The sequence below is a fragment of the Lacerta agilis genome, chromosome 1, assembly GCF_009819535.1.
Source record: "Lacerta agilis isolate rLacAgi1 chromosome 1, rLacAgi1.pri, whole genome shotgun sequence".
NCBI classification, from domain to species: Eukaryota; Metazoa; Chordata; class Lepidosauria; order Squamata; family Lacertidae; genus Lacerta; species Lacerta agilis.
In genome coordinates this window covers 75462104-75604844 of record NC_046312.1, presented here as the reverse complement: position 1 = coordinate 75604844, position 142741 = coordinate 75462104, and the positions used below count along the sequence as shown (strand labels likewise).

At 44.3% G+C, this 142741-nt stretch overlaps 5 protein-coding genes and 1 non-coding gene across 14 annotated transcripts in view; 3 read left to right on the top strand and 3 right to left on the bottom strand.

Moving 5' to 3' along the window:
* The first annotated feature begins 686 nt into the window (after positions 1-686).
* RASSF7 (Ras association domain family member 7) lies at positions 687-14329 on the top strand. Of its 4 annotated transcripts, none has more exons than XM_033155905.1 (5): positions 687-837; positions 4418-5325; positions 8420-8588; positions 11080-11187; positions 14162-14329. In XM_033155905.1, exons 1-5 carry the CDS (start codon positions 735-737, stop codon positions 14191-14193), a joined length of 1320 nt encoding a protein of 439 aa, XP_033011796.1. In that variant the 5' UTR covers positions 687-734; the 3' UTR covers positions 14194-14329. The 4 variants fall into 4 exon arrangements, with proteins under 4 accessions (XP_033011796.1, XP_033011808.1, XP_033011825.1 ...); XM_033155917.1 differs by having other exon boundaries at positions 8420-8608; XM_033155934.1 differs by lacking the exon at positions 8420-8588.
* Positions 14330-48108: 33779 nt separating this feature from the next.
* On the top strand, positions 48109-72590 carry PHRF1 (PHD and ring finger domains 1). Of its 3 annotated transcripts, none has more exons than XM_033155854.1 (18): positions 48109-48234; positions 50418-50532; positions 51644-51757; positions 52685-52926; positions 53610-53693; positions 54648-54769; positions 55718-55818; positions 56347-56513; positions 56671-56800; positions 57220-57344; positions 57654-57841; positions 58166-58285; positions 64658-64812; positions 65565-68327; positions 69197-69348; positions 70104-70364; positions 71259-71387; positions 71580-72590. In XM_033155854.1, the coding sequence occupies exons 2-18, from the start codon at positions 50442-50444 to the stop codon at positions 71715-71717; spliced, it is 5082 nt and encodes a 1693-aa protein (XP_033011745.1). In that variant the 5' UTR covers positions 48109-48234; positions 50418-50441; the 3' UTR covers positions 71718-72590. The 3 variants fall into 3 exon arrangements, with proteins under 3 accessions (XP_033011745.1, XP_033011736.1, XP_033011755.1); XM_033155845.1 differs by having other exon boundaries at positions 56341-56513; XM_033155864.1 differs by having other exon boundaries at positions 48110-48234; positions 56341-56513; positions 69197-69273.
* A 1222-nt stretch (positions 72591-73812) lies between these two features.
* LOC117050299 (malignant fibrous histiocytoma-amplified sequence 1 homolog) lies at positions 73813-89895 on the top strand. 4 transcript variants are annotated; one of them, XM_033155877.1, is made up of 11 exons: positions 73813-73951; positions 75111-75990; positions 76901-77192; positions 78606-78795; positions 80289-80479; positions 81529-82010; positions 82637-82794; positions 85624-85783; positions 86910-86980; positions 88161-88261; positions 89648-89895. In XM_033155877.1, exons 1-11 carry the CDS (start codon positions 73933-73935, stop codon positions 89663-89665), a joined length of 2562 nt encoding a protein of 853 aa, XP_033011768.1. In that variant the 5' UTR covers positions 73813-73932; the 3' UTR covers positions 89666-89895. The 4 variants fall into 4 exon arrangements, 2 of the variants coding, with proteins under 2 accessions (XP_033011768.1, XP_033011780.1); XR_004427075.1 differs by lacking the exons at positions 88161-88261; positions 89648-89895 and having other exon boundaries at positions 82637-82768; XR_004427077.1 differs by lacking the exons at positions 82637-82794; positions 88161-88261; positions 89648-89895.
* A 2355-nt stretch (positions 89896-92250) lies between these two features.
* Positions 92251-92322, bottom strand: TRNAA-UGC. The gene has a single exon. It is a non-coding gene; the product is annotated as a tRNA-Ala (tRNA).
* A 366-nt stretch (positions 92323-92688) lies between these two features.
* On the bottom strand, positions 92689-111239 carry IRF7 (interferon regulatory factor 7). Its single transcript, XM_033155832.1, has 12 exons — positions 111157-111239; positions 108039-108180; positions 104669-104834; positions 103770-103965; positions 102977-103062; positions 101626-101677; positions 99603-99686; positions 98917-99138; positions 97595-97807; positions 96786-97169; positions 94865-94983; positions 92689-93595 (listed from the first exon to the last, which is right to left on the bottom strand). The coding sequence occupies exons 2-12, from the start codon at positions 108059-108061 to the stop codon at positions 93449-93451; spliced, it is 1692 nt and encodes a 563-aa protein (XP_033011723.1). The 5' UTR covers positions 108062-108180; positions 111157-111239; the 3' UTR covers positions 92689-93448.
* Positions 111240-141090: 29851 nt separating this feature from the next.
* Positions 141091-142741, bottom strand: part of CDHR5 (cadherin related family member 5) — a 23629-nt gene continuing 21978 nt past the window's right edge. The window contains exons 15-16 of the mRNA XM_033139588.1: positions 142330-142512; positions 141091-141757 (exon numbers count right to left, since the gene is read on the bottom strand). Of these exons, the coding sequence (XP_032995479.1) occupies positions 141215-141757; positions 142330-142512 (726 nt within the window). The 3' untranslated portion in view covers positions 141091-141214. The remainder of the gene's footprint in view (positions 141758-142329; positions 142513-142741) is intronic.

The following is a 142741-nucleotide window of genomic DNA, read 5'->3' as shown; positions in this document are numbered from 1 at the left end:
TCCCACACAATCTTAAACTGAGCACAGTCTCTGATCTCATCCAAGTTCTCTCATGCTGGTTGGCTATATCTAGGCAATGTGTTACGATTGTTGTTGCAATGCCAAGCTCAACAACGTTTGTGTCCAGATTTTCACTTTTTGAAATATGGCAACCCTATTATAAAACAGAACTATGCTTTAGACTCCTGTTACTCTTCATTCATGCAAGCTACCCAATACAGTCTGTCTTTGGGAACTCAAGCAGAAACATGAACAGGGTAAACTGTAGTTAGCTACATAAATTTATTGGTTTCTGAAGTTCATGATTAGCAGGGGGCTATTGCTGACCTATCTGGAGTGGTGAAATGTCACATCTGCGTTCTGAATTGTCCTAACTGTTGTATTTCATTTTGGAGAGATGGGATAGATGATCTAGGAAGCTGTGAAACTGACAAAGGGGGGAAATAGTTTGCCATTTCTTTTTAGTCAGAAGCTTTTGCTAAGAATCAACCTAGAACTGTCTGTTGGAGCAGATGGGCTAGAAATTGGAGGGGTGGGAAGGAGAGAGGTACAGGCACCTCAAAACTTCCTTGAATGTCAGCCAATTAACATTTTTGCTCTTGAAGCAATCTGGAGCAAGAAAATTTATGTGAAAGTGAAATCAGATGGCATGCTTAAATCTCTCTTTCTTTAAAACATCTCTGCAGAGAAGACTTGCTGCAATGATCCAGAAAGTTTGATCTACTGTTTTGGTGATGGAGCTAAAGGTCTGGGTGGATGGTGTCCAGCGGGTTGTATGTGGTGTCTCCGAACAGACCACATGCCAGGAGGTTGTCATAGCATTGGCACGTGCCATTGGTAAGTAATCGTTACACTTGCTTGGTCTAAAAGTAAGCTTGCAGTTTAATCCTTTACAAGTTTCATTGGAAGCAAGTTCAAATGAAGTTAATGGAGCTTATGCTAGTAAGGATGGCCATTATTTTGTAGTTACAGATAGGTAGCCGTGTTGGTATGCCATAGTCGAAACAAATAAAAAAATTCCTTCCAGTAGCACCTTAGAGACCAACTAAGTTTGTTACTGGTATGAGCTTTCGTGTGCATGCATGTATCTGAAGAAGTGTGCATGCACACGAAAGCTCATACCAATAACATTATTTTGTAATACATGAAAAGCCCTGGGAGATACATGAATGTTGCCATGTTTGATATGCATAGCTACCTTTTTTGTCACCACGTTCTTTTTTTATAGAAGGGATATTACAAAGCTTTGTGTGAAAATCATTTGTGTGTCTGGGCATACAGATTTATGCCGTTGCTACAACTGAAAAAATAAACCTTCCCTCCATTTTCCCCACTCACATCTTTCCTCTTGTATTTTTGCATTATGATTATTATTATTTACTCCTAAGCACTCTTGGGTTAATCTGGGGAAGCTAGTGGGCTTGGTGGATGAGGGGAGGAAGAAATACAGGTAAGGGGGATAGGATACAAGTTTGCACTGGGGTGAGGGGAAAATAGGGACAGACAGCTGGCTCTGCTACAATCACTAATGAAGCTATTAAAGCGCTTCATATTGTTAGTGCTTATACATTGTTCAGCAAACTCGCACTTCCAAAACCACATTTGCTGAACTAATGCAGGTGTAGAAGAGGCTTTTGGATTGTGCGGAAGTTGATTAAGAGTAGCTTACCCCTTCTGGCCACTTCTCCACTGCCAATTCCTCCTAAGCAGCCTCCACCTGAAATGGACTTATCGGGGTAGGCAACCTAAGGCCCGGGGGCCGGATGCGGCCCAATCGCGGACAGTCCAGGAATCAGCATGTTTTTACATGAGTAGAATGTGTCCTTTTATTTAAAATGCATCTCTGGGTTATTTGTGGGGCCTGCCTGGTGTTTTTACATGAGTAGAATGTGTGCTTTTATTTAAAACTCATATCTGGGTTATTCGTTCATCCCCCCCCCCAAATATAGTCTGGCCCCCCACAAGGTCTGAGGGACAGTGGACTGGCCCATGACTGGAAAAGGTTGCTGACCCCTGGCACAGACTTCTAATTCTGGGGGGGTGGGTGTGGGTTGCACTGCTGGAGCGTAAGACAAATAAAAACTGTCAGAGGATACATGGAAGGGGGAAATGAGTTGGGGGGAGATTTAAAGAGCCCATCTCTCATATGGGTACTCCCTTGCAAATTCCTGCTCGCTCTTCACTTTCCCTATAACTCAGTGCAAAGAAGAGAAATCTCTGCTTTTTCCTGAAATCTTCTGCATGTGCCTGAGAAATTTATGAAGTGTGTGTGTGTGTATGTGTGTACACGTTACCAGTGAGGACAAATGCTATCTGATACCCCTTTCCCTCAAATTGTAGTTGGGCTGCTATTTCTGCATAGTAGGGTGTTCTGCATTTCATTTATCCTCATATGCCTTTTTAAGTCCTTTGTGAGACGACTGGCTTTAAATTCCCATAACACATTTTCCCGAGTAGATAATGAGTGATGCACTAAATTGGGCAGCTCTGGTGTTTGTTCATGAAGCCTTCTGCCATATACAAGAGGCTTGGGTATTGTTTGCCACCTCCCACGTTCAACAGTCATACTGCATTTCACATGGTCAGAGCACAACCTTGATTTACATTTGCAACATACAAGGATGACTCAGAGCCTGTGTGTTTGTTTTCCCCTTTAACTGTTTTATGGGCAGATCAGTACTAAGGCTTACGCTGTGTTTTGTGATGCGGAAATGTGCCACGAACAGCAAGTGAAGCTTGTATTAGCCTCCACTTTTGCCCTTTAACTAGATTTAGGGGTACTTGTGTCCTGACTCTGCAAGATAGGGTTTCAGTTTCAGCTTATGTAAGTACTCCATGAGCTGGTAAGGAATCATCAGGGCTTTTAAGGCAAAAACCTTGTGGGCTAGCAGCTTATTGACTCACTGCTGGAAGCTGTTGGAGCTGCTAGCTCACAAAAACTTGCTAACAATAACTTTGCCTAAAAGGGTTTAGGTTGCTGCATTAAAATGCTCCCAAGAACTGCAGCCAGAAAAATGTTAATGGAATTTGAAATAAATCTTCCAAAGTCATTCCAGATACTAAATGTTTGCATTAAAAAGTCAGATTGTGGGGAGAGGAGAGGGAGGCCTTGGGAGCAATATAGCAGGTGTGGGAGAAGATAAAGGACCCTTTCTGGTTCCCCTAAAAATGTATAACAAATGACAAAGCTAACAGTGAAATAAACAGTTAAAGGTCACACACTGAATTATTTGCAAATACCATGAGCAAGGATGGTCAGGGAGTTCCAACTAGATAGAATCCACAGATATTATGCTCCTCAACATAAAGCAAATCTCCAAAAACCCTTCTGAGAATTTGGTGGTTACATTCCCTCAATGGATTAATAAATGGTATGAGTAGGAACCAAACAGTGTCAAAACACCTCTGGTTGAGACTGACCCTTTGCCTACCTGACAGCATGGGTTAACTTATCAGATAGCGCTAAGCACAAAATTGGACTGCGCCAATTGTCCAAGGAAAAGTCTGAAGAAGTTTTCCAGCCACCTGGTGTCATCAGACTGCCAGCTGCCAGGAGAAAGCTAATTGGTTCCTTGTCTGGGGCCTATTGACAGGATCAAAGAGGAGGACTTGTGGAACTGGTTGTTCCATGATTTTTGAAAGGTGATCAAACACAAGGTATGGGATTCAGTATTGCAGTAAAAGGGCTATGAAATGGGGAATAAGGTCCATTCACATAGCACCTGTTCCCCCTTCTCCCTGTTCTGGGTTTTTCTCCCAACCCTCCAGAGTGAAGAAGTGAGGCTCAGCCACTTAGCCGAATCCTGCCCACACTCCCCAAAAGGTGCATCTTCCCCATCACTCCCAAAGGAGTCTATTTTAGCAAGAGGTTTAAGCATGTTGCTAGCTTGTCATGTGTGGAAATGAAGCTCAAATCCTAGCTCATGATACAAATGGAGGTGGAACTGCTACATTTGGAATGCTTCCTATTTCCTCTCCTAGTGGGTGTAAACATTAAGGTGTAAATAATTAAGTTCATGCCTAACCTTGAGTTATAAGAAGATAAATTGGCCACCTTCTAAACCAGAACTGCTTTCTGATGGAGCAGTAGGGTAAACCTAGTTCTCAATGGTGGAATTTCTATGTCAGGTGTTGAGCTAAAAACATGCGGCCCAACTTGGAATGGGAGCTGCGTGGGCTGAGGGTCACTGGCAAGACTGCTTATTGTTTAATTTGTTGACAGATCTATCAGTTTTCATAAATGATCAGCGTCCACCCACCCCAAAAACATCCAGCCTTCTGGTGTAATGGACTTGTACTTGTGAGAGGGATATTAGGGTGGAATGTGAGTGTGATGCAGCTAGAACGGGGCAGGAAGGGTTATTGGTGTTTCTGTAGTGAAGAAATGCTCCCCACTTACGCATGTCCCTCTTCTCAGGTCAAACAGGTCGCTATGTTCTCATCCAAAGACTACGTGAGAAAGAGAGGCAGCTTCTCCCACATGAATGCCCTGTGGAGTCCATGGCCAAGTGCGGACAGTATGCCAATGATGTGCAATTCATATTGCAGCGCACAGGCCCCAGCCTCACTGAGAGACCTTCTTCAGACAGTGCTCCCCAGGTACCTGAGAGGACGTTTGTCAGGGCTAGCCTGCCCATCAAACCCAGGCCGGTCGGCACAGAAGTGCCCAGGCCCAGGCAGCCCAAAAAATCCTTAACCTTCAATTTGGGCCCTATGGCCTCCAGTGACCTGCTTGCCAAGAACAAGCTGAAGCAACACAAAAAGGACAACGTGGGCTGGAGGGAAGGTGCTAGTGGGGGCCTGCTTTCCAAAGAGGAACTGTTCAAGACTGTACTGCACCAACAGGAGCATCTCTACTCCCTGGAGATGCAGGGGGGTGCCTTGGAAATGGACCTCCGGCACTGGGAATACAACAGAGGCTCCTGCCAGGAGGACGAGATCCTGCACCTGGAGCAGCTGATTCAGCAAAACGAGAGTGAGCTGGGTGAGGAAGGGTTTTGGCAGAGTGAACTGCGCTCAGAGAAGGAGTGCGAAAGGGAGCGTCAGGAGAAAGTCCACACCCTGCGGGCCACCATGGAGGAGTACACGCAAAAAATACATGAGCTTATGGTGAAAACGGAGGCCTTGGAGAGAGAAATCCAGTGGGAGATTTCTGAGAGGGCCAAGAGGGCAAAGGAAGCCCCGAGGCAGAGCCCTGCTGAACTAGAAGAAATGGCAGCTAAAATGAAAAGGGATCTGGAAGCTAAGGCCAAGCAGAGTGCCCATCTGGAGAGCAGCCTGGAAACTGTGGGGAAGGCCTTGGAGGAAGCGGAGCAAAGCCTTCAGGTATGCACTTCACAATAATGTTCTTTTCTGGGGGGATCCCTGGATGGGTGGTTGCATTCTGCAATGCATGATTGCATACGTGTGTTTTTAGACCTCTAAATGTTTTTCAGAATGCAGCTGAGCATTATTTTTACTTATTTTGCAATTTAAATTACTTGGGCACAGAATAAGGATGCAGTTAATAGTGTATCTGTTAGACTAGGACTCTAGGTCTAGTTGCAAAAAAGGACATCCCCACAAGACAAAATTCTACAGAAAAGCTGTGTTGGGGTCTCCTTTGCAGCCTTCGACTTCCTTAGAATTCTACCCTTCCTGGCATTTAGCAGTAGATTAGGTGAGTTCTGGGACCTATTGAGTTATAAACCTGGCAGATGGCAGTAGAATGTGTAGCTGTTACTTCCACCAAATGGAAATGATCTTGCACAATGTCGTATGTTCTGAGACTGGGCACTAAGCTCTTAGTTGTTTCTGTTGAACTTAGTTGAGGACTCTTCCCATGAGGATTATTTTGTGGTTTAGCTGGGATGGAACCAGGGAGATTAGCATCTTGCAAGATCATCAAACCCAAAGGAATTAAAGCTGCTCTGTGCCCAAATTGATAGAATGGGCCTAATAAAGTTATAGTGCAACTCTTGCAGATGTGATTATGACGTGTGTAGACCTTCAGGCATAGTACTGTGATGTGTCGGATTATATTTGTGGGCATGTGCGTGCACACACTTTGAGTGTCCAAAATGGTGATTTGCATATAATCTAACCCTGAAAGAATCCTACAGTAAAGGCAGGACCGGTGCTAGGGCTTCTTGTGCCCTAGGCAGACCACCTTCTGGCGCCCCACGCCAAAGCCTGCTTTAGTGGGAGGTGGTGGTGGAGGAGAGTCAAGCAGCAGTTTCTCTGCTGTAGCAGTGAAGCTGCTGCTAGCCCCCCCCCCCCCCGCCCAAGCCTGGCCAGCACCCTCTCCATTTAATGGACGCGCAGGCCCTGAGTAAAGGGAACATTGCTTTGGAACAAATGTAGAAATAAAACCATTAAATAATGGTAAAGGCTACTTGTTTGCCAACATCAAACCAGCTACCACTGTATTTGTGGAAGAATCCCCAAACTCAGACCCTCCAAGTGTCCCTATTTTCTAGGGATGTCCCTGATTTAGAGAAGCCGTCCCAGTTTTTGATTTGATCCTGGAATGTCCTGCTCTTCCTTAGGACGTCCCTATTTTCATTGGAGAAAGGTTGGAGGGTATGGAGTTATCCGACCTCTTAGACGTTTGACGGCAATCCTGTATTGGGAAGTGTTTTTTTAATGTTTAATGTTTAATTTTGTTTTTATGTATGTTGGAAGCCACCCAGAGCGTCTGGGGGCAACCCAGTGAGATGTGTGGGGTATAAATAGTAAAATTATCATTATGGAGTGGGACGTCCCTATTTTCATCAGAGAAATGGTGGCGGGTATGCAAACTGTGCGTCAAGCACACTACTGTGTGGTAACAAAAAAAATCTTTGAAATAAAAATTAGTCGTCTGTGAGCCCAAACCACCCACCCACAGCAGAACCAGCCTGCTGTATCCCTGCATGAATCACTTCTCTGATTTTTCCTGCTTGCACTGCAGGCATGTCATTCTATGCATCAGGTGTGTTTCACCCAGCTTAGTCACTTCCGTTGCAGCAGCAGCAGCAGCAGCAGCAACACAAGCAGAATTATTTGCCATTGGAGGAGGGAGGCTCAGAGCTGTGATTTTGCTCAGGAACATTGCCAGGGAAAGCGAAGTTCTGTATCCTTGTGTTTGCTTCCAGTTTAATTTAGCTATTTGAAATCTGTGTTTGAAGGTGTTACAGCAGCATGTTAATTCTGTGCATCTTCAAAACACAGGCAGCTGTTGCTTCTTTCCTGTGCTTTGCTTTAAGCAGAAGCAGCAGTAATACCGTGTTTCTCCTAAAATAAGACACCGTCTTATATTTTTTTTCGCTCAACAAAACACAGTATGGCTTATTTTCAGGGGATGTCTTATTTTAACCGCGTCGCATCGGTACGCTGCATAGCCACGCCTCTCCAGGCTGTTTTAATGGGAGGTACCACGTCACTATGGCTTATTTTCGGGGTATGGCTTATTTTTGGGGAACGGCTTATATTTCGCAAATGCATAGAAATCCTGCTATGGCTTATTTTATGGCTATGTCTTATTTTAGGAGAAACAGGGTAGTCCTGAGTCTTCTCCTGGTTCTTGTTTGACTAGACGTTGGTGCCATCTTATGGCCAAGTAGAGGAAATGCTGCGTACTGTACTTTTTTATTTTATTATTTATTTTTTTGCCTCTGTCAGACTCGATTATAAGGACATGATTGTGTATGGGTTTGTGGGGGACCCATTAAAATAATTCCAAACTGTGAGGATAATAATAGTCCCATGCGGATTTGTGGGTTTGTTTCTCCTGGCTGCAGGCAGGGCACAAAGAAGTGGGAGCAATTAAGCAGCACGCTCACTGCCTGACAGCTAAATAAATAGACTATCGTAACATACAAGAGCCATTAGGAGAATCGGATAGAATGTTTGTCTGCAGGTCTGTGCTTTTCACAGTCTATCCTCGGTCTTTATAGCACGGTCAGAATGCATGGGTTATCTTGCTCTCATGTTTCAGTCTCCATCTTCAGCCACATTTAGAAGGAAGAGAAAATATTGTCATTCTGTTAGCAAAGAGGAAAATGGGCCATCTGAGCTATGCAAAAGTGGGGTGGGGGTGTGCTTGAGATTGTATGGGGTTGTTGTCTAGAACTGGTGGATAGACCTTCAGTTGCACCCCCAACACCCACCACACAGACCCACACCAGATTGCCAGCAGATACTGACTTCGTGATAAAGAAGCGGGAGATAACCTGCCCCATAGCTTTTGGAATGTGTGAGCATCCAGGAATGAATATCTGGCCACATACCATATTATTCCTGTCAGCTCATGTAGTTTCTGGTAGATTTCTGCTAATGGTCAAGAAGCAGAGAGAAGCGAGTTGGAGGAGGCTGCGGTGGGATCAGAAGCCTTTCTTCTGCAGCTTCCTATCTCAGATGAAGATAAGTTCACTCTGCCTGTTCCTCCTATATCTTGCAGGCCCAGAACCAAGAGCTGGAGGAGCTAAATAAGGAGCTGAGGCAGTGTAACTTGCAGCAGTTCATCCAGCAGACAGGAGCCATGGTGACTTCCCCACAGCCCAGATCAGAAGCGGAACCCCAGCTGGATGAAACCAGCCCTGAGCTGCTGGCTCACCAGAGAACCAGAGGTTGGAACACAACTCAAAGGGTGGGCAAAGTTGCGGGGAGAGGGGAGGCAGGAGACCTCACTTTAGTTAGTTAAGGCCTCCTATTGTGCTTCCTCTCATGTAAGCTGGTAGGGAATGTCTGTATCCCCAGTTTTCTGGCCTCTAGTTGTGACATCAGCAAACAGTCAGCAGCCCATGGAAATGCATTGGTGTGGCTTTTTTTGAAACCTCCCTTTAAAATTATCTGGCTGGAGAAGCAAATGGACAGCAGATACAAACTTATCCATAAATCTATGCTGCAGTAGCAGGGAATAGCAGTTGGGGGTGTGTGGATTGCTTCCTGGGCATCTGCTTGAACATTGCTGTATGGATCTTGCATCCAAACACTGTGCTGGGTACAGCTTCCTTTGAAAATATACCTAAAAATGAAATGTGAAGAAAAATTGGAAGTTCTAAGTGGAACATTTAGCACAACTATTTAAGAAAGGAAAACGTCAGTTCCTGATTGTTGAACTTGCTCCATGTTAAACTCTGGATTCCCACATATTACCAGAAGTGCCACACAGCTTTAAACAGGGTAGATGTCTAAAAGCATTTATATAGGTTTTGAATTTGCCTTGTGTTGGTAGGGTAGCATCAAGCAGTTAAGCACTACAAAGGTCCACAACTACAGCAGTGATGGTGGCAACTGAAATGTGGTCCCCTTCCCGCTTATTCAAGAATCTTTCCTTTAACATAGTATCTGGGTGGGCAGCCTCCGAGAAATGGTCTGGACTAGAGGTCTGATCTGCTAGTTGCCTATCTCAGCTTCAGGGGGAAAACAACACAGATTCTTGTGGCATCTTAAATACTACAGATTTAATGTGATGTAAGCTTTCATGGGCAGAGAGGGGGTTTCTACTGAAGCCCAGCATCCTATGGTATTTTAGCTAGCAAGCCTAGTCTTTGAAGATATGCTAGCCCTCCCCTAACCTTGCAGCGGCTGCATATAGGCCAGCCTAAATGAGAAACGAACGGGGTGATATTCAACACTTGTCCTCCTCAAGGCAGACTCATTGAATCTAATGGACATTACCCCACCTGTGCTGAAGCTCTTGCTGTGGAATGTGGGCAGCAATTGCAGCAGTGTAGTTCACTGGGTTTCCCCTGGGTCTGTCTTGGCATGACCTGCACAATGCAGCAGCACCTCAGGTATAATTTTTTCTAGTTTCGAAGAAAAACCTTGAAGTTGACAATGTGCATGTATGGAACAGGCTTGGGCATTTTTTTTCCTTTTTGCACCAATACATAATTATTACTGATTTTTCACACTGATGCAGTGTCAGCATAAAGGCCTTCCACAAAATCAGTCAATGGCAAATGCTGGTACCTGCCTGCCTGGTCACAGAAGTTGGGCCCACTAGTACTCCACGATACTGTGATTTATCCAGCTGGAGAAAGCTAAATTGGGATGAAATAGCAGAGATACCAACTGCAAATGTGGGTCAGAAGTGGCAGCACAGGACACATGTTTGGGACCACTGATGAGGGGAAAGGGTGCCTTAAAAAGTCTGAGATCCTTTGCTAGAAGAAAGCGCTTTGCCACATACCAATTAAGCAGCTTTAAAGTTTACCATAATGGTGGTTGTGGGGGGGGGACACACACAACAGTTTGTACTTTAGTTGTGTGGTAAGCAGTGTTTCCATGGCTGCATAGCCAGTCAAATCGGCAGAAGCAGGCCATGGTAATGCTATAGCCTGAGTTTATGCACACATTGGTTGTTGTTTGTTTGTACAGAGTATAAGAGAGAAGGTATCTGCCCTGAGCAGCTTGCAATCTGAAATTCATCACAGAGGAAAGGGAGGGAGGGATAAGCAGGAAGCAATTCTCAGTTGCATATGTTCAGATTCATTACCATACAAAACCTGGTTTAACATCCTATTTGTACTGGACAGGAGAGGGAATTTGAGTCACACGGCCATCTCTTGACCTCTTAACTCTGGTTAAGGAATTGGGAGCATTGTGTGTACTTATAGTGTACAGTGGTACCTCGTGTTATGTACCTAATCCATTCCGGAAGTCCGTTTGTAACCGGAAACCGCTCGTAACATGAGGCGCGCTTTAGCTAATGGCACCTCCCGCTGCTGCTGCTGCCGCCAGAGTGCAACTTCTGCTCACATCCTGGGGCAAAGTTCACAACAAGGGGCATCTACTTCCGGGTTAGCGGAGCGCATTACCCAAAGCATTTGTAAGGGGGACGGTACGTAACACGAGGGACCACTGTACTGATTATGCTATAAATGGGGCGGGGGGAGGGATTGAGAACAAAACCAAAGGTGTAACTTCAGTGCATTGCATAAAGTTCAGTTACATATATATACCCAAAGTTCAGAAACCCGAGGAATGTAAGGAGATATGACTCCAGAAAGGCTGAGCTTAAGGAAATATGTATCAAAGTGCTGCTCCTGAAAATTCAGGCTATTTTGTTGTACTTTTGGTTAACTGAACTGTCACCATGATTATTTCCCCTAGATCTACTTGAGCCCAGCACAGATTCACCTCCCCGAGCCACAGCCAAGCAGTTCCTCGGCAATCCACGAAACCTTCAGAACCCCCTGGTGTCCAGCTTGAACCCTGAGGGTGTGTATGTTTGAACTGTCCTAAGCCTCTTGTGTGCTGAAAACCTGGTCTTGTCAAGCAGTCCTCCAGACTAATCTTGCTATGGTGGGGGGCAGCTTTCATCTGCAAGGAGGTGGCCGTTACTACAAACTCTTCTACTCCTCAGTTTCTCTCTCCTGCCTTCTGTGCTCCTCCTCCTACTCTCTCCCCGCTTCCTGAATCAGCAGCTAGTGGCTTGTTTGTTTTTCAGGGGGTACCCATAAACTGTAGCATGTTGGGGCCAGCAGTAACCAAAGAGAACGGAAGAGAAGCTGAGGGTGGGAGTAAGCAGAGAATAACAGGAAGTTATGCCTGCTTTATGAAATGATAGGCTCGGGCCAAAACTCGGTATGCTCCACTGTGCAGTGGCTGGGAGACCAATAGACACTCACCAGTAACAGTCTGATCACTTGCCGGGTGGCATTTTGTCTTGGAGCAGTTGCTTTAGCTACACAGTGCAGTATTGCTTACTCAGCTGAGGATGTTTGCTAGTTCAAGCCTATTTAAAACTTCACTAGCAAAGACAAAGCCCTGCATATGCAGTTCGCTTGTCCTTCACCCAAGGTCATTCTGCCAAATTCCTTGAACGTCTCATATTTTAGTTAGCGGTTTAGATTCCTAAAGGGTTGATGGCAAGAGGATCTTTTCTCTTTTATAAACTCTTACAGAATGTGTGGCTGGCTATCCCTTATAAATTAATTGCAGCCCTTTCTTCATACACCATTGTTAGTTTCATTTGACAAATGTAAATTTTAATCCCGTATGCTGAGGATATTAAATATCTTGCTTCAAAGCGCACCAGAGCTGGTCTGTACATTTTTAAAATGCTAGTCCATACTTTGCAACTCTTTAAAAAACCCAACCCAAAACGTGTTGACAAGGAATTAAATGGCAAAACATTTCTACTCTGAAGGTGCAGATCCAAGGTCCTGAGAAAAAGCCTGATCAATCAGAAGAGAAACTACTGTACATTTCTTTGTTTTGAAACAGGCGGGAAACCTTTTTGACTTGATGGGCCAGATTGCTATCAATGCCCGTTCCTGTGGGCCAACTTTGACAGGTGGGTAGGACAAACCACCTGTCAAAGGCCCTTGAGCTCAGGTTCCCAAGCACCCAAAAGCCAACTGGTTGTCAGCCGCTTGGGAATGCTTTGCAAGCCCAATATTCAGCAAAGCACCTAGTGTAGAGCTTTGTAGTGTAGAAGCATAGCTGCTTTCTCCAAGGATCAGCTGCATGATGGAGTTTAAAACAGGGAATGCAGACGCACAGCTGAACCAGCAGGGCTGAACTCCCCACCCATTAGCTGTCCAGCAGTGAGTTCTACCTTGCATTCTGCATGGATCAGCTGTGTGGATCCAGTTCCCTGCATATGATGTCAGGGCCAGAAGTTCCCATTCCTTGTTTTAAAAAGACGCTGTTTTAGCTTCCTGGTTTAGCTGGCCAGTTGAAGCCGTTTCCCGGGTTATGGCTGTTGTTGCATGCTGACAGCTTCTAGGAGCCACAGGTGAGCACGTGAATGCAGGTTGGGAACCAAAGGTGAACAAATTACCCTGGAAGGAACACGATGTGTCCCCCACCGGAGCTACCCCTCCCCTAATGCCCCATACACTCCAGCCCAGGATCTTCATGCACACTGCCCAGACCTGTGCCCTAGGGAGGTCACTTTGGTGCTGCTATTGCAGTGGTTTGACATCACCCCCAGAGGTGCACTCCATTGTCTCTCAAGACAGGTGGATGCCAAGAACTATTTTAGCTTGGAAGGAAACAAATGGTAATTTTAAACAGCCTGGCTGAAAACCAGCACAAAGTATAAGTTTTCCACTCACATCCTGCGAAGTGGTGTCATGACAGACAGACAGACAGACAGACAGATCTTCTAAATTTAGTGTTTTGTAATGCAATCAGTGCATTCCACACTGTTGTCTCTATGGACCTTAGTCAAAGCAATTTTGAGACACAGCAATGCAAGTAATGCAGTATGTCCATGTTGTCTTCCCAGACCAGTTTTTAAACCCTTGAATGGTGATGCTGGTGAAGATATCACCATGTTTGTGGGAATTAGGACCAAATCCATGGAATAATAGTTTGGTGATCTAATTGGCCAATGATGATGGGCCCAATATCCAGGTTTGAACGGTTTTATCTATGGAAATAGATTTATCTCCTGTTAACTTGTCCTGGGCAGGTCCCATTTGTTTAAGTGGGTTCTGTTTTTAAAAAGGATTCCTGTGGAATGTTCCACTAGAGTGTGGTGGTAGAGTCCTCATCCCAGCAACCTTCACTTTGTGGGCAACCTTCTTGACTGAGTCTATAGAGAGGGTTAAAATTAAGAGCCAGATCCTCAAGATATTTCAGAAGCCATCTAGGTGCAGTATTTGGGGCTTTAAATTATCTTGACTACAGCTTGCAGTTCCCTCCCACCCCCATAACTATTTTTGATGGATTTGGAATCTTTAGTCTTATCACAACAAAGAGCTAGGAATCCTTTAGTTATAGCATCACAACAGCCTTTCTATCTATTTTCTTGGCTCTGCTACATTAAATCAGAGGTGGTTTTCTCAAGCTGGTTTTCTGTTCTTGGAGAGTTCTGCATATATTAATGGTGAGAATGGCTTCTGAGAATGGTGATACTTTGCTTTGAATATAGGAGCAAAGGATCATGAAATTCTCTGTTGACTTGAACTAATTTTCTATGCTTATGGTACAGATTAGGTGGGCTTTCCCATTTTGTGATACTACAAGTAAGGTACACCTCTGAAATTTTCTCATGTGATCATTTCAATTTGATCACGCTTTCATGAAGAATCTATCACTATTTTTGTTTGAATCTGCAATTGCATGGAATAGCACATCCTCCCTTCCCACCCCTGCCTTCCTCTCTGTCTTCGTCTTCTGCTTTATCAAACGCTAAGCCATCATAATGGGGTCACTTCATTTATTTTTATATGTCTTGCAGTCATGTCAACAAAGCAGAGCATCTGGAGGTAAAAAGGCCAGCCAAGGAGGACTGATTGCCTTGCGAGTATAACTGTATAGAAATAAAACCCTATTTCATGTATGTATTTGACTTTTTATCATGGATGGATATAGAAGGTTGTGCAAAATATTTTTACAGACTTTTTTTTTTAAGAACTTAACGCATTGGAAGAAACAGACAGGTTGTATTTTTTACCACTACCACCCTGTTTGTTATCATTTAAAATGAAGATGCTGTTTGTGGCTTCTCTGAAAATTTATATAACCTTTCTATTTCAAAACTTCATCACACAAGAGGACTAAATGGCAGCTCCCCTGGAAGGGTGTGAAACCTGCTGGAGACAAAACTATCCAGAGTGTATACTCATGAGTCCTCTGTGTCCATTCAGAAGGTTATACTGCAAGCTACTACCATACAGTGAAAGGGTATATTTTATCAGCCAGACATCTTTACTGGACTGAATCAACGCACTATAGTGCTGCCACGTGTGCATGATAGCAATTTTTACCTTGTATGTTTGGTATTTTGTGAAGATGCACATCTTGCTTTCTTTTTTAAGTTGGAATGGGGTAAACGAACTGTTCTACTCTTGGTGAACATATAAAGATGAAGAAATGTTGCCCTGAGACAGAATTTGTGGCCATCAACAGGTCCCTTTCATACTAAGGACCTTTCAGATCTGGTAAAATGGGTTTTAGGTGCTAGCAGTATCTTGCCATTTGTGCCTCGTGCCAAGTATTGAACCATCCACTATTACACAAAGAGAATCAACTCTCTTCATCCTGTCCAGATATATTTCTCTGCATAGTTTGGTGAAGGAATATATAATAGTCCTCTGTTCTAAATTGTTCCAAGGCCCATATGGAAAAAGTAAACTTTTCCAAGTGGGTTTCCCCAAACTTTTTCAATTGTTGATAACTCTGAAATTACTCCAGCAGGGACTGCAAACTAAGAGAGTTCTCCTCTGTTGTTGAGTGGCCAATTCCTGGGTTTGTGTATCTTGATATTTCTCCTTTGCAAAGTAGCTTCTGCAGGGCTGCTTGTTTTGTGTTGCATATGAGATCAGCCCAATGCTGCTCTTCAAATGACTTACCTGTAGCGGCCTCTGCTTTGGCAAAAGCCTCTATGTCGTTCGGAGAGAACACACTTTGTAAACTCAAGATTCGATTAAGAGTGTGGCTTAAGATGCTTAAGGCATCTGCTATAAATTTAAAAAATGAGAACCCTAGGTCTATACCCCTTTTCACATTTATGCCAGTGCCCCACATCTCCTGTACATTGGCCTCTGCTTGTTGTGGGCCTTATCAGATGGGTGTGGAGTCCCTGTTCAAGGATTTTGAGGGCGGGGGCAGGGAGGAGGGAAACACAAAACAGTAGTGGCAGTAATGAGTTTATCTTTCCCTTACAATTCACAACAGGAATTTCCTTTCAAGTTACATTACACAGGACATGCTGTTGAGCTTAATCTGGGGAAAGTAGAAAACTGTGTGAGAGAGAGTGTGAGTGAGAGTGTAGGGGAACGAGTGTGTGTGTGTGTGTGTGTGTGTGTAGATATATGCATGCTTGCATGTGTGTGTCAGATTGCCAATGTAAAAATTGGCATTCTGGTTGCTGAAAGGGGAAAGATTCTTCCCACCCGTGTCTCCCACACTCTTAGTTAGTAGCTTCTTGCATTGTTTGTTAATATGACTTGGTTGGGTGATCAGAATAGACTGTGAAGCTGAATGTGCCGTTCAACATTAACTTCAATATAGGCATGCAGTATGTTGCTGTAATTTAACTGCTGGTTTTTATTAACACTCTCTATATCTAAGCCTTTAAAAAAAAATGGGAGACTTTAAACAAGTTAGAATGCTGCCCCCCCCCCCAATACATCTCTGGAGAAGCTTCATACATGAAGTGGCATTTTCACACCACGCTGATGCTGGTTATTCAGAAGCCTAAGAAAAGAAAGTATAGCCTCAGAACTGCTCTGTTGAACACCTTCCCTTTATGAGGCTGATCATATACTAATGCGAATAATCAGCCAAAGCATGTAAAGTTATGTGGAAGAAACCCACCTTGTTAAATATTCAGCCTACTAGGTGGGACCTCAGAAGTACCAGTTATTTATGTCTGATAGAACAGAATTCCCAATATAATGTACTCTTCTGTTTTACTATCTTCTTAACTACTTGGACATGGGTGGAATGCTATCATTTCTCCATTTGCAACTTAAGCTGCACCCATAAAACTTCTGTCCTGCATAAGTTCAAAATTAAGAACAAAAAATGCTGAGACATTCTTTAGATTCAGTGGTGAAAGGTGCAGCCAATAAAATGAACCCTATCATCTTACAAACTAGTTGGAAAATAATTTCAACTTTTTTTAACCCTTGTTGTTTTGGTGCTTATATTTTAAAGAGAGCGCTCTTGCTCGTTTTTTTTACCAGGTCTGAGTGGAACCAGTAATGAATTTTTACTTACACTTTTATGTTGCAAACCCAACTTGCTTCCAAACACATTCCACATTTTCTAGGACAGTAGCACCGAACATCCTAGACTGTTGCATTGATGAAACCAGATAGAACCCATTTCATTTGTATAAGTTTGAGTCTATTTAACATACATTAATTTGGTCTTCAAATAAAAAAGAATAAACTTTTAACTCCCAATTTGCAAAATGTGTGATGGAAGCTGCTTTTTAACAACTGTGCATTGGCGTATGATGGAGGGAATGAAATAACAATTACTGGTAGCATTACTTTCTGAACTCTTTATTTGGCCAGTTAAGGTGCATCTTTTGTGTATTTATAATGTCCAAAGCTGATGTGCATTCTCACTGTGAAACCAAGAGAGGCAAATTGGCATGGGAGGGTTGAATGGATGTTTGAGTGGGAGGCTGTGAATGGCTCTGGGAGCCCTGATCTTGTTTTAAAATGTCTTTTGTGTATTATATAAGAAATATGACTTGTTTTCTGATTAGAAAAAAATATCCATGTATGAATGTATATCCCATGCACTGGCATTGTCTGGTTTCAAATTGTAATAAAATTCCTGAAAATAATTTGCTCTAAGGTGTGTCTCTACGTACCAAAGAGAGTTCCCCAGCCTTGTTCCTGGGCGATGGCTCCACCTGAACGTCACAACCAGCCCATCCACACATTACATTATAGCTGTGAACTGGAAATGCAATGCAGGAGTAAAATATCAGTGCAGCACTGCCGCTTGCAGAACGGCCTGCATCCAACAATTCCTATTGGCACAAGTGGTGATCAGAAAAGAACTGAAGTTGAACACTTTCATCTTGTTGGGGTGGCTTACCTTCCCCAGTCTAAAAAATAAAAATAAAAAATGATAAAATTGGGGTGCTGGTTAAGATCTTGGAGTGAGAAGCTAGATTTAAGATCTAGATGAATTGCAAAAACAAAACACATTGTGGTTACTTTTACAAACCTCATAGCTTTAGCACTTTTCAGGTCAGTCACTCCCAGAGCCTTACCTCCTTTTAGCACAAGGATGGTGATGTGTCTCTAGCACATAGATTCCTCTACAGTATGCAGAAACAAGGGTGTTGGCCAGAAATGTAGGCATAGCTGTTGGCTTGCTTAGTAGTCCATGTAGGTTGCCCCCTTTACCTCAAAATACCTTACTGTTCAAGTATATGTAGAATAGTTGTAGCTATCTAGAGCCAGGGTCAGCAAACTCTTTCAGCAGGGGCCGGTCCACTGTCCCTCAGACCTTGTGGGGGGCCGGACTATATTTTTAGGGGGGAAATGAACGAATTCCTATGTCCCACAAATAAACCAGAGATTCATTTTAAATAAAAGGACACATTCTACTCATGTAAAAACACACTGATTCCCGGACCATCCGCGGGCCGGATTTAGAAGGGGCCTTAGTTTGCCAACCCATGATCTAGAGCAGTGTTTTTCAACCACTGTTCCGCGGCACACTAGTGTGCCGCGAGATGTTGCCTGGTGTGCCGTGGGAAAATTACTTTATATATAGTCAATATAGGCACAGAGTTAAATTTTTTAACATTTTCTAATGATGGTGTGCCTCGTGATTTTTTTCATGAAACAAGTGTGCCTTTGCCCAAAAAAGGTTGAAAAACACTGATCTAGAGTGATGAAAATGCAGGCTGTAGGTTCTCAAAGGTACTCTTGCTTGCTTTAGATGTTTCCGTCTCAGAGTTCCGCCTCAGGGCTTATACTGCCAAGAACCCTGGTTCAGATTAGGTCCTATCAGCTGTCTTGCAGTGCAGAGAAGGCAATGTGATCTTATCTGATACCATTCTGTGTTCGAAGAGACAGCAGGCCATTTAAATCAACATTGGTTCACCCTGCTCAAATACAGATGCTGTGTTTAACTGCATTCCCACTAAACAACCTCCCTGTTGTCCTGTGGGCTCCTCCTCCTGCAGAGCACATTACGTGCCTCTCCCCACCCCCCCAGCAAAGCTACCGGTAATAATCTCTGCAGGCTCCTTTTTCAAAAGTAATCTAATCAAGTTGGTCTGTTTTTGCAAAAGGACTTTGCCATCGTTAATGGTTAAATTTAAGCATCTTTTTCTTTCCTAATTCTATCCTCTCCCCCACTCTGTCAATCAACACTGGAACTCCATCTGCTACTATGGCTCCAGCAATCCAGGACTGATGGGCAGATGACAATAGAAAGGTGGTCTCTTGGGGGCTCTTTCCAGACAACCAATAAATAAGGTTTGCATTCCAAGCAGTGAAGAAATGGTAGACATCATCTAGTGGCAATGGTGCTAAATCCCATCGAAAGAAATGTATGAAGTAGCCTCACTGTTGGCGTGGTATGTTGGCAAGAAGACAGACAAGTGGGAAGTGCAACAAAATGGTGCATTAGATCCTTGCCCTTCAATAGGACTGCTCCACCCTTTCTTTTTTGAAATAATTTCTTTTTGATTTTACAAATATAAAATTATAATAATACAACCATACACATCCACATTTGGAAATTCCTCCGAATCTCTGAACTTCCCACTTTCCCCTCTATGGGTCCTATTATTAACCTTTTCAGCTGCGTATTTTTCAATAGTCCATATTTTATATAACTCCATTATCTCCATAGTACTTGCTACATTGAAAGTGTTATTGCAATCCTGCTAACGTCTCCATCTTCTTACAGTGGTCTCCAAGATAAATTATAATTTTTTCCCATTCTTTGTTAAAGTTTGGGTCTTCTTGGTTCCTGAGCTTCCTGGTCAGTCTTGCCATTTCGGCATAATCGATCAGTTTAATTTACATTCTTCTCTGGTGGGGAGGATTGCTCCACCCTTTCTTCTGTTAGGGGCACGAGCAAACAAATTAACCCTGTATGTACTTCCTTCAGTAAAATAAAAATATTAAAGGAATTGAAGAATAGCAAAAAGAAAAAGAAAAAAAAGTGCACTAAATAGCAGGTCCAGAAACCTAGTGGGCGGAGAGTCTGGGTGGATTTTATGGTGATGTGTTAAACAGCTGCTCAAATAATTCTTTTATTTTCACAAATATTTGTTTCTACATGCCAGTGCCACTAGTGGAGCCCACTCTTCACATGGCATCAGACGAGCCTCTCTGGGCAGAGCATTCCACAAATGGGGAGCCACCACAGAAAAGGCCCGTTCTTGTGTTGCCACCCTCCAGACCTCTTGTGGAGGAGGCATACAACGAAGGGCCTCAGGTGATGAATTCAGAGTCTGGGACAGTTTATATGGGGAGAGGCAGTCCTTCAGGTATAGCGGTCCTAAGCCATTTAATACTTTATGGGTCAAAACCTATACTTAGAATTGGGCATGGAAACTAATAGGCAGCCAGTGCAGTTGGGCCAGGATCAGTGTAATATGCCCAAACCATCTTGCTGGCCACCTAATTCTGTAGTAACTGAAGTTTCCAAACCATCTTCAGAGGCAGCCCCACAAATAACCCATTGCAGTAATCTAACCCAGAGGCACCACAATGGTCCAGCATATCCACTGCCACACCTGCAGATGTAAAGGATAAGCAGGGCTGTGTGTCGTCACATATTGCTGGCAGCATACTCCAAAACACTGGATAACCCTACTCAGCAGTTCCATGCAGATGGAAGATAAAAATGAACTCTGAGGAACCCCACATTGAAAGTTCAATGGGGCCAAAGAGCATTCACCAAGCACCACCCTCTGGAAACAACCATTCAAGTAGGACTAGAACCACCACAAAGCAGTGCTATCAAACCCTAATTTGGACAGCTCCTCCAGAAGGATACCATGGCTGATGGTATGGAAAGCTGCTGAGAGGTCAAAGAGAATTAACAGGGACACGTTACCCCTCTCTCTCCGAACAGAAGTCACCATACCAGGCAACCAAAGCAGTTTCTGTGTCAAAACTGGGCCTGAACCCCAATTGAAATGGCTCTAGATTGTAATTTTTTGAAGACCAAAATGTAATCTCTCTCTCTCTCTCTCTCTCTCACACACACACACTGCCCATCTGGCTGGGATTCCCCAGCCACTCTAGGTGGGTTCCAACAAAATATTAAAATACAGTAATCCATCAAACATTAAAAGCTTCCCTAAACAGGGTTTAGGGATCCATTTTAATTCTACTAGATCCAACTTTTACCAAGATGCAGTGGAAAAAATCAAAGATCTTGAAATAGAAGGGGCCATGGCTCAGTAGCAGAGAACAAGCTTTGTCCCATACTCAAATCCTAGCATGTCCACTTGAAAACAGTATGGTCTCTAATAAACAGTGCAAGTATCATACCAAATGGGGTCAAAAGAAGTATGTGTCCTGGTAAGCATCCCTGGTTGCAGTGCCAGGAGCAAGAGAAAAACTTCAAAGTCTCCCAGCTGAAACCATAGAACTCAGTACGAACTACAGTGGTACCTCGGGTTGCAAACGCTTCAGATTACAAACGCCTCAGGTTACAGACTCCACTAACTCGGAAGTAGTACCTTGGGTTAAGAACTTTACCTCAGGATGAGAACAGAAATTCACGCGGCTGCGGCATGGCAGCAGTGGGAGGCCCCATTAGCTAAAGTGGTACCTCAGGTTAAGAACAATTTCAGGTTATGAACAGACCTCCAGAACGAATTAAGTTCTTAACCAGAGGTACCACTGTACTGCAAATTAAGCATGCTCCTGTAGCCCCTCCATCCTGGAATGTTTTGAGGCAAATACAAGCCATTCAAATTTCACCATGTCCTGCAATGTGTTGGATCATCCCTTTGTGCTTTACACTGGTTTTCCAGTTTAAAATGGGGCCACAAAATAATCTCCTTTGTAACCACATTGAATGGATGAAATGCTTTAAGAACAGTGCCACTGAGCCACTTCACCAACGATATCAGGTCAGCTTCTGATGGCATTGTTTGGCCTTTTCACGCAAGACAGTTAAGATGCTTGCAATTCCTCGCTATCGATCCAGCCCATCAAACTGTTCTAGAAATAAAACCATCTTGTTTTACACGTACAGTACCCTCCTACAGCTCCATTGCTGTTGTAGTGGGAAACAAAGCTCAATAACTCTTTGTAAAGAATGTCACAAGAAGTATTGATAGTTAACAGCACACATCACGGGCTTCTGCTCATATGTATTTGTAAGCCACCAAGGATAGAGTCCACATTATGTGCCATGTGTTTTGTTCTCCATGGCAGTTATTTTATTTTAACTTTTGAAGCCTTCATCCCCAGTAATATGGAAATTCCCAGAGAACATCAATGTCTAATTTTCCTCCATTGTGTGCATTTTGAGATGGCTGCAGTCAGTGATTTTTTTTTTAAGAAAAAAAACATGTCCCTGTATGCACCATACAGTAAATGCCACACTTTCAACATGGGGGGGGGGGCTAATACTACATATCCTTGAGCACCCCCAGAAAAAAGCATTGACTGCAGTGTTAATGATTTCTGACAAAATGGATTCGGCTAACCTGTTGAAGCAGCAGCACAACAGCCATTACCTGCCTGGGGAGGCGGATGGGATCCTCAAAATTGGATAAAGTAAAATCAACTTCAAATTTGTCCTATGGGGTAGGATCTGTTAATGAACCCTTCGGTATATTATAGCTGCTATTTTGCCTTTCTGAAATTCCCTCAGTCAGTGAAGTCTGAAAGTGGTGTTTACGCTACTGCCACCTACTTAGTATTTTACTCTCGCTGCTGTCTAGGAGATTTTGTGGATTAGCTATAAAACATAGCTGAATAGCTGCAAAACCAGTTGAGTTTAATATGCTAATAAAATCCGTAGAATAATGGCTGCTGATGCCTTATGATGACATTTGGTTCAAAATAAAATAAAATAAAGAGCCAGGGCCAAGCAGAATGCAAGATGTGCCCATTTTGGCTCCATGAAAGAGATTATTTTCTCCCTTTCCCTGTACATTTTGTGAAGTCAGTAGGCTACTAACACAGCATCTGAAGAGTCCAGTTGTAGGGGTCTGCACTGCAAAGGATTCCTGCCCCCCAGTACCATAGTCCTGATCTGATTCAGGTCTCCTGCAAATGGTATTAACCTTTTCCCTGTAAGCCCACATAAGACCCGAAACAAGAAGAGGTCACTGACAGACCTTAGTTCTCTGCTAATGAATTCTGTGCCGCTCAAAAACCTGCATTCCTATACCTAACACAAATTTGTTGAAAGTAATCACCTATTTCCACCCCCTCACATCTAATCAATAGTATGTTGACAGTGAATATTTTATTACTTTTAATTTATGCATGCAAAAGCTTTACTAAGTCTAAAACTGACATTTATTTTTAAACTGTTTTATCTTTTAGAGGCATTGTACAAACAAGAACATTCTGCAACTCGCCCTCAAACCAACATTTTTAATGGTGCCGAAGGCCAGCTAATTGGATTTGGTTTGCAAACAGCTTAACTCTGCTACAAACCATTTTTATTTAATAATAATAATAATTTAATAATAATATTTGCCGTGTTGGGTCAGACGGGACACAGATTTCTTTAGAAATGTGGGCAACCTTCATCCTGTGATGACTTAAAGGCTTGCCACAACTTAAAATGAGTGTTGAATATGCTTGTAGATGATTTATATCTTGTTTTCTGGGTGGCCTTGGAGTTTAGTTTATCAGGGAAACACCTGCACATGATGTTTGGGTGGAGTTAAAGAGATGCATATGTTCGCATAAACAATGGTAAGAAGGATAAAAGACCTTTTAATACCTCTGTTCTGGCATGAGAAACAGCACAGGCACAGGCATCCCTGCCAGTTGTGCTGGGAAATTAATTAATTCTAACCTGGAATGGCAGGAGGGAGATGGAAAGTCTTTGTGCCTCACGAGGAGACCCTCCTCAGAGCCCAAGGAGAACACCCGTGAGCCAATACTCCAAGGGCGCCAAAATGGCACATGGGAGCTCTCGCTGCTGCCGCACTACTCCACTCAACAGCTGTTGGAAGGGAAGCTGTATTGTATACACTACAGTGGGCTTCCCACTTACGCACATTTAAGCACACGGGGGGGGGGAGCCTAACCCCCATCTAAGCGTGAAGTCACCTGTATTTCTTCTTTGTGAGTGAGGAAGAGAAGACAAGGAGATGGGCCTTCTTTGCCCAGGATACCATTACTGCCATCTTACCTTGTGAATGTTAGTGGTAGGCCAGCCTCTCGGTGAGGAACACCAGCGGTCAGCAACCTAAGGCCCATGGGCCAGTTGCAGCCTGCAGAGGTCATTTGACCAGTTCACGAGCCGCCCCTGAACCAAGCTGCCTGCTCGTGTGCTGCGCTAAACCGGCTTGGCTTGGCTCGGGGACTTGCTTCCGATAAACCTTGCCAACCCCTGACGAACACAAAAGACCTCCACAAATACCCTACTCCCAAAGTTCTCTACAGCAGCCCTCTCCTCTCCTTCTTTCAGACTACAGTTTCGTTGGGGAAGACAGTTCTACAGAATGTAGAATACCACTTTGTTTCTGCCCAGCATCACCTTTAAACAAGATACCTTCACTTAGCAGAGAGATAGAGAGAGAGACAGAGACAGAGACAGAGAGAGAGAGAGACAGAGAGAGAAACACTTCAGCCCCAAGCATCTTGAAGCCACTCTGCTCTGCTATTTATGTAAAGAGGAAGCCGTACTTCTTGTGACATGCCACCAGTCAAGTTAAAGAGCTTTCCTTAGCTGGTGGGCCTCGCAAATCTCTTGCTCTCACTTCATCACACCAGTAGCGGGCTAGATGGATGGTTATTATTCCTGAAAGCCAATGAACACTGGGCATATGCTCTCATTTAAAAGCATCTGCGCATCTATGACAAAAAAGGCAGAACATCTCCATGTTCTACATTCCTCCTCCTTTGGGTGTGGTTTAAAAGGGGGGAGGAAGCTTTGCGCAGAGGTGGCGTCAATAATACATTTCTGCCATTTAATATTTTATTGATGATTTGACTTCTGCAGCTTGCTGTTCCCATTTCAAGGCTGCTGATTGTTTCTGATTAAAGTTTTATGCCTGACGGGAGAAGCCTCCTCACTACACTGGAGATGCTTCTAGTTTACTCCATCCCACTCCCCCAAACCACTACAGAGCAGCGGGAAAGAATTTCTGGCCACCGTACAACAAACTATTACTTAAGCATAGTGTGGAAAATGAAGAGGAGATCGCGAGGAGGAAGGGCTTGAGCAACATTCTGAGCCTTGAGTGCCTCAGCTGGCTCCTTCCTGAGGTATTCTGTGGCAGCAAGCCCAACTGCACTTCTCCATGTGAGATTCGGCCACAGCAGCCAAAGTCGAGGTGCTCCAGCGCAACTCTGCTTATCCATCCTAGCAACACTTTACTTGCAGTCCATGATGCGCTCATCCTTAGTTTCCATCCATTGTTGATTCCAGAAACCCTAATGGAACAAGCCATTGACAACATTTGAAAAAGTTCTACAAGTGTTCAGAATTTCCCATAATACAGGCCTCTCCTCTCCACTTTGCCTCTTGGTCAAGATTTGTGCCTTCAGTAAAAGCCGGAGTCTAATTAACGGGTCAGAGGACCAGCAGCTCCAAGCAGTTCTTGTTTAAGCAACTTGCAAATCACAGATTAAAATATCAAAGCCTGGTAAGGCAGAGGATTTAATTGCCTGAGGCTAAGAGCTAGGGTGCTTTGGGTTAGACATGAGCAGAATGCCCTTGGCAGTTGTGTGCTACTGGTCACAAGGAAAAGGAGACAAGACTCTACAAGAGCCCCTACAAGTCATTGTTATTAGCAAATGTTATTGGTGGGAAGGCTGGTAGCTGATAAACTTGCCTCACCCCTGCCATCTTTCTACACTGGGTCAAGTATTGGGATGAATGCTCAGGCAAAAACAACAAAGGCCTAGTGCTGCAGAACTGTTATGCTTCAAGCTTTCTACTTCCGTCACACAGTTCCTAAGAGGGATGGGGCTTGCCACTTGCCTCCTAGCATGTAAATTGTGCAGGCAAATCAACAGTCTGCCTGTTTGAAACTCAGCACAGAAGCAACACAATTTCCCCTAAATCCTGCCCTAGATTTGTGAAGGCACTGTGAAGGCACTACTAAGCAACATCAGATTAATACTTTTCTTCATCATTTACAACCACATTAACTATGACAAAGCCTTGTATCATTCTTTTCCTCTGTTAAGACTCAAATGCTCTGGAAAATCTTTCCCATTTTTTAACACATTATTTTCCTCATAAGTTTTAACACCCACAATTTCCAGTTTGAGATTGTTCTGCTTCCTTCACATTTGAGAATTTAACCTCATAGTTATTTAACAAATAACTATTTATATCTGCAGCCATTGCTGCATATATATCTTGTGCAAATTCCATGTGCAAGTCTTCCGTGAGATATTTTGATCCCACTTGACCAGCCATACCTGGAAATAAACATGCATACAGCTAGCTGGCATCTAAATACATCCTCTGGGGTACATGATGTCTGGACAAAAAGATGACACCCTTGGATGGTGGATGGATATATCTTGACAAAGAACTGAGAGCTCCATTGCCCATTCTGACAAGCTTTAACTTCCCAAACCTTGTGAGCAGGAAGTACAAAGGCTGCTACGGCATTCTAGAAGATGAACCCTTGCATAAAGGAAACTGGGTTGGCAACTGCAAGTGCAGGAAGGACACCTCTCGTGGGTCCTCTCCCCGTCACCATACTTGCTTCACAGTGGTCACTGAACTCCATGCCCACTGCAATGTGGTCCCCTCCAGAGGTTTTTGGACTCCAACCCCCATCAACCCTCAGCACCATAAACATTGGTCAGGATTAATGGGAGCCATACTCCAAAACATCTGGAGGTTACCAAGTTGGGGTAATGGCTAGAGACCATTTTGTTTTTTATTTTATTTTTGCTTTGTTTCTGCCGCCCCCCCCTTCTTTCCCACCTAAATCCCCTTTGGGAATGAACCAAGATTTCTTCACACAAGCATGCAAGGATGCTGTTTGCTGACAGCAGGGTGCAGCCACGAACTTGCCCCTGACGGGTTCCTTCGGAAGGAATCATGGCCAAAGCAGGAGGTGAGTTTACTTCTGCCTTCATAACGGTATTCCCTCCTGCTACAAGAAGCTGTACAGAGTCAGCATCTGATTTTAGCTTCTGTGCTAAAATCAGATACCAGGAAGAACACAGATGGAGCCTGAGGAGATTTTTATGTATGTGAAGGAGGGATTTACGTATTCGAAGAATTTTTTTTTTTTAAATGAACAATCAATGGGCTGCTCTCTTTACACAGAGTAGAATTTAACTTTCATGGTCCAAGCTGGGATTTCAAATCATCTCCTTGTGGGCATCATCAGGCATCTCTCCCCCCCCCCCCTGCCAGCTAGACAAAGAACAGTTGAGCAGCAACATCACATGGGTGGATATGTTGTATTTCCTATAGCTGATGAAGTCATCCGAGAGGGGTAAGGTCACCAGTTTGGTTGTTTTTTTAAGATGGCAAACATCAGTTCCTAGCAGCATTAGTAAGCTTATTTCAGATTCGATCAGACTTCAGAGTCACTTTCTATTGCGTTCGAAGATTTCCTAGTAAACAATGCAGTAAGCTGCGCATTTCATGGAAATAGTGAGCAATGCATTGTGCCAGCATTACTAAACAAAATGTTGAGACATGGCGGGGGGGGGGGGAAGAGGGCCAACAACTCTCCCTACACATGAGGGAAATCTAGCCAATGGGAGAGAAGAACCCTACAGAGAAAAAGCATGCTATAAAGTGTGGTGGTTGCCTGATGTTGCCTGCTCTTTATGTGGAGATGGCCAGTTTGCTCTTCCTGCAGCAGCTAGAAATATTTGATAGTGGAAGTCCTCCTCCCTCGCCAGCTGGGCACCTCCATGTATTACATACCTGCCATTTCTGCAAGGTCCAGAACTCAAAATACTGAGCTAAAATTGAGGCCACAATCAAAGGAGAATCTGTGGCCCTCCAGATGCTGTTGGCCTTCCATCAGCCTCAGCCAGCCTGCAGGGATGATAGGTGTTGTAGTCCCGCAACATCTGGAAGACCAGAGAGTCCCCACCCCAGGTCAAGAATGTGTGTCTTGGCCATCCCTTGTAATGTAAGACAAACCAAAAGGTAGACTATGTAGCAGCAGTGCAAATTTCTATATGTTGGGTTTCTTGCAGCCAGCTTTCCCAAGTCTTCTTTCAGGAATTGCCTGTTACATAAATCCAAGGTCTAAAGTACAGGAAGAGACCTGGCTGACTCCAACACCTTTCCAGGTGATGTGCAAACAGGAGTTTTTTATATACTAGAAGGGGCCACTTTAGCCAAGAGGGTTCATCATCTTCGGGCAGATGGCTTGCAAGCAAGTTAAACACATTTCAATCAGGGAAGTTAGACTCAGTAACACACAATACAAGCCTGTTATCTCTGCCGCTGCCTTGTGTCAACACACCCACACACACCAGGCCATCCAGATAAGCGAAGCTGCTCTCAAATAGTCTCATGCTTAGGGTACTGCAAATGAGTCAAGCAGTATAACTTCAAAACCCAACAAATCCATAAGGGCACCCGCCCTATGCAACAGATGCTTAATAGCAAGGAGACAAGAGTTTAGGATTTGCCTTATTATTTTTTCAGTGGCTCTTGTTCTGTATCAGAAGATTCTGGCTGTTTCTGGATGAGCAAGTTCTCTATCCCAGTGGAATTTCCTGCCAACTGATTTTAAGAAGCATTATATAAGCCTCTGCTTACATTGATGTGAAAGTAACATGTGCTCTTCCGGTGCTTCAGAAACATACTGCTCTCAGCTCCAAATGCTATTTACATTCTCCTAGGATCCCACTGGCATAGTCAAGAGACTCTGGCGCACATTAGGAGCAGGGCAGGGTGTCTCAACCTGCCTTCTCTGCAAGGACAAAATGAAGAATAATAATAAATCAGAGTATCTTAGTCAAAAGCATTCTTAAGACGTTAAACGGCCTTCATTGGCAATTCTTACAGCACTACAGTACCATCGTGCCTATTTCTCCAACTGAATAGTGTTATGCATCAGAACATAACAGCCTGATGGATCAGGCCAATGCATCCAGTATCCTGTTCTCACAGTGGCCAACCAGATACCTGTGGGAAACCAGCAAGCAGGAGCCAGGCACAAGAGCACTCTTTCTTCCTATGGTTTCGGACTCCTGGTATTCAGAACTTTACTGCCTCAGACACTAGAGGCAGAGCACAGCCACCGATAGCCTTATCTCCATGAATTTGTCTAATCTTCTTATTAAGTAGTGGGTGGACATAACAGATGACACAGAGATTTCTCCAAGTTCTTTATAGTAAGCTGGAACTGAACTGAACACAAACAGCTCAGCCGGCCTGCTTTTATAGGCAGCCAGTTGACAACTTTGTAACACCACCAGCTCGCCTAAATTAACTGATGACGTGGACCTGAGTGAAAACTACATACACAACACCCCTGGTGACCAGAGTGAGAACTTCAATACATAACACTTATTTTAAAGCCATCCAAGTAGGGGACCATCAATGCTTGGAGAGGTACTATCATCTGTCCTGAATCTTCCAAAATTCCGATTCATGAGATGTCCCGGAGCTCTAGTGTTGAGGAGGCGGCAGACTTTTCTTCATGCACTTTCTCCAAGTCATGTACAATTCCTTGCATGAATGCATGCATGCAAGTCACCACTTCCTTGCCTTTTCTCTAAAAGGTCCTGAATGCTTTCCTCATAGGGAATTGCTCCGTCCCCTTGAATCACAGGACCTCTCATCTTTTTACACAACTAAGCTTACATCAGGAGTCTTTTTGAAAGTCCAAGTATACTCTGCAAGCTGAAACAAATATCAGTATACTTTAAAACTCCCAAATAACTTATAATAGGTTGTGAGACAGGACTTGCCCTTGCAGAAGCTTATGCTGGCTGTGTAAGCAAGACTTGTTCTCCTATCTGCTTGGTTATTTTATGTTTAGCAAAACTTTACACCACTTGAGCTTCTGATCTTGTATTTTTTATTTTTATTTTTTAATGCAAAGCCTTCATACTTTGCTTAAGTAGCCTGCATTTAAACTCTGGTATCTTTGCTTTCATAGTTGCATGTTTTAATCATGTATGACCATGGATCTCAATTCTCAGTATGTATGAAATGGTAGCAAAGCAAGAATTAAGATAATTTGACTTTTAACCCATAACATTCTTCATAAAAAACGGAAATACCTGAAAGTTACCATTTAAGATTCATGCCCTATGGGGGAGGGGGGATTCACAACAAATAAACTGATTTTTCTCATCAGAAATGTGCACCGTTTGCATTGTTTTACCATTAAAGGTCCTCTTGAGATCTCTAGTCCATAGTCTTGACGAGGATACTAATATTTCTTATTGTTCCTGTACATATCTACAGGTCAGCTAAATGGCAAATGAAGTCACAACGAAAGGGGAGTACAAATGCAGTGACTTGCGATGGTAAAGTGAGGTTATAAAAGAAGATGAAATTAGATCTCCTCCTCATTTTCACTGAGGTTTATCAAATGTGGCTCATAGTAAAGCATATTTCCACCCCAAAAGTAACACACACACACATTTTGGTTGCAAATGTTTATTGATTTAACAATATGACAAAGATGAAGTGAGAAATAATATTTGCCAATGACAACAACCTTCCAGTAGATTTTCTTATGTTATATAATGCTTTACAAACTCTTATTCAGCCTTGCCACAAACCTGCATTAGGTCATAATTATTCCCATTTTACAGATAAGCATACGAGTTCACGAGCCATTGCAATGGGAAATTTACTGGTGGCATACACTGAAAAAAGTAAATCTTCCTTATAGTCAATGTGATGCTATAAAAAATCTTGCTTATCTTGAGCAGTATTGTATAGGTAATTTACACACAGTTAAAGTTGAGAACAAACAACTGTAGGTAAGTTGATTGTTGGTGGCTAATGGATCTGTTTTGTTCGAAGAAGTCATCCACTTTCATTTAGAGGATCACGTTAATACATAATGAATATTTCTCCAGGTTTCATCACTAAAGCTGGTTCTCACATTCACATACATCACTTGATTACTCACAGCTGAATATGTAAACCAGTTCCACTGACTTCTTTTAAAATGAGGTGATAGAATTATTTCATGTCTTCAATAGCTCATTCACACATGCTATTTGAACTTGCAGTATATTAACTGAGGAGAATGCCTGGATGAGTCTGCCTGCCTGCAAGACAGAAGTATATGTGTGTTGTCAAGGGAATTGGTAACAAGCAAAGCTGGCCAGCGTGTGCCTAAAAGAGATTTCATCTATGTTGTTGGTACAGCAGAAGACACATCTGTCTAGGAAATTCCCTCTAGATTACTTAGTTCACAACCTCTCTGATGAAAAAGACACCCAGTGAACTGCAACGAGGTGTACATTGTAAGATGTACTGGAGCACACCCAGAGTCTGGAGGAGCACAGCACACAAACCAAAGACAACCTAAGAACATTCACCAACCAACAGCTGTCAGCATCGCTGTCCTTTCTCTCTGGGCATCTGAGTTAAACTAAGGCAACTATGTTTTTAACCTAACCGAACAGGACAGGTTAATCTGTGTTACAATCAGAAGCTGCAAAGTATATGTAAGGAAATAATATATATTTTGGCAACACACATTCCACAAATCATGCTAGCGAGATGTTGAGCACTACCATAGCTTTTTGGGCTAGTACACAATTAATATTTGAAGCAGTTTTATGGTTCCACATTTGTATAGCTGGGGAGGCATATATAGCATCTCCTTTAACGTTTGCATACTGCTTTGTCAGTAACTACACCTTCATTTTCCTGGAACCTCACTGTGAAAATAAACACATCTGAACAATGAGCCAATGCAACAGAGTGGATTACTTGACTACCTAGGGAAATTTGGGTCCAAATTCCAGTTGTCACCATGGATTCCTTAGGTATCACTGCCAAGAGTATCTCCCTCGCAATTTTAGTTGGGAAGTAGGAGCACAATGACCTGCTTAATAAGATTGTGATTAGGAGGAGTGGAATAATGATTGTACGACACTGCACATAAAACTAGTGTTAAGACAGAACCAACAGAAGTGATACAAAACCACAGTAATCTGGCAGTTTTTACATCATGAACAGAATGACCTACAGGAAAGTTTTAACCATTCCTTCAAGCAAAATTATTTCACAGCCAGACAGAAAAAAGTAATAATTTGGCCATCCCAGATTCCTTTCCAGTGGACACAATTGGTAAAATGATAGTCACCTGTTAATGCCACATTTTCACTATTCGCAGGTTGTGTTTTCACCTCTTTAAATGTTATACCATAACCATCCCAGGTGCTGTGGGAGAAGGCACCCCCCAAGGGCATTTGCCTACTCCACCTTGCTCTGTGTTTAGATTATGATGCAAGCCCACAGGTATCCTCCTAGCTTGCTCAACAATTTTCGTTACTGTCCCTTTTCTCTGCTCTCCAGGTAAACAGGGCCTTGACATTATCCGGGGGGGGGGATCACTGTGTGCACCCCCCCATGCCTTTTTGAAGGGGAAACTACCCTCTTCTCTTGCTTGAAGCAGCAGCAGCAGCAGCAGCAGCAGCAGCAGCAGCAGCAGCAGCAGCTATGGGGTAGCAGGGAAAGGAAGAGTGGGTGAAGCTGTTCCCAATATTGGTGAAACTGAAAAAGCTTTTCCTCCCATCACTTTTCTGCAGGGAAAATGTAAAAAATGTGAAATGGCAGATTGAAAAACAAAAAAAGCACACCTCTTCGCAGGTTACATGAAAAGGAAAGAAGACTGAAATGCAGTTGTAAATATACTTTCCTGCATGGCCAATCAGTTTAAAACCCTGGCTGTGCAGATAAAACTGTATTTCTGCCTTTCATGCAGGAGAGAGGCTTGTACATGTTTGTTTTCCTACATTTATATCCTGCCTTTCGTCCATTATGGAATTCAAGATGGCACACAGATAGCTCTGTGGGAGAGGGTCGCTCATCCATCTGACCTAGATCAGATCAGCTTCAGCTATGCAGTGGTCTCGTGTGCCAAGGACTTTTAAGTGGTCCATGTGTTTAAGATTACAAGTCATTGCTTAACACCTTGTCCTGTCCTGATCTGCACCTACAGGACAAGTAAGCGGAGAAAGGAGCAAGACACCACAAAGACCTGGGGGGGGGGGAGGGAGAGAGAATGGTTGCAATTGATGCTCAGAAGACCAGAGAGCGCTCCTCACATTTGTAATTTCTCAACTGCCTAACTCACTCACTTATTACTATACTGAGACAGGAGGCAGATTCTTTGGTTCAGTACAATCTCCACTAAGCAACTTTTTAGAAGTGTGTAATTTTATTTTATTTTGGCAAGGGTGTTCAATCCCTTAGAATGACTATCACACATTTACTATCTTCCCACACAGCTCTCTGCTTCATTCTGTATCCATTCCACTTCATTGATTTTATGGGAATACCCAAGAGAGTCCAAGCCAAGTAGTCTTTGCCAATTGCACGCCTTCCCGAGGGAAAGCACAACCTATTTAATAGCGGATCCAACACATTTTATTTTGAGTCTTCCATACATCCTCAAAGGAAAGAACATACATGCCCATGAGTGTGCACACGTCAACTCTGCTCTTCTGCAACAGCCATGGACGTGCGAAGCTTGTTAGTGGTGGATGTCCAGCTCTTGAAGGAGTCTTTTCTCCAACTGCACTCAGGCTGGAAGAAGTCACCAGGCTCCAATGCGTTGTTTCTTCTTGGGGAAGGGGCAGGAGGTAGCAGAGGAGACACAGTGATGCCCGAAAAGCAGGTTAGCCGCTGTCACACGCACAGTGGGGGCACTAGCAGCACAATGTGCGTTAGTCAGTGGCTCACCTGCTTCTGGAGAGTTAGACCAACCACAGGCAGGCAGGCAGGCAGGTTCTTCTAAGATGTCAGCAACAGACACCCCACCACCACCACCCCTGCCCCTACCAACATGGATCTGAAATACACAAGAAATAGATCAGCAGCAGTGTCACCACCAGCACTCCCTAAGCCCCAGTATGTCCGGCCACAATACTTTCCCATATTTCGACACATACAAAAATAAGCCCAGAAAGCTTCTGTTTCAACACCCCTGGGCCATTCCAACATGTGCAAGACAGATGCAGACCACACCAGAGGGACTTTCTACAAAACAGGTCAAGGCGTCAGCTGCAGGCATTTTGAAGTCTCTCCCTTTGGCCATTTTCTGCTTAATTCTGTGCTGCATTTCCCCAACACAAAACAACATGTCAACTTGGAAGAAACAGTTATGTCAGTTTATTCAAAAGTGGATTCAGACCCCCAAATAATTCACAGAAAAGAAAGGAAGAGATCTTGCTGTAGAAGTTGGAGCAATAAGGAAGTTCCGTTTCCACCTGGAGGACAAATCCCCGCCGCCACTTTTACCCACTGACTTAACTGGATATGAATTACATCCTCCGCCACCCCTTGGTGTTTATACAAGCACAGGCAACCGAACAGCGCAACCCCTTTTTGCAAGTCTGCTCAGAATCAAGTTATACTGATCGCAAACCAAAACGAAGCAGAAAGCCCCATTCCTTTCCTTGCACACCCTGAAGCGGAGGGAGTGTGGAAACCTGGCCGACCAATTAAGCGACTGGGTAATTTGCGACAAAAGTGAAACTGCTTCTTTCCTCCTCAATGGATCAGCTTCAATTTCATTAGGCAACGAAGCGTTTCGAAATAATATTAATATGGGAAGGAAAAAAGTTAAATAGAAGTTCAGTGCCCTTTCCCAGAGCGGGGGGGGGGGGGGAATCGAGGACTGTCATTGACCTCGCACGAACTTGCTTCCGTTCGTTCCTCGGCGAACACTTCGCTTTGACAACGACTTACAATTCTTCACTGAGCACGGATGCGCCTTTTAATTGACTTGGCCGGGAAAGTGGGGGATGCTCTATGCCGCACGCTGAAAGTGAAACCAAGAAATGCTGCCCCCCCTCCTATTTTTTTAATGCTTTCCCTTAACTGCGCCCAACCTTAAAACACCCAGCCGGAAACCAAGCCCTACCCCGAATCCCCAGTACCCACCTCCCTACCTAGTTACCCCACTTACCTGAACTTCGCAGGCGCCGCCTCTCGCTCGGGAACTTTCCACCCGGCTCCTTTCGGCAGCCTGCGCTGCCCACTTTCCACAGGCAGGAGGGAGAGCGCGAGCAGACCAGAGGCAGCGGCAACTTCTCCTTCCCGGCGCTGCGCTGCGCTACCCAGCCCACGCCGCTGCCGCGCAACCTGCCTTCTCTTTCGCTCCCCTACCCCGCCCTGGCTACATGCAAATCTAGGCTGGTGACGTCGCGCCGCGGATCCTCCAATGGAGGCTGCGCCCGGCTGCCGGCCAGCCACGCCTCCCGCCGCTCTCGCCAATCAGCGGAGACCCCCTCCTCGCGCGGGGCTAGGCAGCTCCCTCCTTCGCCCTTCCCCGGGAGTTACAGCGCGGGGTGCGGCGCGTTCGGTTCTGCACGTCCTTACTTTAGGGAGGAACCAACTGTACTTGCCCGAGTGTCGATGCCGCTCTCCTCCCGCCCGCCTCCCTTCCCCCCCCCCGGCTCCCTTTCCCGCAATGGTTGCCGCCAGCCAGGCTCCTTTCCAGGAACGCGGCTGGCGAAAGGGCCGGGCGGGGTCGAGCCCGCGGGGTCGCGTCCGCCGCCTTTCTCAGTCGGCGTGGTTCGGCTCCCCTCGGCCGCCCCTCCCCTCCTCGGGGGCGCCGAGTGGTACAGCCCAGCCTGGGCTTTGCCATGAGGACAGTGTCAGTGCGCACGTAGCAAGCGCAGAAGCGGCAGAAGGCCGGGTCCCAAGCGGCGCGCGGTGCCGGCAGGGGCGGGCGCGCGCCGCGAGATGTTCCCCCGCGCGGCCGCCGAGGCAGCTGCTGTTTGCAGCTGGCGCGCGCTGTCCTCAAAGGCTCTTTCGAGCGCAGCCCGGCCGCTCCCGCCCTATCCCCCCCTCCACCTCTCCAAAAAGGTAGACGGAGCGAAAGAAACCCCGCCCTGCTCTTTTACCTCATTTGCTTCTTTAAAGGATGCGCGCGCGTGTGCGTGTTTGTGTGCGTGCAAAAAGCCCAGGGGATCTGGTTTATCTTTAGCACGGGAACAGTACATTCAAGACTGTGCGGCAAACGCTACAAATCTTGCACGCTGCGTGGGGTGGTGGTGGTGGTGGTGCAAATCGAAGGCATTTGTGCACCTGAGCCTCGTACTTCAAGTTGGGCTCGTTGGCGTCCATGGATTGCATGGCTCCTTTCGGACACATTCGTAGTTTTCTTCTGTTTAAAAAACTGTAAAGAACCATAGCCGGAGAGGTGCATTTGAATTTTTCTTAAGTGATGCACAGAACACACGAAGGGGCATCTAAATGTATTGCTTTCAAGCCCCGTTATGTCTACCTTGATGCGATTTTGAGGTGCTGTTTCATCATCTTCCACTGCAGGAATTCTAGGTTTGCAGGAATTCTCAGGGTGGACTTTTAGTACAATGTGACCTTTTATGAACTGCATGGCACTTTGTGCAGGAGCTGGGGCAAAAGACTTGCATAACAATGGAGGTCTCTCAGCTGATCACATAACGCCTAAACGTTATTATAGCAAGCTCCCCTCTTGCATTCCAGAAAGGGTACCTAGTGGCACGGCCCTAGAAAGCACACACAACACGTGCACATGTTTGCACATAGATTATGTTTGGCATATTTTTCTTAATTACACAATTGTTTTTGTTACAGGTGGGTAGCCGTGTTGGTCTGCCAAAAACAATTGTTTTTGTTTAATGTAGGCTAGCAGTATCTCGCCCCCGCCCCGCGCCCGTCCCTTCCAACTTTACAATTCTATGACCCGATCAAGTAAGGGGGAATTGCCGTAGATGGGCAAAGGATAAAGTGCAGAAATGGCAATGACAATGCACTACTACAGCAATCCTTCCAAGTAATTTGTAAAACGGCCCTTTCTTACTCCCCAGTCACCCCAATTTTACGATGGGATATACAGAATTGATGTCAACTAAGAACAAAAATCCTTGGGAGGAGGAGCGTGTCGAACGCCTTCAGCACTTGCACTCCCGGCTCAGCCTCAAATAACAGTGTGGCAAAAGTGTTACATAAGAGGAGAGAGACTCAGCCTACAGCGGCGGCGGAGGCTGCAGTCCAGAGGACGGGAATGCAGGGCAGGAAGCTTTCAGGCCAAAAGAGCAACGATGCATAAGGGATTTGTGCACAACTTATGCAGGCATGGAGGGGAATGGCTACGGACTACTGCCCCCTTACCTCACTGCATAGGAATGGGGCACGGGTGGCCATGCTGATTAGGGACACTGGGGTGATGCCAATTAAAAAGGCATTAATCTTACTGCTACCGTTTCCCTGTCAATCGTCTCCCTCCTCCTACCCCCACTCTCTTCTGCCCAGATTTACTCCTTTGCCATTTCTCCACATTCCAACCCCCAACCCGCACATTTCCCCTTTTTCTCCCTTCCCTCTCTCCTCTCACCAGTGCCCCATCTTGCCGCTCCCTCCCTCCATTTAGTTCTTTCCTATGTTGCTCTTCCCACTCCGCATCTAGAGTTCACGTTGGACCTGGAGCATCTTGCCAGAGCTCAGCGTTTGTGCTTGGTGGGAGCCTGCACTCCCCTAATGATGAGCCGCCCCATATAAACCCTCAGCAAACACCCTCAGTCAGTCACCATGGGTCTTTCCATAACTCCTGCTGCCCCCTTTCCCTGGTAGCCAGCAGTGAGTGGTTTTTCCTAGCCACCACTAAGGCAGAAGGAGCCCTAGGGGCACTCAGCTGATGAGCTTTCAGAGGACCCGAGAGAGATCAATTTAGGAATTGTGTAGAAAGGGAAATTCCACCAGTTGCCGCTTCTATCAGTAGGAACTGCGGTGGGAAAATATTTTTAGGCAACTGAAAGGTATAGGAGCATCTGAACTAGGCAACCCCCCCTACTCTCTGACAATCATCTGTGCACAAAACAAAGGGAGGGCTAACCATATTCTGCTTTGCATTCACCCCCCTCTCTCTGGATTACTTAGTTAATTCCACACTTGCTCACTGCTTTTTAAGCTGTATGTTTGCCCCTCTGAGCCAGTTAATCGGCTGCTTCTAACACATATCATTTTCTGCCTTTAGAAACAGCATTGCTTTCATATGTCATATATGCCTTAGTGACTGGCATACATACTAACTGCCCATCTAATGTAGATTCAGTGCCAAAGAAAGTGGAGTTCTGCAACCAGAATGAATTAGCCAAATTAAGTACATTTCAGAGCATTCATTCTGCTCCCAAGAGGAAGTGTTTCAAAGGGTTTGGGATTTTTAGCAAACACTGGTGTTACATGAGCCAAAAAAAGGAAAAGAAAACCGTCAACTTGTGATGCTCCACAACTTCCCTGCATCTTGTGTTCCATGTTGCCTGCCTATTCATACAGTTAAGACATGTTTCCTGGTATTCCATCTAACTTTACTTGGTAATACTTGAATCTGTGTTTCTAGCTGTCCCATAACAGCACTAGAAAACTGCTGCTTTCCATTTCTTTGGGTGGCTTGTTGCTTACTTCATATGCCAATTTCACTGGAGCACACTCGAAAATATAGAAGGGCTTCAATCAAGAACTCCAATTTCATTGGAGCAAGCTATCTCTGGTGTTGGCAACTTGATAGACTGAAAATATTTCTAGTCTATATACACAGCAGACCAGCACGTGTACAAAACAGCATGGACTAACCTCCTTTACTGGAGTGTAGTAAGCTCATTGGTTAATCTAGTGCTGCTGGCATACATGCAGAGCAATACCAATGAAGTCATGGAATTACAGTGGTTTAGAACCACTGTAAATGAGATTAGACTCAGGCTAATTGTCTTTTGCAGGGATTTGCAGTAAATAAGCCCCAAAGACTTAGATCCCTTTGCATGAGTTTTAATACTTGTACACAAGGTCTTCCATTACATGCCAGTAAAGAAAAGGAACTGGTTTTGCCCAAGGGTGATGGCTGATCATTTTTTCAGGTGGTCATTGTGGTAAAGATTAGCACATGTTTGTAGCTGTGTTGTGAAAAGTACTGGTATTTCCTGGTTTTTGCAGACCCAGGCTGCTGCTGAAGGCACAAGAACAGGTTGTCGTGCAGTTTCTTTCATGAGCAGTTAGTCACTTTACCAGTGTCTGCTACCACTGGATTGCAACAATTAGGTGATCTGTGAACTGAAGCTCCCTACTCCCCCATGCTGAACCACATGCTTGAGAGCAATAGGGCAATACATGGAGGCTTAGAGTAAACTCCATAGAAACCAATAATGATTTGCCCCTCCCAAATAGTTAGGTATCAGAAGAGAAGCATCCAAAAAAGCAGGGGTGGGGAACCATTTTCAGACAGGACGAAATGCCAGGGGTGGGTAGGGCCAGAGTCAAAAGTGGGCGGAGCAACAAATGCAAATATTGATCTCATGCTGTAGGCCACACCTCCTATATTTGCAAAGTATGAGGCATTGTAGGAGTTGAAGGACACATTCCAGCTAGGCAAAAATATCTGGGGTGTGAAGCAGGGCCAATTAGAGGAATGGCCTAGGAGAGAGGTCTGAGGGTGAGAAAGGACTATTTGAGGGCTGTTCCCTTGCCCTGCAGGATGGGAGGAATAGCACCTATTACATTCTAGTGGACAAAAGAAAGTTGTGACAGACAACTTAAAGACCAACCATTTTATTATGATGTAAGCTTCCCCATATTACACTCATGTCATCAGATACATGAAGTGTTATCTTGAATTACAGGTATACATAGGGGTTTTTTGTGTGTAAAGATTTTAAATTGTAAAGCTTGAGGTCAGATTAATATTCTACAGCCTTTTAAATGTGTTTGTGGGAGGTGGGGGTTATTGTTTTGTTGTGTTTGTTCTAACTGTTTATTTGTGCTTTTATCCCTTATTTTTATCTTGTGAACCGCCCTGAGATCTTGTGATGAAGGGCAGTATCCAACGAATAAATAAAAACAGATAAAATGCAGAGAAGTGTAAGCTGATAATTACGTTACTAATTGTGGTCATTAATCCTGTCTGTACCTTCCTGCATTTTCTGCTACACCTCTAGAAGTTTTTGTACAGTTTTTCCCTGGAGAAAGGAAAAATACCGTCTTTTAAAAACCAAAGAGTTTGTAAAACATTTTCTGCAGATTTACTTTGTTCTAATGGGTGGTTCCTTGTCCATTAGATGACAGCAGTGTGATCCTGAAGATACTGGTTATGCTGCATGTGTGTGTGTGTGTGTGTGTGTGTGTGTGTATGTGTATGCATTGCTGGTAATGCCCTTCAATAAAACCACATCTGTTTATAGCTCACAGACACACCTAGACGTTTGCCCAGTTTATATTCAGCCTGCCCCACAGCTGAAGTCAAGGAGGATAAACAAAGCTGCCTTATATTAGGTAGGCTTCTTGGTTCATGTAGCCCAGAACTGTCTCAAAGTGAGACAGACAGTGAGACGGACAGATGCTCTTCAACAGCTCATAGGAAAGCCTTTCCCAGCCCTTTGATCATTTGGAGTTGAGGGGCGTGAAACCTTCCACATACAAAGCATGAGACTGGCCTCTTAGTTACAGCCTTTTCCTCAGATTGAATTAGTTGAAATCCAATAACGAAATGGATGTGTGTCAAGTGGAAAGTAGAAGTGATGAGAATTTCATACACCAGTTTTTCACGGAGACGCTAGATCAGTGGTTCCCAGCCTTTTTTTTAGCCATGCCCCACCTAAGCATCTCTAAAATCCCCCCATGACATATAATTCTTATTATTCAAAAAGTGAACGCCTATTCACGTGAAGGAAGCCTAAAAGGCCATTAATTTGGTCTAAACAAGCTTCCAAATTGCCCTCCTTTAAAATAAAATTGCCCCACATTGGAAATCACGGCTCAGGATAGTTTATATTGAAAGTCCCGAGATCCCAGTTTGCTTCAAAATGATTTTTTTTATATATCCAGTCCACCCCCCCCACTCCCCGCATAAGGCTTATTATTTGTCATACTTAGCTTTTCCCAGTTTTTATAACAGTTGACAGCTCTTTCCTCATTGACCCAAACAATGACCTTGTGAGGTAGGTTGAAGGCTGAGAGAGGAAGAAAGACTTGCATGAGACCACACAGAGAGCTTGGTGGCTGGCCTGGGATCATCTGATGGAAGCCTGGGAGAACAAGGATAGCTTTCCAAGTTAGTGTTCTTTGAATTTCAGTCCGATCTACTGTGGAGATCTCCGTTAATGATCTAAACCTGCCGAGCCTTTATTTGCCTTTCTGTGTGTGACTCACAGAAACGCTTTTACAGCTCAGCAATAAAAATGAACAGTCCACGGCTGGCTTTACGTGGGAAATGTGTCTGTAGTTCTAATTATCCCAGTGTTTAGCTGTGCGTGACCATACACTGGAGAGCACATCGGAGGCTGGAGTGGATTCAAATCCTCTATGTGAAGACAATGGGGTGTTTTTCAGTCAGAGCCAAAGTATATCTTACAGTCAGGGACCACAGACATCAGTGGCTGTAATGTCTAAGGAATAATTGAGAGGGTGGTCTGTCTTTTATCTTTTCTGTCTCTGATGTTTTAGTGTTTTATGGTTGCTTTATTGTATTTATTGTTGATGTCCTCAAACTGTATTTAAAATGGGTAACATACTCTTCTGACTTGTGGTGGTAGCCTCCTTGGGCTTTTTGAGGAAGAGTAGATGTTGTTGTTGTTGTTGTTGTTGTTGTTGTTGTTGTTGTTGTTGTTGTTGTTTTATTTCTCACTACAAAGAGAAATGCAATAATTGCTGGATTATATTTAATTCTTTGAAGTCAGATTAAAAACACAATTTATTTAGCAAGATATTCATGTACGTTATCCAGGTTTTGATCAGGTTTCCAGCATTGTAACGTTTTTGTTTGTTTGTTTGTTTAGAAAGCAATAATGTAAAAGTGATTTTTACCATGTATGTGGGCACCTTGCTAAATGTTTCCCATAATATATTTTTAGTTAAGTCAGTCACTGCTGATAACCCAGTGTCAATCTAGGGCAGTGGTGGTGAACCTAAGGCACGCATGCCAGAGGGAGCACTCAGAGCCCTCTCTGTGGGCACGCATGTCGTTGCCCCAGCACAGAGCTGGCAGAAGGCGAGGGCGTTGTGTCGAGTCCTCAGCTCAGCTTGGGCGGCCGGAGCACCATGTGCATGGTGGGTCGGCGCAGGAAACAGCGCAGCAGGAGTGGGATGTGATGCCTGTCAGGGTGCTGATTCTTTCCAAAACGGGGGTCACAGCTATTCTTTGGCCCGAGTCATTGTGCCCCATTGCACCGAGGCTTCTGGAGCATATTGTGACAATTAGTATTTTGTGTGAGTGGGTTGCACCAGCAATGATTATGGTGGGCCCTCAGTTTCGGATGCTGAACAAGCAGGACAGTAAAGAGCCAAAACCCCCAAACTGCCCCAGCTGCTGCAGCACCTTTAGGGCTCCTTTTGCTCATCCGTTCCATGTGGGATGCCCAGACCGAGAAGGCACCCTCGTGGCCAGGGAGGGGCAAAAGGAAGGACCGGGTGGGGCACTGGTCCCATTCGGATACTTGACGCTATCCCCAAGCAGGCGCTCATGTTGTTTTCAGAAGCTGGGCGTGGATCCTGGGACTTGTGTCCAAGTAGAAGCGCCTCGGATGGGGCGTCAGGGGCGTGTGCAAAACGGAGCCACAACCCCCAAAGTGCGTGTTTTCCATTGGGGAGCCTCTGCTGTGGGTGGGGAGGGCACAGTGCTCTGCACATGCTCAGAGGTGTGCTGCTGCGTTGGTGGGCCGCCTTCCTCCTCTTGCTGTGAGGTTGAGGCTTTACACCCCCTCCAGCCATGCCAGACACCCTGCGTAGGGGTCGGTCGGGGCTGGGCGAGGGAGCAGGGCTAGCATGTGGGGCAGCCCCTGGGGCCCTTTCAGAAAATAGTAGGGTTTTGGGTTGCAGTTTGGGCACTCGGTCTATAAAAGGCTCGCCATCACTGATCTAGGGCATTTCTTGCAGCTCATCACAGCAATATGCCATGTCATCATGTGGCTTTGAAAGCTCACAGCTTCCTGTGTTTCCTGAGAAGTAAAAACAGCCCAAGTGTTAGTGGCAACTAATCCATTTATTCTAGGAAGCTGCCTTATACTGAGCCAGACCTTTGGTTTATTTAGCTCAGCATTGTTTACTCTTCACTGGCTTCCAGTAGCTTCTTGGTGTTGCAGGCGGGAGTATTTCCCAGCCCTATCTGGAGCCACCAAGGTTTAAACCCAGGACCTTTGGATGCAAAACATGATCTCTACCACTGACTTACCTCTCTCAAGAGAGAGACCTGTGCACTCAGCTGATGAGTGCCCACCTTAGGATGTTCATCCAAGCATGAATTTGATGGATGAGTGTACTAATGGGGAAATGTACCCCTTAACTGGGGCCACTAGTCACAGAACAATATATGTGATTAGAGCTGTACCGAAGCCAATATTCATTGTTTTAATTATTTATAGATCCTGACTATGTATACAACACTCTTTGGACACGAAAGCTGCGGAAAGTTTGGCTTCCAAAAATAGTTTGCAAACCGGAACACTCACTTCCAGGTTTGCGGCATTTGGGAGCCAAAATGTTCGAGAGCTAAGCTGTTCGAAAACCAGGGTACGACTATATTGCAGTCTCAGTTTTGAAGTTTCTCACTCAGATTTTAGAAAAGCAGTGACATTTGTCACAGTCATGTTTTTAATTTCTCATAAACTTTCTGTTGAGACACCAGCTGCCTTTTTTCATCACTGGCCTTTATTCTTTATTTCTAAACCAGACTCACGCTTGTGTTTTTTAAAAACCAGTCCAACAGGCTGAAATTCCACAGGTAGAGCTTTCTTCTCTCCAATTCCACAGGAAAGGCTTTGTCTGCTACATTTCTGCAGTTGCCAGCACAGGCACAAGGACAAGTAGGAAACGCCAGGTGATTTACACAGGGACTCTGCAGTAGATGAAAGAATAGCATTTGGGGTTTAGGAACACTAAACTAACTTCTCTAATTCCTGGCCCCCCTTCCCTCTTCCTCTGATACCCCCCCCCTAAGAACAGACCCAAACAGCAACAAATCCTGCTTTGTTCCAAAAGAAGAGTGCTTCAGATTGCATCTGGGCGGGCTTTCATTCATAGCAGAGGCCTTGTTTTCCTCCTCAACATTCAGAGTCTCATGAATTATAGCTGGAAAGGCCGTTTCCTACTTTTGCTTCGTTTCATTCTCAGCGTTGCTAGAAAGGGACAGCTGAGGCTGGTGTCATTCTTCCTTTGCCTTTTTTTTTTTTTAGTCTTACCAGGGAAAGGCACTCTCCACCCTCCCCTGGTTTCTGACAAGATCCCATCCCAAGGCTGAGCAAGAAACCTACATGATTCATGAGTACATGTTATGTATAAGGGAGAGAGATTGCTCCGTACGTTTCCCAGTATCCTTGGGAGTCTTTTGCTTTCAACAAACTGCCTCTCCTTACAGATAAACTCAAAAGTGGTGCTACTCACACAGACCAATTATCTGCGTGCCTACTCAGAAGCCCCACTGAATTCAATGGAGCTTGCTGCCACCTACGGATGCCACCAGATTGCAGCCCTAAGGGCACACCAGAGAACATGCTATTCTCCACCTTGGCGCGATTGCATGCTGCCTGCTGCTGCCCATCCGTTATGCTGTCCTCCCCAGAACAGGCCCAGAAGCACGTGGAAAGAATAACTCCCAGGGTTCTGGGAAGCTTAGGCCCAATCCTTTGCAGACTAGGAGTGAAGAGAGGGAGTACATGATCTGGTAACAGTGGGCCAGGCATTGGGAAGGCAGAGACGGCCAGGCGAAGCTTCCTTTCCCACTCCTCCCTGGTCCCACTGCTTCATCCCAGCAGCTTCCCAGTCCCGGCACTCTCACAGAGCTGGTCAGCTGCTGGATGGGGTGGGAGTTAGAGGCACTGCCAGATGCAGCATGGGGGTTTGGTGTTAGGATCTCCCAGACTGTTTGTTTTTTAAGCATTGATTAACAGCTACTGTGGGCAAATGGTACTCGGACCATAATGTGGTGGGAGGGGGAAATAACCGCCCCCTTGTTTTCCCAATTAAAATCGCACACCCTCCAAGTTGCTATTCTGTAGAGGAAGGGCAAATACCCGTACATTTCCCCTACAAGGCTAAAAATAGCTTGGGGAAGCAATTTTATTTGGAAAACATTTGCCCAGGAGCTGGGGGGAGGGGGCACCAGGGTGGAATAAACCTCTCCATCCCCCGCCAACATTGCAGTCCCAAACTGTGCTAAAGTGGTCAGATTGTTGGACTAGGACCTGGGACAAAAGAAAGACCTTCACAAACAGTGCATGATAAATGTGTGCAGTTCACTGTCATCAGGCCTCCTCTCCCTCAGCTGTCACCTGGGGCAGCCATTCCACCAGACTGCCTCAGTGGGAGAAATGGGAAACAGGACTCATTCGATCAGCTTTGCCAAAAGACCAGGCTCCATCAGCACCTCCTGTCCCTGAACTGTGCCGCCTGGTCATTTTAAGAATTTGTGCCCGAGTTAGATTTTTATTTTCTTATTCATTTTGTGTCCCTTTTTCCTTGTGTGTCCCCCCCTCCCCAGTCTTCAGTTTAGGACCGTTGTGTTTTAATTTATTGTTTCATAGCTACTCCAGGAGCCCTTTTGTTTTGGCTGAAGAGCCAGGTACAAATAATCTAAATCAGAGCTTTCCAAAAAAAATCATGTTGGTGACACACTTTTTAGACATGCATCATTTCGCAACACAGTAATTCAGTTTTACATCATTTCATGACACAGTAATTCAGTTTTACTAGCAAACCAAAGGTTAAACTAACCCCTTATAAGGGTGTTTGCACGATACACCTACACAGTGCAGCCAACACACTAATGTGTCGCGACACACAGTTTGGAAAGCTCTGATCTAAATAAAGAAATCAGAGAGGACGAGGGCCACTAGCTAAGGTTGCAATTCTAGCCCCTTTCCTGGGAGCAAGCCCCGCAGCATTCAGCAGGACTTTCTTCCGAATAGTCGGGGTTAGGATTGCCCTGTCAGCCACATAAACCATAAAGCGCACTCCGTGCATTTCCAGGATGCGTGTGTGTGTGTGTGTGTGTGTCTGTATGTGAATTTACATTCCCCGTTCGGATAACGACACATTTAATGCAGCGAAAATAAGCGATTAACCTTTCTCAATTTGGTTCTTGCTCTTTGCTTCCACGAGCACGTTTTGTTTTGTCTCGCTGAGTTAGTTGGAGCATTAATAACACCGGGCTTCCCGCTTGCTCTATCTGTGTAATCCTTATAATCCCGAACTCTTTAGCAAGAGAATACTGGCATGCAGTCCTGCCCATCCGTTCCGCGGGGTTTAACACGCACGGCTCGCTCGCATTCGACTGCAGGGTGCGGCGGCATGGATGGTTGCTCCAGAGACCTCTTGTGGCAGAACTGCGGAACTGCCGCTTGGTGCAGAAGCGCGGAGGTCCCCATCTCTTAAAACCGCCAGATAAAAAGGGGAAACGCTCTGCACAGACGTTGTTGTTGGGCTTCATTCAAAGCACGTTCCACCACTGAGAGAGCACAATCCTGAACGTGCCTCTGCTTAGTTCAATAGGTCTCACTCTGTGTAGTGAGCGTGCTTGGGACCGCTGTCACAATTGGCAACACTAGCCGAATTACGCGGATACTGCTTTAACTTTTCAACAAATCAAACAGACGTTTTTGCTTGAAGCCTGCTTTAAGGAACCTAACAAGTTAGTAGAGCAACGCTTCCGATTCCGAAGGGGCCTTGCAGAAAGTCAGGAATGCGTGCGTACGTGCGTGCGTGGGAATCTGTGTCTGGAGAAGCCGAGCGCTTCTTTCGTGTCCTAGGCGCACACAATTGTTTTAACAGTCGTCAACAGGTTTACCACAGCTATCAGCCTCTCACCCATTCCCACCACCCTTCTGGGTCATACCCCTCCCCAACCTCTCACTACAAATAAGGGTCTGGTGACTTCTGTTTCTGTGTATCTGAAGAAGTGTGCATGCACACGAAAGCTCATACCTAGAACAAACTTAGTTGGTCTCTAAGGTGCTACTGGAAGGAATTTTTTTAAAAATTTTTTTATTGTCTTAAAGAAAGGAAAGCTCAATTTATAATTCCTGATTCCATACGGTGTTGAAAATTTAGACATGTCCCTGCCTTCCATCGAGCTTTATATCTGTTTATTTCGCCCTTGCAGATGCGCTGCCTTCTAAACTGTGTGTAAGGATAACAGTTCCCGTGATTTACGAGGTGGCGAGCGTGGAGGACAACTTATTTCACGGCAAGGGCGATGGCGTTATGCAATTTTAAAAATCCCCCCATCTCTCTCTCTAAATCAAAATTCCTTTCTGGGCCAGCCAAAATGTCCACAAAGCAGTGAGCAAGCTTCCGAGTCCACCAGAGTTCTTCGTCCGGTTGGATGTTAAGCAAAGCGATCGGATAAAAAGAGCTGGATTGCTATTTAAGTTATAACGTCTGCACTAGTTAAAAGTTGGTTTTTGTTTGCGCATCGTCCTAGAAGGCCGTCGTTGGAAGGAGCGGGGTGGCATGAAGAACTCCCGCACCTCGGCATTTGCCACCACGCTGCCGGCTTCAAAAGGGAGTTTTGGCAGGCGAACCTTTTCTCAGCCCTGCATGACAAGTTGCAGTGGCCAAAAGGGAACCCCCCTTTCAAGTGTTACCTGAGAAAGCTCGCATCTGTAAATCCCACTGACCTTGGCCTCTGAGCCAACAGGCACAGAATCGGGCTGCCTAAGGTTCAGGAGCTGGGTTGCCACAGAGGCGCGGCGAAAGAGTGCCCTGGAGCGCGTGCAAAGGGTCACCCCCTGACTAGCGAAGGAGTTGCTTTGCATTGTTTCATTTTTTAAGATGGGGGCTTCTCTAGTTCCTCCTCTGTTCAGTAAGTAATAGTTTAGGAGGCGACACCTCAACGAGAGAAAATGCTTTGCACGCATTTTCACTGTGTATTTTTTATGTTGTGAGTCGCCCTGTGATCTTCGGGTGAAAGGCGGTACATAATCAACCAATCAATGCAAAAGTGGCCGGGATGAGGAGGTCCCAAGCCAGAAATCTCAAGTCGACAAGGGTCTTTCCCGAGACCCGAGATAAAATGACACGATTCTGCTATGAGCAGCGCCGTCAGTTTCACAGGCAGCGAGCCCGCATTGCGCCCACCGTTTCGCTGTGTCGCGAACTCGCGCCGGCGAAACCGCGCCGCCCAATCGCAGCCGCTGCCCTCGAGTAGAATCCGGGCGCTCACACTGCGCAGCGGCTCCGTGGGGCTTCCTCTCTACTTCTCCTCTTCTTCCGCTCTTGTTCTCTCCCCCCCCCCCCCGCGTTTTGCCTTGAAATGGAACAGCCCTCCTCGCCGCCTGCCGCGTCAGGTAACCCGGAACATCTGCGCGTTCCCTTCCGGGTTGGCTCCGGAGGCGTTCTCGGCCTTCCCAGCGGTCTTGCTTTGCGACGCGGCGTCTGCCTGCCCCCCCCCCCCGCCCCGCTTTGCGTTCCTTTGTGGGAAAAGGGGGTGGAAAAAAGCAGCCGGTGCGCGTGCGCATTCTTCTCCTGTTCCGGTCTACATAGCCTTGTGGGGTCCCCTCCTGGCAGGTGAGCGGAGGGGGAAGGGAGGGATCCTTCGGGGCCTCCAGGTCAGACCAGCTGGGTGAGCGGAGGTGGTGCCCATCTCCGGGATGGTGGTCCTTCAGAGCCATCCGCTCCCCGGAACCGACGACCTGGTGACAGGCGAGGAAGGCGGCTGCGCTGGGCTGCTCGCTGGAGAATTCCGCACGTCCTTCCCTTATTTTAAGATGCGTTCCGCTTTTCTGTTTTCCCAGTCCGGTGGGTGGCCTATGTCAAAGGTGGGGAGCCGGCGGCCCCGTGGTCTGGGATGGTGGGAGCTGTAGTCCAAAAATATTTAGTGCTCCCCCCCCCACCCCACGGATAAGTACTGTACTAGAATTCAAAAATGAGTGCCCATTTCCACCTGGTGCAACAGTCTTGCGTTGCACCTGATGACATTCTCGCCAAAGACTTACTTCTTTATGTATTTTTTTTTTTTTTGCTTTATTGGTGTGTACTTGATTTGCGGGAAAAGGTAACATGGGAAGGACTGATACCACTGTTTGCTGACTAGTCAGGCATAAAGTATGTATTTTGTTTGCTTGGAGGACTTTTACAAATCTCATCCTTCAGCACTGCTACCCCCAGATATGTTAAAACAATAAAATAGTGGTTAAAAAAAGCCAACAACTCAGCACAGTAGGGTGAAATCCAATTCAGGCAATCTTTTTTATTATTATTTTAAAGAAAGGTGAAGAAAAACGTCTGCCTGGCACTGGAAAAGATACAAGTGTAAGTGCCAGACCAGAGGGATAGCATTGCATCAGTGACATGCCATAACTGATGACCACTCCATGAATGGGGTGCCGTAACAGAAAATGCTGCCTCTGTCTGCCACCCTTCTGACCTCTGGAGGCAGGTGCTATTGGCTTGTGCAAGTGGGCAGGTTCATGTGGAAGTAGGTGGTCCATCAAATACCCATGCCCCAATTCATATAGACTGTTAAGGTTCCAACCTGTTAATGGAGTCTTGGATATAGGGTTAGGCCGAGGTCCAGCCCAATTGAAGCTTAGTATCAATAAAGGATCAAAGGATGTTTCCAAACTGTACAAAACTGACTCCTGTACTAACAGAACCGATCCTCATAGCTGTCCTAGACTGAGTTTATCATGTCTGAAGCCTTCAAAAAATAATAATTCAGCATTGCTTGCTTTATTCCAGCAGGTGCAGGAATGTGGGGAAAATTACGGTATTTCATATTTATTAGCACCTACTAAATAAATTAATTATAGTATAATAAATACCCTATATTTCTAAGTATTAGCCTAACATTTCTATGCAATTGGCATTTTCCTAGATGCAGATACAACATGCCTTGGAGTTCCAGGCTTGCTGTCAGATAGCATGGCAGAATCAATTTGTTTTCAAATCCAATTTAATTGTGGGGCAGGGGTGATCAGTTGTGGGACAGGAGACTTTCTTGGAAAAGTTACAGGTGGGTAGCCGTGTTGGTCTGCCATAGTCAAAACAAAATCGAAAATTCTTTCTAGTAGCACCTTAGAGACCAACTGAGTTTGTTCCTGGTATGAGCTTTCGTGTGCATGCACACTTCTTCAGATACACTGTATCTGAAGAAGTGTGCATGCACACGAAAGCTCATACCAGGAACAAACTCAGTTGGTCTCTAAGGTGCTACTAGAAAGAATTTTCGATTTTGTTTTTTCTTGGAAAAATAATTTTATTGCCTAACTGGTTCTCCAATCCTGTTAGGAAATATGACTTGCCTTCTACTTGTTGATAAGTGGTGAAAACATTACGGGTGTGCAGTTGTCTGAAAAGTGTTTTAATAATCAGTGGAAGAAGACTGACCTGGTCACATACAAGGTGAAACTGGACCTGCGCATCTCACTGTCTTTTAGACACCCACTATCTTGACAACGGTCATTCTCTCACTATGGAAATGATGTTGCACAAAAAATATATACAGATTATTACTGTTGCCCACCAAAATCTTTAACACGTGTACCCACATCTCCTGCAAAAGATATACCCTGTTTAATTGCCCCCCTCTCTCTTTGTAACTTAAATGTTCCCTAATAATATTTCCCCCCCGTATGTCACCCAGAGAATGACATGGTCCAGGTTGCACATACAAAGTCAAAAACAATGTATTCAGCATTTTGTGTTGTTTGCAAAAGTTTGCCTTCAATTTGAATCTTGTTTCTTGTTAGGGAGCCAATTCCAGATGCCCTGCAATGGATGATGACAGTCAGGACGAGCTCATTAACAAGAATGCTGCAGTAGGCAAAGTCAAAAGAACGACTGCACAGCTCTTCAGCGACGCAGGTAACTGAAACTAGTCAGAGCCTTATTCTTAAAACTGCTGGAGCTTCTGAACCTTAAGGCATTTACAAGAGAAAACTGGTCTGTGGTTTTGTGTTTGGAGATATTCTTCATGGCTTCACAACTGCACATCTCTAGGTATAGGCATAATTTATTTCCTAGTCACTTCAAAGCTTGGATGTGAGTGAGGTTTGCAGTTTTACTCTATAAACGTTAAGACATTTCTACAGAAAACAACTTGGTGGTCTTTTTTAGAAACCATCTGCCTTCCCTAACCTGAGGCCCTCCATATGTTTTGGACTACAGCTCCAGTCAGCCTCAGTCAGCATGGCCATTGGTCAGGGAGAGTGGGAGTTGTACTATAGCAACAAGGTGCCAACATGGGGAAGGCTGTTTACATCATTCCCTGCTTTTCTTAAGTTTAGCAATCTGAAGCTTCATATACATGGCTCCTTATTTAGCTAACACTGATGGCTAGAATTGCCTACACAGGGAAATGCTATTGCAAGCATTAGCCGTTGAAACTCTCATGCACGTTAGTGTGTGGTGCAATACAACTATTGGGGTTTTTTTTTAGCAGAGGAAGTAAGAGAACAACAGCTATCTTTTTTTGCCTTAGAAAACCAAACACCCTGATAAGAATAACTGTGATTTTTTAAATGTTGCACACTTTGTATGGCCTAATTTTATTTTGTTTCAGCTATTCATGGTGGAGGGATGATAAACAATATGCAGCCAATGACACTTCAGTCCCTGTTTGCTTGAAGTCCTGCTCACACCCTTCCTTTTTGTTTCTGAGATTTCACAGCTCACTGCACACACATTTTCAGCCATGAGAACTAGAAATCTATTCTTTTCTGGTTGGAAAATAAAAACAGAAGTAGAGGGATTATCTTCATGAGTCCCTCCCTGGCATTAGAGATGCAGTTACTTCATGTTGGCAAGAGATCAACACTTCCGATATATGGAATGGTACGCACAACCATGGAGGGGGAAATACTACCAGTATTACATGTTAATGAGTGGTTGGATTTTTTTTTGTAAAGACTTTTTTTTTTTGCCTTACTCATGTTCTTCCCTTCCCTGCCCCTCTTATGTTCCTCTTGTTCAAAAGAAAGCAGCGATGGAAATAGTGGGGACTCTGATGACACGGGCAGTGAGGAGGAAGGTGATACTGATGAAGATGGGGGTGAAGAGGATGAAGAAGGTGAAGATGAAGATCTAGAAGGTGATGATAAAAAACAGCTCAGTGTTATACTCATTACTATTGTATGGAATCAAGTTGTCTCCAGCAGCTATTTAACTGGACATGGCGTGTTGGGCCATGGACCACACATGAGATGAGATGAGATAGAATGTAAACTGTAATTAGCATATTTATCTCTCCATTCTTTCAAAGATCTCAAGCAGCATTCATGCTCCATGTGAGCGGAATGATTATAACAACCTAGACTGAAATCATCCGCTTTGTGGGAGAGCAGGAATTTGAATACCCTGGTCTTCAATCTCAACATTTTGATTCAGGTGCAGGGAACCCTTTTCAGCCAGAAGGCCACATTACCTAGTGGGCAGCTTTCTTTGCATACCAGTGGTTTGCATAAGTGGTTGTGTGCCACTCTTTTATCCAGGCAAGCTGTATTGTCACAATTCAAGGACAGGTAAAATCACTAGAGGAGAGTGCAGAGCTGGGCCAGTGAGAGATGTGGCCTGGAGAATGGGTATTGGCTGGGCTGGGCAGAGTCCCAAAAGTCTGATAGAGAGACCTAGAGGACCTGTGGTTCCCTACACCTGCTTTAACCACTGTACTGCACTCCCTCTTGCTGTGCAGTACCCTGATAAACACTGACTTTATTTGGGTTTTTCTTTTTCCTATCAAGCAAGCCATACATATGATGACTGCTAGTTAACTGAAATTTTAATATAGCATTGGGCTACTGTGCGCCCACTGGTGTTGAATCATGGAAATAGATGGGATTGCTGTAGAGTGCCTGTTCTGAATAATGCAGCCTTATGAAGTTTTAGCATTGAAAGTGGGTATTCATGCTCCCCCAGGAATCTATTTGACTGTTGTTTCTCTTCAGGATCACAGGGCACTTCAATCCAAAATGCATCATGTGGAAATAAATACTAAGCAATTCTTTCATTGTTTTGTAAGATTCGGAGGAGGAGGAGGAGGAGGAAGAAGAGGAGGAGGAGGAAGAAATGGAAATGGCTGCTACGCAATCAACACATTTGGTTAAAGCAAAGCCGCAACTTAATGGAGGCTTACTTTCTTCCTCTGATGAAGATGCTGAAAACTGCCCAATATGCCTCAACACATTCAGGGATCAGGCTGTTGGAACGCCTGAAAGCTGTGCCCATTACTTCTGCTTGGATTGTATAGTCGAGTGGTCTAAAGTAAGAACTCTTTAGATAAATGTGATTTGTTGCATAATTTATCTTACTAAATTTGTTTACATTTTTTTGCAAAGGCAATAAACAGTATAATTTGATGTGACCTGATAAAATAATGCCATACCTGAGGCAATTTTCAGATCATCCTCTGCAAAATACTTCGTGATTTTTGTAGAGATTCATTGTATGGGATCAAGTTGTAATGCAGATTTACAGTCACTGGCTAGGAAGAACTACCAGTAGAATCTACCATGATGCATTTTAGTTATTATTCTGAACTACTAGAGCCCAACCTTCATTTAGTTTTTGCAGTAATAATGTGAACCCAGTAGACCTTAAAAAGTGCATGCGTTCGTTACCTTGTTCTCTTTTTCTATAATACCAATAATATTAGTTGCTCCCAATCTTGTTATTTAGGTGATATAAAAACCAAAATTGCTACTCTGGCTGAATCAGGCAGATTTTGGCTTACCTTAGCTAAAAATTGTGGTTGCTGCAGTCCCCTTACCTTAGTATTGTTTTTAATGGTTTTATGTATTGACTGTTTTACTTTAATTTTTCATTTTTAGCTGTTTTAATTGTTTTATAATTTCATATTTTATTGTTGTACCCTTTCGGATACTTTATGGTAAACTACGGGCAAGAAATAAAATAAATAACACCTCCCCTCCTTCTCCTCTTTGCAGAATGCCAACTCTTGTCCAGTGGATCGCATGCTTTTTAAGTCTATCTGCGTTCGAGTGCGCCTGGGTGGAGAAATCTTGAAGAAAGTAGGTTTTCCATTGACTTAAGAAAAGTTAAAAGTCGGAATCCATGTTTCATGCAGTTTTTGTAAAAACTTTTTGTGTCCGCTTTCTCCTTCAGCTCAGAATTCATAGCAATTTCCCCCTTCCTGGATACCATCCTAAAGCTCTGAAAACTTTCCTTAATGACACTGTTAATGGGAATTGCTCATTTGAATGAATGGTTGTGGTTTTGGAATGTGCAATTTTTCCAACACCGATTTTCAGAAGTAATGTTTCTTGCGTAGGCTACAGCTGTCACTTAGAGATCTGGCTTGTATGTGTATGCGTAGACGGGCCTTTCTATATGGTGGTTTTCTGTGGGATGGTTGGTCTAGTCCTAGCTTAAGAACATTGTGGCTTGTATTGCAGGTGAAACACCAGTGAAGCATGCTTTAATGTAGAGAGCATAGGGGTGTTATAAAATTAAGTTGGGCAACTGCTCTGCAGAAGACATGCTGAGGAAACTACATGTATTTAACATAATTAAGATAATGCAAAATAGGTCCTTTGCTTGGTTTTAACTATAGAAAAAAACAACAGAAGTTATACTAAGTTTACAAAACCTTACAAACCATGACCCAACCAGTGACCCACCCACCAGGGTACAGAAAGAAGTACACAACACTCCTTATATACTACATTTGCTTGCTCAATTAACAACACCTGCTGTACTCCCTCACAGCTGCAAAACTAGGTCATGAGATGTCCTTCTGACATTTAAAGAGGTACACATTTTGTGGAACAATAATGAACCTTAATATTTGAACTACTCAACAAGGGGAACAGGAATGTTGTGTCCCATTGCACAAAAGCGGATAATGAAGTTGACTGGTGCTTGGCCAGGCACTGACTTGGCAGGAGTTTGCAACAGTGGCTATGCTTAGTCTAACTATTAACACGATAGTGTAAAACTTCCTAAAAATGTGCAACTTTGCTCAGATTCCTGTTGAGAATGCAAAATCTCAGGAGGATAATCTGGAGGAGGACCCTACCTTTTGTGAAGTGTGTGACCGAAGCGACCGAGAAGATCGCCTGTTGCTGTGCGATGGCTGTGATCATGGGTAAGGAGCTTCTGCCTTTAAAAACCCTCGTTTGCCTGATGCTTTCACACTAAATTAGGCCTGTAGCTGCTTCTTTCTCTTGTATGCTGCCTGTATTTTATGTTATTAATTTTCTATACCACCCTTCATCTGAAGATCACAGGGCAGTTCACAATATAAAAACACAAAAATATATAGCATAATTTCTTCTCACCCCCTCTACCCCGCTAGGTTGACATTTTTGATGGGTATGCTAGCAAATCATAGTTGCTAGAAGATCTTCATTTTTCTTAGGCAGAACTTGAAAATGTAGATGTTTCCCCCCCTCAGCACTGAGATAGGGCAGCTTATACCATAAAAACAGAGTATGCAATAATAAATTATAAAACAATTTAAGGTGTGAAAACAGCCACCAGATGTTTACATGCTATAAAATAAAAATGAAATTAAGTAATTGTAGGCTCAAAAGAAAACCTGCTTTGTTTTCTCTGGGGATTTTTTTATTATTTAGGTGCCCATTACTTAAAGCTAAGTGAGAGGTGGTCCTTAATGTGCCTAGATGAAGGAACTGCTCTAAGCCTTTAAGAAGAGGATAGAAGAAGGTCAATGAATACAACATAGGGCACAAGTTGGCCTTGCTTGGCAGATACTTCCACAGGAGCAGTCATAATGTATGCCCTATGCTGTGCTATGCTAGAACCATGAGGTACTTGGAGCCATGCTTTGATTGAAGATTTGTATAAGCAGCCGGGCTTGTGGGATGAGGACGTTTCAAAGAGTTGCAGAACTTCCTTTGCACTCCAAAGAATTATGTATGTCTCTACAAGTGCCTGCACTACTGTTGTTAGGAAGTTCCTGCATGTATCATCTTAGTGAAAAAAAAAGATGTTTGTATGGCCAATTACGTATTACATGCTTTGCACCCTCTTGCTCTGTGAGAACATGTTACGCTTTCTTTCTTTTTAAAAGATACCACATGGAATGCCTTAATCCTCCATTGAGTGAGATACCTGTCGATGAATGGTTCTGCCCACAGTGTGCACCAGCAAATGCTGTGTCTGTTGATGCTGGCAAGTATTTTCTTTAGTAGCTTGGCTTTGCATTGTAGAGAGCTGTTCTTCAAAAAATCCAGGACTTTCCCACAGCTTCTGCAACATGAATTTTATTGAGATAGGATTTTCCCATTTAAATCAATCAATATTAGTATAAATATAAGAACACCTGTTCAGTGTTAAAAACCAGTAACAAAACAACATTTTTATCTCAGTACTTCAGCTAATGTTGGTGTCCAGTGTACAAGCCTGTTACACATAGAATCAGCCACACCATTGCATTGGCATTGGTGAACAGTAAATTGCTCCATAACCTTCTCTTTATCTAAACTGGTGTTTGGATCTGGTAGTTGCCTTGGAAGGGAAAACATTGCACTGTCCATGGGGAATTCTAAAGCAAAGGGATTTAAGGAGCTTTCTTTTTTTCCAGAACCCTTGCCAGTTTTGTTCTGGAGGCTTAGCAGAATGCCTGGATTTAGGTCTCTAGAAAGGTGTTCAGGTGCTGGTTGAAACACAGCTGACAACTGATCTTGTTTTAAGAAACAGATCATGTGAGTGAAGAGGAAGTTGCTTCCCTCATAGCTGATGTCGTCCCTACCACCAGTCGACTACGTCCCAGTGTCCGAACTCGAGCTATAGCCAGAACACGTCAGAGTGAGCGTGTGCGGGCAACAGTGAACAGGAATCGCATAACAACTGCACAGCGAATCCAGGTACTGCACATTCTGAGGGGAAGATTTTGAGTGGAGAAAGCTCCTAATTGTAGTGAAGAGATGGTTTGATTTAGGAAGAAATCTGGGGGGGGGGGCTTTTCTACTTCCTTAATTTTGTAGTAAATCAATAATTGTGATTGCCTACCTTGATTTTTAGCATGTACCAAGATACCTTATGTCTTCCCTCCTTGATGAAACCATTGATGCAGTCGCAGCAGGGCTGAGCACAGCCGTATATCAGAGACCACTGACTCCTCGAACCACAACCAAGAATAAACGAAGAGGAGGTAATTTGCTATGAACGGTGGTGATAGTTCTTAGTTAATTTTTTAGGAGGCTTACACAGCTCTCTTTCCACCCTTTCCACTCTCTTTCCGGCCTAGGCCAGGGGTAGGCCCAATCGCCTTCTCAATCCAGCCCACGGACGGTACGGGAATCAGCGTGTTTTTACATGAGTAGAATATGTGCTTTTAGTTAAAATGCATCTCTGGGTTATTTGTGGGGCATAGGAAATCGTTCATCCCCCCCCCCCAAATATAGTCTGCCCCCCCCAAGGTCTGAGGGATGGTGGACCGGCCCACGGCTGAAAAAGGTTGCTGACCCCTGCCTTAGGCTCAGTGGTTTAGACCACAGCGCCACCACGTCCCTTCAGCCTGTATTTGCTGATCTCCAACTCCAAAATCTTTCTTTATTTTACCTAATACAGGGAGGAGAAAGAAATCAGCAGGTAAAAAACCTCATAGCAAGTCATCTGCTGGAAAAAAGAGTGCTGGAACTTGGATTAAGAGACGCAAACGCCGAGCAAGGCGGAGGAAGGGAAAAAAAATAAAAGTATGCTCCTGGATTTTTAATTTTCCTATAGTTTATGCTTTTCTTGTAATAGAGCATTGTTACAATTTTCTTGTAATACAGCATTATTTATTTAGGAGTAATTATTACTTTATTTCATATACTCAGACAGTCTCCAGGCCTACTGGCCAAGGTTTTCACTTACTTTCTATGATACCCTTTAAGAGGGTTACAGAGTAGAGAATGCAACCCTTCATATTTCTGTGATACATATTCATGTTTTCTGTTTTTATAGAGTTTGGTGGGAATCCTGTTCTGAGCATAAAGTTAACCTGCTCTTCCTCTACCCAGGTGAAAAATGAGCCGACTTCTCGTTCCCGAATTGCAAAAACCCTTCGTCTTGGCAAGCCTGTACGTGGCACTTCAATCCCTTCCATGTACAAACCAATGGAACCCTCTCTTGGCCTTATGAGAGCAGATATTGGAGCAGCCTCTCTCTCTGTGTTTGGAGATCCTTTTGAACTGGATCCTTATAACAGGTATGAAATATGACAAATGGGAAGAAAACAAAGAACTGCAGTTCAGAAATACATGGAGACTTTTTCTGTGATAGGCAGGAAAGAAGAAAAATGGGGCTAAATCCAAATTAGATTATAAAGCTTATTCAGGTTGAAGCTAAATCTTTTAAGTGTGCCTACTCCATATGTTCCTTAACCCATTTGCTTCCCTGCTATTTCAAAAACTTTTATAGTATATCAGAAGACAGAATTTGATCTTCTCAATTTGAATATTTCATTTAAGAAAATAAGCAAAGCTCAGATAAGATGGAAGCTGGTCGTGATCTTCCATTTTCTCTCTCTTAGTAATGAAGAGCTTCCTGTAAATTCAGCCTCACCTGTGAGCAACAAAAGAAGGGGCCTTTCTCAATCAGCACTAAGATCACATCGTCCTGTCGCTCGACCAGTCGCTATGGGGCTTCCTGGGTAAGGCCAACCAAATGGTGTTTTATTATACAAAGCAGCAGCAAGAGAAGTGAGGTGCACAAAGTTCTCTTCTAGTTTGTGGTCTCTCCTGTTTTGCACACTGTATTGAAACCTCAAGCCCTTTCTGCAGTATTCATGGATTCATGCTCAGTGCTACAGACTCTAGCATAGTTAGTGTGTGTGGTATGTGTATATGTGGAGAATCATAGGATTATAGATTTGGAAGGGACCCTAAGGGTCATCTAGTCCGAACCCCTGCAATGCAGGAATCTCTGCTAAAGCATCCACGATAGATAGAAAGACAGTTCAAATCCTGGCTTAGCTGTAGTTGGCTTGAAGAAGATACAATCTTTTCCTTTCAGTTCTCAGTTTGCTGAATAGGTCACTGTTCCTAAAATTACTAAGGTGATGACTCTCACCTACTACTACTTTCTTGTAGTCGCAAACTACAAGAAAGAAGATTCCACCTAAACATTAGGAAGAACTTCCTGACAGTAAGAGCTGTTTGACAGTGGAATTTGCTGCCAAGGAGTGTGGTGGAGTCTCCTTTCATAGAATCATAGAGTTGGAAGAGACCACAAGGGCCATCCAGTCCAACCCCCTGCCAAGCAGGAAACACCATCAAAGCATTCCTGACAGATGGCTGTCAAGCCTCCGCTTAAAGACCTCCAAAGAAGGAGACTCCACCACACTCCTTGGTAGCAAATTCGAACAGCTCTCACTGTCAGGAAGTTCTTCCTAATGTTTAGGTGGAATCTTCTTTCTTGTAGTTTGAATCCATTGCCCCGTGTCCGCTTCTCTGGAGCAGCAGAAAACAACCTTTCACCCTTTGGAGGTCTTTAAGCAGAGGCTTGGCAGCCATCTGTCAGGAATGCTTTGATGGTATTTTCCTGCTTGGCAGGGGGTTGGACTGGATGGCCCTTGTGGTCTCTTCCAGCTCTATGATTCTGTGATTCTATGACCTTAGTGAGCAATTATAAATAGCAACCATATAACTCTAAATATATTCATTCTCTCTCTCTCTCTCTCTCTCTCTCTCTCTCTCTCTCTCTCTCTCTCTCTCATACACTCATTCTCACTAGTTTGACACCCTCATTCCACCAGACAGGTGGAAGGGAAACATTTGATACAAATGTCGCTCAAGACTCTGGAATTCCTAGGAAAGCTTGTGAAAGACCCCTAAAATTAGTGGGAAATTCTCTAATTAGGGGAGCGGGAGATCTCTGCTGACCACCATGAAATCCTAAGCAAGCATATTCCTGAGGTCAAATTGTCATCAAATTTGAGAGAGGCAGCTGAGAGCGGGAAAGGGACAAGCACCGCCTACCCAATTGTTTCTTCACACATGGCATATCCATATGCCTTCTTTAGACCGTTAGCTCACCCTGATTTTTTCGTAGTGGTGGAGAAGGAAATCTTTGCTTGTGGGTGGAGTCTCTTGCTGTCATTCCAGTGAGAGGATCTCCCACTGCAGACATCCCTGCTGCTTCCGTCACAGGAGAGGGCTAAAGAGAGAGGCTCTCCATTGAGCTTGCCTCCTGTGCGAAGAATACCTTATTGCATGCTTATCCTCATTCCCTGCTTATTCAGGCCTCATTTTGGAAGCATGCTTAAAAAAAAAAAAAGCCCAGCAAGCTTACCCATGCAGTGTTCCATATGTTCAGCGATGTGTTTAAAGGAGCCCTTAGGCTGCCAGGTTCATGCAGTCCTGGCATGGTGACATTGCTGCTGCCTACAGTGCTGAGTACTGGGAACCCAGTTTGGGTCTGTTTTGTTAAGGATGCCCAAGGTCCAGTTCAGATCAGGTGTCCCCCCCGCTGGTAGAGTGTTTTGAGGCAGTTTCCCTTTAACTGGGGCATGAGGCGGAATGTCGGAGCTGGGAGGTTCTCTTGCAGTTGGGAGCAGAGGGCAGAGAGCCCTAAACAAACTGGAGGGAAAGGGTGGGCGACTGGGATATTTTCCAAGCAAGGAGGAGTACCTGTGTGAGTAAGCAGAAAAAGGGGAAGAAAACAAACGGAATAGGACAAATATAAGGGGATTTTCAACATGGGTAATCTAGAGGGTTTTCTTTGGCGGGGGGTGGAGGTTGTCACAGCCCTGCTTTATCACATTGAAAAAGATGTTTTTGGTTGTGGTTGTTGCTTTAAGAAGATTAAATTTACATGGTGCGTTAGAAAGAATGAGGGAACCAATCCCTGCCCCAAAGGGCTTACAGTTTGTTGTGCTAGAAAATGGTACAAGGGAGTTGATGGAGGCAGGGGGTACAGAGGGGAAGAATATGCAGTTGGGCTCGGATACAATAGGGAATGGAGACTTGAGGAATGGGATTCTGAAAAGGTGGATTTTGAGGAGTTTTGAGGAAGTGAGGGAGGTGGCATCATGGGAACTTGGTGCCTGGCTTTGTTCCTGAGGCTGAAGACTCAGACTACAACTAAACATGATAAGAAGTGGCTGTTTTGTTTTGTTTAGTGTTCACAATATAAATGATGGTGGGTAGGGGTCTGTTCACTGCATCAGAAGGGGTGTATGGATGACATATTTCATGTTTCACCAATTCTATGGGCTCTTGAGACAGTTATGTAAAGCAGTTTCATTTCTGTTTGCTTTTGTTAGTTTTGTTGTTATTAATTCCTTACCACCCAAGTTGCTCAGTGTTTCTCTCCCTGGCCCCATTTTATTATCTCAATGACCCTGTGAGGTAGGCTAGGCCGAGAGATAGCTCAAGGTTTGCATACTAAGTTTTCTCAGAGGAAAAAGAATCATTTTCCTTATTTAGGATTTTGAACAGGGTCATTTGACTGGATTCCTGCTCCTCTCCCCGAGAGATTACCAAAAATGAAGCTTCTGTCTTGTGGATCCATGCCTGTCAAATTTTTAAAAAATGCTTTAAGGTTTAGGGAGCTTTCTGCTTCCTTTTTATTAGGAGCCAAAGCGTAAGCCGAAATCACTGAGATGTTCTTTCTAGAGCCAAAGAGGGCCAAAGCTCATTGAGAATTAGGGGAGAATCTACCAAAGAGCAGGAATGCAGCCAAATGTTTGCTTCCAAAGAAGGCAAGTTCCAGGTGAGTTATTACAGGTAAGGCAAAAGCAAATTGGAGTTCCAAAATGGGAAGTAGCTTGTTGCAGCAGTTTGGCCTTTTCAGAGCACTTACCTTAAGAGGGGTGTGTATGGGTGTGGGTGGGTGTATTCAGGATAAGGCTCCTGGGGAACACCAAAAGCGTATTTTTAGATGTATGTCTGATGCTATGGCCATTCCAGTTTGGACGCTTAATATATTAAAAATTTTATTTATTTCAGTACTGTGTATCTATCTTGCCTTTCTAAGAAGTGTTCATGGTGGCAACGACACAACAGAATTTAAAGCAATATATTAAACAGTATAGCTATCATCGATTGTAAAACTAAACAATAAAAACTCCATTGAAAACAGTCAGAAAATCTTGCTGAGCAATATGCCTCCACTACTCATTGAAAAGCAGTAATAGGCTGGGCATATTTCCTTTGGCAGGGCATTGTATATTCTTGGCGCTATCCCCGAAAACCCCTCCCTGACTGAGGGCAGGGCTTCAGTAGATGATCTACTAGGAAATTCATATGGGCAGCAGTGATTCTTCATGTACTATGTTTCGAGTTTGTTTAGAGCTTTCAAGGTCAAAAACCAGCAACTGATAAGTGAGGGGTTGCCTTACTCCCCCATATACCTGTCTGTTGACTAATGTGATCTATGGGCAGTGCTTTATTTCTGGCAATACTCAAGGGTACGCAGTACTGGCATCTTACCACCCCACCCAATTAAAAAATGTTAAAGTGCAGCACTTACTGTAACAACTTAGGCCCAGGACCCATTTTTTTTTCCTTAAAAAAAAGCACTGTCTATGGGAGCCCACTTAGTAGAACCTCATGCATCAGAACTTGGGTTTCATGTCAGCTTAGACAGTGCAGTGGCAGCTGCCCTGTCCAGCATGCTGCCCATTGCTGTTGAAATGCGTACAACTTTAAAAAACCCTTTTTTAAAAAAAAATCTGGGCTTTTCCAGAAGTATGTTTCCAGGCTTTTCCAGAAGACAGTCTTTTGTTGTTGTTTAGAACTGCTTTATTTGTTCTCACCTATTTAGTTTTTATTTTATATTGTTATTGTGGTGCGGGTCTCTTTAGTGGTTTATAAATATCCTAATGAATTGATAACCAGTGCAGATAGTGTAAGATGCAAGTGGTATGCTCCAAGTGGCTTGCATCATCTAGCATCCTAGCAATAGTATTCTGGACAAACTGAAGTGTCTGAACTGTCTTCAAAAGCAGCCCCATTAAAAAGCACATTACAGTAAGCCAACCTGGAGGTGACCAATTGTGAATTCCTATGCAACTTACACATAAGTAAGCCTCACTGAGTTCAGTATAGTTTGGTATAGTTACACTGCTTTGCCACATTTTAAATGCATGGTATATAGTGACTCCAAATATTTTAGATCAGTATTTCTTAGCTCTCCGCATTCTTGACAATTGCACAATGCCTTATAGAATGCTTACTGTGAAAAGCAAGAGTGACTAGAAGGCCTTCTGCTTATGCTGTAACATTGGTGTTATTTGAGAGTAAGTGTTTGTAGGATTAGTATGTGTGGAGTTGCAGACAGCGCTAATTGTTTTCAATAGGTGTGAAGCCTGTTAGCTCAGCTGCAAAGCAGGTAGAGTGTAGAGGCAGCTAGCTTTTCTCTCAAATGTGGCCTTGGCTAAACAGAAGGAGTTATGGATCTAGGACTCCACAAGAGGTACATGTTTTGGAGCCACTCCAAAACATCAGTGGAGTATCTTATTTGTCTCACTTCTTTTTATGGACTGTCTGCATTGTTTTCCTCCAATCTTCTGGTTTGGAGTCCCATTTTGTCATTTTGGGGCACCTTCTAATGAGATGGTTGAGTTTAGTGAGCTTCTTGGGTGCAAAGACACTGATACCTAAAATACTGGGGTTTCTTTTGTAACTCCTGTGTTTTGCAGTAGGCAGGCGGAAAGCTCAAGCTCACAGTATCAAAGCAGAGGTGTGAATAAAACTCAGTTTTATTTGGCAGAGGTCAGCTGAGTTTCACTAATGAAGTTTGTTCTGTACACTGAGTTTTTTCCTTTATTTCTTTGCTACTCATATCTCTTTAAATAAAAAATGTGGGTGAGGTGGGGTGTTTTATTGTGTTCATTTGAATAATTAAAAGCTGTTATAATTTGCTTTAAAAAAGAAAACAACTGCTTCAAGAGCAGCAAGAAGAATCTGTTAGGCTGCAGCAAAGCAAAGAAACGCTGCTGCTGCAAAAGACATACAGGCTGCCTATACACAGCACACAAGATTGGATGAGTGTCCAGCAAAAGTATGTTGTCACAGGACCAAAATGATTAAAAAAAACTGCAGCTGCCCACTGGTATGAATGGGCCAGCCTAAAACATTTTAAGGTCATTGGGTTTTGGTGGAGCAGATATGGCTCCATTTCTATATGCTCTTAACCTGAGAGTAAATGCCATTGAACTCAGTTGGCCTTACTTCTGAGTAGACTTGCAGAGGATTGCACTCTTAAGCACATGTTCCGTTCTCCAGTTGAAATCAACAAGTGCTCAACTTATGACTGGAATGTGCTCCATGTTCTTTCTTGCTGTCTCAGACTTAGAGATTGGTATGAATGTGTAGTAGGCAGAAAGCCAAGATGGCACTACAGATGTTATGTAGTTGTGTTATCTGAAGGTTCTGGGTTTCAGAAATACCAATTGGAACACCCACACCCTCCCTTGCAGGTCCTGGTCTTGGTAAATGTTCACATACCTGTAGCGTATCCAGCTGTGGACAAGTATTGGATTGAAAACAATTATTGCAGCATTTTTCATTTTTATATTGCTTTGGTTTCAATATTATATGTGTTTCATTATATTAGCTGCTTCAGGCTTCATTTTTGGAAGGAAAAGTGGGTGCAAACATTAAATGAAATGAGAATGAGATTCTGCAGGTTTTCTACACTTGCATTGGATTGTGGAGTACAGACAACTCTGCATATTACTGGGTTTCTGCCCCACCCCCAATAGCAAGGCTTTTCATAGTATTTTCAGCCCTCTATAAAGAAAATAATACTTGACCATTTGTTTTCTTATCCCAATAGCTATAGTTATTTTGTATGCCATCAACACAATGTAAGCTATTTCTTCTGAAAACACTGGTAGCAATAGGACCGGTTAGGAATGGCTCATCGTTAACCTATGTAGCTGCCTCAGGTTTGTGGAGATGTGCTACAGTCTCAAACCTATATGAATAGGATGTAAAAGATCCTTTGTTCATTCTGATGTAACCAGTATAGTTCTGTATAGTGTGAAATCAGAAGGCATGCCTTGTGTAATTTATAGGAGGAGTGTTCCTGCCTTGACACCTGAGCCAGAAGCTGGCCCAGCCCCTGTGCCCGACCTGTTGGGGAGCATCCTGACTGGACAGAGCCTCCTTATGATGAGTGGTTCTGACGTCGTTATTAATAGAGATGGATCGTTGACAGCAAAGAAAGCAGGTAATGCTTGGTTAGACTGATCTGAAGTTTGTTAGCGTGTTATGCACACAAGCACTTTCTAATCCTTGCAAGCAGCAGGCAAGCAAATGCCAGGTTGCAGTCTGTAATAGTATGCCTTGAATTGGTAGCTAGAGTTATTTATAGAGTATCATAGAGATGGAAGGGCCCCTTAGGATTATCTAGTCCAACCTCCTGCAATACAGGAATATGCAACTGTCCCTTACGGGGATCGAACCTGCAACCTTCGCATTATCAGTAGCACGCTCTGAACAACTGAGCTACAAAATCAGTACAAATCAGTATTTTGTTTATTTATCAAAGCATGACAATAGAAGAGAACAGGAATATTGACATTGTATTGCGGTTGTGCTTTCTAGAATGTATCACGTTAATCTGAATTTCATAAAATAGACCAATTGCCCACATTTGATTTGGTAAGCAGTATATGTAGGCGATCAAAGGTTATACTGAATTAGTATGAGAGAGCTTAGGGTGCAATGACCACTCATCTTGGCACCCTGTTATTTTTTAAGTGTTGATACTTGGAGGTGTAACTTACTGTCATACTGGAAGTTGTGCTAGCTGACACAGCTGACAGTTCACTTGCATAGTGTTACCGGTAATTAGTTGCTAAAACCCCAATTCTGTTGTCCTGTGTCCATATTAAAATTTTGGGATGTTATTGTCTGTATGGAATAGTACAAGCAGATAACTGGGAAAACTTTCATGGGTTTTTCTCATGTCTCTTTCAGTCTCATTGCTGCATGACAATTCAGCAAGCAATTCAAGAGCGGAAGAAGGCTTGGAGGACAGTGCCCAGCAGGGGGCTTCCCAACTGGGGACTACAGTTAGTGGTGGCTTTACTGCTGAATCTTTGGTTTCTTCACAACTGAATTCAAACTCCAAATCTGCTGTCTCAAATACTTTCGCCTTGTCCCCTTCTTCACTAAGCCTAGCAAACAAAGCAGTGAGTCCATTGCAGATTACATCTGGAAGGGCTCCCATTAGATTTGAATACTCAATGACTCCAAGGTCTGTTCAGGCTCAAAATTTAGCAAATCTGAATAGATGTGGCCCCAAACTGGGTGAAGTATTCAGATTTAATGGAGGCTCTAAACTGCCCGGGGCTCCTCTTTCTGTATCTTCTAAATTATTGCCCAACAACTTGAGTTCAGTCTCAAAAACCATACCTGTGCGGCAGCCTTTGAAATTGTCCCCTAAAAGGCTTGATATCTCTGAACTCCCCAGGATACCAAAGATTAAAAAGGAATCGACTAGTGGTCATTTGGGATTGCAGCCGGCCAGTGACCGAAGCAGTGATATTCCCAGCTCCTGTGTAACACAGTTGACTGGCAAAGGGAGTACAAACCAACCAGTTGGCAATAGTAAAATGGAGAGCAGCAAGTCACACGCTCCTCAGAGACAAGCACACACAAGTGGAGGCTCTGCTGCTGCCCATGCCAGTTGCACCTTTCCTCCTTCAAGGGGGAACGTTGGAAGCTCATCATTTGAGAGCTTTAAAATCAACATCCCTGGAAATGTTGGGCATTCCAGCAGACTGTCTAATCCTGGGTTTTGCAATACTTTCCGGCCTGTGGACAATAAAGTACAGCAAAAGGAGAATCCGTCGCCCCTCTTTTCACTGAAAAAGACTAAACCAGTCAAAAGTGAAATATATGATCCTTTTGATCCAACAGGCTCTGATTCAAGCTCAACAAATAGCAGTCCGGAAAGATTGCCCCTCGCTAATATCACCAGAACAATATCCACAGCGAGTCCAAAAGTCCAGACATTCCAAACAGTGCGCCGCATTACCCCTTACACACTGGAAAATGTATTTGGATCAGGGGCCGAATCATCAGATGTGCCATCAAGTAACACAGAGTTTCATGACGATATGATAAAGGAGAGGCTTGTGGAGCAGGTATCTGATACAGAACAAGAGAAAGCTGAGGAGGAGGAATTGTCAACTCTACCCTGTACATCCTCTGCCATCAAGCAAGTTACAGATGAAGAGCACTTAAATGAGGAGGATGAGAATGGTCCTAGGGTAGTTTTTGAAGATGACCTAGGTAAGGCTAGAGTGAAAATTGAGGTGGACAATTCCGTAAGAGAAAACAGTCTACAGATGTTACCCAAAAATGAGCAAACAGAAAAGCGATCTTTTTCAAGATCACCATCAAATTCTAGTTCTAGAAGCCAGAACAAATTAAAAAGAAAAAAGACAGCTACAAAAGACTACAAAAGCACACGATCAAGATCTAGATCAAGAACGTGTTCAAGAGATAGAAGCTCCAGATCCACTTCCCGCTCCATTGAAGAAAAATGCAGCAAAAGCCACAGGACTAAATCAAAGACTCGGCATTCCTCAAGTGACCGCTCCAGTAGTTATGAGCGATTGAAGAAAAAGAAAGCAAGGGATAAGATGAAAGACAAAAGGGCAAAAAGCTCCTGGGCAAAAGAACACAAGAGATCTAGATCACGATCTGGTAGTCCAGGCAACTCTTCTTTTGAGTTGTATGAAAGTCGAAAAAAGAAAAAGCACTCTGCCACTAGAGGAAGGGGGAGGGAATGTTCCCCATCAAACAGTGCTGAGAGAATGAAGAAAAAGAAGCACAGAAGGGAGCGAAGCCATGACAGGTACAAGAAGGAGAGAACCTCAAGGTCCCGAGAGAGAAAGAGATCTAGATCTAGGTCCCGGGAGAAGCGAAAGAGGAGATCAAGGTCATCCTCGCCATCAAGACCCCGGGAGCCCAAAGGGCCTAAGTCTAGGGAGAAACAACTGCAATCTAGGTCACGCTCCAAAGAAAGGAAACATAAGCCGAAAGAGATGCCACTGCTACCTCTTCAAGAGAAGGACCAGAAAGGCCAGAAATCTTCAGATGATAACCTGGGCAGTTCTCTTGATCATGCTCCTCCTTGGACCCAAGACTTGGAAGATTCAACACAAGAATCATTGAATGTTCATCTAGACCTGATGCCTGTACAAGAGAGCCCTCCAAAAGAGATAGCAATGGAAGTTGATTTAGAAGAGGCCATTATAAAGGAGCAAATCTGCAAGAAACTTGTAACTGTAATAGCTTCTCAGGCAGAGTGTGCAAGTTCTGGAGTGCTACCTGACAATATAGATTCTTCCATTGGGAAGGAATTGGCGGCAGGCTATGAGTCACCAGGACTTGCTAGCCAAAGTAGTGAGCAACTGGAAGAAATTGAAGCTAATAAAGAAGATATTGATGATGTGTGCCCATTTTTATCAGACTGTCTTCCAGTGAAGGAGGAACTTGTACAGGAGCATGATGAGCCAATGCCAATTAAAGTTTTGCCTGAAATCAAAACGCCAACTGAGGCTAAAGGTGGGGGCCTTACATTGGGTGAGAATGCCACTGATGTAAATAAACATGAACCGGAAGCAGTAGCTCAAGGTCCTGTGTTGAAATCTAAAGCACCAGTGAAAAGAGTTACGTGGAATCTTCAAGAGGAAGAAAGTGATGCAGTGAGTGCAGACAAAGCAGCAAGTAAGTGCATGGTGAATCTTTAAAATGGCAAAAGTCGATGTCATGGGGATAGGAGCTGCTTTTCTCATTAGAAGTGAGACGGAATGTAGTTGTTTGTCATAGTTCAAGGTTGGATTGGTCCCACTAAATGAGAGCCTCAGGTTATTTTAAAAATAAGGGGTGCAGTTTCATTATTGTTTGGCACTTACGTTAGTGAGTATTCACCTTGCATGCTCTCTCCTTCCTTCATGCCCTCTGACATTGCCTTTTTTTGGTGGCAATCCATAGTTTGCCATTACCTCTAACCTGGCAAACTGGTTTTCTTTGCCTACAAAGCAAAATTTTTGTTAAGTAAGCCATGGAGTTCTTTCTAGCATATATGCATTCGTGCTTTAGTACTGCAGGGAATTATGTAAAACTTTCCAAAACACCTAGAGTTATTTACAAAGAGACTTGATTCCTCCCATTACACTTGTTACATGTGTAGTTTGAAGAATATAATATGGGTATGTGCATCATAAAAACATAACTAACTTATTACCAAGTTGGTCTCTAAGGTGCTACTGGAAAGATTTTTTTAATTTTGTTTTTATTACCAAGCATAACTCTTCCACCCTCATCCTGGATCACAGTTCATAAACTAAATGTCTGTGTCAGTTTTAAGGAGCTTTAAGCTATGAATTCAGCTTTGCTAGGTATTTCTAGGAACTTAGAGACGTGTTTGTGCTTGCAGACTAAAATCTCATTTTAAGAAGTTGGGGAAGCTTGTTAAACCATCTACTGAATTCTTCTGAGGTTGTCATGAAGTTTGATGGCTTGAAGTGTTTTTATTTGCTGTGATTGTCTATATGTTTTGTTCTGATATGCTTTTCTTCTTGGGGATCTTTCAGGGGTGCCATTCTGCAAACAGCAGAGAACGAAAGAAGGGGTCTGGAAAGCGGAGGATTTGACCCAGACATTAAATCAGGTGCAGTTAACTGAGCCTCCTCCAACCAATTATATGATTCCTGAGCCTATGTTTCCTGATCTAGATTCCTCCCAGGTTGGTTCCCACGCCATAAGACAAGTGTCATGGGAGGCCATTCCACTCCATCTGTAAACATGTGCCCCTAACTTGACTTCATTGTGGAACAGTCTTCTTCCTCCCCCCCCCCACCCACCCACATGTAGTACATTTCATTCAGCCCATGTACTGCAATAATTTTTCTGACTTTGGCATTCCCCTACTTAAAAATTGAAACTGTGTTCTGCTGCTTTGCAATGGGCTTGTGACTTCTAATTTCCAATAGCTTATTAAATATGTGGGTTTTTTTAAGACATCTTAAAATCAGTTATTAGACTGCATACAAAATGCTTATTGAAGACCACCCACTGCTCACCAGTGAGGCTGATGTGAACTCAGTATTGTCTTAATTTATTATCCTCCTTTCCCTCTAATATCCCAGGATAGGTTACAACAATTTAAAACAACCTTTTCCCTTTTAGAATTAGCAGAAAGTAATATACGTGTCCCTTTAAGTGAAAGCTGTTCTTGTAATCCCTATGCATCATATCCCCACCCTCATTTGTTCAGAACATAAGAATAGTCTGATGGATCAGGCCAGTGTCCCAGTCCCAGCGAGTCCAGCATCCTGTTCTCACAGTAGCCAGCCAGGGAAGCCTAAAAGCAGGACCTGCCCCACCAGTACTGTCCTCGCCTGTGATTCCTGGCAACTGGTATTCAGTGGCATTCAAAAGTAGAGAACATGTTGTGATATGAGAAGTGGTTTGTGATCTTTTCTTTTCTTTTCTTTTCAGGTTTACAACCAAAACCTGCCTCTGACAGCACCACTGCCCTCGAGTCTGCCCCCCTATGCGCCTGTTAGTCAGCCCACCGTCCAGTTCATCATGCAGGGGAGTCTCCCTCTGCTTAGCTGTGTGGCGGGACAAGGATTGACCCCGGAGCCTGGCAATTTGGCGACAGCTTCAGAACCAGGAATTCAGGCAGCTTCTACAGGAGATACAGAGGAGAAAGTCAAAGCACTTAAGTCCCCTGTGGATAAATCAAAGAATGAGGAGGTGAGTGGAGGTGGATGGCTCGCTAAGATGATGAAGTTGAACTCATGGGCGAAACCCAAATGGAGCAGCCCACTCACACAACAGCCATTGCACTCGTGGGAACCCCATTCTTAACAGCACAACAGCCAAGTCCAGTGCCTGTCTTAGTGCAACTACTATTCTACTTGGTGATATTTAAGCTTTGTGTACTACCTCTTGTGCTACTGCTTGCACAACATCAACTCTCAAACTGCATAGGATCTCTCCCATAAAATCTAAGAATTCTCCTGCTGCATCAGACCGTCTAGTCTTTCAGAAGATGCTTCATGGAGAGAGCTATCCCCAACCCTTGGTTGCTGGAAGTAAATCACCACTGAACATTTAACTGTTTGGGTGAAACATTAAACTATTTTGTTGATAGACCTGTCCTTTATGAATGTGTCTGATGCTTTTTAGATACACCTAAGCCACTGGTTCAGCTAGTGGGTCCTAGCCTGATCCTAGGTGGGTTGCAACAGGAGCACTATGAACATGAAAATAAATGGTAGAAGATAAAGAAATTGGTCCCCAAATGTATGTTTCAGTTAAACGCAGGTTCTGGATTTGAAAAGGTTGAAGATACCTGGTCTAAGCTATTCACTGTCACTGTACTTTGTAGCAAGGAATTCAGTAAATTAACAGTGTGGTTCATTAATAGGTTTTCCCTGAACCTATTGTACTTCCTGAGGAGACCTGAAATAATATGTCTGCATGTCCCACTTGATCCCCACCCCCCATTTCAACATAACTAGGACTGCCGCAGGGGAAGCAGCATATCATCCGCCTGTAATTTAAAAACTACTGCTCTGATAACTTAGTTTGAAAACCCTACTTGCAGGCAGCTTTTTGGTTAACAGATTTTTTTGTCCTTCATAGTACATGAAGAAACTTCACATGCAAGAGAGGGCTGTGGAAGAAGTGAAACTCGCAATTAAGCCCTTTTACCAGAAGAGGGAAATCACTAAGGAGGAATACAAAGATATTCTTCGGAAGGCGGTGCAAAAGGTAACGAGAGGGAATAAACTTAGGCAAATGACTGTGAAAAGCCCCATTTAATTCATACTCTGTAAACTGAATATTAGCTGCTGGCAAAAGACTACCCTGCTCTTTCAGGTAGTGAATTTGAAGTCGAAAAAGGCAGGGTGATTTAATGCTAGGTTCACAGAAACTAACTCGATCCCCTTTTACCGTTCCTAGATTTGCCACAGCAAAAGTGGTGAAATTAACCCAGTGAAGGTGGCTAATCTTGTGAAGGCTTATGTTGAGAAGTACAAACATATAAGGAAACACAAGAAGGCTGACCCTGAAGAAGAGCCCCTTGAAACAGGGAACTGAGAAAGGCCAAGCCCCAAAGATGAAACAAGTGGAGGCTTTTCTAGCCAAGGATTTTCTTCTTCTGCAGAGGAAAGCAGGGATAATGCAATTGCATGTTGCAAGACACCCCTCTCCACTCAGCAACTAATGTGGTCGGGCCTTCCTCCAGGGTGACCCATTCTCACACAGGGATGGGCGTGGATTGGACTGCAGTTCAAGAGCCAAATGTCAGCTGATCCCACTCAAATTGTGGAGTAGCTGGACAAAGAAAAGTATGTGTGTGTTGGGGAGAGGACACACTATCAATTTTCATGGCTTTGATCACCCCCCCCTTTTTTGGTCTCTGCACCTGTCTTTCCATTTTAAAACAGACACTTTTATATGCAGTGTACAGCAATGTATACTTGCTCCCACTGTGTTCTTATTTATCAGAAATGTGGATTCTTTAGCGATTTCTCAGAATTTGGTTTAATACTTGAACCGCAGTATTTCTAGCCTATTCTGTGATAAACTTTGACTCGCTGTATCTTATGGGAGTTGCAGGCATGTGCTACCCCTTCTAAATCCACTCCTGAAAACACTGCTCCAGAGATGGCATTCATTTACCATTTTGTTGAAGTATCTCAATGAGGAACTTCATTTTGAAAGGGCGGGGGTGGAAATTGGTGGAAGGGGATTTGAACTATGTTGAAGCTCTTGTGAATAATGTGCTGAAGGCTGGTTTTGAGTAGTTTTGCATTCAACGAGCTGCCTTTCACTGAACAGGGAGGGTGGGGGGAGGAGTGGAGGCAGAGAAGCACCATTTGCAGACTTTCAATGACAAACCTGAGGTATGCAGCAAAAAGGATGTACAAAGGAGAAATGTGACAGTTTATAAAGTTATTTTGAATTGTTTGTTGTTCATAGTGGTTCTTTGGTTGTGGTATCATTGTTGGTATTTATTAAGTACAGGGACTAGGGGGGTAGTCAAAGGTACAGTTTCTAAGACTTGGGGATCAGAAACAGGTTGTGAGCTTGCATGCATGCACCCATCTCCCCACCTTTCCATCTGGGTTTGGCTTTACATGCACAAGTCAGCCTTGAGATTTACCTGTTTGGAATAATCTGTTGTCATTGTTCACTTCTCTTCTCCCCATCCCACCCCAAATTGGGATGACCAGTAGGTTCAGCACCTGCCCTTTATCAAAACAGTGAAACAAGTTATAGATTTGCAATACTATGAAGAATATCCAATGTACAGATTACAACACAAAAGCAACTTTGAATAAACACTGACTGATGATGGGCTCTGCCTATAAGCCATTAGATAAGGTGACCAGCATAATACCCAGCCACGTTTTCAGTTACAGATTTGTTTCTAACCTTTTGCAAGAAGGACTACTTTATGAGTTGTGTGTCTGTCTTTATCAGCAAGAAGAGAACACATTGTCAAGGTTTTGTCTGTTAGGCCTGCCATAAAGCTTTCGCTGGGGACAAGATCCTCTCCCTCCCTCCTGAAGGCCACAAAGATAGCTACATATATGGGTCCTTGTCTACCTTCACCCCAGATAAGAAGATGTTATTAACTGAAAGTGGAGTTTGACTGGTCTAGAGAGCAACATCATAATCTTAAGAAAGCAGGGCTAGCCCTAGCCTTAAGCAGAGGGAAGCAACTGCCTCAGGTGGCAGATGCTGGGGTGGGGGTGGGGGCTAAGGTTGCAGGCCCCCAACTGTTCCTCTTGAGCCCCCTCTCAACTATTCCCCTATGCTATGCCCCACATGGCCTGCCCTGTGCTAGCCTGCTGCCCTCGGGCAACAGAGGAGGCTATCCCATCAATGGTGTTGAAGTAAGATTTGACCACCTCCCCACTTGGCTTCAGAACCTTAAAGGAGGAGTGTGCCCATTTTGTCCTTTGCCTCAGGCAGCAACATGTCTTGGGCCAGCCCTCCAAGAAAGGGCCATGGTCACACCTTTGAGTGTGAAGGAATATATATCCCGCCCCCCATTTCACTGGCAATCATATACTGGGGAAACTGCTGTGGTGATTTTAACTGTGTTGAGCTTTCAATTTTGCCCTACACAAAGTTTCACATCTTGCGCAAGAGGTAATGTGGCCGTGTAGTCTTTTGAAATTAATTGTGGGAAGGAGAAGGACTTAAAGGCTTTTGAAAGAGAGAATTGAGGAAATGAAAGCAGATGGTTACGTCAGAAGGATATAGCCGTGGTTTGTGAAGCAGGGAGCAGCAGGACAACAACATGGCCCAGCATGGATCTAGTGAGTACCTTGCCTTTGATTCCTACTGATTGCTGCTGCTTGGAGTGGAGTAGAAAAATAATGGAAGGGGCAGTGCTGGAGGAGGGCTTGGTCAGGTGCTGGGTGCTGATGCTGGGCCCTACCAGCCATTTGTTAGGATGAGAGAGAGAACTTGCCATCTTTAAAATAGTAATCATGGGCACAGGCTGTGTATGGAATCGGAACTTTCTCAGTCCTTCTCATTGCAACATTGAGTGACAGACAGAAGAGGCAAGATGTTTTAAAGCTGACCTTTTCAACTACTGTGGCTTAACTCCCCAGCTACGACGGGAGCTGCAGCAATGAAAAGGCCAGAGGAAGCCCCCAACAGTGCAGGCTGTTCTTATGAGTCCCTTTTATTATGCCCTTTGTGTTCAACGCAATGGATCTTTCTTTCAAATAATGTGTTCAGAAGTAGGCCTGATTGGCATTAGAGGAACTGTATTGAAATGAGAGCTGGTGGTGGGGGGGCATACTTATATGAGCTGGGATGTTGCTATAGTTTAAGTCCTGCCTCATCCGTCAAGCTTGGTGAGAATGACTTATGACTGAAAAGACAAAAATTCACTGGGTGGTCTTGGACCAGTCACAGCTTCTTAGTCTTAACCTACCTCACAGGGTTTTTGTGAGGATACAGTAGGGAGGAAGAAAACCATGTCTGCCACCTTGAGCTCCTTAGAGGAAAGGCAGGGTATAAATAAAATGCATACAAACATAAAATAAAAGAGTGGGCTATGTAGGACCTTAAGCATACCACATTACCACAAGTCCTAACCCATCCCGTCTCCAATTTCTCCTGCATTTATGTGCATATACAATTACAGCAGCCTGGTTATAATTTAACTACCCTCCTATACTCAGAACCAGGCAGCTAAACAGTAGAAAAAGGTTAATTCCAGATGAAGTGATGTACGGTAAAATTCTCTGTATGTTTGTCAGAAATAATTCCCTCTGTAAACAATTGGGCTTTGTCCCTAGTAAAAGTGTTTAGCATTACACAGTTAAGAGCTGGAGCGTTACTTGTGTCCGTGTGTGTGGCATGAAATAATTTGAGCAGAGTGTTTGGCAAGCTACTCACTTGGAAACAATGGTCCTTTTTCTTGATGATAAATCACAGTATCTTGTGCCCTCTGTTCATCAGATCAAGGGCAAGAAGACTACCCCAATGAGGTGACACTTTCCAGACTTAGGCTCCGAGTGGTTCCGCCTGAGGTCCTGCAAAATAATGGCATAGAAAGCTTGAATTTAGACCGGAACAAGCTGAAACAGCTCCCTGGGGTTGCAAAACTTTGCAACCTGAAAAAGCTGATTTTGTCGAAAAATGATATCATAGACTTCCCAGAGGAAATCAGGAGCTTGGTCCATCTGGAGAAGCTGGAACTCAATCAGAACCAAATCCGCGTTATCCCAGAGGGAGTCTTTTCCTGCCTTCCAAAGTTGATACATCTTCGACTGAACAACAACCGCTTAGATAGCCTTCCCAAGGACCTGGCAGTCTGCTGCAGCAGCCTCCAGTACCTCAACCTGTCCAACAACTTGTTCCTAGCTATCCCTTTGGTGGTCTTGGAGCTGAAATGTTTGCAAGAGCTCTACATGTATAACAACAAGCTGCGCCAGCTTCCCATGAAGATGTTCACGGAGCTGCCTCTGAAGATGTTCAAGGTCAGCGGGAATCCTCTCCGGGAGCCTCCCTACGAGGTCTGCGCAGGAGGCCTCAGGCAGATCATCAGCTACTTTGACCAGCTGCAAAACAGCCGAGCGGAAGAGGACAGGCGAGTCAAGACCATGTTCCTGGGGATGTCCTTAGCAGGGAAGTCCACCATTTGCAAAAGCCTGAAGCAAAGGCAAATAGTTCGAATGTCAGAGGAAGAGCGGACCGTTGGGATTGAGATCAGCGAGTTCCAGATCCAAGGCTTCACTTTTCTCTTCTGGGACTTTGCTGGCCAATTGGAATATTATATGACTCACCACATGTTCATCACCCCACAGGCTCTGGTCATCTTAGTCATTAACTTTCAGCAGTAAGTGTCATCTTGCTTACCTCGTGAAGGGAGGGCAAAGGGGAGCATGGCTTTTAAGTCCTGTTGGCACCAGCGGGGTCGATTTACATGTGTGCTTCACATTGCTGTTTATAAGTGAATGTGACTTAAATGTGTTGTCTTTGGCTAAATTTGTACTCCTATGTATGAAATTAGCTTTTTTTGTCAGCCAGAAACTTGATAATTGCAGTAGTTTTATCCTTGCTAGTGTGCCCACCAGAGAGCAGTCAACTAATTAAGGCTGAAATCCTATGCACACTTGGAAGTAAGCTCCATTGAACACTTCCAAGCAAACTTGCATAGGCTTGCACTGCATGCTATTCTTCCAAATCGGAGGTGGCTAAAACCTATTGCAGAGGCCTTAGCTAGACATGGAGGTGCACTACCCATCATTGCACCCCATCTAAATTAAAAAAGACAACAACAAAGCATGCTTTCCATTATTCACTGAGGAAATCTTTTTTGCTTGGCCACCACCAATCGATTAATATTACTTTTATGGATAATCTTTATTACTCTCTTTTTATGGATATTTTCACAGGTGCCACAATTGCAAGCTGGGAAGAATATAATTTTCTCACAGCAGAGGCCACTTCTTAATATCTGTATTAGGCTCCAGTCGCATCCACACCATATATTTAAAGCATATATCTTTCCCTGAAAGAATATCGGGAGCTGTACTTTACCCACAGAGAACTACAATTCCCAGCACCCTTAACAAACCACAGTTCCCAGGACTCTTTGGGGGAGATCATGTGCTTTAAGTGCATAGTGTGAATGTGACCTCACTCTCTTTGTGAGCTACCAATATTAGAGAAACAAATTTGTTTACCCACACAATGTCAGGGCAGTGGGCTGAGTCTGTGAGTGATCTGGAACTTCCCTTTTTCAGGTATCAGCGGAGCAATGACTCCTTCAAGGAGCTTGTTGGATTTTGGATTAACAACCTCTTTATGCGAGTGCCCAACTCTGTGGTCCTTCCCGTTGGAACTCACATAGATGCTTGTTGTGAGCAGGAGGTTAAAGAAAAGAAAGAGGATATAATGAGCAAGATCCAGGACATGCTGGATGAGAGAAAGAGCACCTTAGCCCATCTCATTGCCAACCTGGAGGACAATGAGGAATCAGAGTTCTTTGTGGACCAGTGGAATAGGCTGAAGGAAATGGAGAACTGCACCCTTACAGTAAGGAAAATGTGATGTATTTTGAATATTTAGGATGCCCTACAGCAGGGGTGGGAAATCTGTGTCCCGTCAGATGTTGTTGGACAGAACTCCCCGACCATCAGTTACAATGGCTGTGGCTTGACCTGAGTTAGGAGTCCAGCAACATCTGGAGGGCCACAAGTTTCCAGTCCCTGCATTACAGAATATGATGTGATGTAAACTCCCAAGAGTGTGTTGGTTGGGAAAGAAAAATTAAGTAGATAAAAAGAGAATTCCCTGGATGGCAAAATTCAGGTTTGGGATAAGTACCCTTGGGTGAGCAGAGATTTAAAATCACAAAATATGCAGCAAAGTGAAATGTGTAAAAATAGACTGTTGGGCCTTTAAAATATGTCCTTGTGAGTTCCGAAACTTCCCACTTTCCCATCATAGGGGGAAAAACATGTTTGGGATGTTAAAAATAGTTTATTTACAAACTCTTCAAAGGTCAGATTCATGTGCTTTTCCATACAGCAGTCAGAAAGCATAGGCAGTAACATGGCTCTCTCCTGAGTGGTGCCATCTGGCGCCCAATTTGTCAACTCCTTAGTCAAAAGAGGGATGTGAACAAGCAGCAACTTTGTTGGGGGGGGGGTGTATATGGACATTGTGGAGGCTGGGACATTGAACCTTAAGAACAAAAGAAGGTGCCTAGAGCAGACCAAAAGTCCATTCATTCCAGGGGTGGGAACCTCAGATCCGGGGGCCAGTCTTAATGGCCCTTGAGGCTCATGCTGCAGGCCATTGAGACCCGCCCTAACCACACACCCCTTTTGCCAGCCCACACCACTCACTGGCCTTACTTTTACACCTTCCACGAGTGCTTCGGCCCAGCTGGAATGTGTCCTTGAACTCTGATAATGTCTCTTACTTGCCTGAATGCAGGACCGAGAGCAGTGTGTGAGTGAATTACAAGCTATCCTCCTGTACAAAGGTAAAATTTACATGAGTTGATCCACCCCGTTTTTCCTCTGGCCCTGCCCAGCGACCTGCTTCCAGTAGTGGCTAGCCTTGTGCCTGTGGGCATCCCACAAGTGGAACCTGATGTTATTGTTCCCCAGCAGTTGATTCTTTGAGGCATACATCTTCAGATCTGGGAGGACGCATCCAACCACCGCTGATAGATGACTCCTTTCACTTAAATACTGTATGAATAAGATACTTCCTTTCATCTGCTCATGTCCATTCTAGAGATTTAGTTTGATTGTAGGAATCTCAAGTTCTATGACACGAGTAAACCCCCTGCCCACCAGCATGCATAAACCATGGTCTGCCCACCAGAATAACAAGATGCCAATCTGAGTTTTGGTTGTTTGCATCTGTTGCTTGCTTGTAAACTGTTTGGAGTTTTGCTTTGTTTGTTTGTGGTATCTGTATATATTTTTGCCCCAGGTTTTGGACCTTGTTCCCGTCAATTGCATGGATTACGAGGACATCAAAACGCTCGAAGGCACAATTCTGAAGCACGTCAAGAATGAAGCTGTCTTCCCGAATGTCATCCAAGTGCTCCCCCCTATCTACAAGCAAGTAGAAGCTGCAATTGTGAATATTGTGCAAAAAAATGAAGAGTTGGCAGAGCATGGCAAGTAACTGCTATGAATGGGCATTTTGCGCCTCTCCTCTCTTCCCCCTTTTAAATGCAAGATCCTAGCCCTTGAATAGGTGAAGTCATGATGCAGAACAGGGTCCTTCTAAACATTTGGGAAGAGATGTCGCTTGGGGTAGTACATCTGCATTCTTTGCATGTGGAAGGTTCCCAGTTCATTCCCCAGCATCTCCTGGGAAAGACTCCCTGCCTTGAAACCCTGGAGATCATCAGCATAGATCAGGGGTCAGCAAACTTATTCAGCAGGGGGCCGGTCCACCATCCCTCAGACCTTGTCGGGGGCCGGACTATATTTTGAAAGGGGGGGGGGAATGAACGTATTCCTATGCCCCACAAATAATTCAGAGATGCATTTTAAATTAAAGGCATACATTCTTCTCATGCAAAAACACCAGGGCAGGCCCCACAAATAACCCAGAGATGCATCTTAAATAAAAGGACACATTCTACTCATGTAAAAACACTCTGATTCCCACACCGTCTGCGGGCCAGATTTAGAAGGCGATTGGGCTGCATCCAGCCCCTGGGCCTTAGTTTGCCTACCCATGGCATAGATGAAAACTGAGCAAGATGGACCAGTAGTCAGTAGATGGCAGTTTCCTGTGTACAGAGTGTATTTCGCTGAAATACACAGCCACCATCACAGCCATCTCATAAACACTTGCAATAAAGGAGATGGCCTCTAGATTGCTTGGGGGAGAACCGAAGTCTCTCTGAGTCAGTCCCTCAGGCAGCTGGGGCGATAGCAGGAGGCTGATACTGGCTTCTCTTCCGTGGTCAATTTGCTTATTTTTATAGTTCGCTCAGCCTGAAAAGTTGGGCAGGCCCCCGTTTTAAAAATAAAAAAAATCCAGTAACCACATAAAAATCCAATTAAAGCATAATAACAACATTTGAACAAAGTATAAAGCATATTAAATAAAATAAAATGATCACTGGTTGATGGCCCTGATCCCTTCTGCAGCAAGACCACAGAGAAAACTCCCCAAACATTCAAATTTAAAACCATGGGAGTATTTACACATTCCCAGATCTACAATGAATTCCAAAGCAGTTGTTAACCTGCTGAAGGAGCCAGGATGTGATTCTTCATTAGCACTGACCTCTTTAATATTTACTGTCCTCCTCTAGTTCTGCTCCAGCAGCAGAACTACAGCATTTCAATCACAGACAGGGATGGGGAAGACGTTCAGATCACATCTAGAGACAAACCTTACCTAATTCACACTTTCTGAAACAATACGCAAACTGAAAGACAGCCAACCATTCTTCAAAATTTATAAATAAATAGCTATGTGGATAAATGAGTTTAGGAGTGGAAATATGAGAAACGGAGAGAATCCAAATTTGACCAATCCATCCACCCCTACCTACGGATAGGTTGATCCCAAATGTGCTTACTCAAAGTATTTCATTCTGTGGGTCCCTTGCAGTCACTAGAAACAAGTCTTCTTCTAATGGTCCTTTAGGTATGATGGATCTCAGTCTGTTACACAGAGAGCTTTCCTATCAGTATCACCTCACCCACCTTGATGTAGAACTTCTGCGGGATATCCTGAGATACCTTCACCGCATTGGGCTAATCGTGTGGTACGAAGAGGTCAAGCAGCTGGAGAGCACAGTGTTTCTATGCCCAGACATTCTCATAACCATCTTCAAAGTGAGTGCCAGGTGTCCTTGGCTGCTTCCACACCAGATCCCTTTCGGCTGTAGAGACATTGATTCTCTGTAGTTAGCTAGAAGGGGAATGAAAATGGAGGTGCCACACAAGCATGTAGCATTTATTTATTTACCACGTCACAACAGAAAGTTGTCTAGGAGGTCAACAGAAAACATGCTTTAGAGTGCCAAGGTTCAGCCTGAGGTTGCCAACGGCTTTACAAACGGATGTTCTGTGCCTTTTAATTATACACCACTATAAAATTCAGTAGATGGAAATTGGCCGGATGTGTCCAGGGAGTGGTTAATGCCGCGTTACAGGAGGGAGTTATCTTGTTGTCCCCACTAACCACATCTAGTTTGAACCTGATTGAGGGAATCAGTAGTGCAACTTCACCACGCCTGATCCTTCAAGCATGTCCTTCGGATCAGCATGTTCACACTGCAAGCTGTAGAGGAGAATGCAGGACTTTTATGACTTTCTTGGTTGTGTTCTAGCACAAAATAGGGACTTCAGGTAATTACTGTCTAAATGAGACCTCTTGCTCGAAAGGGTTTATCAATAGGCTATAGAAAGATAGCAAGGAATGGACTATAGGAACAGTCCCCCCCCCCACCATCTTTGAAACACTGCATCAGCAGGGGCACTGCATCTCACAATAGGATTACAGATAATACTGCGGGATGGACTAGCTAGGCACGTGTGTTGATTCACCTGTGCTTTATCAGCTACTGAGAGAGACTAGTTTTGAATTCCCCCCTGCCACCCACATCTTTGCTGGAAGCCATTTTGCTTTCAATTACTCCTAATAGCTGCAGCATATGCTAATAGGGTTAGGCAGGCTTCCCCAACTTGGTGCTTTCAAATATTTTTTCATCATCACTGTGTACTGATCATGCTGGCTTGGGCTGATGGGAGTTGTGGTCCAAAACATCTGAAGAATGTATTTGCTACCCCTGATCTAGGGAAAGTGTGAGCCTTACCTGGCGTGTATTTAAGACATAATATTTCTATGCCTGTTTTTTTTTTTAATGCTTCTGTTCTTCCAGACTCTTGTCCGGTATGGCCTGACGCAGCAGCTGGAGAGCATTGCTGTGGACATCTTGATAGCAGAACATGCCACCATTCGAGACCGGGCCAACTGGGTGTGGGCATTCAAGTCAAAGGCCATGTTGTGCCAGAAGGCCATGAGAGCTTTGCTCAAACACCAGCTCTACTTGGACGGCATGAGAGATGTCTTTGAGGAAATGGTGGGCAGCAGATCTCAGAAGGGGAAGCTCTTTAGCCTGTTGGAGCACTTTGAGATCTGTCTGGAGGTCAGAAATGCAGAGGGGCTCAATCCAAGAGCCCGAGTGTTTGTGCCTGGATTGCCGTGGGAAGCCACACAAGCCAATGAGGACACTCACTACTTATTTCCCACTTATCTCAACCAGAGTGAGGAGGTTTCCAAAATGTGGGGTGGAGACCACACAGAAGACCTTCATATCCATGTCTACTTTTCCCCAGAGATCCCAGAGGGCTTCTTCAAAAGGTAGTTAAACACAGTACTATTTTTTAGGGGGAAAGGTGCCAGAACTTACCAAGAACACCTCCCTCCTCTTAGAATGGCAATTGTGCCCACCTGAGAGGGGCTGGAACTAAGTTCTGGTGAGTTCCAGCTGAAAAAAAAAGTTCTGGTTAAACAGACTGCTGATCGCATAGAGGCTATATGAAGCGATGGCCCAGCTTGTGACCAATTTCTGCTGTTTGCAGTCTCCTTTGAATTTGGGCCGCAGTCCTGAAAATTGGCTGATTTGCATAACCTGGGGCAGCCACAAAAAATACATACATTTCCCCCAGAAATTATCAAGCAAAAATTGCACTACAGCAAAATTTTGCTATTTTGTGTCTCTTTTGATCAGTTAGTATTTTTTAAGTAAAGTTTAATTTAAAAAGTTAAGTTTTAGTTTCTTTTGTTTGTTTGAGAAATTAAACCAATATCATTTACAACCAAGAATTATTTATTTATCTATCTATCTATCTATCTATCTATCTATCTATCTATCTATCTATCTATCGTATCTATTCATATATTCCCTGGCTGCACACACAATGAAATATGTTGTGCGCATCCATGATGGGATCTGGAGGCATTGGCTGTTGTTTCTCTCTTTCCAGGCTCATGGTTAAAGCTTGCTCCTTCTTCTCAACCCACTGGGTTGCAAAAGCGATATGCCTGCTCATCTGCAGTGGCAAACCTTTACTGATCAAAGCGAACAACCAGAAAGGATACAGCTACATTGAACTCAGGTGCAGAAAACCAGCTGAGAGGGCAGGTACCACAGAAGGACAAACTTTGACTCACTTTGCTGGATGTTAGAAATGATCTCCTTCCTTTGTCTTTCACCTGAAAAGCCAGCATTATTGTATATCAAGCACAAAACTTGGAGCAGATAGGCTCATGCTTGGTTTAGGGTGCTACCATATTTTCCGGCGTATAAGATGACTGGGCATATAAGACGACCCCCAACTTTTCCAGTTAAAATATAGAGTTTGAGATATACTCGACCGCAGATTCTCCACCCGGCGTATAAGACGACCCCCAACTTTTCCAGTTAAAATATAGAGTTTGAGATATACTCGACCGCAGATTCTCCACCCGGCGTATAAGATGACCCCCAACTTTTCCAGTTAAAATATAGAGTTTTAGATATACTCGACCGCAGATTCTCCACCCGGCGTATAAGACGACCCCCGACTTTTGAGAAGATTTTCCTGGATTAAAAAGTAGTCTTATACGCCAGAATATACAGTAATTCTGAAGCTTGATTTGATGTGCCAACACAGACCCGATGGTGGCAGCACCAAACTCAGGCACAAAACAGCAGAAAACTTTTGCGTAGGTTAAATTTGGCAGTTTCAGATGCATGTAGTGTTATCCTGAGTTGCAGGTAGATTTATACATGATTGGGGGAGGGATTTGTAAACAATGAGGTCAGGGGGGAAAGGAAATGTGGAAAAGCACAGGTGAAGATAAATACCTTACTAACTGTGGCAGCAGTTAATAACATAAACACCCTAGCATTGGTGAGCCAGCATGTAGTGTGATTAAAAATTGTGCTGACTCAACCCCACAAGTGATAATAATGAACTTTCAAATGTAATTCAATGGAAAGCTTCATCAACTACGTACCCTGAAATTTGGGGTCCCCCCCCCAAACCAGTGCCAAGCTTTTGCACCACAAACCCTGCATTTTGCACCAGTGTGGAGTGAATCAGACAATGTTGGATTCTTGGGTGTTACCTGTGAACCATGGTTTGCTGTATCAATTCCTCAGTTTGGAGAGTGGTACAAGACGTGGTTTTTTTAGTGCAAAACGAGTGCAAAACTTTGGGACTTGTTTGGTTTCAGTTCTATTCACTTGTGGATTGAATAAGCATAATGGTTTATTTGATGATGTGTTGATTAGCATCATACATTTAAAGTACACCCAACACACCTTTGAAAGCACATAACATTCTCCAAAGAATCCTGGAAACGGTAGTTTGCAAAGGATACTGGCAATTGTAGATCTGTGGGGAGAAACTATAGCCCCCTGGATTCTTTGGGGGAAGCCACGTGGTTTAAATGTGGGTTGAATGCACTTTATATGTGTGCTGTGGCTCTGCCCTTGCTTTTTTTATTAAAGATTTTCTTGATTTACAAAAGTGTGTGCAATGTCTCTCGTATTTTTTCCATGTAACATTTTTACAAATCAGTTTTGGTTGTCAAGACATTAGGGAGAGAAGGAGGAAAGAGGTGGGTGGGATGGGGGGATGGGTGAGGTGGGGTGACAATGTTTCTATTTTCCTTAATATATGTAGGGTTTGGTGTCAGTGTTGTTTGTGTAGGTTCTCAGTTGTTCGCTTGTGCTTGTTTGGTAGTGAGAGAGGTCGGGATTGGCATAGGGTGTGATTGATCATTTGTGGTTGGTTGTGGTGATCTTTGGTTTCCTGTGTGAGTGGGGTGGGTGAGTGTTTTTGGTCAGGTTAGCCATATTGATTTGTATGCTGTCGGTAGATTTTTGTCATTGTCTTGTTGGGCTGCGTGTGAGATGAAGGGGAACCATACCGGGGTGAAGGTGTCTTCTTCTGTTTGTCCCTGTGTCAGTTTCAGGTTACTGGTTAATTTTTCTAGTAGGGCTGTTTCCCATACTACTTGGTACCATTATTCCATGGTTACTCCTGACAGGTCTTTCCAGTGTCTGGTTATGATGTTTCTGGCTGCTGAGAGTAGATGGATTATGAGTTCTTTGTGTTGTAAGTGGGCATTATTATATTGGAAGATGTTTAGTAAGACCAATTCTGGGGTGGTTTCTAACACTTGCTTGGTTATTTTACATATTTCTCGTATGGTTGTTGTCCAGAATGGTTGGATTTTGGGGCACTCCCACCACATGTGGAAGTATGTGCCTGTGGAGGTGCACCCTCCCCAGCATTTTGGTGAGGTTCCTAGGCGTATTAGCACTAATTTTCTTGGCGTTAGATACCATCTGTAGGTTAGTTTTAGGGTGAGTTATCTTCTTTTCGTTGATATGCATTTAAAGGGGGGTTTAGACCACATTCTGGTCCATTGGGTGGGGTTGATTTCGTATCCTATGTCATCCTCCCATTGTTTTTTGATTGTGTCTAGGGAGCTCATGGCATTTTTGAGTAGTATTTTGTATATTGTGGATATCAACCCTCTGCCGTGTCCTTTGTCATTAGGATGAGGTTTTCGAAGGTTGTCAGGGGTCTAGTGGCTGTGCCCTTGCTGATGCCAGTTTGTTTGTGTTAACCACATTTTTGTGAATAGTCACTGTTATGCCTGCATTTTTCTGCATCTCTTCCCTTCTGATCTCACTGTTTACAGTTTCCTCCCCAATGATGTACAAATGCGCCTGCAAGTTGGGGTAACATTTAATGCATCTGATGAAGTGGACTGTAGTCTATGAAAGCTAGGTTTGCTGCCTTTAGGGTACTACAGGAGTCTTTGTTGTTTTTGGTAATTTGTTTATTTTTTGCAGATAAATTGTTTTGCCAACAACTTCTGTTGGCTAAAAAGATGCATCTGTTGACATTTCCCTTTAGCCAACTATCTAGACAGAAAATCCCACTTAGTTCCGTTTCTCTGTTGTCTTTTAAAGGATTCCAGTTGGTGTGGGACTTTGTTATGACAATAATCTCCATCAGCAATAAACTCTTGGAGGAGTGGCCTGGTCTCCATCTTTGCATCAAGACACCTTGTCGGACAGCTGGCTGCCCTGCAGAATTTGTCTGGCCAGATGTGGATGACAAAAGCACAGTGTAAGTATCTCATCCCTCTGCTCCCCTGCCCCAAGAGCATGAATTTTCCTAACTTTTCAGCAGTAAAAGCAGCAAATTCCATCTTCCACGATGAAGGCTGCTGGAGAACTTCAAATCTTGCACATGTTTAGTGACATTTTGGTTAGCCTAATAAAGGTATTGCCTTAATATGGATTTTGATTTTTTTCTTATGGGCCAACACAGGTACCTTTTGTTATTTGCATAATGTTTAACTTACAACTACAGTAGCTTTGGCCATACCCTGAGAACACATAGTGTATTTCAAACAAAGCCCTGATGTTGGCCCAGAGGCAAAATGCTCTGAATTCAAAGCAACTAGGAGGATGGCTCTGTACCCATCAAAGTCAATTAAAAAACTTTCATATATTTCCAATGGGGCCATTTTGTTTTGCTCCACCATATTCCACTAGTGATATCAAGAAACAAATTACTGTCCATCTTTCTTATCACCTCTTATTTGATATGTCAAGACCAATCATTGTGTACTCCTCGCTCCCCCCCCCCGCAAGAGCTTAGCAGTGGTTTGGTGAGATTTGAGTAGGCTTTTGTATGTCCAGCATCTTAGGATTGTTTTACTCAGAATCAGCACATTTGAATTAATGTACCTAAGTTATGTGCATAAGTTTCAGTGGGTGTACTCTTGAGTATGACCGATGTGGGAATACAACCGCTAGTGCACTGGTGAGCCCTTCACATGTAGTTGAACTCAATTCCCATCAGTGCCAGCCAGCATGGTGAGTTGTCAGGAATGATGGAAACTGTAGTCCAGCAATTATCTGATCTGGAGGGCCACAGATGTCCCGTCCCTGCCTTAGGCTGTGTACACACTGTACCCCTAAAGCCCATTCTTTCACCCAAAGAATTCTGGGCACTGGCAATTTATTGTTCACAGAGGTACAATTCCCAGCAGTCCTTAACAGACCAGAATTATTTTCAGGGGGAGGAAATGCACTTCAAAAGTGCTGTAGTGTGTACACAGCCTTTGTGTTGCCATCCTTCAAGCTGAAGAGTTACCCAAAAAATAAATGTTTTGATCACAAAATCTGTTTACTGTTGCCTTGGTACTTTTTTAAAAAAACCTTTCTTCTCCTTCCCTTCTCCAAAGGACCAAAGAAGAAATAAAAACATGTGGAACTTGTGCCTTTCAATTTGAAACTGAGCTGCTGTTACCAAAAGGTGAGACTGGAGATTTCAGGTTTCATCCAACTGTAGACACATTTAAACCTGGCTGGTGTGGGGCAGGAGCTGAGGAGAGACCATCAAGTACAGTTGTACCTCGGTTGTCGAACGCCTTGCAACTCAAAATGTTTTGGCTCCTGAATGCCGCAAACCCGGAAGTGAGTGTTCTGGTTTGCGAACTTTTTTTGGAAGCTGAACATCCGATGCAGCTTCTGTGGCTTCTGATTGAGTGCAGGAAGCTCCTGCAGCCAATTGGAAGCTGCGCCTTGGTTTTTGAAAGTCAAATGGACTTCTGGAACAGATTCTGTTCAAGAAGCAAGGTATGACTGTATTGCCCTCTGAAGTGCACCCGTTGCTGCTTCTGTTTTGTTTTGTGAATGCGTTGGGGGGTGATATAGAAAGCAAACTAATAGTTAAGCAATTGATTTCAGTGGGTTTAAGCACATTTACCTCTGCACTGGATTGTGGCCAAAACAGGAGCTACTCTAATTGCTGGTATTACAGTATCATACTAGTAGGGGTGTTTTGAATCAGAGGATCTTGCCGAAGTACAGCAAGGAGGTGACTGGTGGGAGCTTTCCATCTCTTGACTCGTGTCCATAGCCCAGTGCATAGGAGCCAACTCCTAGGCACTGCAGTCCCTTTGGAACCCCCCCTAAAATATTTGAGGAGACTGCCCCCCCACGTTGATGGACATGGGGTGTGTGTGCATGCAGTGTCATGTGATCGTTTATGTGGGTAGGGGCTTACCTAGTCCCCCTCCCCAATATTTTATTCAAGCTGGCACCGCTGGCCTAGTGCGCCCTTGCTCCCCTCCCCTCAGGCCTTCATACAGTAATTTCCATTACGGCTACCATTTTAGCATACTGCCCAGAGTTTGTGCTTTGGCTGCCTCTTCTACTTGCTCAAAGCATCATAAAATGCAGTGCTTTTTTAGTTTAAAGGAATGAAAGGAAGGAAAAGGTTCTGGCACTCTTACTGTGGGGTGTCAGCAAAAATTGGCTGCCATGGGCAGCATAAAAAAGAAAGTACTGGTGTGCGATTATCAGTGAGTACCACAAAAACCCCACTGGGAATATGAAATAGCAGTGCAAAACTAAGAGTATGAAGGGGGGAGTATGCACCCAGTCAGTAGTCACATTTACTAGCTGAAAAACTAACCATGTTATTGTTTTAGTCCCAAGTGAACGGAGCATTACCCAGGCCCCTGCACAGTATTATGTCACCAGCTATGGCAACGCCACCTTTGGATCCAGCACTGTCCATGTGGAAAGTCAGGTATGCATGTATGTGTGGGCTGCTGTTTACTATGCTGTGTTCTTAGGGATTTATACTTTTGTCTAGGTGGTCTTGATGAGTCCTGCTGGAGTGTACCATACAGCCTTAAAAGGTGTATTGCTATATTATCTTCATCACTTTCTCCCCAAAAGTGCTGGAGTGTTTCCCCAAAATTCCATGTGCCAATTAGGGAAATTCTGACTGCAATTCCCTAGAGCAGGGTAACCAACAGAGTGCCCTCCAAAGAGGTCTGGATGCCAACTCCCACCAGCACCAGGCAGCAAGGCCACTTACCAGAGATTATGGGAGTTGTAGTCCAACACAGCTGGAGGGCACCATGTTGGTTACTCCTCCTAGAGAGTGATCGAATACAGCATGTTTATTTGACTTACAGGTGAAACTCGAAAAGTAGAATACTGTGGAAAGGTTCATTTCTTTCAGTAATTCAACTTAAAAGTTGAAACTAATATAGGAGATAGACTCATGACATGCAAAGCGAGATATGTCAAGCCTTTATTTGTTATAATTGTGATGATTATGGTGTACAGCTGATGAGAACCCCAAATTAACAATCTCAACTTTGGGGTTTTCATCAGATGAATGCCATAATCATCACAATTATAACAAATAAAGGCTTGACATATCTCGCTTTGCATGTCATGAGTCTATCTCGTATATTAAACTCCAGTAGCTAATGAAAACTATTGCTTACATAAATGAACTTTTCCACGACATTCTAATTTTTCGAGTTTCACCTGAATTATTAGCACAGCTTAAGAAAAAAAAACCCTGCAAAGCTCACCCAATATTTATTTGCATTTTGCAATAATGAAACGAGAAATCTTGACAGAGGGATTTTCTCTCTGTATTAGTACTACGGACCCTAGTGCTATGATTGAAGATTGCTCCTCTGCTTGCTCTGTACTAAAAGGCAGACCCCTATTCTATTAACAGAAGTACAATTCCCTAGTAAAACGGATTGATTGGGAAACTGCAAGCTGTTGGAGGGGAATTTTGTTGTCGTTCAGTTGTGTCCGACTCTTCGTGACCCCATGGACCAGAGCACGCCAGGCACCCCTATCCTCCACTGCCTCCCGCAGTTTGGCCAAACTCATGCTAGTTGCTTCGAGAACACTGTCCAACCATCTCATCCTCTGTCGTTCCCTTCTCCTTGTGGAGGGGAATAGGGGTTGCCTAACAACCCCTCGGCACCCATGATTGGTTTAAAGAGGTACCACGGTGCTTTAAAGACATGGTGTGAAGGGACCCAGAGTGTCCTTCAATAAAATGTTATTAAATAATTCTGACACATTCTAAATTAAGTTGTCTTCTTTTAACAAAATGGCTACTTCTGTAATTTTATGCCATTAACCTGTTTTGTTGCAGAATATCCTGGACAAATGACAAGAGCCATGCAAGAAAAATTGCCAGCAACATTTGCAGAGATTTTCACAGACACATTTGGTCCATGCGGCACCTTAGAAACGCTTCATTCTAAACTGACAGTTTGACCACCGTAGGTTGAAAATGCAATGCAAATTCCATGGTAGAGTGCCAATTTATTTACAGATATATGTGAACAGAAGTGCAAGTATGCAATCTAATAAACTTCTACCATAAGTTACAGAACAATTTGCAGGGATTCTTCAGCATGATTCATCATTCACTTTAAGTGGATTATATGCAATTAAAAAAATTAAATTCATTTATTTGTTTCATAACATTTATACACCACATTTGTAAAAAAAACACCTCAGAGTTAAAAAAATAAAATAAAAACCCACAGCAGCTTTCTAAGCATCTAGGTAGGTTTGTCTACACAATAATGTTTTTAGCAAGTGCTACAAGGAATACAGTGCTTGGTATCAACAGGCAGGGAGAACCCAAAGTGGTCACAGGAACTGCAATTATAGTAACAAGTAAAAATAGAACTTTCGGATACACTATTAACAGGAAAGTTAAGGCGTGTCAGAAGGACATTAGCTGGAGTGTTTGAGCTGCCCATTCTCAAGGGATCTGGACAGGTAGCAAGACAAAAAGTACACTCCAGTATCTTCAACAATGACAAGTGTAGTTTCACAAGAGTTAATGGAGTAATGCTGGTGCCTCTTTGCTCGAGAAACAGGTCCTCTGATTCAGCACTGCGTACAGTACATTTGAAATGTTTTTTCTGATTACTTTATTATGCTGTCTCTTACCATGCCCTGCAAAATGTCGTTTTAATGATGTACACTTTCCTGGGATCTTTTGATAAAGGGCAGTATATAAATAATAAAAATAATAAATAAATAACAATGCCATATAAAGAGCGCCAATATTTAATGAGCACCAGAAACAAACTCTCCTATACCACCCCTATAAAAACAACAACCATATAAACACATACTGAATTTTCAAGCTTTTAGATTTTTTTTTTTTAAGGGAATTTTGTAGAGAGAAAATAGTGTTATAACTGGGAGGTGGCAGAGGCTTCATTCCAGATCTTATTAGTATTCTCCCTTCCTTCATTCACTGTAGGCAACCAAGTGCTCTGGTTATGGCTGGCTCCGCTCTTGGTTTTGTCACTTCAAGGGCTGTGAATTTTACAAGAACGGTTTTTGTGCTATGATTTGGATAGCGTTTTCATATTCAGCTTCTGGGAAGATTGGTTTGCTCCACCTCCTTCAAACTACCAGGCAGCTTAAAGTAGCCATCTGAAACTCATCAGGGAGGAGAGGAGTGTGAAGCTAAAAATCAAAGCTTGGCCTTCAGGCAGTCCGCCACCTTCTGACCACACTGAAAAGCATTCTGGGGAAAGGAACACAAGAGTGGGGTGCCGGGGTGCCTGCAGCATTTGTTTTTTTTTTTGTTTTTTTGCAACGAACCCAGAAGCACCCCTGGGTAATGGAGGGGGTGGGGTAAGAAAAGTAAAACAACTCAGTCAGAAAAAGCCCCGTTGACTCTTTATATAATGCACATTGTGAGCTCTTCTCAATCCCAGCAGGCCAAGCTGACTGGAATAGCTCACTTACGAAGGGAACAGCTCACCCCAACTACTGCACCATTATTGCTAATTCTTTTTGCACTCTGTGCCTTAGGGCTAGGGCTGGGCAATACCTAGTTTTCAACATTGTGATATATCAGCAGCTAAATACCACAATATGCTGATCTATCATGGTGTCTGGAATGTATCTTGGCTGCTTCTTCCTCCCCACCTTAGGGGAGGAAGAAGCAGCCAAGATACATCACCCAGCTGAAGCCCCCACCGCTCAGGCTCACACGAGCTGGAGGGGCACCGGGGCTTCATTAAAACTGCTCAATTTGGGGGACGGGAAGCCCCCCCACGTCCCAGCTGAGTGAGCCCCCATACCGCTCTGGCTCATGCAAGCCGGAGGGGTGGGGGGCTTCCTCAAAGGCGCAAGCAGGTAGATCACGAGACGGTGCTCACCCAGACCTTTCTCAGGCGCTGTCTGCCTGTGACTTTGCCATCTGCAGGCAATTTGAGCTGGTGCAATGGATTACCAGCTAAAAATGTCTGAAACCAGTATCATGATCTGAACACCATACTGGTTTCAGACAATTTGCCAATACATTACCCATAGGGCTGGGTGGAGGGCAAGGAGTAGTTGGGCTTTTTTTTTAAGGGTAAAAAAATGGCAATAGGAACATAAGAAACTGCCTTAGACCAATGGTCTGAAACTGTATATCAAGTTCAGTACAGTGGTACCCTGTGTTACGCACGTGATCCGTTCTGGATCGCGCTATGTAACATGGGCGTGTTTAACATGAACGCCCTGGAAAAAAAAGAAAAAACCCGGAAGTAGTGCGATTTGAGCGCTTCTGCGCATCCGGGGGTCGCGCGCGCTCCGGAAACACTTCCGGGTTGCAGGCATTCTTAACTCGAACGTCTGCAACCTGGGGTGTGCGCAACCCGGGGTATGACTGTACTGTCTACATTGACTGGCAGCAGCTCTCCAGGGTTCCAGGCATGGTTCTCTCCCAGTCCTACTTTGAGATGCCAGGGATCGAACCTGGGACCTTCTGCATGCAAAGCAGATGCTCTACCACTGAGCTACAACTTTGAGATGGGGGAAGAGAAACTCATCTTCCTTCACTTGAAGGTGCACCGTAAACAGGGCTGTGTGCACATCGATGGCATCCAACAGGAGAAAATCTGCAGGTTGTGGTTTGAGCTCAGAACTCTGCTTCCTGAGAATATCAGCTTTCACCTTGTATTTCTTCCCATGAAGATGATTTAAAGTGTGCCTGATGAACCCTTAGAAGCCAAAGATGTGGCTGGGTAAAGATTTTTTACCAGTTTGGAGCAGGGCTTCAGCAATGTTGCTTTACCCATGAAGACATGCAAAACGTGAACAAGTTGTGCTAATTAGATTAACCTGTACAATTTCTACAGGACACAGAATTTGCATCTCATGGTGCAGATTTCCCCCGTTTAGCATGGAGTACACACAGCCCTGTTTTTAGCATGGTGTACAGACAGTGCATTTGTTTTATCAGGTGTATATATAACTGGCTGAGAACTGGAATGCTGCTAGATTGCCATTTTGGCTTTGTTATTTTTCTGTTTTGTTTCCCGATATTTACTTTTTTTGTTGGTTTGTTTTTATTTTATAATTGCAACATACCTTCCTAGGATCTTTGGGGTTGAAGGGCAGGATGCAAATTCAACCCTGATTGTAACCCTGTTCTCAAAAGCTTTATAAAGCCTTTCTGTGGGAAGGAAAGAGGCACAAACATCACAGGACAACACTCAAAACTTTTGGTCGGTCCATTAATTGAGCTTCACACCGAAACACACATCATATGCATTACAGGGATGCTGCAAAATCATCACCAGGGAAACACCCCAATTCATTACATTACCTGATGAATTCCCCCATCACTGAAGGTGGAATCCAATTACTGTATGTGGTTTATAAGTGGGGAACTCTCGCTACAAGATCATGTGATGGGGTAAGTGGTCCAACATGTTATTGGGGTGTTATTTTCCTTGTGCACCTGTTAGTTCCAACCTCAGATAAAAAGCAGAAGTTATGCAGGGTGACAGAATACAGTGACCAAAAAAGTGGGTTTTACTGTAGCTCCTCATGCAAGCCAGATGTGGAAGTGACCCCTTGTGAATGCGAATGCACATACAAACCCACACACTCCAGTCTTACTATTGGAGATGTTGACAAGAAACATGAACTAATCCGTCTCCATCATGGTAGTTATCTGCTCTATCATATCAAACAGGCTGTTGGAGAGTTGCAGGCTCATGTTTTCACTTTTCAAGGATGAGAAGCCTTCCCTCTGCAGGTCTTCATGCCACTGCTTACAAACCATCGGCACCAACTGCAAGACATAAAAAAGCCTGTTAAGGCTTGCCTACTTACCCCAAGATACCTTCTTGCTATGCAGCTGTCATCAAAACTCCCCCAAATATATCCACACCCAAGAACCAAGCAAAATAAAGACAGACTGCCTGCAATTCTTTCAAGAGCCAAATGCCTACACTCCTCTCCCAATGGCACTTCTGGCAGAGAGGGTTGGGGGCCTTCAAAACCTGCTTGATCAAAGGAGGTAGCAGGATTGAAAAGAAGGATGCCAACCCTCTAAAAAACCACTGCCTGCCTCCAGCCTACAACCAGTTAAGCCAAAAACAGCAGAACAATAAGAATCTGCCTTTGTTACCTACTACCGGTAGGTACTTATAAGAATGTGAGCCAAGGATCCAGCATTATGTTCCAATAGATATCAAGGAACTAAAAATAGAGCTGGTTTCCCTCCAGGAGGAGGGACGAGACAGTGCAACAAGAGATGTCTGCCAGCCGTCAACAAGCCAGTGAGACGCAGTAGGAAGTGTGTGTTGGTGTGTTGGTGTGCATGCATGCACACCAAACAACCCCTTTTGAACACTGCCCTGTTGCAGGAAAAATGTAGGTTAATGAATACATCAGAGCTTGAATTAAGTCAAAAGCCACTAATATGATGGGTCATGAGGGGAAAAGGTGAAACTCTCTGGGAAGTAAAGGACTAAAAGACAGGGGACTGGTCAAACCCAACCTACTGCTTCATTAGAAGTACATGGAGGGCTCATTCACACTTCCACTTGTTCGATGGCAAGAAAGCACGGGTCCAATGGGTTTTCTGCTGGCCCCATGCTTTCTAGCTGGGAGCTGATGTGAGTAGAAGTGCAAATTATCTAGAAAGCAAACCAGTACAAGGTTGGCAAATGTTGGAATATGGTATTTTAAAATCCACTGGGCAACCTTGGGCTAGTCATTCTGCTTAAGCTGCTTTACACAGTTGTTACTAGAATACAGTTAATATACTTTTTTGGGGGACGGGGAGGTGCAACAATTATGCACAGCACCCTAATCTACTTGGAGGATACATTACACGGCCTCCAAAGGTACTTGCGAACACATGCATCACACAGGTACACTTGCCAGGGAGTCCGGAGTAACCATGGTTCCTTTTCTGAAAGCAAGCCAGGTTTGCTACCATACCAGTAGTGGAAATGGCCTTCAGATGTTGTCTGGACAAGTGGACTAGCAAGTCATTTTATTCCTAAAGACAGCACTGTGCACTGTTAACTTCAGAGGACTGCTTTTTGCTCACCTTCACCAAGATGAGCTTGGATTCCTTGGGTTTGTCAGCTGCAAAGGACTGGCCAAAGCACAGGTAGATGGTGTAGTCAGGAGAGGAACATCTCTGACCATTGCGGATAGCCATCAGTTCTGTTACAAAAGAGAAAGATCCAAGGCTCTTCTAAGTCACTTTGGGGATCCATGAATAGAAGGGCAATAAAAAAAACCTCAAAGGTGTTTTCACTTGTCTTGGTAAAAAGCTACTTGTGTCATGTGTGAAGGTTAATGAGGAATACTGAACTCCCAAATCTCATCAGCCCAGCCCAATGGTCAGGGATTAAGGAAGCTGTAGTTCAGTAACATCTGCAGGGCATCATATTGCTATCCCTGATCTAGGCAACATAGATTTAGACATGTTTCCATTGCATTATAGGCCAGTTTAAGAAGAAATCAATATAAGCCTTCTATGTGAAAAGAACTTTGGAATAACAAGAGGATATAGACAGAAGTGATTTTGAGTTAATCAATAAGCTCTTCACCCAAGTTTGCAAGTGCCAATTTGCAACTGCAACAGCATATAGAGATTTAACGTGTAGGAATGGACTTCTATACACAGGTGACAACTGAGTCTGAACTGTGGGTTTATCCACACTTCCTCTTATCCACATTTCCTCTTTCCACAGGAAACCCACTTTTTAGCACTCAATCAGAGCAGATGAAAATCCAGATTTTCTCTGGATTGACATTTGCTCCGATTTAGCACTAAAGAGCGGGTATTCCCTGGGAAAGGAGGGACAAGCAGAAGTGTGGATGAGTTCTGTTAATGTAGTTTAATAACAAAAGCAGCAGAGACTGAACAGTGAAGATCTGCTAAAGCAGAGGGATTAGCAGCTTAGCTTTGTAACACCTGCTAATACAATAGGGGAAGCCATCTCTATTTTAAGCAGGGAACTGTGATTCAAACCCCTCACCGAATTGGTTTCAATTTGGCTGTGTGCTGTTGCTCTCTGCTGTGAACAGGTATGTGCAGTCAATGCAGGATTTAACCCTGCCTTTGCACCCATCAGGTGATGTTGCAAGTGGTGTCAGCTGATGGGCGGGCGGGTGTAGCTTAGGGTAAGGTCTTGTAGGTGAATGTGGACCTCCTGGCAAGCTCAGAGGTTCTTCACCCCTGGCCTTAGGGTCAGATGCTCAGCTGTTAGCCCCTACAACACTGACCTACCTTTCTGGATCACTGTAAGAATTACTAAAATAGGGTACGTGAACTGCCTCCTATTCTCTAAACCACCCCAAAAATATCAAGCAGTATTACTGTTCTCCTTCGCTTCGGCACTGCCAGAAGCTTGACAGGCGTAATGAAAACGGGCCACAATTAGTGCCATGTGTACCCTGCAGTAAGCAGTCAAAACTCTGTGCCAAGACATGCTCCTCAACCTACCATACCTGTTGCTTATTGCTCCACGTTTTGAAGCTTTGTGAACTAGAACGTTCCTTTAAAAAAGGGGGTGGGGAGCAGAGATTCTGAGGATAATACATTCTGCACCCAGTAACAGCCTCATCTCACTCATATCCATAAGAGCTGAAATGGTAAGGCCTGGGTAGGATGAAAGTCACAGGCTACTGACAACACCCAACACTATTCATTGCACAAAGCACTTTTGAAATAGTGCATTCTGGCCAAATCACAGCTAAGCAAAAAGTCTTACTGCCCCCTAAGGGAGGCCTTTTATGACATTGGGGAGGTTTTAATGTGCATAAAGGTTCCAAATCAATGCCTTTGGGCCTGACCCATGTCTCAGGTGTTTTCTCCAGACGGAGGCTGCTCCAAAAATGACTCAACAAAAGCAGTTTCACAACTGTATCATCATGTGCCTGTTTTTAAATGAGTCATGCATAAACACAGAGTTTAATTTCGTGCCCACAGAGGAAATACCATGTTCCTAGAGAATCACCTTGACAGAATCTTTCATAGTTGAAGATGTCAGTGTCTACCTCCCGTTCCAACACCCTGGGTGGAGGACGCTGTGCTATGTGGTCCAACTCTTTGGAGAAAGCCCAGAAGACCTTACATCGACCAATTCGCCGGGCACAGATCTTGTGGTTCTTCTGGTACAGCAGCAGACCCGCATTCTTCAACAGTGTCAACGTAAGCTTAGCTTGCTTTTGATCAGGAAGGATCTCCGGATTTGGAAATAGAACATGTTGTATCTGCAGGTTTCCTCCAATTTCGTAGTACGGGTTGTATGCGAACATACAGCTGTTAAATTCTACTCCTGCTTCATGCAGTAGCTTCCCGCGGTAGTAGATAGAGACATCCAGATTGAGAGGGGCACATCCTGCAAGAGACAAGACTGTGCTTAATCCAGTGGGGGAAGCTTACTAGCTCCATGCCTGCTAAGGGGTGCTGGCTGACAAGCCATCTGCAGCACAGCACAACACTTACATCAACAGAGGGAAAATGCCATTTGGTGGTGGCAGCAGGTACATTGATAGAACCACCATATCCAACACAGAGGAAGCTATATTATCATCAGTGTGGCTAAATTAAGGCAGTTAGCAGTACAGCTCTGGTGCACATAAGCCATAGCTAAGCAAACAGCATATATTCCCTGCAGTGCTGTAGAGAAGGTTTGGCCCTCCCCCCTCCCCTGGTCAGAAGTAAAAACAGTATTTCTTCTTTAAGACCTTGCTGCCCAGCCTGTTGCCCTCATGATTCCACATTTGTTTTGGACTTGCTCAAAAATAGGATGCATTCACTAACCTGCATTGTTCTGTAGTGGAGCAGCATGAAGGGGGGGTTGTTCTAGTGGGGAGGGGACAACTGGAGGTGCAAGAGTGTTCTGTTCCACCATGGCTTGCTGGTTTGGAAACAGATGGCAGTCATTTCTCAACAGGTTGTTCATCACTCCATTTCCCTGAGATTCTTCATTCAGGAAAACGTGTTCAATGAAGTTGTTATCATACAGGGCTTCTCCTAGCATAGAAGAGGAACACCTTGGGAATTCTAACAAATGTTATTCATGCCCTAGCTCAGCCTTTGCTGACCTGGTGCCCTCCAGATATTTGGCATATGAGCTCTCGACAGTCTCAGTCAGTGATCTGCTTGCACAAGGCTTATGCGTAGGTTACGTGTAGCTCTTTATTGAGCATTCATTCAGATTTTTTTTTTTTTGTGGGGAGGTTATGTGACAATAAGCATTCACGCTTGTACGGGGTTTATACATCTTCCCATCCCTTAGCCTAACACTTTTTAGTGCATTTCCCCCTCAGTTTCCTAATTGCAAAAAGTCAAGGTTTCTTTGTAAAGTGGATGATTATGATTACCATCATCATTATCATTATTATTATTTGCACCAGAGTGCTTTAATTCACTTTAATGGCACAAACGTAAATTTCTGGTATGCAACTGAATCCCTGGGACAAACTACTGGCAGTCTGGAGGTAACCACAGTCTCCTGCTTGTTGCTAAAGCAAATCAATAGCTTTGCTACATCTTGTCCGTTTTGGATTTTTTGTTCATTAGGAACTACCATATTTGCTTTGGACATCTGATACTAATTCAAACAGGCAGAAAATCTTAAAATACTGTATATTCTGGCGTATAAGACTACTTTTTAATCCAGGAAAATCTCAAAAGTCAGGGGTCATCTTATATGCCGGGTGGAGAATCTGCAGTCGAGTAGATCTCAAACTCTATATTTTAACTGGAAAAGTTGGGGGTTGTCTTATACGCCCAGTCGTCTTATACGCCGGAAAATACAGTAGTTTCATCATATGCAAGTTCTAGGAATCAAATGGAGATCCAATGAAACAATCTCTCCAATGCTCCAAATACCACTGCACAGCTCACTAAATTCCTTTTTAGCACAATTCTTCGTTTTGGAACAATTCCAAACAGGCAGACTGCAGAACAAAATCGAAAATTCTTTCTAGTAGCACCTTAGAGACCAACTGAGTTTGTACCAGGAACAAACTCAGTTGGTCTCTAAGGTGCTACTAGAAAGAATTTTCGATTTTGTTTTGACTATGGCAGACCAACACGGCTACCCACCTGTACGCAGACTGCAGAGTAACTCTACTCACCCACATGGTTAGCTTGATTTATCCCAGGAGGTGTGTTTGGTTGAGGATGCTGCAGTGGATGAACGGCAATTGGCTGGGAATTCCCATTTGGTGGATGTGCAGCCAGCCAGCCATCTGCTACTTTACAACAGTTATTTACCAGTGGTTCACTCACTACTCCAGGCCCCAGAGGCAAGCAGCTGTTTTGGTCGATACAAGGGATTGTATGTGCAACTTCCCCTGCTGTATTGGGGGTGGAAAAGAAACAAATCAATGGAAGGGAGATGATGGAAGCTGCCCAGAGTGACTGGGGAAACCTAGCCAGATGGATGGGGTATTAATAATAAATAATAATAATAATAATGCTGCAACTCAAGAGAACATACTAGCCTTTATAACAAATTAAGCACAAGACAATGTGAAATTTGTACGCCATGCCTCTTGAATGAATTTTGATAAGGTGTAGGGATATATAGGTTCTATCTGCACCGGCTCACTCCCCATCTCTCTCTCTCTCTCTCTCTCTCTCTCTCTCTCTCTCACACACACACAAAATACTGTACATTAAAGCCCATGAGCATGAGCTCACATTCGTTATTAAAAGTATCTGAGCAGCAGCCAGAAACAGAAATGTGTAGTCATCCTTAGAACTCAGAGGCTGAGGAAGAGATGCAAGGTGATTTTGCCAAGCCCACAGCAAGACCTACCTAGAGGATGTTCTGCAACAGGGGCCCAGGAGACTTGTGAAACTTCACCCATGTCAGCTTGCTGCAAAACCCACTGGAGCACATCTAGATGGTAAAACAGGCATGAGCAGTAATGCATTTGGGAAGATGAAGTGTATACTGGTTCAGAGTGATGTTGATGTGGGTGCTGCACCGGTCCTAATTTTAAAACGTTTAACACCTTTGAAATCCTCTCTTCCTCCCATGCAAGTTTAGGAGGAGGAGGATATGCAGGCAGAGCCCACAAAACGGAAGCCAGTGCCAAGTATGTAATAAATAACACCCCCCCATCCTTTTGTGTCAGAAAGTGATCTATCATGCCCACCCCCAGGTTCAGTGTGTGTCCCTTGCTCTCCAGAATATGAGCTCATAAAAATCAAGCCAACTATCAAATCCGCGACAGAAGGAGCTGCGCCTTGACTGCGGCGCCTGTGCCTGGTACAGCTCCGCACCCTGGGCCTGACCCGGGGGAGGAGAGCATGCAAGTGGATGGCAGCAATGCCACCAACCCCTCCTCGGCTGTGGCACACATTAAACCTGGCGGCGGCAGCTCTTCTGATCTGGTGGCAGAGAGCAGCCCTCCTTGGCCACAGCAAGGCGCACCCAGCTGCAGTGGCTCTGTGGCCAGGTCAGGTCTGACTCAGCAGCAGATAGCAGGAGAGTCGGCAGCCACCCTCCTTGGCTGCAAAGCCTGACCTGGCAGCAGAGAGCAGGAAGAGAGTGGGCTACAAGGAAGGGTGCCTTCCACACCCCTCCCCTCTTGGGGGCACAGTCTGCGTACCCACCCTGGTCAGTGCAGGCATACACTCCGCCCCAACCACATCTGTATATAGGGGGCAAGGTTTTATAGACCAATACTTAAACCTGGACTAGTAGCATAGTAGTGCACAATCCTCAAGACAAGTGTTATGTACTGCAGACAATTAAGTTCCATTGGCAGCTTAGCAACTAATTCTGCACTAGGTGCAGCTTCTGGACTGAACCCAAGGGAGCCCCACACAGAGCATGTTACAGGAATCAAGCTGCAAGGTTATCAAGGCATGAATGACTGCCACGTGTTTTCAACAAGCAACCAAAACAGCACCGTTCTGAATCCAATCAGTGGCACACCTAGTTCAGCACCACCTCCAACAAATGCCAGCTAAAAGCCCCCGGAAAGTGCCTAACTGGACCTGATAGAGTAGCTGTTTCCCATCTGTCAGGTGAACAAGGGGGTGCCTAGATTTTTTCAGTTGTCACGGGTGATCGGGAACTGTCTGTACATTTGCCAAAGCTTTTCTAAAAAGTGGTATCTAAAGGCCAGCACCCAGCAGAAAACTGCACTGCAGTGATGCTGTTTGTTTTCATTTCCATGTTAAAGCTTAAACATTCAAAATCCTTTTATTGAAACAGTTCCAAAAGTAATCACTCATTTGTGAAACTTCTCTCTCTCTCTCTAGTTTCTTTGGTCATTATTTCTTTTAATGAGGTGGGCAAAATGGCTTGATGCAAACCATATGCCAGGCTTGGAAATTTGCATGAGCAGCCCCTAATTCCAAATGGTTGGATTAGGGATTCCTGTGCGGGTTTCCAATTTTTTTTAGAACTTCCAGTGAATCTTCCAATATCAACTGATATTTTTCAATTGCTGTGCTGGGTGTGTTGTGATCCTACAGGGATAGACACCTTCCCAATGGTAGCTCATTCAGGCACGTTTCATTCCAATGTGGTGTAGTGGTTAGAGTATTAAACTAGGACAGAGAGAACACAGTTCAAAGTCTTGCTCAGCTATGAAACACACTGGGTGACTTTGCGCCAGTCACTCTCAGCCTAACCTACCTCACAAGGTTGTTGTGGGGACAAAATGGGGAGGAAGAGAACCATGTATGCTCTCTTGAGATCCCTGGAGGAAAGTTGGAATGCAAATGTGATAAATGAATAAATATAGCAAAAATATGTTCTAAGCATCTATCCCAAATTTATGTTCATAGACCAGAAAATGAACGTTCAAGTTTTGACAGCTTACCTGGGTCTGGATTTTCCAGTGACAGGGATTTAAAAACATCATCGATCCCCTGCTGTAAACCAGAAAAATAAAGTTTTTTCCAAGACAATACATACAAAAGATGCTGTTTTCAGCATCTTTAAATGATACTATTGCAGCTTATGCCAGGAACTTTCAACATTTTTAGTAATCAACTGTCTTTCAACTCTTGTGATTCAGAGTAACAGCCTTGCCTTTTAATTTGCAAAAACTGAAGTTAGGCCAAACAAAGACAAGAACTAGTGTGGACCTTCCAAATTGCCTTACATTCAGGATTGGGAAGCATTTTGGCCCTCCAGATGTTGCTGAACTACAAATCCCATCAACATGTCCAATGGTTCAGCCAGATGTTGTGGTTCAGCAACATCTGGGGACCAAAGGCTCCCTCACACCAGCTGTGCATGCCTAGTACTGAAGCTACAATCTCAAGAGCATTTCTCATATGCGAGGTTTCAACCATTTTGAGTCTCTCACATGTATTTAAAGTAATGTACGTTTTTAAATACAAAATTTGAGATCCAGTCCTAAGCATATCTATTACGGAGTCAGCCTGCGTACGAATGCACTGCTAAAGTGGCTTGTGCTTAATTGCAACATAACCACCCCATGTGAAAATGTCTAGCATGTATTAAGTCTGGAAAGTTTGTTGGATTTACTCCTGTAATCAGCTGCACAAAGCTGGCCAGCAACGGAACCAATACTCTTTGCACAAATACTATTTGCTAGTGCACCGAAGCACAAAGACAGGCACATCTCCTTCTTTCCTGCCACGTGGCAATGACGTTATCACCAGCAGCTCCATAAACTGTTTTGCTGCAATACACTTCCCAACTTCCCATGAAAACATCATGAACATGTGTTCATATCTTGAAGCTGCTGTGTAATCTTTGTTATTTTTATATAAAATTATTTTTATGTAAAATTTGGAAAAAATTAAGAAACAAATTTTTTTAATGTAAAATTTGGAAAAAATAAGAAACAAACACACTGATCTGCTACCGAATTAATCAATTTAAAAACCTTTTAAGTTGACCGAGAAGCTGCCTCTAGCAGACTGAATCCCTACAGACAGGGATTCTTCATGTCTCTGCCACCACTTGAGATGCCTGTCCTTCCATTAGTTCTTCAGCAATGTTCTCCCTTGCTCAAGGAGTTGTTTAAACAAGAACAGGAACATACCCCACCCACCAATAATTTTTGCATTCACATCAACTTACTTATTAGATGTTTATTCATTAGAAACAAGTCCCTGGTCTAGAGTCCTACACCAATGCGTTGACCAGCTCCAAACTGAATAGCCCTCTCAAACCTATTGTGCCCAACTGTATTGTACCTGGGGTGTAGACTGGTGTACAGCTGGGAATCCTTCACTGCAGGGGCTCATATGCAACTGATCAACTTCATGGTTACTTCCATTGACTTGGAGAGGAGGAGACACATAGGAAAAAAGACTCAATGAACAACAGTTCCAGGATGAAATGCAAATACGAGAAGATACATAATTTCATGACCTGGTTGCAGAGAACTATGGCCCCATCTGCACTATACATTTAAAGCAGTATCATACCACTTTGAGCAATCATGGCTTTCCCCAAAGAAGCCTGGAAACTTTTGTTAAGGGTGCTAAGAGTTGTTAGGAGACCCTTATTCCCCTCAGCCCTACAATTCCCGGAGTGATTTAACAATCAATCCCTTTGAAAAGAGATTGCAGTGGTACCTCGACTTACGAATTACTCGACATACAAATTTTTCGACTTACAAATCAAAAAAGTGCCCGCACACCTACGAATTTTTCGACATCCGAAGGACATCTGTTGGCGGTTTTAGATGGGGTTTACTCGACTTACAAATTTTAGATGCGGTTTATTTGACTTACGAATTTTTCCAAATTTTTTCGTTTCCAATGCATTCCTATGGGGAAATCGCTTTTTTCGACTTACAAATTTTTCGACCTACGAATGTGCATTCGGAACGGATTAAATTCATAAGTTGAGGTACCACTGTACAATTTTTCAGAATGCCCTTGAAGCATGAACAAAGAAAGCCTGTGGTGGATGCCCACACTTCCTGCAATTTATCAAGCACTTCATGGTAAAGAAAGTTTTGCAGCCCTTTTCTGTCTTTACTTGTGTTGGCAGGAGGATTAGCAGGTGGTGTAGAGTTGCGGTTGGGGGGGATGATTCGGTACACATGGTAGTCAGGGTAATCCGATTCAACTTCTTCAAATCTTTTTGTACTGTTTAAGGCACAGCGGAAGTTGGTTTTCCATTTGGCTGGGTCTGGTGCACCTTCATTGTACTTTCCGCTGAATATAGCCCACTCCTTTCCGTACAGAAACATGGGAGAATAAGAGATGGGAAAATGTGAAAGAACTATTCTGATGAAGACCACATTCACACCACGTTTTTAAAGCACTATGATACCTCTTTTAAAAGTCATGGCTTCCCCCAAAGAATTCTGGGATCTATAGTTTGTTAAGAGTACTGAGTCGTTAGGTGACCCTCCCAGAGCTACAATTCCAAGTTCCCAAGGAAGAGGGATTGACTGTGAAACCACTATGAAAATTATAGCAGCTGCAGGATGCATTCAGAGGCAGGGTACATTGCATGTTTGCAGAAATGGGCACTCTGCACATCTACCAGAGAAGCTGCCATATTATTCTGCTGCAGCCTCTGGTAAATTGGACTCCAGTCTGTGAAAACTTATGCCACAATACATTTGTTAGTCTTTTTAAGGTGCCAGAAATGGCTTTTATACTAGAGAGTTGGAGGAAGTCAACGTAGCATTAAATAGATCATTCTGCTTGCCTGATGGAATGATCCCTCTTCTCCTTCCCCACCTCTGGTACTGTTCCAGGGTGGATGTCTCCTGAACCACCACCCCCCAAGCCAATTTGGTGGGAGTGCAGGAGAGGAGGGGAATCCCAATTGCACTACCAAAGTTCTTAAATGGCATGACCCATTAGCTGAATCTGGCCATGGCAAATACATGCAAGAAGTCAGCCTTAGTAGAATGAGAGTATTACCTGGAAAATCTTGTAATCATTTGCCACAAGGTTCCTCCTTGAATTGTGCTTCCAAAGGATACGAAAGGTTGTGTGGGTGTCATCTGTCCAGGTCACTCTTTCTTTATATTTTCCACTGTTGATCTCATTGATCAACCAGTCAAAGAAACGGACCTTTTGACGTCCCCTGAAACAGCAAAGAGAAATACTGAACCCGAGGCTCAAAAACACTGGAGGAATGTAGCCTAGATATCACAACAACATGCAGCAGCAGCGTCAATTATGATGGATGCGCAGGTGGCACAATGGCCACTCAGGAAAACCTCTAGGAAAAAGAAAAGACATGGATCCTACACAAAAACAGATGCCGATTACCATAGCTACTTCTTAATAAACAACAGGTTGCTCTGGTCTTTGAACTCAACACTTTTCCTTATACAAATGTCAAAAATACTTTTAAAGCAGCAGCTTCCTGGATACCCCCAGGACAGGATAGCCCAGCAATATACTGTAATTCATTAAGACAGTGTTTTTCAACCTTTTTTGGGCAAAGGCACACTTGTTTCATGAAAAAAAATCACGAGGCACACCACCATTAGAAAATGTTAAAAAAATTAACTCTGTGCCTATACCAGTGATGGCGAACCTTTTTGAGCCCGAGTGCCCAAACTGCAGTGGAAAACCAACTTTTTTATTTCAAAGTGCCAACACTGCAATTAAACCTGAATATCAAGGTTTTTAGTTAGAAAAAACTCCTACAGTTTGAAAAAAAAACATCGTGCATGCACACGAAAGCTCATACCAAGAACAAACTCAGTTGGTCTCTAAGGTGCTACTGGAAAGAATTTTTTATTTTGTTTCGACTATGGCAAACCAACATGGCTACCCACCTGTAACAGGTGCAAGTATGAGACTCTGCTGATATAACCTTTTTCTTCTGTTATGAGAGAAAATAAAAAAGGAAGCTTTGGGCTCACACATATGTCTTCTACTGTACACTGTTTTCCTTGGATGACATCCCATTTTAGTCAATGGCCTTAAGTTCACTTATTTCACTCAGGGGTTGCTCTGAGGAAATAATATACATACCAGTACAACCCTTCATTTGTTCTTTGAATCTTTCTCAACCTATTATTCATAGCCAGATCGATAGAAGGTTATGGGCAGCAGGTTCAAAGAGTTATTTTATTTTGGATACACTGAATAAAATTTCGCCCACGACTGTGTGGGTGTGTGTAAATACATAAGCAATCAAACCGCAGAATGTAATACAGGCGAAGCTGCCTTGATGCATGTGCAGAGCGCTAGATGTGACGCACAGCTAGTTTCCGCTTCTGAGATGAGGTCTAAAGGTTTCCGGAGGAGAAAGTGACTTCTTCCAGGTAAGCTGGTAGTACCTGTTGTTTTTTATTATTATTTATGTGTGGGAGTTTTGTTTTTGTTTTGCAAAAACTGGGCAAAGGGAGGAACCATAGCGGTTGCATCCCAAACCTTCCCAAATGCAGCTCCTGCCCTTTCTTCGAGAAGTTTGACTTCCTCCTTACCGGAGAGCGCTCGGGCAGTCGGAGGAGGTAGCTAAAGACATGTGAGAGCCGCCACCACAGCAACAGCGCCTCCCGGACTGTGAAGGCGGTTGGGAAGAAAAGCCCACCCGGCAGTGCGAGGCGGGAAGCAAACGCCGCTCAGCTCCGGCACAGCTCCACCTACCCCTGTGCGGGGACGCGCGCCCCTTGGCGGCTTGGGTCTTAGCGAGACTTTTCTTCGCGCCATCCCAAACACCGCTCGGATGGAAGCGGAGGTGGCCGCCTACTCCTCCAATGCACCAACCCTGTGTGCACATGTTTGAGTAAAGAGTTCCACATTTGCCTCCTTCCATCCTTCCTTCCACCCGAACATGCATAGCACTGCCGTTTTACTTAGGGATGGCATTGCCGGAGGGGCCGCGCGGCTCCCCCCGCTCGCAGCGCTCAAAGACGGGGCTGGGCGGCCGCCTCGCAGCCCGCCCGGGACCAGCATGGGCGACACAGGCGACGCTTCCTCGATCCGCCGCTGCCGTTACCTCGTCGTCGTCGCCTCGCGTCGAATCCTCCGCAGCAGCAGCAGCAGCCAAACACCACTGGGACAGGCGCGAAGGAGGGAAACTGCTGCTGTCTGCTGCTGCGCCTGCGCTGGCAGAAACGAGGCACGACGCATGAGCACAGCAGCACAGCAGCAGCGCCCTCAGCCTCCGGAGGGCGGGCCGCCGGCCAGCTGGAGAAGTGGATGGGCGCAGGCAGGCCACGGGCGCGGCGCGGTGCAGCGCAGCGCGGCGGCGCCTGTCCACCATTTCCCCGCCCCTGGCGTGCCGGCAGAGAGAGCTCTGCGTGCCACGGATTCGCCATCACTGGCCTATACTGACTATATATAAAGTAATTTTTCAATTTTTCCCATGGCACACCAGGCAACATCTCGCGGCACACTAGTGTGCCGCGGAACAGTGGTTGAAAAACACTGCATTAAGAGACATGAGAGTGAAGAGGGTCAACAAATCAGCAGCTGGAGGGCAACAGTTGAGTTGGATGTGGACTTCAGTCTGAACCTGAGCTTGTCTACCATTTGAACCATGAAAATCTGGCCGATTCACCTTGATGAGAAAACTGCTTGGAGTAATTATTATTGTCACAAGGTTGGGGTAAAGAAGGTGCACTTGGATTCTTGCGCAATAATCATGAAACTTGTACATATCTATTCACCGTAGGTGAGGTGACCTATTATTATATTAAGTTTTACCTCAATTTTAGTTACCCTCAGTGGCGCTACTGTTTGGTCATTGATGTCTCATGCAGTAAGTTACAGGTAGGTAGCCGTGTTGGTCTGCCATAGTCAAAACAAAATAAAAAGTAGCACCTTAGAGACCAGTAGCACCTTAGAGGCCAACTAAGTTTGTTCTTGGTATGAGCTTTGGTGTCTGAAGAAGTGTGCATGCACAGGAAAGCTCATACCAAGAACAAACTTAGTTGGTCTCTAAGGTGCTACTTACTGGAAGGATTTTTTAAATTTTGTTCTATTTCATGCAGTAAGGTCTGCAGTCCCAAAACTCATTTACTACTAGTAAGCCCTACTGAACACATCAGCTTACTTCCAAGTAAACATGTGTAGGACTGGATTGAGCATGTTCTAGTTACTATGGGCTGCTACTAGATAGATAGATAGATAGATAAATGCGATGTGCGTGTGTTTGTGTGTGTGAAATGCCATCCTATATCAAGCAAACAGAATTGTCAGTTTTGGCTGACAAGCTCAACCAACACAGCTTCAGGAGTTATTGTGTAGGTGTGTGTGTGTTTGCGCGCACCCAGTTCTCCCTCCCCGCCCATGCCTGCATGCATCTGATTGCCACAAGAACACTCACCTCTCATTTGCTGGTGCAGCCATTCTGGAGTCAAATATGTCTTAAAATATGCCTCGTGGCAAGTTGAAATATGACATCCACACACTCTGAATCTTGTACTGCTTAATGTCTTGTGGACTAATGGAAGATCATGAGGCAGAATCTGTACAGACCAGAGAAAATAAAAAGGCGGAAGCCATGTCAGCAGACTTGGTAGTTTTGATAGGTTTATATTACATGTTAGAAAACAGAGTTACTGAGTTGCTACCAAGCGAGCACAGGATGTATTCATTAGGTCAGAGCTTTCCAAATTGTGTGTCACGACACATCACTGTGCCAGCTGCAGTGTGTAGGTATGTCGTGCGAATGCTCCCCATACTCCTCCCAGGGCTGGAAAGGAGTTAGTTTAACCTCTGGTTTGCTAGTAAAACTGAATTACTGTGTCATGAAATGATGCATGCATATCTAAAAAGTGTGTCACCAACATGAAAAGTCTGGAAAGCTCTGCATTAGGTTGTGCAAAATCTGAAGGTCCTCTATGAAGCTAAATACCATAATATTACCAGAACTCCACCCCCAATAAAGTTGTTCTTCTACAATACAAGGTGCAACTGGCTTATCAATCAGGGCTGATAAACACCCCCCGAACAGGATCCACTTGAGAATTCAGGTGAAAAACAGGAGAGCTGCATTTCAGGAAGCGTGCCAACACAACCCAGAATAACCACTTGCACTACTTCTCTCTTTTCAAACCATCAGCCGTTCTCTTGTCTGCGATGAGTTTCAACTTATCTGACCTCACCCAGCCACTTTCCAGCAGCAGAAAAGCCACTACAGCTGCTTCAGATGGAAAGGAGAAATAAAATTATCTGTCCTTCATATTCCAATGACTACCTAATTTCCTGCAGCTGTGAAGAAGCATGTGTGTGAGATGAAATAAGATCACTTAGAGCGAATTTCTATGGAACTAATCTGGCAATAGAAGAGCAGAACCACTACAAAAGTGCTTCCATAAGTCCCCACCCACACACTAGATGCAGAAGCATATAATGGCAACAAAAGCTGCCATGTGGTCCAAGAGCAAAAAAGGAGTCCTTTCAGGGCAAGCTGGGGACATTTGCCACTTGAGGCAAAAAATAAAATAAAAAATCCTCTGCCACAGGTGCACCCCAAGGTTCACATCTGCTTAAAAATATTAAGTCATAGTCTATTATTATGGCTAGACAGTCAGTGTCTTTGCAATCATTTCATTTACTGATGTGCTGCCTAATTCAGCCTGCTTGAGAACTGCAAAAATCTAAACTACTCCCAACCCTGTTGTAAACCTATAGTAATTTTCCAAACAGCCACAGCCAAACATTTCAGCCTCATTTGTTGCACAAAAGTGCACCTCCTAACAACATTTTCAGCAGTTTAGGATGAAGATATCTTGCTGCAGTTACCTTCCCATTAGCCGAACTTCTGTTACATCCTCATCAGTAAAACTCCAGGACAACTGTACACCAATGTCATCATAACTGATGTCATTGTGTCTGAAGTGCAGTAGGGGGCAACTAATTAGGGTTGAGGGAGCTTCCTAAGTTGGCGGCCCTATCCTTTTTGGTGGCATGTTCTGTCCAGCCAGAGTGAATTTCACCCTATGAACGTATGAGGGAGGTTAGAAGGATAGAAAACAAATGTAATTTCAGAACTACACCAATTTAGAGTAATCAAGCTTCGGTTTCAAGTTACTGAATATTTGGGTAGTGCTGACAAAGGACCATTTGTGCATTGTCAATAATTGCCCTTTGGCAAAACTTTGAATAGGACCTGCCTAGTATTCTGTCTTCTCACATGTGCTACTGAAAAATTATCAGGGAAGACCTGCTTCTCTGAGAAGTCAAAGGCGAGACTTCCCTTAAAAATGTCACTGTCCTGGTTGACTTTTGTTGCAATATTTTCTTCCTATTGACACAGCAGTTCAGTGGAGACTCCTCTTCCGAGGAATTATCATCCCTCTTGCAAAAATGCAGAAGCAACCTAGACTGCCAGGCATTTTAAAAGGCAACCTAAGTCTGACCAGGGAACTACTGCATCAGTGATGGTACACATGATGCAAGGCTTAATTTGTGCCAGGGATTCTCATTCCCACAACCTGTTCTGTACCAGGGATGAGGCACGGAATATCTCTGGCCTAGCCAGTGCATTACCCTCCAGGTGCTGCAAGACAACTCTTATCATCCCTAATCACTGGCCGTGCTGGCTGGCACTGGTAGCTGTAGTGTAGCTCAACAACAACATCCCAAGGGTAGCATTGGTTACCCTTGGGTGAATTTCCTGTAAAGAAGGCATCTCTTTCCCTATGCCACCAGGAGCCATTTTACCACTCCTGTACATCTACGTCTGTGCAGATATTATTTTTCTTACCCCCGGGGGTGGGGGGAAGACAGCAATCGCGGTGGCAACTGCTGTCCACTGTGTGCTCATCTGACCAACACGTGCTGCCCCAAAGTTGCCAACACGTGTAGGCTCCACACACATAGTCCTTACAAGCCATTTAACAGTGTGCACATCGGGCAGGTGGGGTTTGCACGAGCATGCCAACTTTGAATATGTTTGACCAACAGAGGCACGCAGGGAGCTGCTCCTCCCACCCAACCCAGGCCAGGCACGCAAACAACAACAGATAACAGATTCAGGTAGGTAGCCAGCTTTCGTGTGCATGCACACATGCACACGAAAGCTGGTACCCAGAACAAACTTAGTTGGTCTCTAAGGTGCTACTGGACAATATATTTCAACAATAGATAATGTCAGCATAAAACTCAACTACGGGGGCTTCCACGGGGAAAATAATACGGCTTACCAAACAGCCTTAAAAATTGTTCTCAAGAGCGAGGCAGTGCTCGCGCGAGCACACTAGAAAGCCTGCGCAAAACTATGAGCTGCCCTTCGACATGCTCGTTGCTGCAATCCTATACTCAGCAGCAAATCCCACTGACCTCACCGGGACTTACTCTCAGGTAAGTGCGCATGTATGATTAAAACGAGGGAGACAGAAAATGATGCAAGTTATTCCTCCCTCGCTCTGCACTGAAGCTGCTCTACCTCAGCGACCCTCTTCCCCTCACTACCGGTTCCCAATAAAAACGTGCGTTACCTGTATCGCTACCAGGTGTTTTCTATTGCTCAGCAGGTAGTGAAATTCTGGCGATATCAACAGGCTCACGCCCCCTCCTGCGACGGCTTATATGAGAAGCCGGGATGCATTTCATTGGCTCGGAATGGCTCGGAGGCCGTCAGCGTCGGCCAATCAGAGGCAGCTCCCTTTCGAATGCGCGCGCGCCCCGCCCCCCGCCCCACGGAGTGTTTTCTTTCCTCCCAAACAAAATCCTCGCCGGAGCGAGCTATGCCGTTCCTGATTACGAAACCGGCGTTTCTCGTCTCCCCTGACCATATACGGCGGTTTCCGTCCCTGTAAATCACATGATATCAACGAAAACCTAAGTTTCATTTCCGAGGAGCTCCTTGGCGGGCCACGTGGCTTCCCTGCTGGCCACCCTTTACAAAGCACATAGGTTCTTTTTTGGGGGGAAGGAGGGAGTCTAACTACTGTTATAGGAGGACCACAAATGCGCTCTCAGAGTGGGGCTGAAATAATTTCACCTCTGCTGGCGAGCAGCCACCTCACTGCACAAGAAGACTTTGCCAACGACCTGCACCGCTGCATGCTGGTAGTAGATAAGCCGGAGAGGGCACATAAAATACCAACAGCAAAAAGAAACTAATAAGCAGCCTCAAAGAACTGTGATCCGAGAACCTCAATACACAGCTCAGTACAGGGATATCACTCCTACCATCTCCAGAATAGAACGATATTTACACAAAGTGCTACTTCTGTTGGGGGCCATTACCTGGTGTTCTTTTATGTTTCTATGGATGTCAAAGGGAGCAGGTGGCGCTGTGGTCTACTCTAAACCATTGAGCCTGATCTAAAGTCATCCCAGATGTAAGGACTTTCCTCCTGGATCCTCTGGGGAAAGTTGGGTTCTACATTTGGGAATGTGAGAGAGGATTTATTCCACTTTTCCATCACAAGTATTCTGTTTCTTCAGTTTAATAATTCAGATCCGTCCAGCACCACTACCCAACCAAAGGGGAATAAGTTAGAGAAAGAATAGGGGTCCTGCTCCTTTGATAATTGCATAGGAGAGGGGTTAGTTTTTCTCTAACCATAAGGTTACCAGATTTTTTTCAAAGAATCTGGGGACACTCTTTTTTTGAAAAGAGAAAAAAAAGTTATTAAAAAAATTATTTCAAAAAATGAAGAAATAATCTCTTCTGTGATCTCCTCTGTTGCTCGGCCTTCCTCTGAGCCCCAGCCTGATCTCTTGGAGCACTATCCGCCATGCAGGGGTGGAGCAAGGGGGAGGGGGCAGGCCGCCCTGGGGGGTGACACTCGGGGCGGCGCCCCGACCCCACGATTGGCGCCGCTAGCGCACAGCAACTTTTAAGGCTGCAGCGCATGAACAGCAGCACAGCGCCTGTGCTGCTGTTGGCGTGCTGCAGCCTTAAAACTTGCCGTGCCGCCACACAGAAGGGGTGCCGGCTGCTCACGCCCGCCATCAGCCAGCACCCCTTCCGACTGTGCGCCGGCACAGCAAGTTTTAAGGGTGCAGCACTGCAACCCTAAAATTTGTTGCGCCGCTGCCACACGGCCATTTTGCCTCACCGGAAGTCCTCATATGATGTGTCTTGGGCCGTTGAACCAATTATGCAACATTCATTCTCTACTAATAAATCTACAACACTTAAAATATAAATCTGGGGACATTAAATGAAATCTGGGGATGGATTTTGTCTGGGGACAGATTTGTAAATCCAGGGACTGTCCCCAGGAAAGGGGGACATCTTGTAACCATACTCTAACATACACTAGTCACCTAAGCCAACAAGGTGGGTATTATTATTATTATTATTCTCCACCCATCTGGCTGGGTTTCTCCAGCCACTCTGGACGGATTCCAGCACATATAGAAACATAATAAAACTTCAAACATTAAAAACTTCCCGACACAGGGCTGCCTTCAGAAGTCTTCTAAAAGCTGTGTAGTTCTTTATCTCCTTGAGATCTGATGGGGCATCTGACAGGGAGGGTGCCACTGCCAAGAAGTCCCTCTGCCTGGTTTGCAGTAACTTCCCTTCTTGCAGTGAGGAAACACTCAGAAGGCCCTTGGACTTCAGTGGGCCTCGGTGTCAGGGCTGAACTACCACTACCACTATTTGCAGAATGGCCTGTGTGTATTTAATGACAACAGAAGCTGCTCCTGTAGCATTCTAGCCGTTTAGAACGCAACTTGTCTTCACAGTCTTTAAAATAAGTTGAAATCTTTTCCCCAGCATATTTGCAAATCAGCTAGCTTTGGGTTTCTGGAAACTTGCTATTCCTCCTATTAAAATCCCGATGCCATATTTTGTATTAATAACAAGAACGGCTTTTCCTGGAATCTACCCAATAGTACCCCATAATAAAGTTTCCAGGGGGAGATTGACTGATAATTTACTAGGGTAGCCTGCTCTACAGAAGCTTTACACATCATAAAGGTGCACCTTATGCCTGCTAATATCTATGAATCCTGCTGCTCTCAAAAGGCACAGATGGAGTAATTATTGGGCAACTTGGCCAGATGCAAAAGGGGAGAGGGGCACCTACACCTTTAAGAGTTGTGCAGAAGAGGAGCATTTCCGCAGGCACAACTTACGTGGCAAGTTACAGCCTGATGAAATTCCCTCTACTGCACAACTCCTAAAGTGCATGAGCGCACCTCCCACTGTTGCATTTGGCCACCCTATGGAGCTTAACTTTCAGGGAGACTAAGAACAGAAAAGCTTGCATGCCTCACCAGAACAAATCTTAGCCAGTGTCTTCTTCCTGCACACTCTACACCTAAGTTGACCTCTCATGGCATCAGAAGCCACTGTGGGAACAGCTTTGTTTGCAGAGGTGCTGGGGCATGCGCTAAGAACCTACCCTTATTTCCCATGCTTGGCACCACTTTACAGGAGCTTTTCTTTTTTTAACTGTTGTTTCCATAGACAGCTAGAGCTTGTGCAGTTAGAATCTGAGGATGCAATATAAAATTTGTCCCAGCTGCGCCTGCCGCTATGTTGATTCTCAGATAACACCCAACCCTCTTGGGAGCCCCCTCCACCACCCAGCCAGCTTAATGATTACCGGTAGCTTGCCATGGCTTGTCACACGGGGGCTGCAAACCTGTGCACTTCTGCTTGTGAGTAAGCCTCACTGATCACAGCATGATTCACTTCAGGTAACTGTGTGTACACTCTGCACTTCAGGTAACTGTGTACACTCTGTACACTTAAAGCATATTTAGAGCATATCCTTCCTCCGATAGGATCTGGAAACTGTAGCCTACCCCTCACAGAGCTAAAATTCCCAGCACCCTTAACAAACTACAGTTCCCAGGATTCTTCAGTGTGTTTGTGTGCGTGTGCATTAAATGTTATGTACACAGTCGTATATGTAGCTTCAGGCTGTTTTCCAGCTTCTTAAAATCATCTAGAATTACTGTATCCCCAGTTGGCACAGAGGGATTAAACTATTCAGAATAGCATTTATTCTTTTTTTGTTAACATCTGTGTATGCCCTCAGCTTCTAAACTGCACACTAGCTAATTAAAGCACTGCTTTCTTCCCCAGCCACGTTTTTGCTTATGCTGATACAAGTGGTCTGGCGGGATTCCCCTCTCTGAGGGATTTAGTAGAATGAATCTGGTCAATGAAAAACCCTATAAGTTGCAAGAGGAAGTGTGTCTTCCTCTGTGGACTTTGGAGAGGATGCGGAGATTCTGTTAACAGATGCATTCCTTACCCCTGTCTGGTGATTCAGTTCTTCCTTCTGCAATGGTTCTCCAGGAGCCAAGTGGAAGAAAGCAATTACTGAACCAACCAAACTGCTGCAGGGATGATCAAATTGCTTTTAGAAAATGATTGCTGTGGATGGAAAATAATGCATGCTAATACTTCAGGTTCTTATTGGGAGTTCTTGTTGTCATTCAGAACGACCTGTGGATAACAATTCAGAACTAAAATATTTGGATCATCCACAAATTTGTTATGTGTCATAGTTGGCAGCATTTGTTTATTCTCTTTGCTCTTATCAGCATACAACTAGTTATCTGTGCCCTGGACAGCAGCAATGACCTCTGCTACCACCAGAAGCACCTGCTAACTGTTTTTACTGGCTCTGTTCCTGTTCTTTGACAGCAGCCTGACACACAGGAATTAAGGGTCCCTCCAGACAGGTGGTCCCCCCCCCCCCCCGCAGGCGTATTCTACAACACATTAATGACTCAATAATAGTGCATTAGTGGTAGATTTATACTGGGCTGCCCACACAATTATTTTGCCTTATGACTTCCCAATGCTGCAATGCCTCCCCAACGCTATTGCATCATTGCCACCTTAGAAGGGCACGCCTGCATTGTAGCACACAAAAAATAGGAGAGAGGGAAACCCCCAACAATCCTGGAACATATGTGGTTTGAAAAGTTATAGGATTTCAGCACTGATTGGAAACAAAGTCTTAAAAGCAGAATCACATACAACAGCCCTGATACCATCAGGGATGCACAATAAAAGGGACATCTAGAGGGGGCCCGGGGTGGTGAGGCTTTCCTTGTCACTTGTCACATGCCACAAAAATCTCCACCTACACTATTTCTGCATGCCAAGCTGCTGTTGAAGGCACGGGAGCAGAGTCGTTTAAAAAGGCACGAATCCTCATTCAAAGCAAATAAGTTCCATTCACTAAGTCTGCGGCTTGCTCCTACCCATTCTTAGCTTCGCACATGAATGAGCATGAACTGAAACTGGCAAAGCCTTTTATCCGGTGACTTCAAATTTTGCATAGATGGGATTACCCATCCCTCAGTCTTACTTGCTCCTTCTGTGGTTTGCCCTTACATCAGACGACTGGCTGACATAAGAGTGAAAAAAAGAAGTGGCTTGTTAGGTTCGTTGCTAGCGGAAACAGTTGACTGTGACTTCTAAGAACTGGAAGCAATATGCCATCACCCTAGACATGTGCAAAACTCCAGGAGGTTTGCCCAAAGGCTATCAATGGCTACTAGTCATGATAAACTACACAAAGTATCACAGTGGGTGATAATAACTTAGCAATAAACCAACCAAATCACCACAAACTGGCTGAAAAATGTAAAAAGGAATTTACTAGAATAATAACTGAAAGAGGATTGACTAATGACCATTCAAACAAGCAAAAACGTATTACAGTGCCATGTGCAGATCAATACTAGTTCTCCCAAAAACATGGAATGAATTACAGTATATGCACGGTAAATGTTCCAATGTCAGAATAACAGAACCAGTCAACAAGTGGCTGAACATTAAACAGTGTCCTGGTGCCAACAGAAGGTTCAAAAAAGTTTGTTGAAGATGGAATAATTAGAAAATTCTTCAGTAGGTTTAAAGTTGACACCACCCTGATGAAACATAAGCCATATTCAATCTCCATGGCCAAAAGTGATATGCCTCTGAAAACCAATTGCTGGGAGAGTGGTCTGGTGCTCAGATTCTGCTTGCGGGTTTTCCACAGGCATCTGGTTGGTGAGAACAGGATCCTGAAGTAGTTGTGCCATTGGCCTGATCCAGCAGGCTTGTCTTGCTTGCTTACTTCTCAGGCCCCTCATTTTTCCCAAGCAGTTCTGCCTAATATGTCTGACTTTGCAAAGACAAACCTCCAAATGTCTCAGCTCCCTTGACTAGAAAACAGATATTGGGATCTTGGTAAGTGTTGGTTGCCTTCACAATTGACATGTCCAGCACAACTGTATTGCTATTTCACACATTGTGTACATGTAAAAATGTACAGTGTGAGTTTGACCAAAACGTTTGCACATTACCCTTGTGAAAAAGCCAGAACTGGCTGCAGCCCCTGTCAAATGGCCCTCACAGAAGTGGTTTCTATTTGTCTCAGCTCTGCATGCCATAGGTGCTTTTTTGGCTTCCGGAATGCAATGCTTCCTGGCAAACTCGCTGGGTGGCATGCCAAAAGTTGGTGAAGCCAAAGCAAAAAATCCTCCCATTCTCTTTCACACACAACACACCCACCTGCTACACATTTACATATGCACATCATGAACATGCAACACATTGGTTCTGTCTCACCCATGCATACATATGCTCCACGTAACCTCCCCTACCACAGTTATGCTTCAGAAACCACCCTATGGGCTCCAACAGCATCAATAAAATCCTGAAATTGTTTATATCCTAATAATCTATGAAACAGTGCAAGAACACCATGCTAGATGCCAACAATGCAGTAATGTTGGGGGAAGCATCATAGAACAACCAATGAAGCAGAATGATGTGTGGCTGGCCCAGTATAGATCTATTGCTAAGACACTGTGATATATATATATAATATTTTCTTGATTTACAAAGGTAGTGCAATGTCTCTCTCATATTTTTTCCATGTAACATTCTTACAAATCAGTTTCATTTGTTGAGACATTAGGAAGAAAAAGGGGAAAGAGGTGGGCGGAGTGGGGAGATGGGTAGGGTGGGGTGATGATGATTCTATTTTACTTAATATATGTAGGGTTCGCTGTCAGCGTTGTTTGTGCAGATTCTCTGTTGTTTGCTTGTGCTCCTTCGGTGGTGAGAGAGGTCGGGGTTGGCGTAGGGTGCGATTGTTCATTTGTGGGTGGCTGTGATGGTCTTTGGTTTCCTGTGTGAGAGGGGTGGGTGAGTGTTTTTGATCAGGTTAGCCATATTGATTGGCATGCTGTTGGTGGATTTTTGTCATTGTCTTGTTGGGCTGTGTGTGTGTTAAAGGGGAGCCGTCTTCTTCTATCAAAACACACACCAACAAAACCCCCACCAGTCTTTAAGATGTCACAAGTCCAGTGGCGTAGGAAGGGTGGGGTGTAGGGGGCGCTCCGCCCCGGGTTCCAGGGGATAGGGGTGACACTTGGTGGCCCCTGTTGCCACTCCCCGCCGCCCGGCACCCCATCTGTACTGCTCCATGGATGGCCAGGGCAGCCCCACTAGCTGCCGCTCGCCCAGCGGCTCCCCCAGTCATCACGGGAGCAGCAGCGCCGGGCAGGATGCACTGCGCATGCCTGGAAATTCCGGGCATGCACAGTGTATCCGAGTCGGCGCCGCTGCTCCCACGGTGACTGAGCGAACCGCTGAGTGAGCGGCAGCTCGTGGGGCTGCCCAGTCTGTGAAGCAGCATGGACGGGGCAGCCCACAAGCCGCCACCCACTCAGCGGCTCGCCCAGTTGCCGTGGGAGCAGCAGTGTCGGGCTGATGGACATGTACAGCCCGTTCCGACGTGCATCGTGATGTTGCGATGCCCCACCCCCAGGGGGTGGCGGCGCGGAGGCTTCCTCCACTACTGCACAAGTCACTCTGTTTCCCCCCATCTTGCTTTAGAAGCTGAAATGTGATATTTCCCCATGCTTGACCTGGGAACCAAAATGCCTTGGGTCTCTGAAACAATTTGAGCTATGGAGGGCTAGGCCTACATACAAGGTGCTGGTTGGCTGTCTAAGTGGCTGGTGTAGGGGAGACAGGTGGCAAAGAATGCAGAGCTTCTGGAGGAGAGCAGGAAATTCTGAGTTGATGAAGAGGGTGGAATCTTGTCATTAAGAAACTGAGGCCCTAAGAGGTCATGCTAGTTTTGGCTGATAGAAGCAGAGATGGAACGGAACAAGCAGGTGTCTCACCAGTCTAGGGTGGAAAGGCAGTTGTGATTGTGAGGATGAGCAGAAGTTTATGGTAGTAACACATAGGAATTGTGTTTGGTGCATATTATTTGAGCAGAATGAGGCAGGTTTTGAATCATCATAGCCTAAATATTGCAAAGGAGAACCCAGCAACCTCCTCCTACCACTCACAGTCTATATATAATATAAAAGAGGGGAATTTTGGCTGTCACAACCAGCCAAGCTAGAAAGAGAAAGTATTTCTAGCACCTATAAGAGCAGCTGGTTTATGGAGGTGTTCCCCCCCACATATCATTTTTGCAGTGTCCAGAAAAATCTGTCACATGTTAAAACATCACACACACACACACACACACACACTGAGAAAGAGCCCATAAGCTTCTCTTTCTGTGACCTCACTCACATGATCATATTAGGATTTCAGAATGCAGAATGCCAAATTAAGCTGGAGCAGCAGCAGCAGCACTGCAGTGTCAGAATCAGTTCATTGCTAAAACCCCACAGGTTGGGGGAGGTTTCAAGTGCAATGTGGGTGGGTAAGAAACACAGCTTTACATCGACACACACACAATGGATGAAACCATTCCTGGCAATCACCTTAGTATGCTATGCTGCTTTGAGGCTTCTGAAAGGAAGCGAAACTTGCTTGAACTCTCCACTTTCGAGAAAAGCATCTTCCAGGAAAGAGTGGGAAGGTCTTAACATCCACCTCCTGGCAAAAAATAAAAAGATTAATTGTCATATACCAGACAAGCTACGTGGAGGTGGAAAGGCACGTTCAGGTGCCTACGTGCCCAGATAGGTCCGAGTACATCATGGCACAGCTGGGAAAGTGCAGAGGGATGGAAAGGTGCAGCACAGTTGCTGACATGCCCTCTCCTACCCAACTGTTAAAAGTGCAAGAGTCCCTCTCCTCTAGTGCTTATAACCAGCTGTGAATATGTATGTGTGGATAACCAACATCGTATAACCAACATGCTTAAGTCTAATTAATGTGTGAAGGGGTTAATGTCATAGAGTAAGCTGTCCTGCCAAAGTTAGCTAAGTCATTCGCCCTAACCTTGGGAGGAAGGTTAATCAAGCCTATTGTTGCACCTCAGTCTACCTGGGAAGCTCAACACATGAAGAGGTTCTTTTGCAGCTCAGACTGTGTTGCATGGCTCTTTCAAGGCATTATTGTCTTCCCATACCAACAATTTAGGAACTTTCACCACTGTAACTAAGCCATGTTTTATTGCCTGTGCATCCTTTTCTGAATGCACATGAGCCTAACCTTTGGAAGGGGCAACATCTGGTTTTATTTCCTCTGGGTCAAAGACCCAGTTTGGCGCGCGCACACGCGCGCGCGCACACACACACACACACACACACACACACACACACAGGCTGGGGGCCTCAGTGGTGCCCCTCTGGAGGCTTCACCTGGGGCAAAAACCTGGCTTCTCCCCAAGCTATGGAGAGTTTGTAAGTAAACCACTTTTAACTTACCAAACACATGGTCTTTTTCTATGTTAAGGGAAGCAGGAAGTTTTGGAACTCACAAGGGCATATTTTAGAGGTCTAAAAGCCTATATTTACACGTTTTACTTTGCTGCATATTTTGTGATTTTAAATCACCAAAGGATATTTGTTCCAAATTTGGATCTTAGTGCCCAAATAATTCTCCCTTCTTACCTATTTTTCCTTGCCATCAACAATAAGCATTTAACATGGCATTTCATTTAGTTCTTATTCCCTGGCTTGTTTACTTTGTACTGAAACCTTAACTGAGTTTTGCACTACAATCCATGAGCTAGGATTGCCAACTTTTTTAACCATCTCCGCTCCTCTGCCTTTTACAGTTGCATAAGATGCACAAATTTGACAGATGAAACTCTTCCTCATGCCAGGAAAACTTTTCCCTACTTAATTTCTGAATGTTAGAAGCATGGGAGCAAGGGCAGTAAAATAAAAATAAAAATAAAAGAAAGAAACCACGCCTAGGTGTAACATACCTGAGTCACATCCGGACACACTTCCTGAGGCAGTGGATGGTAATGCAGATACTTGGCATTTGCCCAGTAGATCACGTAACCGACCTCCTTGATTCATATTGCATACCAGGTCAGCTGGAGACAAAAGGATCAGAACAATTAATTTTGCTTCTAGCTAATCTAGTATGCAATATTTGTTAACTTCCCAACCTCTTGTGAAAGTTGCTGTATATGTGTCCAAGAAGAAAAACTCATTATAGGACAGAAACCAAAAACACTAACCTGAACAAGTGAAAGAATTTGTTGTGAAAGAATCTGAGGAACATGAAAAATGAGACAAAGTACCTTTACATGGCACATTTAAGAGCCTTTCCAGCAGGGGTACCAACTTGAATAAAATATTGCAGGGGCCCAGGTAAGCCACACCCCTGGGGGCACTAAGTAGGGGAGCTGGGGGGCAGCTCCCCAAATTTCAAACCAAAGAGCCAGCCCCCCTCCCAAGTTCTTTGGCAACCATGCATGCTGTGGGGTGTGCTGATGTCATGCACGCACACTGTGGGGCATGTGTGCACAGTGCGCTGATATCGCATGGCCCCCTCAATTGCACGGGCAAGACGGCACTTGTGTCCCACATAATCAATTGCAAGATGCGGCGCACACACGCATTTGAATGGCAATGCCCATCAACTTTGCCGGGGCACATCCCTCAAATATTTTATTAGGGGTGGCCAAAGGTACCTTGGCCCCTGTGAGTTGGCTCCTATGCTTCCCAGAGTCTTTGGGTGTTTTTACAAACAAAAATTGGCTAGCCAATTAATGAGGTGGAGGAGTGGCACAATCTTCTCTTACGACAGCAGCCTGTTGTGCTAAAGTCAGAAGGTGAAGCTTTTTATTGGTATGGGGATAAACATCATCTGCACATCAAGCTGCTCTGCAAGACACACGTACAGTGGCCAGTGGGAAAGGGCAGGCAAAATCATTTTCTCTGGCCTTCTGACAACTCTAAGTGACTCCATGATTAAGAACAAGGAGAGGGTGGAGAAGAGGCAGGCTGCCATTTCCGGTAATAGATTAGCAACCCTTTGGCAGCCTGGTTGTGCTTGTAAAATATTTAGCCAAAGTATGTTGCAGTTAAAAACTTGTACAAGTATTTATTTATTTTTTGAGAAAAACAAAAACTTTAGCAGGACGTATGGTTTAGGGCAGGGGTTGCTGGACTGTGGTCTGCAGACTGCCAGTTGTCCTTGAGCTTTGTTCAGGAGGTGTGCAGTGTGCTTGTGGATGAAGCACAGCCATCACATGAAAAATTCATATTGATCTTTTAAATTGTCATTTTATTGCATATGATAACTGGGTGTCATGACCTGGCCCAGGAAATATGCCAGAACCCACAGCACACACCCCTGTTGCTCTTGCCCTCTGTCACAGAACACATTTCTGATGCACAACTGACCTCAGCGGCTCAGCCTGCTAACTGCTGAGTCTGCATAAACATGTTTCTCACAGTCACAACCACACACAGTCACAACTGCAATGTGGTTGCCAATGTCCTGTACTAAAAATATAGGCACCCCCCCCTCTTGCTGTTAGCTCTCTATTATTTTGCAAGGAATTCACTGCTGTCTTGGCCTTGAAGCTCTGGCAGCTAGCTAATTCTCCCTGCACCCCCTCCGGCCCCCACACCTATGAATAGAAAATGCACTTCTGTCTTTTGCTGGCATAGCACCTATCGTGGGCCTCTCTTATCAGCTTCCAAAACAGAGAAGAATGAGCTAACCTTAGGAGATCTTCAAAGAAGAGAAGCAGTAAATTCTCCCGAACCAGATTTGGCTTCATGAAACAGATAGTTTTAAACAAAGTTCATACAAAATGTTGCTTTTCTGTTATCTGTTGCTATGGTATTTGCGTGGTACATAGGAGCATGTCTTCAGCATTCATAGATATAGCCAACTGAGATAGTTTAAGCTTCTGTAGTGATTGTATTTCTTTCTGTAATATTATAGAAGTTTTGTGCATCCTTTGTTTGGGGGTCCCAGCTTTTCGTAGATATCCACTGGGGCCTCTAGATTTATGCTGCAGCAATAAATATTAACTCTTTTCACATGCTGAGTTTGCCTCCTTTTGGCAGAAGGGCCAGCATTTTTATTCCACTCTCCTTTGTTGGTTAACGTTTTCTTCTATTCCTTATGTTGTTTTGTATTGAGTTCTATGGAACGCAATAATAAAATGCAATATATATTAAGAAAGAAAAGAAGCAACAGAATAGAGTTAAAACTCATACAGCATCTAGCATAACACATTACAAACAGAACAATCATTAAGTGGTCTGCCAAGACAGTCAGCAACTTTCAAGTAGTCTATGGGGAAGAAACCTTTGGAAAGCACTCAGGTCGGCAGATGCGAAAGAGGGAAAGGGCTGCTGCATTTTAAAGCCTTGTGTAGAAGAGGGAAATTTAAGCAGGTGTACCTCACATGACAAACAGCATCTGCTGATATTCCCCTTTCCATATAACTGCTAAAAGGAATCCCTCTCGTATTTTGCAGTTGGCCACCTGTCTGGGGCAGGTGTTGAGATGATCAAAATAAATGAATAGAGAGGTGGGGGTAAGCCTGGTCTGCTTTTGTGACCTTCACAACAGCCTTGTATTGCAGTGACTCTTCCAGACATACAGATTAACACAGTTCCCTTGCTAATTGCTGCAGACCAAGCCCCCTCTGCCCAATACAGTTAAAGGGACTGGTTCAAAAGTTGACAACAACTCTCTCGCTGGACCACAGCTGCTTCTAACTTCCACTCTGAACTCTAAAAGCCCAAGCTTAGGGGTTTTTGGTTATCAACCACACATACTTTTCTGGTTGGGGATTACCAGTGGAAACGAGAGGTGCTTCCACAAATAGTTACTCCTAGTTTCAATGTAGTCCAAAAAATCTGAAATAATCCTGAGCAGCTGCATTCCTAACTCCCTTCTTGCCCGTTGCTTCACTATTTTAAGCATAAGGTACCATGGGCAGAATTGCTCCCTCACCATGTTGCCTAGGATTTGGCAGCAACAACCAAAAAGGGCTTTGATTAGGGTCTGCTTGCAGTTTTGCCCTTTTCTCTCTGGATTCAGAGAAGTAAGAGCTGTGATTTGGAAAGCAAGTGGCCACCAGTGATGTTTTTTTTTTTAATGGATGTTATATACACTTGGCCTGTTTGGAGACTGTCTTCAGTAGGAGCCCCACATGAAGTGCATTACAGTATATAGTCCATCCTGGAGGTTACCAAAATATGGGCAACCGTAGCTCGGTTACCCCTATTCTGCAAAGGATATAGTAGCTGGCACCCCGGCCAACATTGGGCATAGGTACTCCTAGCCACCTGAGCCTCAAGTGAATGATGATTCAGTGACTATTCCCAAACTATGTGCCTTCTGCTTCAAGGGGTGTGCTACGTTATCAAGGCATGATAGCATCAATGCAGACCAAGAGCTTTGTAGGAATATGAACCACAGTGCATAGGAGTGTGTGCCATTGCACTCTTCTGAGGGCTCCCAGAAACCTGTATTCTTGCTTTTCCGTTCATCTGCTGACCACCGGACCAGGGTGATCCCTCCTGTATTTTGTTTTGCCCCACTGTTGGCTCAAATGGTTCCATCTTCTCTTGAAGATGCTAAGTGTGGAAATAGCATAAGGAGGATTTCACTTTTTTATAGGAAACATGCATTTCTTTTGTTCAGCTGAGCTTCTGGTAAAACACAGTAACAGTTGCTTGGGGACACAAGGGCCAGTGACATGTGTAATGTTTGGTATTTATAAAAACTGTTTTGAAAGAGGATTCCTTTTATTTTTTGTAGCGGCTGTGCACTCACCCTACTTTCCTCCCTGGTAATGTACACACCACAATGTCAGGGTTTGGGCAGAGGAGGGGGAATGGTGGAGACCGCCTCCCCATCCTGACCCTTCCAGGGAGGAAGAGGAAGAAGACAGGACAGCAGTACCTTGTGTTACAAACGCCTCAGGTTACAAATGCTTCAGGTTACAAACTCCGGTAACCTGGAAGAGTTACCTCGAGTTGAGAACTTTGCCCCAGGATGAAAACGGAAATCGTGTGTTGGTGGCCAGGGGTGGAGCAAGGGGGCGGGGGGGGCAGGCCACCCCAGGTACCGCCCTGGGCGGTGACACTTGGGGCGGCACCCCGCCCTCGCGATCGGCGCTGCCAGCGCATGGCAAGTTTTAAGGCTGCAATGCGTGAACAGCAGCACAGTGTCTGTGCTGCTGTTCACGCGCTGCAGCCTTAAAACTTGCCGTGCCGCCACACGGAAGGGGTGCCGGCTGCTCGCGCCCGCCATCTTGGATGGACATGTGCAGTCCACCCAAGATGGCGGGTGCGAATGGCCAGCACCCCTTCCGACATGGGATGCTGCGCGTGTGTGCCGTGACATCACGGCGCGCGTGCTAGGGGGCGGCACCCTGCCCCCAGGGGGGTGCCCCCCGCTCGCTACGCCCCTGCCGGTGGCGCAGCAGCAGTAAGAGGCCCCATTAGCGAAAGCATGCCTCTAGTTAATAACAATTTCAGGTTAAGAATGGACCTCCAGAACAAATTAAGTTCGTAACTAGAGGTACCACTGTATAGATTTACAACAGTGGTTTGCGGGAGGTCACAGCTCAGAGGCAGATGAGGGGGAAAGTTGGGAAATCACACACATGTAATTAGTTCTCTTCCAACAATGTGTGTTGGGAACAATCTGTCACCAACCTGACAGCCCTGGAGACTGACACTCTTGGCGTGGCACTCATGTTGCTGAAAGCTAAATCTTTTTGAAGGAGGTGCTAATCCTTCCTCTGTTTAGTCAGGAGTCAGACCACTTGTTGCAATGTCTTTCATCCCAGCACTTGTTCCTTTTATAGAACTATTGTTGCGTGCAGCCCAATTTTCCTTGCTCATGGGTCCAGCACAGAACAAGACATGTCTCTGTCTCTCCAGCTTCCAGCACCAGCCAAAGCTCCTACACAAAACTTTTGTTCTTCTACTTCGCAAAGAGATGCTGTTTCCCATTAGGTGAGAGGGGTTACCTCCCCTTTGTCTCTATAGCAATAGGGCAATATTTTCCTAATGTAAATGGTGGTACTTAACTGGTTGGCTAAGCCATAGCCTTTACAATGGAATTGGTTTTACTGGCTTCCTCTTAGAACTATGGAATCATAGCATTGTAGAGTTGGAAGGGACCACAAGGATCATCTAGTCCAACTCCCTGCAAAAGCAAGAATCTTCCACCCACAGCCCTGAGATTAAGAGTCTTGTGCTCTCCCAATTGAGCTATGCCAATGTTGAGATTCTGTCCTCACCTACACAGGATCACCGGTTTGGAAGGGACCATGGCTGTCATGTAGATTGATCCCCTCCCTCCACCAAACCCTACAGCAATATTTGTTTTTTAAAACAAAAAACCAGGTATACCCCTTCCTTTAGCCCCCCCCCCCCCGTGCTGATTTGTTTGTTAGCTTATTCTGATGGTGAAAGAAGTGAAAATTTGCCCACCCTGGAATTCAAATGCCACTTCTTTATTTTACTGTAATCAGCCTTTGCTAACCTGGTGCCCTCCAGACATTTGAGGCCACAACTCTCGCCAATCCTAGCCAGAACCCCAGGTTGGGAAAAGTTGATATAACAGTCATTGCATACACTGGAAAAGCCCCAGACCAGAATGCACCCTTCCTCTGGTTTACCAGGTTATGACTATAATCCTGCACACACTGTAGTTGGGAGTAAGGGCCACTGAACATACAGTATTTGGGACTTGTGTTCATGTAAGACGCGCATAGCAGTGTGCAATAAAGGATGACAACAGGTTTGGGAAATGAAAGAACTAGGTATTGTTTCTGCATATAACAGCAGCAAAAGGCAGCCTCATGCACAGAAAGCCTGCTTCCTATTACGCTTTGCAGAGATACGGTACCTTGTTCTACTTCAGACAAGCTGTTTTGCTTCCTTCCTTGTTTCTCTTCCTTGTTATTTTTTCCTCCCTGAGGCAAAGTTTATGAGGACAATTGAAACTGGCTGAGCAAATAAAGCTGTTTGGTTCTGCATTTTACAATCTGAAGCAAAAGAGAAACTCTAATCTAGAATAGGCGTTCATTCTATCTCAAATCCTGAGTCAGCCAGAAGGTTGGCTTGTGATAAACTTAACCCAGCACATGATAATAGCGGAGCAGGGCCTTTCCAGCAAAAGCACACCCACAGAAACCAATAGCAGCACCCTTTTCTATTTGCCCAGGTTGCCATTCCCCACCCAGGTGGAGCCACAGCTGAACCGCCAGCTGAAACTGCCATGGTGGCCATTGGTACCTCCAATTACAATGATAGGTCCAATAACACCACCCCACCCTCCCTCCTAAAAGTCTCTGTGAAATATCCCTGCTCTACGCACACACTCTCACTTGCATTACAAGAACTCTTGCCCATGCTGGGATTCTGCAATAGCAGTCCTTGGGAGAGCAGGAAATACCCAGACCTTAAGGAATGATGAAATTACTTAAGCACAGGGCAGACAAAATTCTCTTGTCTACTCCCACGCAATGGGTTTTCCCCAACCCCATAGAGCGGCCACTCTTGTTTGCAGCTCTGCATTCTTTCTCTAATTCTCTTTGACTTAAATTGATTTCAATTGCGGGGAAAGTCCTTTGGTTACTGATGTTGGTGATGATGACAGGCAGTAGTAAAAGAGGCAGCCTCTGAGAACCTTGATAGCTGAAGGAATAAAGCTTGGTTACAGTAAACACTTACGTGGGTGGGAGTAAGTCCCATTGACTGCGTAGGGTTGCATGTTAGCTAGGGCTGCCAAATGTCTGGGTTTCCCCAGACAAATCTGGGAATCAGATGTCGAAAATGGCATCTGGAGAAAAATTTTGCCATTCGGAAAAATATCTGGAAAAACCTGGCAACTCCTGTTGGGAGTGGTTTGTTGTTGTTTTTTTGCCAATTTTCCTGGAAAATTGCGTATAACCCTGCCCCCTGACTTTGCAAAAAAAAAAAAAAGCTCATCAACTTTGGTTTCTGGATTTTCACTTTTCTAAAAGTGGGATTGGATGGTTAACTGGGGTAGGCGGAGACTCCAGGCATCCCTTCTGGGTGAGGGCACAGCCAGCTGAACTTCCAGGTGTCGCCCAGGAATTCAGAGGGCTGCACACAACCATGCAAACGTCACCCCCCATTTGATGTGGGGAGCGGTCATTTCTAAATATGGCAACCCTAATTAGCTGCATTAATGTCCCATTGCTTACAGTGGGACCTAAGTCAGTATTAAGGCTGTGTGCACACACTATCCTTTTAGAGCACGTTCTGTCCCTCAAAGAATTTTGGGCTCTGTAGTTTACCCCTCACAGAATCAGAATCCCCAGCAACCCTTAACAAATTACAGTGCCCCCTACTCCCAGTTTTGAAGTCCTGTCGAGTTGGATACAACCCCAAATCTGGATCCATTCCCAAATTTGTAATTGCTGGAATGGTTCGCATATATTTGTTTCTCACTTGAGAACTGCAGTGTGAAGTTACAGCTTGCAAACTGAGTGGACTGCCATAGATTCAAAAACTAGCATAGCCATCCCTGGTGAGCCTATCTCCATATGCTAACTCTTGATGTTTCAAGACCCCCTACCAGGAGTGCCAACTTGGCCCCGCAACCCTGTGGGCCTGGGGGTATGGATGTCATGCAGCATGCATGGCCCTGGCATCAAAATTTTAAGGTCTGCAGCAGCATAGGAAGCCGCTCGGGCACCTGGAGCGGCAAACACAATGTGCACCTGGGGGTGGGGCGTCACTATGCAGCGTCGCCACGTATGACGCATGAGATGCCACGTAGTTCCTGAATCCAGGTCACAGGCTCACCCTATTCACACACAAATATGCCCTTAAGACAGGATTTGCAAGCAAAAAGACAATGGGAAGGCTTTCCCCATTTGCCTCCCTTACTGCAGAGGAAAATTTGAGGTCACTGGGAGAGTCAAAATGGCTTCAGGATTGCTCTCCCATACTATTTCAGACACATGGTTCATATACAGTGGTACCTCTGGTTACGAACGGGATCCATTCCGGAGCCCCATTCACAACCTGAAAGGTCCGTATCCTGAAGCGCTGAATCTGTGCATGCTCACTGTGTGATTCGGTGCTTCTGCGCATGCGTGTGACGTCATTTGACACGTCTGCGTATGCGCGAAACGCCAAATCCGGAATTAACCCGTTCCAGTACTTACGGGTTCGGCGTGTTCGTAACACGCAGCGTTCGCAACACAAGGTACGACTGTATTTAGATATGTGTGCATTTATGAATATTTATTCCATTTTTGAGACCTTAAAATTCTTATAACAGACTATAGCTTGCATACACACCATACAGTCAAAGCCCATGGCTTTCCCAAACGAATCCTGGGAACTGTAGTTTATCCCTTACAGAGCTTCAATGCCCAGCACCCTTAAGGAACCACACCAGGGCTAGCAGAAGCATTTTGCTGCTTGAGGCAGAGAAGTTACACACACACACACACACACCACCACCACCACCACCACCACCACCACCACCACCAATTCAAGGTACAGCCCTGCCACAAATTAAGCCTAAAAGTCTTTGTGGAATATCCCTGTCCTACACACACTCTACAGTTATAAACCTTTCCTTCTGCAGTTACACAGGAAGGAATGCTGATCTTCCACTCCCTTTGGGTAAACCTGAACACCGAGTTAATTGAAAGGGTGGCACCTGTGTTTACATGGCACAGGGCAGCAAATCTGGGCGATCCTAAATATATAATTAATCCAAGGCAGCAGCCTCGTGTATTACATCATGGTGGGTGAGTCTGGCTGGGTTGCACAAAGATTGCTGCTTCTTGAGATCTCTCTCTGCTTAATGATGACTTCACAGTACTGCTTCCTCAACACCTCCTGTTCACTTTCTGTTTCAGTCTAGTTGCATCATCAGCTATGCAATCTGGCAATGGATTCTGTGTAATAACTCTTACAATAAACTTTATAAGCCCAGGTTTTAAGATCATCTTCTGAGATCCTTCTGAAATCCAGGGCTTTTGCTTTTGTCAGGGGCTAAACCACAGAGCCTAGGGCTTGCCGATCAGAAGGTCGGCGGTTCAAATCCCTGTGACGGGGTGAGCTCCCATTGCTCGGTCCCTGCTCCTGCCAACCTAGCAGTTCGAAAGCATGTCAAAGTGCAAGTAGATAAATAGGTACCGCTCCGGCAGGAAGGTAAACGGTGTTTCTGTGCGCTGCTCTGGTTCGCCAGAAGCGGCTTAGTCATGCTGGCCACATGGCTCGGAAGTTGTATGCTGACTCCCTCGGCCAGTAAAGCGAGATGAGCGCCGCAACCCCAGAGTCATCCGCGACTGGACCTAATGGTCAGGGGTCCCTTTACCTTTATGTACTTGTTGGATTAGCTCCCCTGGGAAATATGTGTGACCTCCCCATTAGCAGTTTTAAGGAGAAATCTAAAGGCCTTAAAAAATAATAATCAATGTGTGTTTTATTAATTGTTGCACTGGGGATCAATTGTTCATTTTTAAAGGGCTATTGTGGTTTCAATTTGATAGTTATGAAGAACTATGACCCCATCTGCACTGTACGTTCTAAAGCAGTATCACACCATTTTAAACAGTCGTAGCTTCCCCCAAACAATCCTGGTTTGTTCAGGGTGCTGAGAGTTGTTAGGAGACCCCCTAGTTTGCTCAAAGAGCTGCGGTTCCTAGGGTGGTTTAACAATTAACCCCTTTCCCCAGGAAACTCAGTGGTTGGCCACTGTGAGAACAGGATACTGAACTAAATGGGCCATTGGCCTTAAAGAGCAGTGTTTTTATTACGTTATTTGTGGTCTCTTCTCCAAGCTAAACATACCCAACTCACCAGCTTCTCAGCCCCTCACCATCTTTGTTGCCCTTCTTTGGACATACTCAAGTTTGTTGCAAACCGTTTAAAACTACTGTGCCCCCAACTGGACACAGTTACTATTCCACGTGTGGACTGATCTAAGCAGAACAGAACAGGAACATAACTTTTCATAATCTGACACCTATACCTCTGTTGATGTTGTAGCCTAAACTTTTATTAGCATTTCTGTGACTCAGCACACAATCATTGTGAGCCAATACAAAACACTGAGATATTTTAGACCACAATTCCCATCAGCCTCAGCCAGCATGGAGTCAGCAAGGTTGCCCTGCCGCAAACTCTGCCTTGCTAGGCTACAATTTGCTGGCCCAATGTGAAGTGGGGAAAGGGTCTCCAGGAAGTACTGGTTGCAAATGAATTCCCTGGCTCCATTTCTCCTCCTTAAAATTTACCTTTCAGAAGTGCTCCTGAGTCCAGAATTGCTTTGTACTCAGTCAAGGAAGCAACTTCGAATGCAATGAACGAGAGTGCCAAGGCATGTGGAATTAAAACTGAAAAAGGAAAGAGGGTTTCCTGTTGAAGGTCAGAATAACCCTGCCTCTATTGTTTGGCAGCGGTTGGAAAAGTAATGCTCTTAAATTCTTTTGGCGTGGCCTTGAAGGAGCCTGGAGTTTCTGTCCTATACAGGAAAGAAGCAGTTTCTCATGGGAAATACTATCATGAACATGTATCAATGACAGTTTGATTAAGACCGCAATCAGTCATGATTGTTTTCAGTTTCACCTCAGCTCCATAGTTATTACAGTGTATTTAGATCTTAACAGTATCAGCAATGGCTTTGCCAGCCTTCTTAGGTAGCTTTAATGGAATGAAACATAACTGGAAATCCCACTTTCATTGGCATATTAATGAATGGTTTGTTGGCCTTAACCATGTGAGAAGGAAAAGGAACTGATTTCTTCTTGATTTGACTGTTTTGTCTTCTTAAACCACTGGGGGTTCTTCTTTTTTTAATCAAGCGGTATACCTGTATAAATTTTATGAAAGAAAGAAAAGGTGGAATGCTGAACAAGCATTTTGATGTTAAAATAACGAAGTCTGCATGTTCGTTCACCTATCTGACTGCATGCATACAATGATTTGTCCATTGATCTATGCAGGCATTGACAGAACATGCGTGTGGATAATTAACATGTGCTATAGTAGGATGTGAATTGCCAGTCTCTAGAGATAAGTCAAATTGCCTGTGTGGTGAAGAGAGTTCTCTTCTTAACCTTGATTGTAACCCTATCACATTTGTCACTTTTTATCTCCTACCTGTAGAAAAGAGCCAGTGTGGTGTAGTGGTTAGAGTGTTGGATTAGGACCTGGGAGACCAGAGTTCAAATCCCCACTCAGCCATGAAGCTCACTGACTGACCTTGAGCCAGTCATTGCCTCTCAGCCAAATCTACCTCAAAGGGTTGTCGTGGAGATTAAATGAAGGGGGGGGGTAACCATGAACTCATTGGGAGAAAAAGTCCGGATACATAAATACAAATAATTATAAAAATAATTGTTCAGCATTGTCCACTTCAATCTAACATTATCCATATGCTTTGAAAAGCACTAGCACCACCTGTAGGTACAATCCAGAGAAAGTAAAGCATTCATTATTCACAACTGATTTTTCAATTGTTTAGTTGTATACTTAAATCAGGCCAGTGGAAGTGATGATATTCCAGCTGAACTATTTAAAATCCTAAAAGATGATGCTTTTAAGGTGCTACACTCAATATTCCAACAAGTTTGGAAAACTCAGCAGTGGCCAGAGGATTGGAGAAGATCAGTCTACATCCCAATCCCAAAGAAGAGCAGTGCCAAAGAATGCTCTAACTACCGCACAATTGCACTCATTTCACACGCTAGCAAGGTTATGCTTAAAATTCTACAAGGCAGGCTTAAGCAGTATGTGGACCGAGAACTCCCAGAAGTACAAGCTGGATTTCGAAGGGGCAGAGGAACCAGAGACCAAATTGCAAACATGCGCTGGATTATGGAGAAAGCTAGAGAGTTCCAGAAAAACATCTATTTCTGCTTCATTGACTATGCAAAAGCATTTGACTATGTTGACCACAGCAAACTATGGCAAGTCCTTAAAGAAATGGGAGTGCCTGATCACCTCATCTGTCTCTTGAGAAATCTCTATGTGGGACAAGAAGCTACAGTTAGAACTGGATATGGAATAACTGATTGGTTCAAAATTGGGAAAGGAGTACGACAAGGCTGTATATTGTCTCCCTGCTTATTTAACTTATATGCAGAATTCATCATGCGAAAGGCTGGGCTGGATGAATCCCAAACCGGAATTAAGATTGCCGGAAAAAATATCAACAACCTCAGATATGCTGATGATACAACCTTGATGGCAGAAAGTGAGGAGGAATTGAAGAACCTTTTAATGAGGGTGAAAGAGGAAAGCGCAAAATATGGTCTGAAGCTCAACATCAAAAAAACTAAGATAATGGCCACTGGTCCCATCACCTCCTGGCAAATAGAAGAGGAAGAAATGGAGGCAGTGAGAGATTTCACTTTCTTGGGTTCCATGATCACTGCAGATGGTGACAGCAGTCACGAAATTAGAAGACGCCTGCTTCTTGGGAGAAAAGCAATGACAAACCTAGACAGCATCTTAAAAAGCAAAGACATCGCCTTGCCGACAAAGGTCCATATAGTTAAAGCTATGGTTTTCCCAGTAGTAATGTACGGAAGTGAGAGCTGGACCATCAAGAAGGCTGATCGCTGAAGAATTGATGCTTTTGAATTATGGTGCTGGAGGAGACTCTTGAGAGTCCCATGGACTGCAAGAAGATAAAACCTATCCATTCTCAAGGAAATTGGCCCTGAGTGCTCACTAGAAGGACAGATCCTGAAGTTGAGGCTCCAGTACTTTGGCCACCTCATGAGAAGAGAAGACTCCCTAGAAAAGACCCTGATGTTGGGAAAGATGGAGGGCACAAGGAGAAGGGGACGACAGAGGATGAGATGGTTGGACAGTGTTCTTGAAGCTACTAACATGAGTTTGGCCAAACTGTGGGAGGCAGTGAAGGATAGGCGTGCCTGGCATGCTCTGGTCCATGGGGTCACGAAGAGTCGGACACGACTGAACGACTGAACAACAATAACAAAAATACTTAAATCTCATTAGTTCTCAAGATAGTACAGTTTTCAGGTTCAGCATATTTACTTAAAAAAAAAAAAACAGCAACTAAAAACAGTTGAGCCATGTTCTCTAAAACGTCACATAGTAGCATATATTTCCTTACATCTATAAAGTGAGAAAACTCCTGTTGAAAGAAATACAGTGGTTTGAAAGTGGTTGAGTTCTGCTTTCACATCTCTGACTGGTACTCCCAAGGAAATAGTTTGATTCAGGAAAAAAACGATTCACGGAAAAATATTATTTTGTTGTAAAATGTGTCCATGTTGTTGAACTTGCCATCTTCTTAAGACAAAACTATTTTAAGACTTGAGGAAATTCCTGCTTCAACCACAAGGTGGCGCCCATGCCCATTTTTTTTGAAATTGCATATAAGATACTGAACATAGCGAACCTTTGCTGTAACTCTGTGTAACTTAGACAGAAACCCAAAACCTAAGGTACAATGTAAATAACTCGGTAACAAAACATTTTGATACTTTTTTCTTTTGCAACACCCACAGGACATTCAGGTGGCTTCTTTAAATGCTGTTCCATATTTTAAAAGGAGAAAGTGTTTTGAGTCACCTTAAAGACTAGACTGATACCCAGAGAGAACTTGCTGCAAGACAGACCCAAAAAAGAAAATAACAGAACACCACTAGTCATCACATACAGCTCCCAAGTTAAAACAGTACAACGCATCATCAGAGATCTACAACCTCTCCTAGACAATGACAGTTCTCTTTCTCAAGCTCTGGGAGGAAGACCCTTCATCGCATACAAACAGCCACCCAATCTCAAACAGCTCCTCACCCACAATAATACAAAAACAGGACTCAACATGGACACTGGTACCAGAGCCTGCAATAAACCCAGATGCCAACTTTGCTGCCACATAAACCCGGATAACACCATTACTGGTCCCAACAATATCAAACACACCATCTCAGGACTATTTAATTGCTCATCTTCCAACATTGTGTATGCAATCAAATGCCAACAGTGCCCTTCAGCTCTCTATATTGGACAAACAGGCCAAACCCTACGCCAAAGGATAAATGGACATAAATCTGATATCAGGAATCACAAGACAGAGAAACCAGTAGGAGAACACTTCAATCTCCCAGGACATTCTATAAAAGATCTCAAAGTAGCTGTCTTAATACAAAGAAATTTCAGAAATAGACTGGAAAGAGAAGTGGCTGAATTGCAACTAATCACCAAACTTAAAACCATGGAGAAACCTGGTTTGAACAAAGACATTGGATTCTTATCTCATTATACATAACAAAGCCATCTTTAGCCATCTCACCCCTTCCCTGCAAGACTAATTGCAGCCGTTTAGAGTCGTCAACAGGTTTTCCACACTTATCAGCCTATCACCCATTCCCACCACCCTTCTGAGTAATACCCCTCCCCACTCCCCCACTATATTTAAGGATCTGGTGACTTCTGTTTCAGTGTATCTGAAGAAGTGTGCATGCACACGAAAGCTCATACCAGGAACAAACTCAGTTGGTCTCTAAGGTGCTACTAGAAAGAATTTTCGATCTTAAAGACTAAGGCTGCTTATCTGAAATAAACCTTCGTTGAACTCAATGGGACTTACTTTTGAATAGATACATATAGGATTGTGCTTCAACAGATTTACGGAGGCAAAAGCTTTTCTGGACCAGAGCAGAGGTTTTGGGTCCAGGGCTCCCTTGACCAACTATCTTCTTTCTGCAGCACCCCTGTGGGGCTCAGGAGCCCAGCTATGTCACCCCTTGCCTGCAGAGCTGGTAGCCTCTTGCCCTTTCTCGAACACCCTCCCTTGTAGAGTGTTCCCTCAGGGGCGTAGTGAGCTGCTTTGCTGTTGGGGGCGGCAAGCCAAGCGGCACCCCCGGGGGCGGGGCGTCGCTCCGTGTGCATGACGTCATGATGCATGTGCACGGAGCGACGCCTCCGCCCGGGCCAGCGAGGAGGGCTCCTCGCTGGCCTGCCCAGCTCCGCCCAGGGAGCCCAGCGGCGAAAAAGCCGCTTTTCAGCGGCTTTTTTCGCCGCTGGCTGGAGGCGTCGATAGCGGGAGGCGGGGCCCCGCCCCAAGTGTGACCCCCCCAGGGCACTACCCGTTGCGGCCCGCCCCCTTGCTCCGCCCCCCGCCTCTCCCCTCTCCTTGGGAGTCCTCTGGGCAGCCATAGCTGCTGCCCCTGGTCTCTGTGCAGCCCCCCTCCCACTCCAAAGAGAGGTGCCTCCTCACATTGCCCCACAGGGGCCTGGGAAGCAACCCCTGGCCAGCCCCAGAGGCACCGTTTGCCTGGGGAGCTTGTAGCCAGGGCTGCTGCACAAACAGCTGTGCAAGCCTTTGGGAGGCAGAGACATGAGAGAGCATCAGAGGAGGGAGGGAAGGAAAGAGGGACAGAGGCCAGTGTTGCCCGCGGCACCCCTGACCATCATTCAAGGTACCCCAGGGTGCCATGGCACACTGCTTGAAAGCCATTGGACTAGAGCCTTATTCAATAGACACGTGTGTGATCTGCATTGGAAGATGCCTGTAATATGTATACAGTGGGGCCCAAAGAGCATTAAATGTAAGGGATAGCAAACAGTCCGTGACATTTCTCTAAGGAGCCCAGCAAAAGCAACAATGCAGAACAGTGAGTATGCATATCTCATGTGATTCCATGGTGCAGTTAGGCGGTTTTTGACTCTGGCCTTCATAAATCTTCATTGTCTGCACTGTGAGAACCATGGGGAATGAAAGCACAAACAGGAGAAAGCATGACCAGGTGTTCACACTGCAGCGAATGGGTTGTTGCGCAAAACCTTTTTGGACCTGTGCCACAATGGAAAAAATATAAACTATATCAAAACTGCAATGCATCTGTTTGCCAGCAAATTGCATTAAAAAGATTCAATAACGTGCAAAAAGCACATGGGGGGGGGGAACAAGAAATTCCTAAGGCAAATGGTGTGAGCACTGATCTTTATTGTGTGCACAAAGATTAAGTTTCTAATGGCCCATCTGCTGGTTAAAGAGGCAGATAGCTACTGTAAGCTATCATTGAATAGACCAGGGATGGGGAACCATTTTTGACCGAAACAAAATAGAAAATTCTTTCCAGTAGCACCTTAGAGACCAACTGAGTTTGTTCTTGGTATGAGCTTCCGTGTGCATGCACACTTCTTCAGATACACTGAAACAGAAGACCGAAAGGGCCACATTCCTTTCTGATCAATCTAGTCACATGCCAATGATGGGTGGGGCCACAGGTAAAAGTAAGCAGAGCAAGGAATGTAAATTTTACCATTGTCTGGTAGCCTAGTTTTTGCACACCTCTTTCCTAAGGTCTAGGGATGCGGGTGGCGCTGTGGGTTAAACCACAGAGCCTAGGGCTTGCTGATCAGAAGGTTGGCGGTTCGAATCCCCGTGACGGGGTGAGCTCCTGATGTTCGGTCCCTGCACCTGCCCACCTAGCAGTTCGAAAGCATGTCAAAGTGCAAGTAGATAAACAGGTACCGCTCCAACGGGAAGGTAAATGGCATTTCCGTGTGCTGCTCTGGTTCACCAGAAGTGGCTTAGTTATGCTGGCCACATGGCCCGGAAGCTGTACGCCAGCTCCCTCGGCCAGTAACGTGAGACGAGCACCACAACCCCAGAGTCGTCTGCGACTGGGTGTAATGGTCGGGGGTCCCTTTACCTTTACCTTCCTAAGGTCTACCTCTCTATTCTCCCTGCAGGCAAGGAAGAAACATTGTTGAGACTGATTTCAGCCAGGCAAAAATACTCAAGGAGGGCCAGTGAGGGCTGTGATCCAGAGAGAGTTCAAAGGTCCAAATAGAGGGCTGGAGGGGTGTGTGTGCAGCACCCCCACCCCGAGGCTTGAGGTTTGCCATCCCAAGGAGAACCTGTGGGATACACAGATGGATGGAATTTCAGATGTGCAACTGGCACACCTAACTCTAATTTATTCACATTTTTAGAGGTTTATTTGTAAGTTGGTAATGGGATCATGTTATCTTTTTCTACAGTGTAACGTGTTCTCGTTGAGAATGCTTTCCCTGAATGCAATCTGTGTAATCTGTTCTGGGTTAGCTAAGCACCTACCTGTCTTCTTTCACATTTCATTCTTAACTATGTTGTTTCCGACCTGCTCTTTCTGGGTTAATAAAAGTGTGCATATGTGAGCAGGGAGATGTGCAGCTGGATTCTCTTCCTGTTGTTAATTATTATACTAACATTATAGTCATGAGGAAATAGCGAACGTTATGTCAAGGGCATAAGCTGAGGACAAAGCAAAAGCCACAATCCAACAAATGGTAGTTGCAACTGAAATCAGTGGTACTTAAATAAGGCCCCACCTGCACTATGGTCATGGCTTCCCCCAAAGAATCCTGGGAAGTGTAGTTTGTTAACTGGGATATTCTCTGGTGTTGTTTAGAGCTAAGAGAGTGATACATTTGTTCCCCCTTCCTTGAGAAAAGGATGCACTCAAAGGGCTCAAAGCATTTTTGGAGTAAATGACAGGTTAGTAATAATATGATTAATGACTACACAAATCAATTGTCAATTGTTTGCATCTGCAAAACAACTTCACAGGGACTCCATATTGGGCTTCCCACAGGCATCTCTTTAGCCATTGTGAGAAAAGGATGCTGAGCTAGGTCGGTGCGCCATTGACCTGACTCAGCAAGGTTCTGCTTATGTTCTTACAATTCCAATATGGGGAGCATTTACTGCACTGGGTTGAAGGGTGAGGTATAAATTTAATAAATAAATAAATTGAAGAGAGATCTGGGGGGAAACAGAGCAAGGAAAGGAAAGGAGCAGCATGAGAGTAAAATGACCAAAACCCTTCTGTAGCAGTATCACAATAAACAGCACCCATAGACAGAGAAAAGGGCAGATTGTTCATTCCTCCCCCAGATAAAAAAAGTTTGATAAAGATGAGAAGTTCAGCAGTTTGCTCCTGGAATTTTTTTTATTATTCAGATAAATTTTTTCTTCACGCAGCTGCAGTCAATTCGAATTAAGGCAACAATTCCCTTCTGTGTGTGTTATAGATATTTCCTTCTCTCGTTCCCTCCCCTCTCCTAGTTAGTTGCTCCATGGAAACCCAAATGAGACAACAAACACAGATTCCAAAGTTCAACCCAACAATACTGCCAAAGAATGGGAGAGATAATATATCATAATTATAGCAAAGTACAGCTGTATAATTTTCCCTAATGTGTGGCCCTTATTTGGCAGGGAATTCTTTTCTTCCTCACCTTGAATATGAACCTTCAAGGAAGCTGGGTATTAGCAGCAGCTGATTTCATCAGCTGAATGGCAGGGGAAGAGACACTTATGGGAAGTTGGTTGGGTGATCACTAAAATATATAGGACCAGGGTTGTTTTTACTTCCAAATCTCAGTACTCTGAATTATACCTGGAATGAGACTGGCAAGCAATGGAACTCAGTAGATAGAGTGTAAAGTGCCATGTTTTCCATTAACTGCTGTTTCTGAACACCTTTCAGCCCTTGTGAGTTCCAAAAGTTCCAAAGTGATGTACCGTATATTGCTTAGGATTCTGTGCACATTATACTTATTATAAAGGACTTTAATAAAATTATATTATTTAAGGTCTCAAACAGAGATAGCAGTTCTTTAAAAAAAAAAAAAAAGCAACAACCAAACAGTCATTAAACTATATTTTCTCCTCTACATAATTATCACAGCCAAGTCTAAGCATATGACATGATTAGATGTTAATATATTTCCTTTCCTCTGACACCTGCAACCCATCTCACAGAGAATAGTTTAATTCTCTTCAACTCAAACAGAACATATATTAACATTGACTTTTCTGCCCTATCACATGATTTATCCATTCTTTGATCACTGGAGTCTCTCTGTCTCCCATATTATTCATATTTTCTTTATTGCTGTCACAATCATATTAATGGCCAATTCTTGATCTATTTTTTTTATTTAAAAAAAAGTTGCTTCTATAAGCCAATAAGAAAAATTGCAAATCCATTATTCATGCTTTCCCCCCTCATTTCTTCTCTTCTCATACATCAATAATTCTTAGCTGAAGGGCAATTTTGACACTTCCATCAATTATTGCTACATTTTTCGTTTATTTAATTTAATTTTGTTGGTGTAATACACCATGGTACCATCCTAGTATATCACCAGGTCATCATTTTGAAATTGATCCGTTGCAAATTATACACGTAAAGATTGGCAATTTGATGTTTCTCTCTCTCCTCCTCCTGTTTGTTTAATGCTTTAAGAGAAGACTGTTGGTGTTCATAGAATCAAATGTTTGACTTTGCCTTATAGATTAAAAACTGCAATACTTTGAATAAACATCATTGAAAATAACAGCAGTTCTGCAGCCCAATTCTATGCTTACTTACTTAGAAGTAAGCCCCGTTCCTCATCATTTCTAGTGCAGGTGTTGGGAGCCTGTGACTTTCCAGATGTTGTTGGACTCCAATCACACCAGCATGGCGAAATGTAAAGGATGATGGGAGCTGTACAACAATATGTGGAGGACCACAAGTTCCCTTTAAACCGTTTCTAATTTAATGAGGTCATGATAAGAATGCATTATGCCCAGGGATGGAAGGAAGAGAAAACACCAACTAAAGAAGAGTGGATTATGAAGACAATGGAATACGCTGAAATGGCAAAGATGACTGGAAGAATCAGACACCAAGAAGAAAACAAATTTAATACAGAATGGAAAAATACATAGATTATAGTAAAGAATATTGTAAACACTTAGAGACCTTAGTAGGATTTTCATATCACTCGTAATCTGCAAAAACCAAAAGACTAAAAAAAGGGGGATTAAATTAAAGTTAGATAAATGTAATCAAATGCGGTAAAGATAAAAAAATGTACATTTTGAAAACTGGGGTGGTGGTGGTTGTGATGGGGGAAGTTGGGGGACCAGAGAACCCCAAGTTTGTATCAGTGTTATTTGGTTTGAATGGATGTTTGTAATGTTAAAAAATATGAAAAGAAAAAAGAGAAAAATGAAGTCATTATCACAACCACAGGCTGCAATCCTATACTCATCTGGAAGTAATCCCCATTGAATTCAGTGTGCCTTATTTCTGAGTAATCAAAGGGCACTGTTAGTTTGTTACCAGCTTTGCATCAGCCCACATGTCATGTGAAGACTTGAAGTGACTTATCCCAGGCAATCCATGGTGGAAGTGGGATGAATTCAAGCCCACCCAGAGGACCATATTGGCAATGTCCTGGTGCAATTAGACATTTGTGAAGGAGATGGCAATCCCATAAACTACTAGCACACTGCCCTTCCTGTTGAATGCTGCTCATTATTTGGCCGAGGTCATAGGAAGAAGCTGCAGAAGTTTGGTCAGAACATAGTGTAAAACAGTCAGCTCTGTCACAGAATTCTGGACAATATTTCACCTACAAATAAGCACCATTTACTTCTATATCCTGAAGATCATCAGTAGAATCAATTTCTGGGAGTTGAGGTCTTCCTAGAGTGAAGGACCTGTCACTGTCCCCTCTGGCACCATCACCAACTTCATTGTCACCAGCCTGGTCGTCAGCATTGTCACTGTCACTCTCGTTCCCTTTCCGTTCTGTATCGCTGTCATTTTCAATCATCAAAACATCATCCTTAGCTTCTGGGTCAATGTCTTCTTTAAACCACACTGCTTTGTAGCCATCGTCTGACATCCTTCTGTCTTTAGTGAGGATGGATCTTACTTCCTTATCACTGTCTGTGTCCCCGTTGCCTTCTTCACCTTCCTTGTTCGTTTCAGAAGCTGCTGCTTCCTGGCTGCTTCCCGCTGTCTCCTCCAAAGGAGGCAGGGTGCCTGACCACTTCTCTGCAACTGGCTTGTTGTCTTCAGACTTCACACTTGGTGGCAACTTATCATCCTTTCCACCTGAGTTGGAGTTCTTATCGCCTTCGAAGTTGGAATTGATCAAGCCTTTAACAGACTGCAAAAGAGGGACATTTAATGTTCATACTGATGGAAAGGGAAAGGTGCATAGAGAAGGATCACCCACATTAGAAATGATTGGGCCTAATCCCCCTGTGGTATAATTCAATCGAATGATTAGCCAAATCACACAATTCATTTCTGCTTAGTTTGCCACATTTACCTATTTACATATTGCACACAAATGCTTCATGTAATACCAGGCAGAGAATGCTGAGAACTCACAAATGTTGTGTAGTGGCTGGTGCTCACATGGCAGCACTAACTTTTTATTCTGTTTCTGCTTGTCAAGTTGCAATCCCAGCTCAGCATACTAGCTTGTGTGATGTTGTAACTGATGTACAGGTGTGACTTTCCGATGACTCATTGCGTGTGCAGTGAAGAGTGGACCAAGGATGTTTTTAAACAAGGCTTTTATATTTCTTTGGGTATTTTTGTTGTCATCGGCCAACGTTACAACATGATAAAAGCATAAAAGCTCACATATTCCTACACTGCAGTTCTTCACAACTACCTGTAAGACTTGTACTCGCACTCCAAAAATCAATGTATAGCAAAAGGTCCACTTACTTCGCTGTCTTCTCCAGGTCTTAGTTTGTAATACTTGTAGGAGACCAGCCCAAGCAGCACTAATGTGACTAGCAGTAAACATCCCAAAGTGGTGCCCAAAGCAACCATGTCCTCTGTTCTATACGGACAACTCTGTTCTGAAAACAAAAACATAAAACAATAGCCTGATATTGGAAACAATCTCTAGAAATCCCCATTGAAATCTGGTTGGAATGTGGCTTTACTGGCATGCCTTACTTACCACAGAAGGGTAATTAAAGGCGCTTCAAGGGTAGGCACTTTCGGGGAGACTTGGCTTCCTTCTTTCCTTTCCTTTTATAAATACTTTTATTCCATCCTCAACAAAACAATCTCTGTGGAGAGGCTACTTTAACGGGTAATACATACAGTAAGCAAATGTACTGCTTGTGTA

Bases quoted from the DNA above. Each gene is read 5' to 3' on its own strand.
- RASSF7 (XM_033155905.1), top strand. From the start codon at position 735: ATGGAGCTAAAGGTCTGGGTGGATGGTGTCCAGCGGGTTGTATGTGGT. The intron at 838-4,417 runs GTAAGTAATCGT...CCCTCTTCTCAG, and splicing joins AGCATTGGCACGTGCCATTG to GTCAAACAGGTCGCTATGTT. The intron at 8,589-11,079 runs GTTGGAACACAA...TATTTCCCCTAG, and splicing joins GGCTCACCAGAGAACCAGAG to ATCTACTTGAGCCCAGCACA.
- PHRF1 (XM_033155845.1), top strand. From the start codon at position 50,442: ATGGATGATGACAGTCAGGACGAGCTCATTAACAAGAATGCTGCAGTA. The intron at 50,533-51,643 runs GTAACTGAAACT...CTTGTTCAAAAG, and splicing joins ACAGCTCTTCAGCGACGCAG to AAAGCAGCGATGGAAATAGT. The intron at 71,388-71,579 runs GTAACGAGAGGG...TACCGTTCCTAG, and splicing joins TTCGGAAGGCGGTGCAAAAG to ATTTGCCACAGCAAAAGTGG.
- LOC117050299 (XM_033155877.1), top strand. The intron at 82,011-82,636 runs GTAGTTAAACAC...CTCTCTTTCCAG, and splicing joins CCAGAGGGCTTCTTCAAAAG to GCTCATGGTTAAAGCTTGCT. The intron at 85,784-86,909 runs GTAAGTATCTCA...CCTTCTCCAAAG, and splicing joins GTGGATGACAAAAGCACAGT to GACCAAAGAAGAAATAAAAA.
- IRF7 (XM_033155832.1), bottom strand. From the start codon at position 108,061: ATGGCTGCACCAGCAAATGAGAG. The intron at 103,063-103,769 runs GTAAAGACAGAA...CTCCTCTCCAAG, and splicing joins TAATCCTCCTGCCAACACAA to TCAATGGAAGTAACCATGAA. The intron at 97,170-97,594 runs GTTAGTGAATGC...TGTCTCTTGCAG, and splicing joins TCCACTACAGAACAATGCAG to GATGTGCCCCTCTCAATCTG.